We start from the raw sequence: 127,298 nt of genomic DNA on the forward strand, positions 1-127,298 counted from the left end.
CATGGTACACATTAAAACAGATTAAAAACAGGTCTCAAAATGTAATTGTAAATGGGAAATAGTCCTCAAGCAGATGTTTGTAGCGGGATCCCAGAGGGATTAGTTCTTGGCCCCAAAGTATTTAACATTTTTATCAGTGACCTGGAAGAAAACAAAATGATCACTGATAAAGTTTACAGATGAACTAAAAAATTGGAGAGTGGCAAATACCACCCTTCATTATTTACCATTCTGCAAATTTTTGGGTTAAAAATTCACTAATTCAGCACGATCTGGATTGCTTGGTAAACTGGTGCAAGCAACCAATGTGTGTTACTAATATGGCTAAATGTAAATGTGTACATCTAGGAACAAAGAATGTCAGCCATACTTACAGGATGGGGGACTCTACCATGGGAAGCAATGCAGAAGAAGATCTGGGGGTCATGGTGGATAATCAGCTGAACATGTGCTCCCAGTATTATGCTATGGCCAAAGAGCTAATGCAATCCTAGGACACAATCAGGGGAAGCTCAAGGAGGAGTAAAAAGGTTATTTTACCTCTGTATTTGGCACTGGTGCAACCGCTGCTGGAATCCTGTGTCCAGTTCTGGTGTCCGCAATTCAAGAAGGATGTTGATAAATTGGAAAGGATTCAGAGAGCCACAAAAATGATTAAAGGGTTAGAAAACATGCCTTACAGTGATAGACTCCAGGAGCTCAATTTTTAACTTAAAGAGAAGGTTAAGGGGTGACTTGATCACAGTTTAAGTATCTATAAGGGGAACAAATATTTGATAATGGGCTCTTCAATCTCACAGAGAACGGTGGAACATGATCCAGTGGCTGGAAGCTGAAGCTAGACAAATTCAGACTGGAACTAAGGTGAAATTTTTTAAGAGTTAAGAGTAATAAAGCATTGGAACAATTTGTCAAGGGTTGTGGTGGATTTTCCATCAGTGACCATTTTAAAATTAAGATTGGATGTTTCTCTTAAAGATCTGCTCTAGGAATTATTTTGAAGAAGTTCTCTGGCTTGAGTTCTCCAGGTGGTCAGACTAGATGACCACAATGGTCCCTTCTGGCCTTGGAATCTATGAATCAAGACAAGAATCCACAGGAGAAATTTGAGGCACAGACGATTCACACTGAATACCTATCTGCTGTCCAGTGTCTAAGGCAGAACACTGAATGAACCGCCACTTTTCTCTGATAGTGCCATGGTTCCCAAGTGTCATTTCAGCAGGAATGCAGTACCTGGTGGTATCTCCCTTGGACTGACTTGAATTGCTTCCAGGGACAAGGCTTTTTAGGTTGTGGCATCATGACACAGAGCAAGGCTGGCCCTGTGGTTAAGTCAATACATCTGGACTTTATTGCAGACTCTGCCATAGAGACCACGTGACACTTTGCCTTTCCGAACAGCAGTTCCCTGTGTGTAACAGGGTTGTAGTGAGCACAAATTACTGTACGTTTGTGAGGCACTACCTCCCTAGATTGTGGCTTGCGGGATCTTGGTTTACTTAAAGCCAAGCCTGTGCACTGTAACCAGAGCTAAGCTACAGAGCAGCTATTTCAGTACCTCCATTAATTAATGCTGACCGTGGCATGTTGGGTGAATGTGTTGGCTTGGACAAAAACGTGCTCACAAATTGAACACCACTCAGGTACTAGATAAGAATTTCTTTAAAATTTATTGGACTAATTGTGTTACATTCAATATTTGATGTGTTTCTTCTGGACAAATAATTGGCCTAAATACATACAAGCCTTTGTGCCTTCCCTAAACAAATAAGAGATAAAGTACTAGAGACAAGGGAACATAGTTCACATCTTCATATTTACAGTTTGCCTTTACTTTACAACTTAGCGCCAGTAATATTTACAGAAAAATACAATAGAAACAAAAAGATCATGTCTTGGCAACATACAGAAGTTCACACAAAGTGTACATGATTTTAAGCACATGATACCTGGCAATCGCATTTCAAACCAGTCCTGCTAAAACCCAGTGTGGAAACAGTATACGTTTGGTTCCTTCAAAAACATCAACCTTTAAACGGTGTGATCATTGAATCATATCTAACTTTTTCTCACCATTAAAAGTCAAATTTAGTTTGCTATCCTTCAGGCTAAACATCCAGAACACTGCATGAGAGAAATACACAGCTATCTGTTGTGAAGCCAGTGGTTCGATTAGTTAGGCTACAAAGGACTAGCTTCGCTTCCTACAATTTCTCTGAGGATGCTGTCCACAAAGGTATCTAATCTTTCACTGACATGGATTTTCCCATTCATTTGCTGTAAATTTGTAATACCCTTAGTACTTTTTACAAAGATACTTTATAACTCTTTAAATGAGATGTAAGATCCTAAAATTATTGCAACTCTAAGACAGAAATGCTAACAAGATGACAGTATGTTACCTTTTCTCAAATTCTATTGAAATAATTTATCATTAAAGGGATACTCTCAGTTTAAACATTTTTACAAACCCCAAATAGAATGTTTTCAGGATATAAAAAGGGAAAAAAGGAATATTTAAATTGAGACCTGTGTAATGTTTGTAACCCAAATATTGTAGTGCTATCCTGGTGCCTGAGACTAGACTGAAAATAAACTATACGCAAGTGAAACAGTCAATATGTTGTCTAGCAAGAATGAAATGCAAGTAGTAAGTAAGCCATGTAAGCGTTAAGAAAATTTTGTGTGTGCGGAGGGGAGGGGGTTAATTTTCAGTTGTAATAATGTATGGTGTTGTTAGAAACATGTGAGGAAATCTGGATTTTTAATCTGCCAGTGTTCCTTTAAGCATGGCCAAGTCAAATCTCTCTTATGTGGTCTAACAATTTGGTGGTAAATACTCAGGGTGATATGCTGGATCTACTAAGGAGTAGTTATGTATTTGTGTAATCACTATAGTTTTATATTGGACGGTGTTTCTCTAGAAGTTCTACCCTTCTCACTATTTCAGACAAGTGAAAAACCATTAATGGCCAAGCTGTAACAGTCACGTGGTGACGTGTTAAACAGCCAATTGTAAAACCAAATTAAGATTGTGTCAGTAAGGTATAAAGCTCTGTTGCCCAGGCTCTGGATAAATACAGCAGTGATACGGGTATGCTCATGTCTCAGTTGACCTTAGAGACTCAAAAATAAACCATGAAATGGTCTTCACCCAACAGCAGATCTTTAATCTTTCTAAAAGTAAAACGTGAAGACTATTTGGCTTTCTTGGACTGAACATCACAAAAAATACCCATGTCCCTCTCAGTACAGCTGTCTTGATGTTTCAGACTCTTATTCAGGCCTGAATAACGGACAGACTGAGGTCTTTTGCAGCTCATTAGTCTATATGTGAACTACTGGCTTTATCTAGACTATTCTTACATTGGTCAAACATATATGGTGGTTTGTTTTTTAAAAACAGTTCTTGATAATGTGCAGACATTTGATTGCTCAACATGTTTATTACACCACTTCAGTATACATACACTGGTCATGCCATTTAATCCGTGGACTAAATGTGTTTGGTCATATTAGATCAATAGGTACATAAAGACTGTGGGTAAATTTAGTGCTCATGCACTGAACGAGCATTGGCAAGATGCTACACAAGCTTCCCTCTACAGCTCTACCACTGGACTTCATGTCCGACCTGCAGCAACCCCTTTGCTATTTGAATCCTGGGCATGGCAGGACAAGCAAGGACAAGCAATCACGCAAACGTTTGCAGTGTTTCTTTGTGGTCTCATTTTTCACTTGTGATCCACCTGGATTTGAACCCAAATTCCCAGAGGTGAGTGACTAGTATGCTAGCCCACTGTAAGGAGCACACTCCATCACCCAACCCCCCCTTTGTCACAGCCTCAAAAGTTCTTTCAGGTGGATTTTTAGGGCACTTTTTCAATTTATTCTTTGTAAAAGACCACTTCTTGTTACATTAATATTGTGCGATGAAATACTTTCCTTACTAAGCCTGTTTTGAAGTCAGAACTGTTGCAAAAAGTAACTTTCAAAAATAGAAAAGTTAAATAAATATCAAAACTTATTGTGATTTGCATTAAAAGTCTCTGAATGTCTTTTCATAATCCACATTTCATGCTACAGGCCTGTTTTACTTGGGACTAAAATATGCATATTTAACGGTGAGGTTAGGACACAGAAAAGGGAGGGTCTACGGTTCTGAAGAAAACGTTTGACCTGTGCTCACTAAAATGAGGCAATAGAGGAGTTTAGAGCTTACAAACCCTCTCCTTGCTGTAAAAGGCAACTGGCCACTTTCATCAGTCCTTAGGAAAGGAAAGCACTTTCAGAAACAGTAGCCACTACTTGAGATGAACAAGCTAAAAGCACAGTGTCTTTATAGTATTTTATGTTGAATTATGAGCTAGATGTGTAATAGTCACTACAAAGGGGCTGTGGTAGCCTGGATCATCCCAGAGTGGAAGAGAAAGCACATTCAGCAGGGTGATTGTTCTTTAGGGCATAGTTTAACAGTTTGAGGAGCAGTCTGACACCTGCACAAATATCAAAGAGTTAAACATTCTTTAATGGGCAAGCCCCCAAATCTCTTCTCCCATTTCAGCAACAGTAAAGCAAATGTTCTGGACCACACTCAGAAATATGGTTCCTGGTAACAGTCCTTGTACATACAGCTATCTAAACAGTCTTTCTGGAGAGTGTCATTTTTTGATCTGATGGTAAGCAAGCAGGCAATTTAACCATTAAAATGGGTTATTTAGTTAGCGGCATAAAACCAAATTGTATTAAAACCAAGTGACATTTTGCAACAGACTGTAATGCCTTAGCTTTGTTTATACACAAGTGCAAGACAACTCGGTTATCTAGTAGAAAAAAATTCTTGAAAGTAAGGTAATCTCAGGTTTTCTGTGTATACCTGGTATAAGTGTAAATATGCATAAAACTCAGTCATGCCGAACACCAGCAGTAATTCTGGAATTTATTGAGAGGTAACTATGGAATCACAGCACTTCAGCTATGGATTTTGTGACTTGATGTTTATGAACTAACCTTTTTCTCCTTCAGCTTGTTATAGAAGTTGAATGCGCTCCGTCAAAGAAGTCTCTTCTATTGAGTTTGGAGGTATTTTTAAGAACTTCTATTTAACTCCTTACGGTGGATGGTTAATGCTCCGAGATGGGGTCTCTCTTCCCCAGCAGGTGTGAAGGGAAGATGACTCTGTTCCTTTCTTCTTTTGTGCATGTGAGCATTTAGACAACTTTCATTCAGATGTGGGGGCCAGGTTTATTTGTATTTCATTTTCCATCCCCCTATGCAGAGATGGAGGTGTGTCCTTCTCACTGGATGAGATATTTATTTGTTCTTTCCTCTAATTAGGTGAGAATGAAGGTTGTGCTAAGAGATGTTGTTTTGAGTATCCAGGAGGACTGGTGAGGAATGCAGTGGTTGGTTGAGGGTGGGTGAGCAGGCAAGGTAAGTTAATATCCCAGCTACCATGTTCTTGATTTCATGTCTTGTAAGGAATGGGTCTCATGATCAGTTCTTGAACCGAATCTCCTGGAGCAGCGAGGAAGGAAGCCCCAGCTGTTAGTTCCTGAACCTATGCCTGGAACCCGTCATTTTCTGTGAACATGGGAGGCTATCAGGGCTGTATTCAAGCCTCTCTCAGACATACTTGCTATATTTTTTCTAACAGAATGGGAAAATGTTTAAATGGTGAAAGTGGTATAATTTCTGCCTCCTCTTGTGCAGGGGACATGGAGTTCCGTTCAAAGATGTGGTCTTATTAGGATGTTGAAGGTTGGGAGCCTATTCATTCCTGACTCCTCCTGCATGGTATCCACTGAGTCATTTCTCTCTACTCTGGAGGACTGAGGGGGAGATTTTTTGCAGGGTGGTTTGGGTTTTTTTGGTTGTCTAATTGTTTCGATTACTGTAGCCACCAAGCTCTGATCTAATTGTCCTGGAAGGATAGTGGTCTAGGGATTGCAGTTCTTGAGCCCAACCTCCTGGAAAAGTGAGGTATAAAACTCTGGCTCCAGCTGCTTGTTTCTGTATTTATTGACAATGTCAGCTATTTTCTGTTTTCGGCGGACATGTGGAGGATTGTATGAATCACTTTCCAGCCTCTTTCTCCGACAAATATTTATTATGGTTTGTCTCACTAAGAAACCTGAAAGAGAAAAAGCAGTGTTAAGTTTAAACAAAATCAATCCCAGTTCTTCTCCTCTGCTTTCCCAGCTAGAGGACGGATATTTCAATCCGGGCTCTGTCCCAGCTAGAGCCCAATGGCAACTGTTGTCAGTGCTCTGGGTCAGTGACCCTTGTTAAAGGGTAGCTAGTGAGGAATCACAACTTTCCACCACCAAGAGGCCCCTTTGTTATTAAACATTATTTTAAAAGCAAATTTTCAATGTAATGCTTTAGAGATTGCCTGTTGGGCTCCTCGTTTGGCTGAAGCAGGGACTGCATGAAGGGCCACATCTGCTATTCCTTGACTGGCCAGCAAAAGAGAGTGGTTCGTAAACGGAGTCTCAGCCACCCCGAGTGAGGGAACATACTGCCTGCCCCGCTCTCCCAGTCCCAAGGGGCTGAATGCACCACCTCTACAGCATGTTGGCCCACCTGGGAGTCACGGGGAGCTGCAATCCTGCCCAGCTCTCTCGCATGGCAGTGCAGAGAATGAAAGTACTCGAGTGTGTAAAACTTAAGTCTGTTAAGGCCAAGTTCTCTGGGCCACCCCACCCCAGAGGCACAAAGCGAGGGAGGGACTGACTGCTTTTCTCTACCTGGCGATTCCCCCACCATGGGGGAGCCCCAGTGGGAGGAGAAGTGGCTAAAATCATCATTTTATTTTCAAAGTTTTCAGGCTGTTTGTGATATTTGAAGATTTAAAAGAAAGATGATTGAACAGTCAGATAGCAAAGGCACTACTAGGTTCCCACATACACCCTTTCACAAAACAGAACTTACCAAGAGCTCTCCTACTAACTATCATTCCATCCACCAGGGGGATGACCATGTTGAATTTCCCAGTAGCGCCTTGCACTTTTATCCTGAATAACCCAGTGTTTAAGGGATGGATGAAAACCACAGGAACTTCTCTTTCAGGAGTGGTTGATCTAAAGAAAAAAACCAAACCACTTGTTAAATTAGTAACACAGAGACAGTATTTTGAGAGAACATTTAAGGGAAGGGGAAAGGAGACAATGTGCTTAGCAAGAACACTCAGAAATGGTCGGTAAATAAAACAAGCTTTTCTTTGTGCGAGATGGTCAATCACATTGTACACCACATAGCTGCTGAAAGTGTCACAACCTTTTAGGACGCCAGCAAAAAGGTGCCCGTGAGCCTGGCCAATAAGAGTTTCTACTGTCCTGTGATCTGTACTTAAGAATGGTGGGATCACCTAGAATGCAGCGTTTAGAGATCTCCTTCTGTGACAAGATTCCAAAGTGCTGCAGACACCAATTTAATAAGTTTTAAGCCATTTTATAAGTGAGTAAAACAGAAGTCGAGAGGGTTCGGTGGCTGGTCACACAGCCAGAGAGAAAACCCCAAATTGTCTGATTCCCAGCCTCATAGTCTAACCCCTGCAACAGAAGAGTCCTTTCATTAGTGGCCAGAGAAAAAGGAAGACTGAAAAACCACGTGAAGAACCTCACTGAATCATTCTGAACAAGACCGCATCTTTGACGTCGTTCTCATGCAGCTGTCTTAAGAAAACTGAACAAAGCTAATGTAGCCAGTCAGGAACTATTTTGAAGCCCCACATAAGCGATTGCTCGCAAAAAGTAGAAAAATTGTAATGAAAAGAAATTCGAAGTCATACCTTAGGGAAGTGCTACTATTTGATGTAGTTTCTACACCAGTGCTGGTCTCAGAAACCAGATCAGAGAGGGGAAAGTTTTCTGGAAGAAAAAGAGGTTTACAGTACAGGTTAAGTATTCACTTATACAAATTTAGACAGAAATCAAAACAACTAAGTTTAGATAATTTAAATGCAAACTACAGTGGTAAATCACAATCTACTATTTACCTAAAAACAAAATTCTATTTAATAAAATATTTCACATACAACTCAGTTACTGGCCCTGTTATTACATTAATTCATTATAAAAAGCAGAAGTTCTACACACCTATATCATCATAACGTTCAACCCAGACCACAGACACCTTGGTTTCAGGTCCCATTGGTGGAATGGTCCGGCCCTGAGGCAACTTCTTTGATCTGGAAGTAGGACTGAGCTGTTTTGAAGACGAGTAGAGTACAGTGGCATTTACAAAACAATGAAAATTAAATTAAACATTTAAACAAGCAACAATACTGTAGTCACTCTTAAGACATTTTTGGACATCAGAGAGACCAGAGGTGCACCACTAGGAAGCACATGTGACAGCCACAAGATGGAGCTGCTGTTGTTTAGGCTACAGCTTTCAGGGTAGTTTTCAGCCTATTATAAGCCGTGATTTGGGGGGTTTTTCACACTTGGTTTATAACACTTATTTTTATTGCTTGGGAGGTTAACACTGAAATCTGTTGATGAACATCTCTCCATTTACTTTGTTGCTATTGTCTGAGTTCAACTGGTTGAACTAACATCCTGGTTCATGCATATAAACACTGTGACATACTCCTGTGCTATTATGGAAGCCTACACATCATTCTTTGCAGCCCACAAGCTATGATGCTGCTCTGAAAACGGCAATGGGGTATTGTATCTTTCTTGTCTCAACGACTCCACAGCAAATTTGCTCAGTTAACAAATAAAAAGATTTTTCTTAATTCCCTATATTGCAAACTCATTCTGGAATTGAAAGCTGACCAGAGTTCTTTCTGGCTCACAAAAATCAAAGATTCTGCCATCAGTTTACACATTATCAGCCCCACTGAAAACAGACACAGCTGTAAGTAACTTAAGGTAGAATCTGATGCTGCAATGGGAACGCAGCTCAGAATGCTGGGGATGATGTGTACAGCAGAATCCAGCTCCTTTTCCCATAGCTACAGGGGATTGGCAGTGCTAATGGGAGCAAAAGGCAGTCAAACTTATTTTAGTCACTAGAGTATGACCACAGAAGTGTGGAGGAAGGAAGGAAGAGCCAGGGAATGGGCATCAGACCTTTTTAGTTCTCTTACTGGTGTGCCACTCGCTCAAGTGCCTCATTGATTCCACTGTGCAAGGGCATTGCTCAGAGACAGTCAGATTCAAGGTTTTTAAGATACTTTAAGATCCTATAATGAAAGGTGCTAGGAAGGCAAAGGAGTGATATGAAAAATATTTCACACCTGTTAAAAAAAGTTTGACACCTCTCGCCTATCAAACCCAAATGGTTTTATTTTAACCTTTCAAACAGACACACACACAGTCCTGTAACAGTGGAGGGAGATATTTTCAAACGCATAAAAGGCAATTGGACTTGCAACTCCCATGGACTTTCAAGGGAAGTTGGGTGCCCAGAGGTCATTGGCCATTGAGTGCTTTGGACATTAGAAGAGATTTTGTTCTGAACTAAGTTATGAGCAAGGAAAACATAAGGCAGCCAGTTGGAAAATTCCATCAATTCGGGGTGCATGTGTGTGTGGGTGGGTGTGTGTGTGCGCTCTCCCCAGGGTTACCTGCCAATTGTGTTTCTTAGGGAAACAATGTTTTTATGTAAGAGTATCTAGCCCTTCAGGTTCCTGAAGGCAGTCATCCAAATGTAAATGGAGATAGCAACAGCCTGGAATCTGCAGACACATGAGCTGGAGGAGGCGGCAGAGTTCTCATCATACTTGGAGCAGCTGGTAGTACAGCTGCAATATTACACTGAGATCACCAAGGAGAGAAGGCAGTAAAATGGGCCTATTCCATGGATTCATACAATAAGCATCTAGGTCAAGATCACCAGGAGGTCTTGGCACCAAGCTAGTCTTTCACATTTCCCTCTCCTATCATGTGCCACACTCTGGATGTCATACGACCTACACTTGTTTGTGACCAGCCACTGGGAAGTAGCTCCTTGGCAGCTATTTCTCAGTGGTTTGAGATATTTGTATTCAGTCACTGCATCAATACACAGCCTAGTAGATATAATTGCCTAGTTGTCAACATTAATCTTACCACTGCTGATTGTACCAGAATTATCCTGTTCTAATGAAGTTGGATAAACCTGACACATCTTGGTGATCCTTCATTTGAAAGGATATTCTATCGTAATAAGGCTGCAAGTGAAAAAACATGCAAAAAAAGTCTTCTCCGTCTCACTAATTTGGATAACTGACCATACGAACACTACTTTTACCCTATTATTTTTAGACAGTAATATTAGGCAGATGTTGATCCCTCATTGTGGTAGGCAGGGGTTAGTGATTTTCTATAGAAATACATCCAGCAGCATCAAGACAATACTGATCAATGGACCCTCATCATTCAGGGTTTGGGGTATGAGACTCTAAAAGCAGATAGTGCCATGCAGAACAGACAATGTCAGGAATAATCTTGCCAGAGATCGACTGTCCCTGGTCATAGCATTCAGACATCTCTCCATAGTTATGGTTGCAGCTAGTTCAGGGCCCACTGCTGCAATCTGATCTGTGCGGGTGGGCAGACAGGCAGACCCTTGCAGCCACAAAAAGCTCTACTGACTTCAATGGGGTTCTATTATCTACATGGATCAGTTTACTGGCTCTGGGCTTTATGAAGCGCATTTTGATTCTAGTCCTCCCCTTCAAATACCTTTAAAAGGTTAATTGGACCTGAAAGTTTGCACATGCTGTCTTTAGCCAAGAAACATGTGCTTTTATTTTCAAAGTTTTCAGGCTGTTTGTGATATTTGGAGATTTAGAAGACAGATCACATTTTTGAAAATAATGTTTTTGGTCACATTATCTCTCAAAAATGGTCAGTCAGGAAACTTCAAAACTTGTCAAATTCAAGAGTCCTTGAGGAGATGCAATGTCATCTGAAGAGAACTGGGGGTTTAGGGTCAGAAAAACACAAAATTTAACCCTAACTTAGAATGTCCAGGCTTTCTAATGGTTTTAAAAACACAAACTATAATGTTTGCTTACTGTCTCTACCTAAGCTCCAGTTTGGCCAAGTCTTGTGCCCTGGAATATATGCTGCAATAAATGTAACAATCACTTACCTAAGCTTCTAGCCTGTTACCTTGTCAGTTCTCATAAACTAAGGCGACTGGATCCGGACAGAATTGACACACTGACAACAACTAGTACAGTTGGGGTAAAAAAATTGCCTGTCCCCATCCCCTCCCATTCTGGTTGTGTGTGGAATGATGACAAATGTGGAAATTTCCTAACTCCAGGATCAGAATAATTATACAGCTCTACTCATTAGGAAGGACATATTCTTCCTCCTCATATTGCCCTAATTCCCCCTGCGATGACCAGCCTCCAAAGGGCAAGGAAGAATTGCATCTGCTTCTAGGCTTTAGTTACTGCAGCGACAACAGGCTCTCTGTATGAGGTACTCACAAAGCGGCATGTTTAGCAGGCATTTGTTTTTAAGTGGATAAACATGTCAGATTGAAGTCCCCGTGCTTCTCATTGACTCAGGGAACTAGAGACCTAAGGGACCACTGAAGTCAGACCAGTTTAAAGATGGAAGTTTCATATGCTACTGCCTTACATAAAGAAAGGTTCTTTGCAGACAAATATACATGGAAGGCAATTGCAATTAGTTACATCATATGTTTTATCAGCTAATGCAATATATACCTTAAAGCAGAATCAAGAAATTTTGTTTAAAATGTTTAAGGTCTCAAATCAGTAACTGAATGTACTGTGACAAGGTTGGGCCAGATGGCTACAGGAGAGTAACAGAAGGCAAATATATTAGCCCCAGGCTAAGTAGGTCCCTTTTCCCTGGGTAAGGTAACAGGGAAGGTTCCAGAACAATCAGGAACCTTCTGGAGACAATTAAGATGACAGGCCAATTAGAACACCTGCAGCCAATCAAGAAGCTGCTAGAATCAATTAAAGCAGGCTAATTAGGGCACCTGGGTTTAAAAAGGAGCTCACTTCAGTTTGTGGTGTGTGTGTGAGGAGCTGGGAGCAAGAGGCAATAGGAGCTGAGAGTGAGAACGCAGACTGTTAGAGGACTGAGGAGTACAAGCATTATCAGACACAAGGAGGAAGGTCCTATGGTGAGGATAAAAGAGGTGTTGGGAAGAGGCCATGGGGAAGTAGCCCAGGGAGTTGTAGCTGTCACACAGCTGTTCCAGGAGGCACTCTAGACAGCTGCATTCCACAGGGCCCTGGGCTGGAACCCGGAGTAGAGGGCGGGCCTGGGTTCCCCCCAAACCTCCCAACTCATGGTCAGACACAGGAGGAGTTGACCTGGACTGTGGGTTCATGAAAACGACCAAACTGAGGGCTGCTGTGAAGCTCCAAGGTGAGCAAATCCGCCAAAAAGCGCAAGACCCACCAAGGTAGAGGAGGAACTTTGTCACAACACGTTTAGACTTTGGGCCAATGTTTCATATAAGAAATGTGTAGTTTCTACAAATCCTTCACTTACAAAGTTATGACAGGATTGGTTCTGTACCCACCATAAACAGAACTCTTCCATGCTTGTAATTTCAGCTGCTGCTGCAGGACTCAGCACCTTGAACTTTACACATGTACTGTAACTAACATGGGATTTTAAACAGAGCAGGTGGGAAAACTTTGCAATTTCAATACATACTGGTCCATTCTGAATTTCTACAATATGTGTTAGATTCTAACCGGTTTCATAAGTACGACATGCCAGTTTTCTTTGGACATGTTTCATGAGTTTGGGATGTAGACCAAGGGTTAGAATATTTAATCTAACCGTAGGATTTTAAATATGTATATAAATACTATGACACAGCAATCTCCTACTGCTATTGCAACTGTGGGCATCAACAAAATCAGAACAGAGACTCCAGATTGCTGTTAATAATCACTAAGGCCTATTGATGAAGAGTTTCAAATACTAAAAAGCTGGATTACAAATATCAGTGCTATAAACATCTACTGTATTTGCTGTAGAAACACAACAATTTGCACACAATACAGCCCTTTGCTGCAAATGATATGTTGCCTTACCCGCTGCGAGGAATTGAGATTGTCTGTATGATTGGGGAAGAGTTCAAGTGTCAGAGATGGCTGCTTTAGTATCCCAGGCAGAAGATCCATGTTAGAGTCACTTTCTTGGTCTGAGACATTGCTTTCCAATGAATCAGCTGAAAGCCAAAAGGAAGAGGAAAGAATGTTTTCCTTCTGGCAAAAAAGGTGAAGTTTAAGATTCTGAAGTTAAATATGCCCATGATTACTCAGAGTACACAGCAATGCTACACATATTGCTAAAAATGGGACAGGGTGGGGAAAAAACATTCCAAATCCAACCAAGGGTGTGCAGAAGAATGATAAGAGAAAAATATCAAAAGCTTGTTTCAAAGAAGCACTTGCCTTTTACAGAGCCCTCTAGCCAGTGTGTCATTAAGCTAGTAACCCCAGCCAGTTCCACAGAGTCAACACTTCAGTCAACAGAAACAAAGGCTGTTGAATAATCTAATAAGACTACCATGACACATGACCCTTGTCCTTCATTAGGAGGTAATCAACAACCATAGATTTCTCTGCAGTCTTGAAGTTATGCTCAAGTCTCAAGCCAGACTGATAAGGGACAAAGAAACTGTAGGAAACTAGAGGACAGTAAAGTTAGCCAGTCACTGCTAACCTGATCATCCACCCTTTTCCTTGGCAGTTTTCTAGACAAGGAGGAAGTAGACCACGCTTGACATCAGGAAAGATGGTATCTTGAGCAGACTCTAAACTGACTGGCCCTTTGCCTTCACAAAACAGGAGACCTTGACAATCCTAGTTAACAACAGATCCAAGCACTCTCTTCCCCCCTCCTCCATTTTTCAACAGCCATGTGTGGCAAGAGTCCATCTCCCAGATGGTAAAGAGAAGACCATTCACCACATTCAAAACTTTGGTCAGCAAAACGTAAGTGATACTTGACCAAAGCTAGCAGTCGGTTTGCCACCTTTTGTTCTAACACTGCAAATTGTATTTGCAACACATACAGGATTTTCTTTCACTATTTATTTACATTTACATAAAACAGAGTTAGTGCCTATCCATATACTTATATAAATCTCAAAATACTAGATTTCCAGTGAGACCTGAAGGTCAAGAGACCTACCTATTTAGGATTCTGAGGGTGGTGAATTAGCGTGAGCTCTAAAATTCAGGGCCCCTCTCAGAGAATGCCCTGCCAGTGAGTCTGGGAGCTCTAGAAACTGAGAGAAGCTAAGATCACTAGGCATGGGGGGGGTCTGCTTTTGACAATGTCCCATTAGGTTTCATGTTTCCTATGCAGTACGATTTCTCACCCTCCAAGTCTAGCATTCTCTCATTTCTGAATTCATCTGAGATTTCATCTGGGTACTGGGGCGCAGCAGAGAAACAGCTGGATGGAATGGGCAGGGTTGGTTGGTGTGGCAGCTGGATTAAGTGAAACTGTAGTTAGCAGAGCATGGGGAGGAAGGTTTGGGTGGAGAGGGAAGAGCATGCGTATGTATGCATGCTCCGGTGGAGTGGGAACAACAGACTGGAGGAGAGATCTAAAGGGACCCCCGAGAGAGAGAAGCTGGAGATTGGGCCAACAGGAGCTAAGAGACAAGGTGTGTTCAGGGGAGGGGAGGGGAGGGGAGGGGAGGGACATCTGGCAGTGCAGACAACAGCACAACCACCCTTTGATCCAAGAGCGACTCCATTGCATATTTTGGGGTAAAGGGTTAGCAAATGCTCTAATTCTTGGAGCGCATAATTAAGCAGGTATTTCTCCAGGCGCGTCCTAGGGGCACATTATCCAAGAAACCCCCCCCCCAAAGCAATCCACTGCCTGCAGAGCTGCTCTGAACTCACGAGCTCAGCAGACAGGTGCATATTGGAATCACAGCCGCGGTGCAGGGGCTGCCATCCCCTATTCTACGACAAGCTCAGGAGACTGCACTCCTGCAGTGAAAACCTGACTGGCCGCTCAAGGCTTGGGCTCCATCATACGAAGGAGTGGGAAAATAGATGATATTGCCACATCAGGATTTTTCTTTTTATTATACATTTTAGGAACCAATTTTGTAACAAATCACTTACAACTGACACTGCTGATTTGATCCTTCCCCCCCATTTATTTAGTGAAGAATCTGTATTTGGGGCTGTGTTTCTAACTGGGGCCTCTGGGTGCGCCAGTAACATAAATATTAAATTATCTCTGTTAACACAGGCCTGGGTCAAAGAAGAGCTATGTAAACAAAGTGTTTTTAAAAACACACATGGCATGTATACAGTGATCTTACTTAAGGACTCCACTGGGGAGGGAACAACGAATGCTATTTCTGTAAGGGCATCAGCATAATACAGAACCTTCTTCTGCCCATTGAATATGCTCGGTCCAGTGTCTTCTGAAGAAACAATTTCATCTGAGAAGGAAGAAACAAAAGTTAAGCCAAAAGAAAGAGATTCACAACTCCTTATGCACTTCACCAGTAAAGGACTTGCAAGCACCAGGACTCACCTGGGGTAAAGGAGTAAAAGAAAGAAGTTAAGATGAAAGCCGAAGTGCACACTCAAATCTAGTTATTACCATGCAACAACCACAGCCATGGCAATCTTTAAAATTGCCTACTTATCCCCTTCCGTACTTGCTTACTAAGAGTACAATTAATCCCTGGCCATATTGCAGTCTCCCCTCAGATATTTGTGGACAGCTATGTTTCCTCCCCTGAATGAATGCCCTCAGCTCTCTAAACCTGCCCACTCATTTCATCATTAATAGCTTTCCTCTGGTGGTCTCCAATTTATCTCTATTGACTGAAATGTGGTGGCGAAACTGGAATTCAAGATTCCAACTATGGCCTAGTCAGAGCAGAATAGTTTCCTCACTTGTTTGATACTGCTATTACTACAGCCCAATAAAAATACTAGCCTTTTTGCAACACTGCATGGTTGGCCACTCAGTTATCAACTCATCTAAACTCTGTACCAGGGCTGTCAGACATATAGACCACAGACCAGATCCAGCCTGGATGATATATTTGTGGCTCTCATGACATTTAGGCTCCCCAGAATCTTGCCTTTACATTTAAAGAAATGGTCTGAGCCATCACAGTTGCAAAGAAAACCTTCCAAAGGTGAACCAAGTGTAAACCAGCACACCGATGTCTACCAAAGTCTCTGGATAGCCTGATACAATATCTCTGAGGGGTGTGAACTGCCACGTTCCCCAATCATCTCATTGGAGCACCAACACTAAAGCCCAAGAATACGTCAGCCTCCACACTGCATTGCTGACCATTTGAGCTGACAGAACAGGAAAATGGATGGGAATGAAGCCAGCAGGGAAGTGAGAGTTGCTGCTAGGAAGAAAAGCAGAATGAAGAACAAAGAACTCTCACAAAGAAAGGAAAAGGAAGAAAAAAAGAGGAGGAGAGAGAGGGCAGCAATAGCAGTGGCCTAAAGGCAGCAATTTTTTCACTGAATGATACTGAATGTTACAATAAGGGACTAAATATTAAACATAATTACTACATATAGGCTAAAAGAAAAGGAGTACTTGTGGCACCTTAGAGACTAACCAATTTATTTGAGCATGAGCTTTCGTGAGCTACAGCTCACTTCATCAGATGTTTACCGTGGAAACTGCAGCAGACTTTATATACACACAGAGAATATGAAACAATACCTCCTCCCACCCCTGGAAACTGCAGCAGACTTTATATACACACAGAGAATATGAAACAATACCTCCTCCCACCCCACTGTCCTGCTGGTAAAGCTTACCAGCAGGACAGTGGGGTGGGAGGAGGTATTGTTTCATATTCTCTGTGTGTATATAAAGTCTGCTGCAGTTTCCACGGTAAACATCTGATGAAGTGAGCTGTAGCTCACGAAAGCTCATGCTCAAATAAATTGGTTAGTCTCTAAGGTGCCACAAGTACTCCTTTTCTTTTTGCGAATACAGACTAACACGGCTGTTCCTCTGATACATATAGGCTGCATTCTCCTAGTGCTCTCTCTTCAAACACCCACTGACAGCAGTGTGGGAACTAAGGGAGTATGAAGTCCTGAATTTATATCCTGGCCAATGGACCATAATTAAACATGGAATCCGATCCTCTCGTTATAACGAGTTTGACACTCCTATATGGTACTTCTGAGTAGCCAATATTACCCTAGTCTATATTTTTGCTATTCCTTTCTATATGAACTGCTTTTAAGTTTATCTTGATCAAATCTCAATTTAATATATTTACAGTCAGTTTCTCAAGTCGCACAGTACATCCTGTGCACTGAGACACATGTCAAACCTCTGATTCTATCTGAATATTTGCTTGTATCACATCACATTAAACTCCACCCTCCATATTGTTAATTAAAATATGGAACAGGCATGGATGCAGAATTGACCTGACTCAATATCTCCTCCCAACTGTACACAAGAACATTATTGTTCTGTACTTCAGGTTTGTGCACTTCAGACTTAACTTTAAATAAATAGCATAATTAAAAAGAAAAAAAAAAGTCTTGGGTATAATAAAAGCTGTACACCAAATATTAGCAAATGTAGGCAGACTTATATGGAAAGAAACAAGATTTATAGTGCTCCAAGGAATTAGTACATCCCGAAGCAAGAAATTTCAACAGCCTGTGCATTCTGAAAGAGCCACAGAGTTACAATTCACTAAACAAGTACCAGATCTTACCTTGCTCAGGTCCCTCTTCATCACTGCAACTGTTAATGGACCAACTTGTTGAAACATGACCAGTCCAACCAGGGTGCTTTCCCACATCTACGGCCCAGCCAAGAGACAGCAGGAATTCTAGGAAGTGTGGCTGAACATTTCTGGAAGACTCTACATTCTTCAGAATCTGCAACATATTCCAATTCACAATATGAACAGAGAGCTGGAGGCGGCAGTTTTCACTGAATTTTTCTATACAGCAAATGTGGTGCTGACAAAACGTCCTCTAATCATACCTAGAGCAGTACAGCCTTGGCCACGTTACTCAGGTGCCTCAGTCTGGTTTTAAAGAACCTCTCTCTCTCTCTCTGAGTGACAATAGTTCAGTCTCCCTGACTCTTTCATTTCTCTTTGCTGAGACTGAGGGAGCCAATTACAAGTTGATGAGTTTGTTGGCTTTGTTTTGGGCAACACCGACATTTCCCACTCATTCCACACAGGTCCCAGGGCCTTAATCCTGTAATGAATGCATCAGGAACAGACTTCTGAGCCAACACAAAGCCTCACTTAGTTCTGGGGTCTTTCTGTGCAAATCTCATTGCAGCACTGAGGCACAGAGATGTCTGGTGCCAATTAACCACTGCTGACCTGGATGAAATCTGAACAGTGATATAAAGGCAAGGCCCCATGTCTTACACAGCACATTAGACTGAAAATAATGCAGCAGGACCTACAGACATGTCCCTTTCACTCTCGCCTCCTGATCCTGTGCTGTATCATCAGTATGAAGTTCCTTGCTCATTCTTGGGATTGGAAGGATTAGATTTTTAAATCAGTAAACTTCCACCATGCACACAAACTGATGAAAAAATATTTCCATAGATCATTGAAATTTACAGTCAGGCAAAGCAAGAAAAATGCTGCTTGAGAACTCTGTCTGATTTAGGGATATTTACATTGTGTATTTTGATATGTTGACAATGGGTGTTTTAATGGTTATAAAGGTGTAACTTTTTTGAATCTCAATGTCTGCTGCCATTTAATTATTATTGGCTGAACCCACCCATTAATTGCCCGCAACTGAAAATGTAAAAAAAGAAAAACACTACAAAAATGCTAAAAATGCTTAATTTTGTGCAACTGTGAAAATTTAAATCTATTTTACAAATGCTTAAAAATAAATACTGATATTATCCACCAAAACTATACATAAAAATCTAATTCTGCCACGTCTCGTTATTTTGAGTCCGAGTTCAGTTTTACTCTCCCCTCCACGCCCAGTCCCACAGGTTTTTTATAGAACGCACAAAGAGCTGCATTTTAGGTATCACTGAGGTCGGGAGGAGGTTTTGAAAAGCATGTAGGAGACTGTGGAGCTTTTGCAGGCAGGAAGGGGTAGGAGGCACTTGTGGTGTTTAGCACATAGGAGACGGTTAGGTCTCCTGAAGAAGGAGGGGGATGAAGCTCATCTCTCTCTCTCCTTCCTGGGACATGGGAGAGAGGACTTTAAATATGGAGCAAGAAGGGTCTGCAGTATTCATACAGCACCAGCACACAGGGCCCCAGTGTGCTAGGGACTATACAACCAGAACAATGTGCTTACAGTGTCAGTAAGAGCCTCCTTGCACCCACCCATCCCAAGAGCCCCATTTCACCCTATCCAACAATGGATACACACATTACATGGAAGGCTTTGTTAACATGGTCAGTAGTGAGACAGTTAATGATAACATTCAGTGTTTGGTTATGGTTCAGCTGCATTGATATGAGGGTTCACAAGTCTCAGAAGTATTGTTCTGGGCCATCTGCAAACTTAGGCATACACAGCTGAATGGGTTTAGATCTCATTCACATTAGAAAGGCTGATCTTCAGAGCTCTAAATAAGGCTAGAGATGTTTTTAAGGAAAATTTACATTCTGGAGCATAACTATGTGGCTATTTTTAAAAAATAGCTATTATGCGGCCATTTCCATTTGCCTGGATAAATAATTACATCACATGTGAGGCTCTACCAAAAGGCGAAAGAAGATCACGGGTACTAACAGCCCTGCCCATAAAGATGGGACACAAGACCAGTTAGGTTGGAAAACTGCTATTTGTCTGAAGTGTGTAGCATCTGGTAATACATTGTTATCTCTGTGCCCCAGATTTGTTCAGAGTTTCAGAATTGTAGACACATTTGCACATGGGTGGTCAGATACACTACTTCCATACCACAACTAGGCAAGCAAATGCAACTCAGAAGATCAGGTTTTAACGACACAGACTTTACATATATTTTAATGGTTCTGTTACTACATATGGACTATAGTCACACAAAAATTTCTTTTGATACAGACCGACCGCTGAAAAACAATGTAGTAACATACTGTTTCTCAGCAATGTCCTATTTTAGTGTACCTTTATGCAGCTGTTTACCCAATGTATTTCTCATGGAACCTGTTCTTACACAATGATTCAAACTGCATAATTTTCTTTCAAAAAGTACTGAATACACTTTAAATTGCTGATATGTACCTATAAATCCATGGGAGAAATGGTATATAGAAGCTGTACACAGACTCAAGTGAAAGCTAATTTTTCCTTAAGAGGACATAAAAGTGTAGGTATTTCCAATTCCTAAATATTTCAATTCTATTCAGCAGTTTGGACTGGTTGCATACTTGCCTAAAATGAATCATAAAATTTTAAAATTAAATAATATATTTAGAGAAAGGGGATTACAACCCCCTAACATATGCCAGCACATAATGCTGCTCATTACTACTTCAATTTACTATTCTGCCCCCGTAGCACACTGCTACAATATGTTTTTTCTGGGTAGTTTTTGTATCAGTGATTTTCAAGGACTTTGTTGCGTGTGTACAGTGCTGTGTTGTACAGTACTATAAGATGCTATGTGTGCATTACGATAGATTCAAAGCTGTTCTGTAACAGTCCATGAATACTGCATGTGACCTGGGATATTGGAATGTTTACTGTATGCATATGGGGTTAATTCAATAGCAGGATGATCAAGAAATGTGGGCAAGAAGGAGGACAACAGCCCAGATAACTGCTCCTCAGCAAACTCCTGGGACTATTGACTCTAACATTACTACCCCCCCCCCCACACACACACAAGTGTTCCTGCTGAGTTACCCAAACTGGTTTAACCAGGCTCAGAAAATACTGGAGGAGAGAACTTTGGCCTGAACTAAGAGAGACTCTCAGGGAGGGGAAAGGTGAACCCAGACTCCAGAGGCTAAGGGAAGTTACACCTAGCAGGGTCCCCATAAGGAGGATGTGGTAGGCCTTTGTTGTTTCAAAACCTTTTCTCTTATATTCTGCTTTGTTCCTACTGTTAAGATTAAACAATACTTTGTTTTAAGAAGCTGTTTGGAGTCACTGATTTACTGCTATTTACACACTCCAAAACGGAAAAACTGTAGAGAGGGAGTCCAGTTGGACCTGCTGGACAAACATGGTTAATGCACAGGGTACTGTAGCCTAAGACACAATCTAGGAGTGGGAGAATCACAGGTTTCCACCCCAGGAAAGGAAACAGTATGAGGCCTAACACTTGTAGTGGTGCAATCAGAGAAGGAGTCAGAGCTGCAAATGGGACATGTGTATCTAAGGCTACAGAAACAATTTTATATTGTGCTATTTGAAAAGAGGATATGGCTACCATAAAGACAAACCATGGGACAATTTCAATGAAGCTGGTGAAGAGAGGAATAAGTTATATGCCATCCCGGCCTCTTACGATGCAAGGCTGATTCACCCGGAGGGAAGGCCAACAGAGCTGCTGCTACCTGTCCTCCCTCAGAACCTGACAGAAGCAACAAGTTTGAAGGGGGTAAATTCGCCCCAAGAACAGAAAAAAAACCCTCTCCAGCTAGCTCAAAGAGCTCCCTTCACTTGCTGTAGAGAGTAAGAACAACTGGATAGTGTCAGCCAGCTAGCATTTCAGAGGCAATAAACTTCACTTGGTCTTTGCTCTGATCTTGTCCCTCTGCAGATAGGGCTCAGCCACTCATCTAGGGTAGCATTGGATAACACTGGAGAAGGGGTTACATTTGATCTTAAGGTGATTACGGTCAGTGCAAACACCATAAAAATTAAATCTCAGTACTTTTAGAAAGTGGGAAATACCCTGAGTTCCTCACCTCCCGTTCAGTCCTGTGGAGATAGGAACAGTAGTGCATTTTTTATTAACTTGGCTTTGATCACATGACTTAGTGCACGTTAGGTGATTCAGGAAATCAAGTACATTACCTGAAGACCTCAGGGAATACCCAAAACCTTTGGATAATTTGGGGGTACCAGCAATACAGAGTCTGAAACAATGTGCTCAGGGCCTCCTACCTTACCACCAGACGTCAAAGTCTACAGGACTGACCCCACAATAATAGACTGCTGGTTGGGCTCCTGAAGGCTGTCCAGCTCTGCAGGATTATGGTTTCTACTAAGAAATCTTTATTTGCCTAAGCCCATAAAAATGCATGGATCAGAGCAGCTGGCTCAGCAGGAATAAGGTACTTTAACTTACATGCCTTAGCCCTATTTTATCATACTAAGATGTCTGGCCTGGGAAAAGCCAGCTGCACAGGCTTTCGACACCCAAACATCACTTATCTGAAAGGTTGTCAGGTGGCATGATCCTGGCTTCAGGTAACAGTAACAATACGTTCCACCCGTGCGTTTAAGATAAACAAGGTTGTGCTGCATTTTGTTAGCTAAACATTTCCAAGCTTCTAAGATGTGGAGAGGGTGCCTGGAGTAAATTAATTAGTTCTGTGACAGACACCTACATTTACACTACGTACAGTGTGGAGTACACAGGGAATGAGGGGAAGGCACTATAAAAATGTCTCCTTATGATGAATTTATACACTCTCTTTTAGAATAGTGGGTTTCCAAGCTACAGTTCAGATGCAAGGATGTCGCTGTTTGGCTCTGCAGTCCTCTACACTGATACTCTCACTACTGATAACGTTTGAACGCAAACAAGTATAGTCAGTGCAACATATACTTTACAAAGCAATAACTCCTTTTTACTTGTACATTTAGTTTTCCAATTCATTGACATTTCTGTTTGAATGAAAGCCTACAAAAGCAAACGACTTGGTCTTTGCACACCACTGGAACAAGTTATGGTACTGGTCGTACGTTGGGCCTGTGAACCTTGAAAGTGTCCCTTTAACATCAGGTTCTGCAGACAGGTGTCTATACATTTAGACCAGTACTGGATAACAAAGCATTATTAATCCTTTTGGCAAACATAACTAGTAATTCTCCTCATTTTACAGAGGAAAAACAAAGCACAGTGACTTGTTGGAGACCACACAGCAACACAGTGCAGAGCCAAGAATCCTGAGTCCCAGTCCTCTGCTCCAGCCATTAGACCACATTGTTATATAAATAAGAGGTAAATGAAGCAAAGACAAACTGAGACCAATCAGTGCTCCAATTTTTCACCTACCTCCTGGCTTGTTTTCTGGCCTGCCTTCATATAGAAAATGAAAACTGTATCAAAAGGACGACATGGCAGTAGATCCAAGTAACCAAGGTCATCAAAAAACCCAGGGAGAGTGGAGTCAAGTGCAATCAGATGAGGAGGTAGACGGCTGTTAGCAGTTTCCTACCCAGAAAATAAAGAAGTTCAAATTTTTAACTATTAAAAAAAACCCTTTCCACCAGTAATGTTCTTTGATGGTTTCAGTATGAATCATTTTAAAATACATTGACCATAATAAATGCATTTTTTTTCTAAATAAGATCAAAACCGTAACTTAAATTTCTAACATGACATAAATGTGACACCACAAAAGCCTTGTTTTGTATGGTTTTGCAAAGAAGCTTGCACTATTTGATGTCACTGTGTCCCTGGTTCACAAAAGAAATTCTAGAAGAACCAAGAGATTTCCCTGAATGGAAATGATAGAAATAATTTTGAACTTTTTAATATTAATGCTTTCCCCCACACCCAGGCTAGTGAGGACTTGTAGCACACAAACACTGTGCTTAACTCCACATGCACTTTGTTTTGCAGACCATCTGGAAGAAAGAAATCACTAAGTACTTCTTGTGATTATTATTTCTGCAACAGCTCAATTCTCGGTTTGTTGACAGTCTGTACAGAGCTAGAGACAAACTCCACGGTGAGATATAGAGAGACCAAAAGCAGGAGGCAGTGTTTCCATCTGAAAATTGGATTATCTGTACTAACTCATAAAATAACTTGTACATTTAGCTAGTGTTTCCATTATATGGATCCAAAAGTGCTTTATGTAACAACTTACAAACCATATATGTATGGATAACTGGATCTGTTTAACAGAATACTGCAATCCTACAGAAATGTTTAGGGCTGAAAGCCACTATGGCATCCAACTGAAATTGCAGGAAGAATTTCAAGGTCACAATATGTAATTATCCCAATTGAGGTACCTTTTGTAAAACCAGCTTAGAGCTCTTCAGTCAAAGCTTGAAGCATTAGACCGCTATACCCCTGGCTTCCAGAACTCCTGAGACGTTCAGGGGTTCATTTCCCTACATCGTAGCAGACCACAGCTATCATAACAGTGACTAGCTCCAGCAGTATATTTACACAAGAGAAAACTCCATTAGCAAAGCTGCTAAATGACACTGTTTTGTCCTACAGGGTATTGGGGTGTTTGAGATTATTTGTGCAATAGGAAGGGAGATATCAAGTCACCTTCAGTGCCTCTAATGACAGAAATCCAAAATGCGAGAGGAAGAGGCGTGCTGTCTGGAATTCCTGGGCAGGAGGCGGGGGCTTACACTCAGTAATAGGGTCAGGGAAACTCTTCTTGCGCCACTCCTCTTCACTCTGCTGATCTATAGATGTCTCATAAGTGATCTGTTGGGCCATACCATTCCTCAGCTTCTCATGCCGCTCTTCCAACTGAAACACATTATTTCACAGATATGGAATACTGATTCCAGCAACATCTCTTTCCCAGCATTTCAAAGCACCTGCCTAGCTAGTTCACAGAGGAACAAACCACAAGTTTGAACAGTTCCTGGAACACTCCCCCATGTTTATGGGAGCACAGAGTAGTGAGGTCCCACCAATGTGGAGGAGGGTCAGTGGATGTGACATGAAACTCCCCGATCAGTATCATATTTGTTTAGGACAACTGTGGCAAACGACATATCCAATATTTGTCCTTCAAATGAGCTGGAAGAATAGCACATTTTTCACTCTAATCTAATAATGCCACATTTACAAGAGCTCTCACAAGACAGAAGAGGTGCGAACCTCTGTCTCTGGAGCAGCAGCAGGAAACAAGTCACTGCTTCAGGTCATTATAGTGTGTCAGGATTAGGGCAAAACAAATTGTGTGGGGCTCCCCAATAGGCCAATAATAGGTAGAGTCATATCACAGGTCCTACCATCATCCCTAGATAGTTCCTAGACTTCACTAAGCTGCAGTGAGTTTGTCACCTCATTAACGGAAGTTGGTAACATTCTACTACAATACCTTTTCCAACAGGAAAGCTTTAGAGTTAAGTGCCACGTAAAGGGTGTAATTTACCAAATGGACTCTGAAGCTGATGGGCAAAGAACAGAGGAAATAATCAAAGACTAAAACCTCTTACTTCTTCATTAACAATTTCATGCAAGTCTGGAATGCTCAGGTCAGCTTTCACAAAGGGGATCTTGTCCACCTCCTCAGGAAAGGGCCGGTGTCTCACACTGTATTTGATTCCAACATCATTTTTAGGAGCAGGTCGAGGTTCTGGTAAAAACATCTGTTACAATGAAGGGAACAATTTTATGTCCAATTTAAATGCTTTGTCCTGTAGCGCAATACATTTATATTATACACAAAGAAAATTATTTCTATCACAATATCACAGATTCATAACCACAGGTAACAATAGGCTTTATTTATTTGTTTAAGAAAGCATTCAGAAAACTAAATATTATTCACTTGTAAGGATTATAAGTTTTAAACCAAAGTTTGATATTCAGTCCTACTCATTATGGTGGTTTGACTCATGGTACCTATGAACCCCGGTTTTCAACACAATCTCTACGCCACCAATCCCATTCAATTACATGAAAGTTGCAAGCCTTTCTGGGGTTGCTTTAGTTTTAGGTTAAACCAATTCTAATAAATGTTTAAAGAGAGCTAAAGATTATTTCTGATTGTCTCCACCTAGGCCCTACTGAATGTATGACTAAACCAGGGAAGGGTGCTGCGTGTCAGGCTGATGAGCCCAGGGCTGCACAGGAGGGATACTGCAGGTCAGGATGAACTCACTGGCTGAGGTATGCAAGAAGCTTGCATACAGCTTATAATTACTGGTTTCAGAGTAACAGCCGTGTTAGTCTGTATTCGCAAAAAGAAAAGGAGTACTTGTGGCACCTTAGAGACTAACCAATTTATTTGAGCATAAGCTTTCGTGAGCTACAGCTCACTTCATCGGATGCATACTGTGGAAACTGTGTAATTACTGTATTTTGCTCTCAGCAGTACGATCAGGTCCTCATGACCACCAGAGTTATCCAAACCCCAAAGTCTGAGTGGGAACACACTGCCACATAAGCTACGCAGGATAAGAGTCTTTGGGGTTGCCCGGAGCGCCACATTACTAGCTTGCCTTTTTTTTTTAAATTTAGAGGTATAAAATGCTAAACAGTAAGCAGCGCTGTATCCTTGATACACTCCCACTGACACCAACAAGTATTTCACATGCCAAGAGAACCTTTCCATAGTTTCTATCAAACCTCACTATCTTGCCATACCATTAAATGTCCTAACTGAGGGACACATCTGCATAAGTGCCAGGGTAGCTTTAGAAGCATTACAAGGATTATATGCTGCCCCAAAGCTTGCTTAGCCATGGGTAGACTGCTAAGAGCAATTTAAGTTTTGCTTGGGGGGTTCTCTATATTTTTGGATTTGTAAGAAGGTGACCTAAATAGAAAAGGGACAGAGGAGGCTGACAGCCCCAAATTTCAACCACAGTCTGTGTCGTTGTTTCAGTGTAATAAATCCATTTCCAGTCATCCCCCAAAACCAGAGAAATGTATGTCAAAACCATAATGCTGGAAAATGTTCACAAGAGCCAAGAGTCCCAGAAGCTATGGCATCACCTCCACTCAAACTATTAATGTCTGAACACTGAAGGACATATACAGTCCCCTCATGCGACACTTTCCAAACAATGCGGGGACTGTTGCCCTTACACACAAACAATTGAGAAGTAAGCATCATTTTTGTTCAACACTCACACTCTAGTATGTTAATAAATTTGTAAAGAGCGCCAGAGATGTGTATCATTACCCACAGTTAAGGGCACTGTGACTCAGCCATACATACAGTCACCAATTCTGTGGGTTATTTTGCAATTTTAGTGAAATTTCTGCTGAGCATCTGCATGTTACATATTTCCCATTGGGCTCTGATAGAGACCTTTTGATTTGCTTTCGCTCCTCTTGGCAAAAGGCAAAGTTGCTGGGCCCACGCAAGTCTTCCAGACACCCCACGGATCAGAACCGTGACAGAGGGGAAAGAGTCATCTGCAGAGTGCACAGATAAAACATATTTTAATATATTATGTAATAATTTAATGCAACTGACAAACACCTAAGTGATCAGCACAGACAGACAAATGTATTCATACCCGTAAAAGTTTCAATATACTATATCACCATGTAAACTTGTGTGATTTTCAGGGTAACTCCTCCCATCTGACCCATAAGACAGATCCCTGAAGGGTAGCAAAAATAAAGGATGATCTTTGCTGCAACATGGAAATACTGTTCTGCTGGCCTCTCTTAACGTTCCAAGTGGACTCATACCCTTGCTCCAGATCACCTTGGTTCGACTGCGAGAAGTGGTCAGTTTCATCACAACGCAGCAAACAGATTGTAATGTCTGCGTGCAGAAGGCCAGAAGATCAAAAAAATCTACTGCCTGCTCAGATGTGCAGCAAGTGGATTCATAGAGGGACGTGCATGTTTGTACGTTTACTTTGCTGTACAGGCCAAGACACATCAGCAGCATCTGAGAACAACAACATGGATTTGGACCAGTCCTTGGAGGATTTTAATGCCAGTGATATTGGGACAACTTAGGACAAACACAACGTTATTCTGAGAGAGAAGAACTGCTCACTTGAGAGAGTGTGTGTACTATTCTAAGAAAGTCAAGGAGTGTTATTGTAAACTTGCTTTGATTGGATAGATATGGGTGCATGTGTTCATCAGTGTCCAAATGGGACAAAACTATCTGCTAGAATTTAAAGCTAGTGATGGTCAGTGAAGTTAGAGCAGTGCTACGGGCACTTTGGGCCACAACCTGGTAACTGGACCCATGTTTCTTTTTGGCTGGCAAAGAGGATAGGCCCATTGTGGTGGACACTGTCAGCGTCCATCTGAGGATAGGGTGCTCAGCCACTCTCGCTGAGGCATGGGTGAGGCCCCTACTAAAGTCATCACTTCATACTGATGACCTTGTAATTATAGGCTAGTATCACGTCTCCCATTTTGGGGAAAGATTACAGAGATTCGGAGTCTTCAGATTTCCTTGATCCTGGTCAGTCCCACATATGGGAATGAACTAGTCCATAGCCAGAAGGCCATTGACCAGTGATACAAGGACCATGCGCCCATGCTAACTGTTAGATCTGTCTGACATGCCTATTTATGATACAGTCAACATTCTGCCAGAGTGGATGGAACCACTCTTAAGTGTCCCCCTTTTTATACAGGAACGCCCAGAGAGTGATTTGGAGCTAGTGTTTTTCAGCTCTAGGGCATGCTTGCGCAGGGTACTGCAGAGCTCTTACTCAGATTCCCTTCTTGTTCAAAGTACACGTGAAACTGCTCGCAGAGTTTGTAAGGAGACATGGGTTATGGCACAGATACCCTGTTGCACATCTCCTTTACAGCTAATGCCACTAGTGCAGTGGAATGGCTCACCCAGTGTCTGCTAGAAATTGGAGCTCAATTGAAGTTAAGCCCCTACAGATGAAAAGCAATGACGCAATGCAGCGGCTGGGAGTCCGTACCCACCAAAATATTTAATAGCAACAGAGCCTTAAACTGAGCAAATCAATAACACACACAGCAGCTGCTAGTTAAACACAAATCCATGTAGTCTGACATACATTTTAAGCATTCACCCTTTTATGGAGTGGAATGTGTGACTTTTTAAAATGTACTGAAGTGTTACTGCTTTTTTTCCCTTCAGCTGTATTTACAGAGCAGTCAGCTAAAAGCATGCGATCTCACAGGTTAGTGCACATTTTGTTGGAGAATTTGGCAGGGTTTATATTCATTGTAACAACAGTGACACTTTGTTGATCTTATTGTATAAATCCCTGCAATTAGATGCCAGTGTTCCACACTTCAGTGGAACACCCTGTAGAACAGGTTTCCAGTGTGTGAAAGGCAAAAGAACAGCCTAACTAAAACAAACTCATTTTGCAGATATGCTACAAAGAATTTTGATCTACAGAACCAAGACGACATAAAATGTTTAACTTACTTTGCTCATTCCCTAAAGGCTGTTCCAACATTGCCAGGATGACACTATTATCAAGGACAAAGTAGCGGAAGCTGTGTTTGTTAATGGTAGGTAGACGGGAGTATTTAATTAAGGTGGTTTCATTCACCAGGCTGCAAGGAGAGGCAGGGCCACTGGGTGAAGGAAATGCTCCAAGTAACTGCATAATACTGCAAATCAGAGAAGAATTCAGTCAACAACACATCCTAAAAAGACGCATCTTGATCCTGTCTGAGATGGGAACTTTTAGATATGTTGTTCCCTTTGCATCCTGACATAGGAATTTGACAACTGATCAAACCAATGATCCACATAATCCAAGTCCTGTCTCAAACAGGGACCAATAATTGAAGGCTTCAGAGGACAATGCAAGAAACCCCGTGAGGAACAAATAACCTGTCCATTCGGGAAGTTACTTCTTTATCACAGGAAATCAGCAGTTTGGGAATGCTTTGAAGCATGAGAATTTCTACCCCTTTTTTATTTATTTTAACTTTTCGTATATATCTGACTATTCTTATTGTCCATTGAAGTGTTTAACTCCTAATCCCTTCTTGAATCCCAAGCACTGTAGCAGCCATAGTAGGTGTGCTTGCTATCACTGCTTTAGTGTTACTTTGAACAGAAATTATTCAGCAGAGCCTTCATGAACCTAGGCCCCTAATTTGAGGAGTTCAGCCTTTGAAGTTTTCAGATTGCAAACTCTTCAGGATGAGGACCAGGTCTTCGTATGTGGTTGTACAGCACCTAGCATAATGGAGCCCCTGACCCAGATTGGGGTCCATGGGCACTACTGCGATAAAAATAATCAATAATAATGTGAAATTATGCAGGGTGGGGTTTTTTTAATTATTATTTTACTATTTTCCCAGATATTATCTGTCTCCACCAATGGAACAGCACCATCTCAGGGTTTAATTTCTGAAGAAATTCCCTGGCCAAGAACAGTGAATGAGGGAATGATTATGTCTGGTGATGATACTACCTCTTGACAGAGCTTTTTTAAAAGGCGTAATTTCTGGGGGAGAGATCAGGTAGGAGATTGCTGTAGATCTACCTGAGCTCTCCCCCAGAAATTATGCCCTTTAAAAAAGCTGACCAGAAGTAAAATCACCACCAGATATGAGCATATTTAATAGTTAAATCTTTTCCCCCCCATTAATAATTTTATTTACATAGATAAAGGGAAAGTGCCTGGACTACAGCAATATAAGCTTAAGTACTTTTATGCAATACCTAGTTTATCTGCAAGTTTCTGGTGAATAGTTACATTTATCTTGGTAACTACATGGAATCATTTTATAGTTCACATTAAACTGTATGACAATTTACTACAAGTGGAATAAAAGAGAAGGAAGTTACCCCCTTTTGCAAGCCACTTGTAAAGTTAGCAAGTGAAAAATATCTATCCATCCCAAGTTACCCAGTCTACCACCCATCATGCCCACCCATTAAAACAGTGTTCTTCTGAACGCTAATTTCCCCAGCAGCAAAATCCTGCCAGGCAGCTGACATATTCTGATGAATACCATACCATGTTAATGTAGCTTCAGCTGCATCCTTCACCCTCATTGACGCAGGATTTGGTTCTTTATCTCCTTTGTACTTGACCTCTTGTTCACTGTTTTTGGATTTACTTCCTGAGATGCCCAATTCCACAATCTCCAACACCTCTTTTAAACAGTCCTAAAGTGGGAAAGGGACAAATTGTTTAAAGCAAAACACACAGATCTGGTCCTCCCTAAAGAATTTCATGCAACAATGATGTATCATCACCATTATAGCCACAGATCAACACACCTACCTTCATATCCACCCAAGCACACCAAGAAATCTGTTATCTACAGCAAGGCACTTAGATACCACAGAATATGCTCCAAGGGGAAAGTCTGGGATACACACCTTAACACACTCTAAACCACCATCACCCAACAAGGATACTCCAGAGAAGTAGAGCACATCATATAACGGGCCACCCAAATACCCCAAGAAAACCGGCTTAAATACAGAAAAACCCCATCAACTGTACACTCCTAAGTTGTCACTTACCACACCACACTGGAAGCCATATAGGGTATCATCAAACAACTACAACCCATATTCAGCGAGGAACCCACTCTGAAAGAAATCTTTCCAAAGCCCCCTCTTCTGGCCTTCAAACAACCCCCCAACCTCTCTAAGATCATCAACAGAAGTAAACTCCCCACAGACCAGGACACCAACTCAAAGTGGCACCAGACCGTGCCAGAACAAGAGATGCAAAACCCGCAGATTTATCTTCACTGCTACAATGAGGAACACCCCCCACAACCCAACTTTCAAGATTCATGGATCCTACACATGCTTATCATAACACTGGATGAGTGCACTGGATGAGGTACAACATAAGTGCTCCAGAAACAACTATGTGGGTGAAACCAGAATCGCTATACTCTCAAATGAACTCACACAGGAAAATAATGAAAGACAAAAGCACCCAATCATCTGTGGGCGAACACTATTCACAAAGCGATCACACTATATCTGACCTATCAGTCCTCATTCTCAAAACTGTGCAATAGTTTCAAAAGACGAGTCTGGGAGCTTAAATTCATAACTCTGCTAAATACTAAGAATCACGGTCTTAATATAGACACTGGACTGATGGCTTATTACAATAATCTGTAACCCACTAATCCCCCTTTTTGTCCTAGACTGCAGGTGTGTTAATGGACCACTTCACCTTGAATGATTCCTTGGAATATGTGCTAACTATTTATGCTAAACTATTTGTTCAATCTTGCATTTATCTGTGACAAGCTGAGTGCCTTTCCTGAACCACAAGGAGAGCTCTGTGTAGCTCAAAAACTTGACTTTCTCACCAACAGAAGTTGGACCAATAAACGATATCACCTCACCCACCTTCTCTTTCTAATGATGTATTGTCAATTCAAATGAAGTTCTGCCATGTGAGTTTTGCTGATCAAATATAGTTTTGAGGCTCTTGCACTGCTAGAAGACTATCCCAACTACACACGTACATGGTAGAATGCAAAAACGTAGGCCCTCAAAAAAGCTTTGCCGAATTTGTACAAAAGCACATTAGAAGAATGCTGCTAAATGTTATACATAAGTTAAAATTATACACCATCTCTTCACAGTTATATATGTGGAACACAACAGAGAGGATGTTATTAGGAGAGTGATCCAGAAAAAGTCTTCTATAAAAATATTTAAGCAGATATGTATTAAATGCATTTCAGAGAGATTGCTTCTGATGTTTTAAGCAGAATCCCAGAGAGTGTTGCAGCTCTTTTCCATATTTCTACTATTTCTTCAGTCAGCTTTTCTTCTTTAAAGTTTCTAACCCTTGCAATTGCAAAGAACCTTCATAATGTAAAATGAAACCCTCAGCTTGCTCATTCAGCCTCAATGAAAAAACTACAACTAAACAGCTAAGCAGCATCAAATCTACTGAGACACACAGGGAGTCAATTAGTGCATCCATAGCGGTGACGGAGAGAAGGTTTGCTGGTGACGGGGCCATTCTGCTGAACTTTCTTGAACTGCAGTCATGTCACATAAAAACCCAAAGAGTGAAATTTTTTTCTTTGGGAGCTGTTGCAAGGTAGGATGTAGCTCCCAGTGTTGTTGTAAAAGGGTCAAACTTGGATATTCCAGGGGAGAAGTATCGTTTACAGTAGAACCTCAGAGTTATGAACACCTTGGGAATGGAGGTTGTTTGTAACTCTACAATGTTTTCTTCAGGGTTACAAACATTTCAGTTCTTTCAAAAGTTTATTTAATACAGCTTTGAAACTTTACTATGCAGAAGAAAAATGCTGCCTTCCCTTTATTTTTTTAGTAGTTTATGTTTAATACAGTACTGTACCGTATTTGCGCTTTTTTTTGGGTCTCTGCTGCTGCCTGATTGTGTACTTCTGGTTCCAAACGAAGTGTGTGGCTGACTCGTCAGTTTGTAACTCAGGCGTTCCTAACTCTGAGGTTCTACGGTGTCTTATAGAGGAAAGCCATGGAATCTACACATGGTTTACTAACACACATTGAACTCCCTTCCATCTGGGGAGCTGTAGCAATTTTTTCTCCTTGTAATCCAGGAAATTCCTGATGATACACTGGTCTTCACAAGATACTGCCTACGAATAAGGTGCCAGGCCTCTAGCAGACCTGAGAGCTCTGCACTGCTGCCATCCCACGATAGTGGGCTCTAAAATATTTTTAAAGGGATTAAAGACCACCTCATGAATCCAGAATGAACCAACACTTGATGTGGAATATAAAGTGATGATATGAGTTAACTGCATATAGTCAATGTGTGATCAATGTTGAAAACCTTCAATGTATGAAAGAACACACAAAGTCCACTGAGACCATGCTGCCAAAGACAAACAGCTCAGCCCCCGATTCACTGGGAGAAGCCATTTGATAAAAATGAAAACCTTTTAGGACTATGTCTGCTAACGGTGTATAAGTGCTACTTCAAAATACATATCTTCATGTTGCTGCCTTGAGATTGCGGAGCATTGTATGTATTTGTGCACACACCTGGCCTATCTGTGGATACAAAGGGAATAACTGTTCGTGGGTGCACATTAAAAATTGGCCCAGAATGTTCAAAATATGCAGACGCAGAGACAGTGATTTAAAACACCAAAATATAAGGAGCACTGGCACCGTAACGGGTGAGCTCCTCAGCTGAGGTAGGTCAGTACATCTCCACTGAAGTAAATAGAGTAACACCATCTGAGAACCTGCCCCTCGAAGAAAACCCTACACCTCTATTTAAACCTACTCTTGCTAACCACCACCTAAGAACATGATTCCCAAACAAAACACTGTTTACAGAACATTGCTGAAGGTGACCAAAGGAATTTTTTAAAAACTGGGTACATGTTCTCTTTTTTGCTTCTTTATGATGAGTATGGCAGGAAGTGGTGGTTTTTTCCTCCTGCTTATTTTATCTCAGAAATTTTATGGAAAGTCTGCTCTCCTTTCAGTTTTTCTGGAGAATTTGTTGTGAGTCTCAGAGCTTGTTTACTGTGAGCTCCCACATCTTATTGAAGGGTTAAGAATGCTAGATCTTTAAGAAAGGCTTCCTTTAGCTAAAATGTTAGGCACAGAAGTTAAATGGGAGTTAACAGACAAACCAAAGAGAGACAAGGTTGGTGAGGTAATCTCTTTTATTGATATTACCTCATCCACCTTGCCTCTCTAATAACCTGGGACCAACATGGCTCCCACTACACTGCATAAAATAGTTTTAAGCAATCTGACTAAAAATCCCTTTCTCCTCTCAATTATTGGACCTCCATTTCATGACTCATCACATCATTATTTTACTAGTTCTCAAGTTATCAATCTTCCAGCCTAGGCAAATGAGAGTGAGTAATGAAGGATTGTGGGGCAGTGGGGAACTAGCTAGAGCCCTCACTTTTTCTTTTTGGACACTTGCGAAGATTGTTTTTAGGCACAGATTTTTGTAAAGAAAGTGAGCGGTTTGTGTGGGTTAGTCAACTTAACTCTTTTCAAACTCACTTTCTGTTGGGGAATTTCCCTGTCTTTTCAATGAGTGCCAAAAGTTTAAGTCAGTTTGTCGATAAGGCCTGACAGAGAGGAGTCCTGTTCAAACAGATCTCTGCCTTCAAGTCCCCTCTCCATGCCCGCCCCAGGTACCCTGTTTCCCCCTTATATATCTATGCCCTCTTACCTCCTGAATTTGCTTTCAGCCTTCCACAGTCCCCACCCATTCTGAGACCAGGGAACATAGCTCTATGACACCCCTTTAAGTCCCTACAATTCCAAATCCATATCCCCCCATCCTAACCCCATTTTCATAGGTCCCGTAGATGGCTCCATTTACCCCAATCCCCTATATCTTCTCCACCACCAATGCATTTCACCCTGTTCTCCTACCCCTCACCCCACTCTCCATGCCTTCTCACCTCTAGCAACGCTACTTAGAGTCAGCCAGAAGTTAGTTTATGTTTGTAGGATTTCAAGCGGACTGCATTTCTTTAAACCTGGAAATATACACCTGAAAAAGTACCCAAGAACAGGTGGTTTAGGTGTGCAAGCCTTCTAACACAAAACAGCAAGAATTTAATTTACCTGTAATCTTCCCTCCATTAAACAGGAACAGCACAGATTCTCTCACCTTCTCATCCATCATGTCTGGGTGTTCAGTGAGCCAGACGCAGAGGCACTGAAATGCTGCAACAATCATGGAGTGAAGATCTCTAGAGTGGAGTGGAGCTGGACGGCTGCATTGGTACACAATGTAACTGCACACTGAACTAATAGCTCGCTTGCTGTCAGTTGAATCAACAATCACCTTCACCTACGTAAAGCAAGCAAGGGAGACACTATCAGCTGAGAATTTCTTCAGGAACTCTTTCAGAGAAGACAGAACTTGTTTAGGTGCTTCTAAATGCTAAGAAATACAAAAACATTTCAGCGCTGCTCTCTGACATACATGAAAACACTGTAAGTAAGACAGGTTTAATATAATGCTGATATGCAATGGAACACAAAAGTTACAGTGAAGAGATCGTGCAAGAATCCTACCACAGTATGTACTGGTTTGCTTCTAAAGAACAGAGGACACCAGTTGGTTTACTAGGGGACTTGCAGCAAGTTGGATTTCTGCTTAGCTTCCTTATTTTGGAACTTACGGGTTGTCAGCTCTCTCTTGCAGGTAATTAGACCTATCCACTTGTCAGAGGTCAGGGATGCCAAAACCCAGACAACTTTCTCTTTTGTGTGACTTCACAAAAAAACTTCAAATCCAGACTCCAGCGAGAAACTGCTGAATTGGAATTCATTTGCAAATTGGATACTATTAATTTAGGCTTCAATAGAGATTGGGAGTGGCTAAGTCATTATGCAAGGTAGCCTATTTCCCCTTGCTTTTTCCTACCCCCCACCCCCCGACGTTCTGGTTAAACTTGGATTTAAACTTGGAGAGTGGTCAGTTTGGATGAGCTATTGCCAGCAGGAGAGTGAGTTTATGTGTGTGTGTGTTCCCCGGGGGAGGAGGGGGGGGTGGGCGTGAGAAAGCCTGGATCTGTGCTGGAAATGACCCACCTTGATTACCATGCACATTGTAGGGAGAGTGGTCACTTTGGATGAGCTATTACCAGCAGGAGAGTGAGTTTGTGTGTATGTATGGGGGTGGGGGGGGTGAGAAAACCTGGATCTGTGCTGGAAATGACCCACCTTGATTACCATGCACATTGTAGGGAGAGTGGTCACTTTGGATGAGCTATTACCAGCAGGAGAGTGAGTTTGTGTGTATGTATGGGGGTGGGGGGGGGGGTGAGAAAACCTGGATTTATGCTGGAAATGGCCCACCTTGATTATCATGCACATTGTAGGGAGAGTGGTCACTTTGGATAAGCTATTACCAGCAGGAGATTGAGTTTGTGTGTGTGGTTTTTGGAGGGGGGTGAGGGGGTGAGAGAACCTGGATTTGTGCAGGAAATGACCCACCTTGATTATCATACACATTGTGAAGAGAGTGGTCACTTTGGATGGGCTATTACCAGCAGGAGAGTGAGTTTGTGTGTGGGGGGGTGGAGGGTGAGAAAACCTGGATTTGTGCTGGAAATGGCCCAACTTGATGATCACTTTAGATAAGCTATTACCAGCAGGACAGTGGGGTGGGAGGGGGTATTGTTTCATGGTCTCTGTGTGTATATAATGTCTACTGCAGTTTCCACGGTATGCATCCGATGAAGTGAGCTGTAGCTCACGAAAGCTCATGCTCAAATAAATTGGTTAGTCTCTAAGGTGCCACAAGTACTCCTTTTCTTTTTGCAAAGACAGACTAACACGGCTGTTACTCTGAAACCACTCCAACAATGGAACTCTCTGCTCTCAGCCTTCATTTAACATTGCAGCTTTCTCCCAGGAAAAGAGGAAGCGAAAGGAAAGCAGTCGGTGGAGCAGATCCTTTCAGCAGTAATTACCTTGCTTCTTCTGCCAGGCCCCTCTCTGATTAATTAGTGGGAAACTCCCCAACATATAAATGGGAAGGAACTTCTGGCCTGAAAGGACAACCATGGAGCCAGAGCCCAAGGTCTTAGAAGCTAGTGAACAGTACCATAAACTGGGGGTAAAGGTTGGCTTGATAAAGAGTTAAAGATGAAGAACCGTCCTCCTTTCTTCCCTCCTCCCAAATTGGATTGCTCTAGCCAAATCAACCCTCTTGGATTCCCCTGCTCCCTGTAATTTAGCCACATCTTAGAACGTGTAACAAGGCAGACCCCGGTGCCTAGAGCAAGGAGCTAGAATTCCTGGCCTCAGACAGTACTTTGCCTGCTAGTGTATATATCTACATCATGCCTCTGGTGGTGGGGACACGGCTCTGAGCCCAGAGACAGGCAGCCTTTCCTCCACCCCAGAGCTGGATGCCACAGAGTGGGGCCGCCGTTAGAAACTGTCTCAATGACAAGCAGATTGAAGGGGGTAAGTCTGGTGCCTCCCAATTCTCCAACTATTCTGAAGGTTGTTCTCAGGCAAAATCCTCTCTAGTGATTACAACAGACTTCCCAATGGCACTCTGCCAGTTATTCCCATGGTGAATTTAGATCCTCACAGAGGCTGGGATTTTTAATTTATTTACTGAGTACTAAACAGTTTTAGTGCTGTCCAAGAACAAGTTGGGGCAGATCCTAGCCAAAGAGCTTATTGTCATTTATTATGCAAGGACTTCATTGACATTATGTACATGGGGACGTCTCGCTGGAGGTCACTAGCTGACTACAGAAGGCGACAGCGGCACCAGAACAGTAAGGAGAATGCCTGCTCTGTGGGGAGGAGGCCTCAGGCAGTAGACAGTGCTCCACCTTCACCCAGTCCATCAAGGTCAAGAACCAGTATGCCGTACTGGTAACAGAAGGAGATGATCAGACTCATGGCTGAGGAAGAGACCCCATCTCCTCTGAAGCTAAGAGATTCAGGGCCACCACCCCTAAGAGGAGGCAACATAGGGTGCTGGTGATGGGGATCCCCCCCACCCGCCCTTCGGAAGGGGATGGAGGCATCTATCTACTGACCTGACCTGTCATCCCAGGAAGTTGCTGCCTGCCTACAGCCTGCATCCAAGACGTTACAGAAAGATTGCCAAGGCTCATCGGTCTCTGTACTGGTCTCTTATTAGTGGGCACTAATAATAATAATAATAATAATAATAATAATGTCAGATGTAACACTGAGCAGATCTGTAGTGACTACAGGGCTCGTGGAGGCAGAGTGAAGGAGTCACGCGTGTAGGTGGTATTCTCATCCATTATCACAGTTAAGGGTAAGGGCCCAGGCAGGGACAGATACATTCTGGAGATGAACACGTGCCTGCACAGATGGCACTGACAGGATAGCTTTGACTTCCTTGACCATGGGATGGTGCTCGAGGACGGCTGGGAAAGATGGGGTACACCTGCCCAAGAAGGGGAAGGGCATCTTCGCACACTGATTAGACAACCTAGTGAGGAGGGCTTTAAATTAGGTTCAAAGGGGCAAGTGACAATTGCCCAAAGGTAGGTATAAAAAAAGATGGTTTGACAGACAGCTGGAAGTTTTTTGGGGGTACCGGGAATGGTAAGTTACAATAAAAGGGGAATACAGTGGGGGGAAATCTGCTCAGGGTCTGGACTGCTGCAGGGAATGCCAAAATCCAGGCAAGTGGATTGATCCAACTACTCAACTGGGAAGAGGGGAGGAGCAGCAAACTCATTAGCTTCAGACTGAGGAGCAGAAATACAAGTTTCAAAAAGAAAAATACTATTTCCTTATTAAAAATATAATCTGTATGTTTTCAGTTTACAAGAGTGACTGTTTCCTGGGCAGAATGGAAGGGGAAAAGCAAGGTGTGGCCTTTACAGAAAGAATTTTTAAATGGGCTCATTGCCCCGGTAGATTTTCCAAGGCAGTGAACTGCTCTGGAACTGGGGTGATAGCCTTTTAAACCAAGGATTTCTCATTAAAACCTGAATGTGTTATACAATTATCTAGCCCAGGAAATCATTCCAGGAATAGAAGCAAGACATGCTTCATATTTCAATCAGCAGAACCATTGTTTCTTCGTACAGGACATCTTGTGGCTAGATATAATCTCTGAATTATTTAAAACCAAAACAAGTGAAACTTCAGCTCTCACCTTTGCCAATCCAGAAAGAAGCTCTAATGCAGCTAGTGAGATACTCATGTCCTGTCTCCACTGTGAGTTGAGTCTTTGTGTTACCAGGTGAATACTGCGAATCAGTAGTCCAGCTGCTGTATCTGTATTAAGAGCTAGGATATAATCCCAATACCACATCCCACAGGGAGGGAAAATAACTAAGCATTAGTAACAATAAGCAAAGCAATCCATCAGGCACAGGCCAAAGCAACCACAATAAGCACAGAAAACGAAATTACATACACCTCAGAAGCTAGCAATTTAGTGAATTTCACATGAATTAATTGGTTTATAACTCCAGCATGTTATATATCTAAAATCAGACTAGCCTCTACTCTCAAAGCAGACTCTCTGTATGCATATTTTATTGGATTTGCCAGTGGAATGTCGTTAGACTAATTCATCTGAAAACACATTTTAGGTGGCCGCTGCATGCTGCATAATACTAGCTACTGCGTTTAACACTGTGGAACAGTGGAACGGCTAACAGCAGATTTACTTTATACAGACACTTTTCGCTATAGCGTTTAGGTTTCTGTAAGAGATCATAGTTTGAGTACCCATAACTTCAACTAATTCAGACATTAATGTGATGTACAAATATTATACAGCGTTCGACTTAAAATACATACGCTGAAAATTGCTACAGCATTTCATGGAGATTAGCTCCAGGCACGGAGAGAATTAACCCTGGAAAAAAAGATGCAACGGCACTGCAATTCTTTCCAGACATTTGATTTTCCTGCACCCCGGGCTTGAAATTAAATGGCATGTTTTCAGTATCTGCCGTCTTTATAATTTCATATTTGAGGGTCATTTAGGTTGAATTTTTTAAATCTGGAGATGGGGGGGGGGGGGGAACTGATTTCAGAAATGGACTGGAGAAAGGGACTGGAGCACCCACAGAAAAAAAAGTTAGTGGATGCTTAGCACCCACCGGCAGCCAACTCCCCCCTTCTTCCCCCTCCACGCCTCCCGTCCATCGGCAGCCACCGATCAACTCCTCCCCCTCTCTCACAGTGCCCCCCCCCCCCGACACCGTGATCAGCTGTTCCACAGTGTGCAGGAGGTGCCGGGGGGGGGGAGAGGGAGGAGTGGGAATGGGGCACGCTCAGGGGAGGGGGCAGAACTGGGCAGGAAGAGGCGGGGTGGGGGTGGAGCAGAGGCAGGAAGAGGCAGGGCAGGGGTTGGGGCTTGGGAGAGGGATGCAATGGGGGTAGGGGCGGGGCCTGGGGCAGAGCGGGGTTTGAGCATCCCTGGGGCCCAGAGGAAGCAGGTGCCTGTGACTAAGAGGGACAGGAGAATTATGATGGAAAAAAGGAATCTTCATTAAGAATATGTATCACACATTTTAAAAAACCACAGTAATTCTTAGTAAGACACTCTGGAACACTAGTAACAGAACTCAAGTATCAGCTATAGTTAAAATTTGAAAACGGACCATCCTGATTCTTTTGAACTTTCTTTAGAGGCTCCAGATGAAAATAAAAAAAACTGCTTTTATGAACTTCCCAAATTATGCTTCTATTTTGAACACTATATTTTGTCTGTATAGGGTACAAGAACCCAATAAAATGAATGCTAATAGTGCTAAAACGTCTTTGGCCAAAACATTATGGAAGTCAGTCTTTAGACTGTACCATAGTTACAGAATTCAGCAACTGATTCATAGAAAAAAGGTCACTATGAACCCTACAAACAGATACTTTGCATAAGACATGCCAAAAGCACTTCTCAGTGCAAACTCATACCAATTAAAACATGCGTATTAAAAACAAACCCGTGTGCTGAAAAAGCAGCATTCAGATACCAATTAAGCCATTTCCAGACAAACTGAAATCTTGCACAGATACAATTCAACAGCTGACATGAAACTTAGAGCATACATTGACTTCAATGGCAGGGGAAATCAATGGCAAAACTCATCTTCAGTGGTGTAGGACCTGGCCCCTAGAATGTACATCTTCAGTAGACACCGTACTAAGGTGGTCTGTTCTCAGATATATCTGGTTAACATTAGTGATTTAATGAAAGACCGACCAATGGGAATCCATGCTTTCACTCAACTCAGCTGGATCACTGCATACACAGATTTAGTACAGGGTGGATTTTATTATAAGGTCAAACAAACTCCAAACTACATCAAATTAAAGCAAATCAAAATTTTAACATATTATATCAAGTGGTCTGTGTAGCTGATGTCCTGTTTTATAGGAACATAATTAATTTTCAAACCAGAATCCTTTTAACTATGATTTAAGAAGGGCAGATCATCAACTTGTGTCAATTGTCACACCTACACCAAAATCAATGGAACTGTGACAATTTACACTACCTGAGGATCTGCCCCAGTATCAGCTGCAAATCGTAAGAGGATTGAAAACATACATTACAAAGATAAGCAATTTATTAACTTTTCCCATTTTTCATAAGCTTTCAAGCTCATTTTACTATTATAAGATTATTAACAAAACACTTATAACAGGACTGAAAGCTAATAGATAAATACATATAGGAGCAAAAATTTAGCAATTAACACCAGATCCAAAGGGCTACCCACCATATCCATCACCTCTGGTTGAAAATATCCATGAAGGTTCATATATCTAAAGATCTCATTAAGTCAAACACAACCTGGAAAGGAGTTTTGTAAAATTGGGATATTATGGCAATTAAAAAAAAAAAAAGTTTAACTTCTTACCATAATCTCTTAGAAGTGCTTGTGCTGGTCTCTCACTATCTGGAGTTGTGGGTTCTGTGCTTCCTCCGCTTGCTGTACTAATGCCACTGTTAGTGCGACGGTGGTTTTTCAAAAGGTTATTTTCGCCACCATTCTGTAGATTGAAATCAGCATGAATGAGGGAGAAGACTGTATAGGTTAGGGTTCTGCATAATTGAAAACACTCTTAGAAGATGTACTGAGAAGAATAAAAAGGCGAAACCTAATGGAATCAGCTTAGATATCTTGGAAAAGTATGTATAATACAGTAATTACAATACACTAAAACAGTTCAGCTTTAACACAAAAAACTCACCGTTTCCATCTGACAGCCAATGGCTTCTAAAAGTGCTGAGTCTTGAACAATATTTAACATTGCTCCTGCAACATTAAAACACAATAAGAGGTGAACTGCTTACAGTTCAAATGTGTGAAAAACAGTGTGTGCACTGCTAAAATCTACAAAAATGTGTCAGTGCTCACTTTTATAAAAGATCTGTTTAAGGGTTTATGATAGCCACAAGAATTTGCTTCAGACTCTGAAATTCAACACAGGGGGTGATAGACTAGCTCAGATTTTGCTGTAAATTATTTTAAATTCACTTGGATTGACAGAGAGGTTCTTTATGCTCCTCTCAACTCAGAAAGGCCTTTGTCTTTTAATAAAGCTTTTTTGTTTTTAAATCTTCACTCGTTTTTAATTAAAAACTCTCTGAACTCAACTCCGAAAAAGCAGTCTACTCTGCAAGCACAGAAAGTATGGAGATGGGATTTTTTATGAGCTGCACACACTATGAAACCTTTACAAGGACAAGGCACCAGACACTGATTTAAAAGGAGCTGGGCAGGGACGGTTTTTTACTATGTGTATGTACAGCACCTAGTTCAATGGGTCCTGATCTTGACTCTGTCCTCTAAGTGCTACAACAGTCCTAGTGACAGATAAACAAAACTACATGTTCAGAAGGCCCAATGAGCTGGCTGTGCGGACACAGTATCTACGATTCCCCATCTGTAAAATGGGGATAATACTTACTAAACATCACTGGGACAATTTTAGTTGTCTATCGGAATGCTTTCACGGTGAAAAGTGCAATGTAAGTGATTTCTTAAGCAAAAGAATTTAAGGCTAGAACTTTGTCTCTTTCCGCTTGCATAGCGGCACACAATTATTTAAGTCCTACATGATCCCTGGTAGTTTGCACAGTATTCTGCTCTATGGTATTGAGAACTCAAATCCTAAAGTTCAGGATTTTTCTTATAATCCAGCATAAAAACAAATAAATAAATAAATACATTCAAATAACCTAGTATCATTTGAGTGTTGTTGGGGTCTGTTTCAGTTTGCAAAGCTCCTATTAGTATATTCACAAGCCTCAGCTTCAAGGATAGGAAGGTTACTGGTTTATCATATGATGATGAGCTGTCATCATTGCTGAATTTTCCTTCCAGGACAACCTGAAGAAAGAATACATTTCCTTTAATATCAATTAGCATAGACATGGATTTGATCATCTCAGAGCACTTGCATCTGTTATTTGATTACTTTTACAATTTAAGTAATTTAACTAATCCAAAATGAAAGTATTTGACTCTCTGCAGCATTACCAACATCTGTGATGTACTATGGTATTTCCTCTGTAAGTGAAGAGCTGGATACAAGAAAGTCAGTGCTAAATGGAGCAGTTAACTAGATAGCAAAATTGGGCTTGGTATAATTGCAGCATAACAAAGAAAGCAGAGTAAGTCAAACATAACCCAATTCTCTCTTTCCTTGGAGGATGGAGGAACCTTGTGGATTTCTAAGATATTCAGACTTTGAATATCATTAAACTAGCCTGACATCACACTTGAGCACAGTAATATCCTAACCTACACATTTCTTCCCTCTCTCCACAAGTACATCCCCCATTGCCATAATTTCTTACTCTGAGGATGGAGGGACATCTCTTGGGAACCCCTATGAAGGCTGTTCTTATATTAGCCAGACGGCATGCTGGAAAGCAAGGTGTGCCGTCTGCTTTCAATTCCCCTACAGCCCCTGAAGAGCTGAGCTTGCTGGTTCAACAGCCCTAACAATCTGGAAGAAAGACCAAACCTGTACCCTTTTGTGCAGAGGACAAACAGCAGGACCACTGAGTCAGCTCTGCAACTTCACGTGTAACATGAACATGGATTATTTCTGAAAAATGCTGACAAAATATATAAAATAATCTCACAGAAAACAATCATGTTAATTCATTACCTCAGATTTTATGGTCCCAAAATGATGAGGGAGAGGCAACAATGACAGCAAAATATTGATAGAGGATCTTCTCAGCTCTGTAGGGTTTACGTAGGTTTTAAACTTTGAGAGCTCTCTGCCAATAAGAAAAAGCATTAGAAAGGTAATCAACTTTTCACAGGAGTTTGGAATTAAATTTAATTCCATACTGATTAAATTTAGAGGCACAAAAACCCTAACAAAGAGCACACAGTATAATATGGTAGCTGTTTCACTTTGGGCTTAGAAGCCTTACTTTGTGTTATCAATTATCGGACTTTGAATTCATGTATGTCATGAGTGATTTTCTTTTTAACAGAAAGAAGTATCTGGAGCTCTGGCTTCAGCATAACAACCTAGGACTTTAGATTCTTCATTTTAGAGCTAGGCTTTAAGAATTCAAGCTTTAGAGACAGAAAGACCCTCCAGGCAAATCCTCCAACTGCAACATGAAACAGTCCAACAGCTTGATATACAATGCAGTAATCAGCTAATAAGCTCCACAGAACCATGGTAAGTGTCATGATTTCATTTTCAGTGAGTTCAAATGAAGCTTATCTACCCCAAACAAGAACACACATGCTTCCATGACTGGTTTTTAAAATGTAGTTTGAAACCCATCTATTAAGCCCTTCCAGTCTCACCACCATTTCACACCTACTATTTTCAATAGCATGTCATCTCATACTAGTCCAACAGAATGTTTTACCAGGACTAAGAGGACTAAGTATTTTATGAGGTGCCCACCCAGCAGCTGAGTGTACACTTTTTGGTACTGAAGAGCTAGACAAGGAATACAGCAGCAAATATTTCCCTCTAAACCATTCACACACTATATTTTAAACTAAGGTAACCAGTTGCGTATAGGCATACAGTCACACACACAACGAGTTAGCTATATAAGGTATGGCATCTGTTGCCTAAGACCTAGAAACAGGATCTCCTTTTATGAGGGCAAGACAAATTGCCTCTTCAATCAAACTGAAGGAAAAAAGAAGCATGTGACATAGTTTTAATCTGTACTTTCCTTGTTGAGCCAGAACAAGGTTCTTTAGCCTCCACTCTAATCTAATCTAACATTCAAACCCAATGTGATTGTGCATACAATCGAAAAATAGGGGCATTTGACATTTAACCTCTTACACTGAACTGCCCAGAAGGAATAAACACACTTCTGAGAGTAAATACGCAGATATACACTATATTTCAAATATAGAGATTTGGTTAAAAGCAGTTTAAGCCCTTTGGCAAAGTCAAAGACATGCTAAAAACTGGACCCAAACAAGGGAGCCCATGATTGAGAATGTGCACTTAGCCTTTTTTTTTTTTTTTTGGGGGGGGGGGGGGGGGAATAATTGTGCTTCTGAATGGTAGTTTAGGAGCAATATGTACAGCAGGGAAATTCACCCCATTTTCCATTAAATGCCACTTCCTTTTTAGCAAAAAGGTGCTCCCTTTATCCTGTGCCACTTACTCTCATAGAATCATAGAAGATTAGGGTTGGAAAAGACCTCAGGAGGTCATCTAGTCCAACCCCCTGCTCAAAGCAGGACCAACACCAACTAAATCATCCCAGCCAGGGCTTTGTCAAGCCAGGCTTTAAAAAGCTCTAAGGATGGAGATTCCACCACCTCCCTAGGTAATCCATTCCACTGCTTCACCACCCTCCTAGTGAACTAGTTTTTCCCTAATATCCAACCTAGACCTCCTCCACTGCAATTTGAGACCATTGCTCTTTGTTCTGTCATCTGCAACCATTAAAAACAGCTGAGCTCCATCCTCTCTGGAACCCCCCTTCAGGTAGTTGAAGGACGCTATCAAATCCCCCCTCACTTTTCTCTTCTGCAGACTGAATAAGCCCAGGTCCCTCAGCCTCTCCTCATAAGTCATGTGCCCCAACTTCATCTGATTTCTTTTTGCCCAATCCTCCAATTTGTTTAGGTCACTCTGGACCCTATCCCTACCCTCCAACGCATCTACTTCTCCCCCCAGCTTAGTGTCATCCATGAACTTGCTAAGGGTGCAATCCATCCCATCAACCAAATCATTAATGAAGATGTTGAACAAAACCCGCCCCAGGACCGACCCCTGGGGCACTCCGCTTGATACCGGCTGCCAACTAGACATCGAGCCGTTGATCACTACTCATTTGAGCCTGAAAATCTAGCCAGCTTTCTATCCACCTTATAGTCCATTCATCCAAACCATACTTCAACTTGTTGGCAAGAATACTGTGGGAGACCATATCAAAAAGCTTTGCTAACGTCGAGGTATATCACGTCCACAGCTTTCTCCATATCCACAGAGCCAGTTATCTCATCATAGAAGTCAATCAGGTTGGTCAGGCATGACTTGCCCTTGGTGAATTAATGTTGACTGTTCCTGATCCCCTTCCTCTCTTCCAATTGCTTCAAAATGGATTCCTTGAGGACCTGCTCCTTGATTTTTCCAGGGACTGAGGTGACGCTGTAGTTCCTCGAATTCTCCTCCTTCCCTTTTTTAAAGATGGGCACTATTTTTGCCTTTTTCCAATCATCCAGGACCTTCCCCGATCGCCACAAATTTTCAAAGATAATGGCCAATGGCTTTGCAATCACATCAGCCAACTCCCTCAGCACCCTCAGATGCATTGCATCTGGTCCCATGGACTTGTGCATGTCCAGCTTTTCTAAATAGTCTTTAACCTGTCCTTTCACCACTGAGGGCTGCTCACCTCCTCTCCATACTGTGCTGCCCAGTACAGGAGTCTGGGAGCTGACCTTGTCTGTGAAGACAGAGGCAAAAAAAGCATGGAGTACTTCAATTTTTTCCACATCATCTGTCAGTAGGTTGCCATTCAGTAAGGGTCCCACACTTTCCCTGACCTTCTTGTTGTGAACATACCTGTAGAAACCCTTCTTGTTACCATTCACATGCCTTGCTAGCTGCAACTCTAATTGTGCTTTGGCCTTCTTGATTACACCCCTGCAAACATGTCAAACATGAGGTGGACTTTGTCATAGGTCCAGTGTTTTCTCTCTAGCTTCATAATGAAGTGTTCAGCCAAACCCTGGCAGGTGTTAAGTTTCTGGTTTGTCAAGAGCTTGTACCTCAGCCATACCATGTATGACTGCTACACTGAAAGGCCTCTGCTAGCATAAGGTACCGGTGACATTGTCAGTAGTTGTTAGCCTAGGAAGGCTATGCATGATGTGCATTATCTTGCTTTTCATCTGGCACATCTCTCTTGTTCTGTCAGATTCTAACATTAATTGTGGTACCACGGAGAACTCATACTTTCCCAAAGTCTCACACTGAGATCTGGACACGACCAGGAGACTAGCAAAAGAATGACCTGTCTGCGGTTAGCTCTGTAATAGTTCCTGCCACCTTCACTCTGACTTTATTCTTTGCATTCAAGCACAACTTTAGTCTGCTTTTCTTTATTGGAGCTCATGATAATTCTTTGGGTTTTGAAGGCTTCACACAAGTATCCATTCAACTGACATCTTTAGCTATCTCATCACTGAAGACTGCTTTCAATCAAAATATTAATGAGCTCCTGTCTGTCATACGTGAATGGGTTGCCAGTCCAAACAAGCTCAACCTGTAGCTTTAAAATTGCCCTTTTTTGGCATTTAACAGCACCTAAAGAGTCTAGCTGGTGCTTGGTTATTTCTGGGGAAGACACCCCTCAACCCCAGATTTTGAGCGAAACAGTAAGTGATGTAGTTCTAAGGTTGCCAGGAAAAACTGGGAAAGGGCATTTGGAAGCTGTGTTATGCCCACAACACCCCTTCCTCCTCCCACCACAAACAAACCAAAAACTTTTAATGCTCTCTTTCCATGTTTTAGGGCTTCGTCTGAACCAAGCACACAGAAGGGTGCTAGTGATCTTTTAACAACCCAATTTCCTTTTCAAAATTCCTCCCATGTGTCAGGGTCAGACTTTTCTACACCTCTTATTTCAGCAAGGTCCCAGGCAACCAGTGCAGAATAGTTGGCAAAAAAGTATTTCAAAGTCTTCCAGTGCTGCAAGGTGCAAATTCCAATTAGAAGTCCTGACAGATCAAATAAAGGGCAGCAAAGACTCAATCATGTTCATATATCGCTGCACTATCTCAAAAGTTGGCTGATTCGCCGATTCAACCTCACTGAATTTCTTGATCCATTCTGCAGTACTGCAGCTCCCCATCATGTGGCCACAGAGAGCTGAATATACATTGGATGCATGGAACTGGTCTTGCAAGTCCTGTGCCCCTTGGAAAAGAACTTCAAACACATCCATCTGTTTTTCAAAGAAGACATCTAGGTATCATTTTTAAAAGGGCAACAAGTGTTCGGGTGTGTGCTTCTATACAACAGAAGGAGCACGTGTTTTTTTGAAATGCATGCCCTAGGACCTAATACACGGCGAGTCTTGCCCACAGCTGGCAGTTGTCCCAGAATCTTCAAACTTTTTCTTGATGCACGCTCTCCCTCCAACCTTACCAAATTCAGTTTATGAGCGCACTTCTTATACTATGTAAGGTGCCACCGAGCATTGAGTTTAACCAACTCCCCTACCATGATATTTTCCAAAGATTCAGCTACTAGTCCAGAGGTGGGCAAACTACAGCCCACGGGCCACATCCAGCCCATGAGGTCGTCCTGCCCAGCCCTTGAACTCCCAGCTGGAGAGGCTAGCCCCCGGCCCCTCCCCCGCAGCCTCAGCTCGCCATGCTGCCAGCACTCTGGGCGGCAGGGCTGTGAGCTCCTGCTGGGCAGTGTGGCAGGCTCTAGCCGGGCGGTGCGGCTGCCAAACATGCTGCTCTGAGCGGCATGGTAAGGGGGCGGGGAGGTTGGATAAGGAGCAGGGGGTCCCGGGGAGGGCGGGGGTGAGAGGTTCTGAGGGGGCAGATGGGGGCAGGGACCAGGCTGTTTGGGGAGGCACAGCCTTCCCTACCCAGCCCTCCATACAGTTTTGGAACCCCAATGTGGCCCTCAGGCCAAAAAGTTTGCCTACCCCTGTACAAGTCAGTACTCTTTGTCTCCCCATTGATGCCTGAAAATTATCAAGACCAAAGTAAAAAACAAGGATTTTGTAATCAGTTATTTTGATTATAATTCATTGTGTTATGTAATGTATGTTATGTAACTATGTGCACACCAATTATAGATTGACTCAAGTAATTTCTGGCTGGATGCTGACATCTTAACCAGTGCCTCATTACAACTCTTTTGGTAGAATAAAGCAAGCTGATAATCAGTACCACTGATTCACGTTTGGTTTTTTTGCCAATTATGGCAAATCAACTTGAAGTGCTCCTTCCATTTAGAGTCATCGGTAATATTCAAAAAATGAATTGGGTATGATGTTCTGAGCACTACCTGATAACACAGCCTTGTCAATTGAGGGCCACAATTCAACTTTGTGAGGACTGCATGTCTGACTTGTCTGTGTTAAAGAAGAATTTTTTAAATGTTGATTTTTAAACATGTTCTTGAATACATATCTACATAATAGTTCTAGGTTTGTCATGTTCAGTACCATGGGCAAGAAAGGGTTTTCAAATGATACCCAACTCAACTTATTTCCAATGCTACATTATCAAAATGACCAACCATAACACCTGGAGCAGGGAGCTAGGGGACAAGAACATGATGTTCCTTGGAAAGGTAACATGCTAGTATTGGGTCAAAACCTCAACAACATAATTAAAGCTAGGCTTGGAAGGATTCAGTTTTTAATTGGTAAATGTCAATTTCACTGTGCACACACAAACAGACAATAAATATTTCCGGCAATATTAATAGAAATTTACAGATTGGCAAAGTACAAAAAATACTGTTTGAGAATTTATTAAAGTTGATTTAAGGATATTTCCTTTGTATATTTTGACATGCGATGTTGGCAATTTGTGTTTTAACTTTTATAAAGCTTTAACATTTTGAATCTCAACATATAGCGTCATTAAATAATTATTGCCTGACTCCCTTACAGGCTGAGCCGCCCGTAATTTCCCAGAAATGTGAAAACTTAAATCATTAAAGATAAAAAAATGCTTTAAAATAAATATTGATATTATCCATCAAAATTATATTTTAAAAAGATCAAATCTGCCAAGCCTTGTTAAAGGAAAGGAAATGCAAGAGGCTGTGTGCACTATGGTTATTGTTATAAAGCCAGAGTCATTACCAAGCACTAATGTTGCTGTTTAACCTAGATTTACTGGGTCAGTGACTCTCAGGGTACCATTTTGAATGCACTAGTGAAAACTATTCACAAGTAACTTGTCAAAAGAAAAATTGTGACATCTACATGAAAAAAGTATTTACCTGTCAGGTAGAATCGTTTCAAGGGCAGAAATGAAGTAAGGAACCACCACATCAATCCCTTTCAGGTCACAGCAGAACAATGGAGGAGAGTTTAGAATAATGCTGGCCAGCACTGGGTGGCAAATGAAATCTGCTATCTGCAAACCCTGAATTAAAAGCATGTAAAATCTGAAAGAGAGAGACAGGATTAAATGGTTTGTACAAAAAGAGCCTTTGCATTAGCAACTAGACTGGTCATTAGTCAATACCTATTTTTAACCTTTTAAAATAAAATACAGACCAAAATTTTTCAATAACCAGGTGCCTACAGTTATGCTCCTGAATCCATATGAACCAAAGGGTGGCATTTTCAAATGCTCCTAAATGACTTAGGAGCACATATCCCATTGACTTCAGACTGCAAACTCTGATGGAGTAATATACCCATATCAAAGCATTTCAAGCTTTGATTTGTGGAAGTTCATATATTGGAAGATGATGTTGGTCACAAATATAGCACAGGTTAGAGTCTTACCAATTTTGTTTAAATTTGTGTTGTTCACACAGTAAGGATGCTAACAAGGCCCCAGTCTTGTCTTTTTCAGCATAGGTAAATATTGTAAGTATGAAATTTCTTAGTAGAATTTCAGATTTTTACATATTTGTTTCTACTAACATTTAGGAAACTAAAGGAAAAAGTACAAAGCATTCTACTTTCCATTTTATATTGCTAAATTAATAACGAGCAACATGCAAATAAAACTCTAAATATAAAAAACCTAATTTGGTTTAAATGACTACTTTTATCCAGCCTGCGATACTTTCTATTGAGTCCTCATGCAAAGGTTTTGGTTTTGCCATTCCTGCTTTTAAAAAAAATATTTCCCTCCCACCTGTTTGTTATGTGAATCTTTTGCAGAATACAAAATGTACAGTGCTCACTTTGTTATTTTTTATTACAAATATTTGCACTGTAAAAATGATTAACAAAAGAAATAATATTTTTCAATTCACCTCATACAAGTACCATAGTGTTATCTCTTTATCATGAAAGTGCAACTTACAAATGTAGAACTTTTTTGGTACATAACTGCACTCAAAAACAAGAAAAAGTAAAACTTTAAAGCCTACACTCAGTCCTACTTCTTCGCTAAGACAAACAAGTTTCTTTACATTTACGAGAGATAGTACTGCCCACTTCTTATTTACAATGTCACCTGAAAGTGAGAACAGGCATTGCAAGGTATTTATGTGCTAGATATGCTAAACATTCGTATGCCCCTTCATGCTTCGGGCACCACTCCAAAGGACATGCTTCCATGCTGATGGTGCTCATTAAGAAAATAATGCATTAATTAAATTTGTGACAACTCCGTGGGGGGAGAATAGTATGTCTCCTGCTCTGTTTTACACATATTTTGCCATATATTACGCATTATAGCAGCCTCAGATAATGACCCAGCACATGTTGTTTGTTTTAAGAACACTTTCACTGCTGATTTGACAAAAATGCAAAGAAGGTACCAATGTGAAATTTCTAAAGATAGCTACAGCACTTGAAGCAAGGTTTAAGACTCTGAAGTGCCTTGCAAAATCTGAGAGGGATGAGGCATGAAGCATACTTTCAGGAGTCTTAAAACAGTAGGACTCTGATGAGGAAACTACAGGACCTGAACCAAACCAAATCAACCTTCTGCTTTTTTCAACATCGGAGTTAGATGCCAAAAATGAATATGCGTTGGTCCGCACTGCTTTGGATTGTTATTGAGCTGAAGCAGTCATCAGCTGGACACATGTCCCCTGGAATGGTGGCTGAAGCATACGGGACATATGAATCTTTAGAGCATCTGGCATGTAAATATCTTGTGACAGTGGTTACAACAGTGTCATGTGAACGCCTGTTCTCACTTCCAGGTGACATTGTAAACAAGAAGTGGGCAGCATTATCTCCTGCAAACGTGAACAAATTGGTTTGTCTGAGCAATTGGCTGAACAGGAAGCAGGACTGAGTGGACGTGTAGGCTCTAAAGTTTTACATTGGTTTATTTTTGAATGCAGTTTTTTTTTTTGTACATAATTCTACATTTGTAACTCCAACTTTCATGATAAAGAGATTGCACTACAGTACTTGTATTAGGTGAATTGAAAAATACTATTTCTTTTGTTTTTTACAGTGCAAATATTTGTAATCAAAACTAAATATAAAGTGAGCACTGTACACTTTGTATTCCGTATTGTAATTAAAATTAATATATTTGAAAATGTAGAGAACATCCTAAAATATTTAAATAAATGGAATTCTATTACTGTTTAACAGAGCAATTAATCGCATTATTAATTGCTTGACAGCCCTAATCACAATGGTTCTGGAAGAGAACATCTCATGAGATTTCCATATTCAAATTTAAGCCTACGTGGCTTCATTATTGTAAAACTGGAGACCATATAGGAACATCTTTCAATGTCTAATGCACAAATATGCCTTGTGTCTGTGTAGTAAAAAAATTTTAGTCTTATAGTGGACAAGAGAAAAGATTACAATGGAAGAGCCAAATAAAGCCATCAAAAGAAAGGGATATATTCTGCATCCTCAAGAAAACCCCGATATAACTGAGTTGATGAGAGGGGGCAAGAAATCCCCCCTTGATTAAACAGAGGTTCCTAGATGCAGCATCTTTAAAGACCAATTATCCATTGATTAGCATTACAAGATTCAGGTCCAAACTGGAGGCTGTTTACGCAAAATAAATTAGATTGTCATCACAAAATTGTAGCAATAAAGCAACTGGAAGATATTTTAGTACCGGGATAAATAAGCTGGCAGTATATCCTCCCCAGTCTTCTTGCTACAAAATATCCTACATAGCGTTCCACATGCCTCTGCTCTTCCTGCTTCATAGTTATCAGGAAATTCACTTGCATCAAATGTGGAATTGGAAGTCATGGTGTCTGTGGACATTTGTGATCCTTTCCGACGAAACTCCATGCTAGCTTGGGTTGCTATAGCTGGAAAGAGAAAAAGTAAAAGTTTTCATTGTGTTTTGTCAACATACAAAACAGGCTCATGGGATCCAGGACACAAAGATCACGTCAAATTTAGTGACTATGATGAAGCTGCTAGTTCACTGTATTTGAATCAATGCCTGTATTTAAAAACCTATTTCAGGGTATTTGATTTTTCCCTAACACAGGAGTGATATTAATTCTTCAGACCCTATGTATGGGTATATTCACCCTCAGCATTGTGTACTGAAGAAGAGTACACTTACACTGAGTATGTGCGCACTGGTGCACATCAGACTAATTCCCTGCCTTGTGCACAAAAAGATCCACCATTCCACTCATCTCACTTCCTGCTCCTCTTCCCCTTTAGAAAATTAGACATTCTAATTTCCCTTGCCATCTCCTAAGATATCTTGTCACTATCTGAAGTTGTTCCATCCCCCTCCCGCCTCCCCAAAAAAACAGATGACTACTTTTATGCTTCATGACTCCCTGATCTTTTTGACTGCCTCTTGAGTACAGAGCTACTCTGGCCCAGCTTATCCCTCTGGCCTCTACTGTTGAAGCAAGTCATCTGCCTTCCAGAAGTCAGGAAGAGGACAGGACCCATATCAGAGTGAAAGGGACGGCTGCGAGAGAGGTGGGATATGTCTGAATGTGTTGAAAGTTGCTGTTGTGATCTGGTCCCTCCACCACACAGTGCCTGTAATTGCCATGGAAATCTTTGAAGTTAGCCAGTCCCGGGTGTCAGCTACCAGAAAACTGGACAGTTGCCTAGTGGCTACTTCATAGTATTAATGAAAATTTTTAAATACACTCTTCAACATGCCCTACAAACATTTCTAAACTATCAAAATGGCTTTGGATAGCCCCATGGCTAAGTGAGGTTGGCCATTCTTTAGCATGGTTTTCTTTTCCTGCAGAATATATCTGTGAGTGACATAACTAATGTAGTTTATGAATTCCTCTTAGTGATATTCCTAGCCCCTATGTCAGTGCCATGTGCACAACATGGAGAAAGCTAGTCACTTTGCTTGCCCCATTATTTCCTCTGGAGTGGCAGCCAAGAAGGATGTACTGAGTACTCCCTAGGCAACAGGAGAGACACTTCCCTGTGGGATCCCCAAAGATTGGAACAGCACATTGCTTGTGATTTTTAGGAAAGGCAATCATGTGCCAGTATTACTTCAAAAACCATACAGGCTGGTTTGGTTTTGTGTAGGAACACATCAGAATTTCACCAGTAACAGACACAATTTAGGGCCTGGGATGCTGGGGGGGGAGGGGGGAAAAATCACATTTGCAAAGGGTGAGGAGTTTGAAGTCATACAAACAGAAGTCCTGATTATGCTTTGCCAGTTACATTATTTACAAGTTGTATGGAGAGTTAATTTTTAGAAAGTTCCTAACAAAAAAGTCTTTACTCAGTTTTTCTTTTTAAAATTCTTGGTGTAAACTATTTGATGTTTGTTACCTTAAAGATTTTTATGGCATAAGTGGCAAATAAGCACAAATCTTTATGCATCTTCCCATGAGCCATTTTTGTCCTAAATAAGCTATCCAGCAATATAGTATAGTTGGAAAAAAAACACTACATGCACAATGCATACAAATCAAACACTAGGTCTGTATAAAAATAAGCTTTAAGTTAAAAAACAAAAACAAAAACATGGTTAGTGCAAAGTCCTGAAATTCATGACATGATCACAGACTATAGTACATAAATGATGGGACTGATTCAGGCAGATTAATTTGCTTTTGCCAACAATCTTCCCCATTCAAAAAACATACACACAAAAAATTACTTGTCTTTCCCAAGTAAAAGTGCAAAAGCTACAAGAGACAATGACAATGACATTACAAATAAAAATATGGGATTATGAAAAAAGAAAAAAAAACATGACTGCAATTAAGGAAAAGCTACTGGTTCCTACTTACAAGATTTATAAGAAAGAAGAATTTGGATAAAAGATGCTGCAAGATAATAGAAATAAAATGGAAACAAATCAAAGGACAGCAGTAGTTATAAAATACTTTAAAGATGGTGAAATTGTAATATAAGTTAAGATGCTTTTCGCTTTTTTTAAAAAATAGATTAAAAGCTTTATGACATAGCAAGCTTGTTAAACACATAAGAAATTGGCATTCAGGTCCAAAATTATGGTTTTGAAAGTACCATGCAAAACAATGAACAAAGAAATCTACAAAATACTAATAATGTTCAGTTTTGTTCATATCAATGTACATTTGATCTTTAAATCAATGTATTAACCCATCCCAGCTCAAGCTGTGCTTCTCCTAGACTATGCTGTACATGAAGCATATTACAGGACTACACTAGCACAGTATCATAAGACTTGCTTACTTGGGGTGAACCCACATGGGAGTGTTACTTACCAGTAATGCTGCTTGCCCCAATTCTCCTCTTTCCCCAACCACAAATTCTTTATACTAAAAGTGTTATGGCTCCAGCTTCCAGGAAGCAAGATGACAAAGAATCCTCAACAAAGGCCAGTATAAATGTACAAGCCTGCTCACTTCCATCTCACTCAAGAAGCTTCCAAAGCAGAAATAATAAACAGGTAGCAGAATAATGACAAAGATTCAACACCTTAGATGCAATTCTCAAGGAAAGGTGGAAAAGAGGGAAAACTTCAAACAATTACCAGAAAGGGAAAAATTACTTACCTTGTAAAAACTGCTTCTCTGAATATTTTGGGACAGATCATGAGCTGAGATGCAATCTCTCAGTGTTATTCTGGAAACAAACAGCCGGGAATTCCCACAGCTGGACCCCACCTCCTCACATCACATCCCCCAGAGTAAGGCATATGTTGAGGGCAGAGGGGAGCCAGAAAGGAGCATGGTGTGAGCAAATTCTACTCCGGCAATCCCCAGCTGACAGATGGCTTTTGGAGGATGTTACCAGTCACAATACTGTAGAGCAGACTACGGGATGCTCTATAGCATACTGGGATCAGTGAGTTGCCACCAGTTCCTTGGTGGCTCACCCTCTCAGCTGCACCTTCCATGGATACACAGCTGAGAATTAGCCCCTCATCCTCCAGGATTCACCTGGTCTTAGCACATTAGCAAGAGATTGGTGTAACTCCTGTAGTTCATGGTTTTTTGTCCTGTGAAGGCAGTAGAGCACATTCCCAAGTCTCTCTACTGGCTGTCATGTGCCACCCTGCTGAAAACCAGTACTGCTGACCAAACAACCCACAGTTCCTTGAACTGTGAGGGAGAAAAAGGCTTGGGGCATTCTCTCTCTCTCATTATCTCCAAGTATCTAGGTTCTGACCCAAAGACAGTGAAGTCCCTTCTCCAGCTTCCAAACGGAGACTCTAGGCATTGTAATTCAGGCAGGCAGTCTGGGTGATTTGCTATGTTCAGTCCACCTAGAGTGCCTACCCGTGCAAAATAAGCTAATTACTGTCAGTTTGGGGCTTTTGGTCACAATGCTGCGTACACTTACTGAGGTGGTGGTGGTTCTCCCTAGGGTGCATCTAATGAATTAGAGTTCGCTACTTCTGACACTCTTGAGTGTCACTCTGAAGTCTAGCAAGTGGGTGGCCCTGGAAGACGGAGCCTTAACAGGCCTAAGAGCACTGTGTAGCTGAGCTCAGTGCCAGCACACCCATCTTTGTGTTGTGGATCAGGCTACCCACACTCCTGCTAAGCTCAATGATTGGAACTGCACTACTGCAGGGCTTTGTGCCATTGCTTGCAGAGTTAGGGACTCCACCAAGCCTCAGTCCCTCAGTGCACTAGGGGTCTTGGTACTGAATTCCAAGTCATTAGAGGAACACCAAGGAGAACTACTACCATCTCAGTAAGTGTAATCTCACGCCACATTTCTTCCTTGGTTGGGGTGACATTTGCCGGTTGCACTGGACTTGATCGGAAGGCAGGACTAGAGACACAGAAAGATATCCAGTGAGGTGTGTCTGAGAATGGCTGAAGGGTTGGAACAATGGCTGTTGACACACAGCATCTCTACAAAGGGGATCCTTTGCTGGTCAGTCACGAAGAAACTGTCTGGAACGGTCAGAGCTGCATATGTATTTCTCTGACATGTGCGACAGTCAGTATGTGGCCTGGTTTACGATGTACCTCTGGAATCCTGCAGAGCTTTTTCTTTTCTTTTCGGGGGGAGTGCGGTGGGGTGGGCATAATTTCCCTTCATTTGCTCATTTCCTCTTCCAGCACCCTACAACATATTCTCTATACGAAGGCTAGCCATTGAGCAAATAGTTGGGTTTTTGGTTCGGTGGATTAAAAAAGGTTCATTTCAAACCGAAAGAAACGGTTACTCACCCTGTGCAGTAACTGTGGTTCTTCAAGATGTGTCCCCCTATGGGTGCTCCACTGTAGGTGTACTTGTGCCCCCTGCACCTTTCATCAGACATTTCACAGAGCAGTGTTGGTTCAGCCCACGCAGACATATTACTTGGTCTCGTGCTCCACTCTGCTCCACAGCATTGGGCTGGCGAACCACCCTCACCTCGTCTCTACCACGAAGCTCCAGAGCAGAGAACTCTGACGCACAGGGGAAGGCGGGTGAGTAGTGGAGCACCCATAAAATGGCACATCTTGAAGAATCACAGTTACTGCACAGGATGAGTAACCATTTCTTCTTGAAGTAGTGTCCTTCCGGGTGTGCCTCTCTAGGTGACTACCGAACAGCTCCCTTTAAGGAGGAGGGTGCTTCAGAGTAGAGTCCAATATTGAAGAAAGTAAAGCTGAGCCAAATGCAGCACTGGAAGCAGAGTCATGAGTTATTGCATAGTTCTCAACAGAGGTATGTACAGAGGCCCAAGTTGTGGCTCTACATATTTCAATAATGGGAACATTTTTCAGAAAGGCTGCTGTGGTAGAAATAGACCTTGCAGAGTGAGTTTGTATGCCCAAGGGAGCTTGGAGACTGCGAGACTGGTAGAAACAAATGCAGTTGGATGTTCATTACTAGTGTTGGATATCTACTTGGAAAGTCTTTATTTAGAAATTGCACACCCTTCTGATCGATCTCCGATCGAGACAAACCATTTGGGAGACTTTTAAAAGATTTAGTCCTGTCAAGATAGAAGGCCAGGACTCTCCTGACATCGTGTGTGCGTGCATATGTATAACAGCACTTCTTCCTTACCCATGTCAGGTTTAAGGTAAGAGACAGGAAAGTGAATAGGCTGGTTAATATGGAAATCCAAAGATACTTTTGGTAAAAACTTGGGGCATGGCTGTAATGTGACCTTATCTTTGAAAAACATGCCACATGTGCCCCTATTTCCCCAACTTGCCAAGCCAACGTAACGGCTACCTCAAATGCTGTTTTCATCAATAAATGGAGGAGTGAACAGGTAGTCTTTGCTTCAAATGGCGATTCTGTAAGGCCTTTAAGAACCAGACTGAGGTCCCAACCCAGAGTAGGACATTTGGCTGGCAGGAAGAGATTTCCAAGTTCCCTGAGGAATATCATGGTCGTTGGGTGAGGAAATACAAAATAACCCCCTTTAAGGGACAGAAAGCCAGGTGGCTTCCAGGTGAACCCTAATGGAGCTCAGCAACAGACCCAAGTGTTTCAGTTCTTGGATGCAGTCTAATATATCTGACAGCAATGAGGTTGTTGGTGGAATGCATTTGAGGTCACACCAGCAGCCAAATCTTGTCCTTTTTTTCAAGTAAGTAGCAAACAGACAGCTTCTGCTGTGTAACAGCACTATTTCCTCTGAATAGGTTGTTTCTAATCCCATGAATCATCAACCAGCTATGCGTTGAGACAAAGAACACAGACTAGGGTGAAGAATCTGCCCACCTTCCTGGGAGAGACGATATGGGGTTGTCCGGAAAGTGATCAGTGAGCAAGTGGCCAGCTGTCTAAAGTAAGGAAACCATGTCTGTCTGGGCCAGATTGGAACGATTAGAAAACTCTGGCTTTGTCCTTCTTTAGAGGAGTTGGAGGGAACGCATACAGTAGACCCAAAAAGACACTGAAGGTGAAAGGCATCCCCCAAGGATCGGTAACCCAGCCTGCCTCTGGAGCAGAGCTGAGCACATTTCTTGTTTGTGGCTGTGGCAAACAGGTCTATCCAAAGGGTGCCCCATTGCCAAAGTAAAATGAATCTATTTCCCACTTGCAATCTTGAAATAAAAGTGCCTGCTAAGCATATCCATGGTCACACTCTGAGCTCCCAGAAGGTAAGCTGTTGTGATGACTAACTGATTGCATATGCACCAATTCCAAAATTTGACAGCTTTGATGCAGAGGTAAGGGGCTCTTGCCCTCCTGGTTGGTTGGTATAAAACATGCATGACATGTCCATCCATCATGACCTTTATGTGTTTGCCACTATCAGTGGTAGAAATTGCAGAAAAATATATCGGACAGCCCTAACCTTTGAAAAGTCCCTTGGGGAAGATGAGAGGCCGAAAGGGAGCACCCTGTACTGAAAATGGCCACAACCGACAATAAAATATAGGAACCTTTTGAGAGATGGGTGGATCGCTATACGGAAATATGCGTCTTGAAGGATGAGGGCTAAGAACCAGTCCTCTTGACCCAGTGATGGAATTATTGCTGCAAGTGTTACCATTCTGAATTTCACAAAAGGTGTTGAGTAGCCTTAAATCTAGGCTGGGTCTCCAACTGCCTCTCTTTTTTGGAACCAGGAAGTACCTGGAATAAACCCCTTCTCTCTGTTCTGCCTGGGAACAGGTTCTATAGCACCCAAGAGTAGAAGAGAATTGATTTCCCACCTTAGAAAGTGCTCATGAGATGGGTCCCTGAAGAGGGATGGGGAATGGGTGCTGGCAGGCAGAAGAGAAGTAAAGTGGATGGTACCCTTTGGGAACCTAATCTCCAAAATACATTTTTCACATTGATAGACTCAAAAGTCCACTGGAAGTGGTAAAGACAGATGCCAAAAAGGGAGGAAAGCAGGTGAATCATTGCAGTGAATAGGGATAGTAGCTCAGGACCTCAACCACCCCATCAAAATTGGTGCTTAGAGGTGGAAGTGTGTGAGATCAAACGCTGGGAAGCAGGACAGGATCTCTGCCCTGTCTGAGACTTACTAGACTCTCTTGTGGGCAGGTTATAGATCCCCAGAGAATACAAAGTGGCCCCTGGAGTCCTTTAATGTGTACAAAGATTCATCTATGCTGTCAAAACAGTTAAGTGCCATCAAAAGAAAGGTCTTCAACCATATTCTGGACCTCCTTTGGAAATCCCGTGAGCTGAAGCCAGGAGGCCCTCCTCACAACTACTATCATAGAAATCAGAGTGGGAGTATCAGCAGCATCAAAAGAGGCCTAGAGAGATGTTCTGGCGAGCAGCTAGCATTCTGCAATAGCTCTCTATGTTCTGCTTGTAGATGCTCAATAAAAGGAGATTATCTTGGTATAATTTGTATGATTGTACTTTGCCATCAATGCCTGGTAGTTGCTGATTCTGAATTGTAAAGCAGCTGGTGAGTATGATTTTCTATCAAACAGGTCAAGGTGCTTATGATCTTTATATAGTGGTGCTGCTTTCCATGTTTATTAACTGCCTCAACCACCAAGGAGTTAGGGAAGGTATGAGAAAATAAAAATTCTGAGTCCTTAGAATAGACACGTTTCTAATCTGTTCTCTTGCACATGGGCAGAATTGTGGCTCGGGTGTGCCAGATAATGGAGCCCCCCTGAACCCTGCAAAGGTTAACAGACAGGGTAATGCGGGCAGATGAAGCTGTATGAAAGATGTCAAGAAGCTTATGATGTGATTCTTTAATGTCCTCAAGAGAGATCTGTAAAGAACCCACAACTCTCTTGACAAGATCCTGAAACTGCTTAAAATCATCAGCCAGAGATGTTAGAGGTGGCATAACCGCTTTATCCATGGATGAGGAGGAGGAGTTGTTGGCTGATGGAGAGACATCTATCAGCCATCGCTTCCTGTTCCTCAATGGTTTCTTCCTGAGGTTCTGGTCTCCTAGAGAGGAAGCGTGATGAAAGTGGTCTCTCTCGGTCAGGTGTTCAAAGCACTAGAGAACTGCTGGAGAAAGACCGCTGGGGATTCCAGTATGGCCAAGGGGGTGAGTCATATAGCATGGGTTGAGGCATCCATTGGTATGAGTGCTCATACCAACAAGATGGTCGTTGTAGACATCTCTCACAAGTGAGATCCATTTCCTCATACACTCTGGAAAAAAAGCCTCTCTGGGGATGGAGAGGAGAGCCCTGGACAGATATTCAAGAAACCAAGGCATGGCCTTCATCAAAATCTTCCTCTTCCAAATCACTCTGACATGGTGGAGCACTGGAAGAAACATGAGGTAAAACTGTCCATACTGGACAGGTGTTTGGGGATCTCGATCTGGTTTCGGTACCGAAACCAGATCACAGCTGAGCAATGGTGAGCCAGGCATCTCAGACACAGCAAGGTCTTAGGGAAAACTAAACTCCTGTGATACACAGAGTGTCATGGGTACAGTGTTCATGGCCTGAGCCAAAGTAATGGTGGCTGTGGGAGTTGACAGTACAATGAGTCTCTAACGCTCTGAGGGAGTCCAGACGGGCCTGAGTGAACATCTTCAGTATCGAGTGAGCAGAGACACCTCATGGCTTATCGGACACTGCTAGTTTTGAAGTCTTTAAGTGCCCTGGTACCTGAAGAACAAGCAGCTTCATAGGTATTGGGTCGAAGACTGATGAGTGGCTGGAGTCATCAGCAACTGCGACTTCTTTGAGGGGGATTCCCTACCTGGAGAACTCAAAGCACGGTCTTCAGATATCTTATGAGAAGAATCTTGGCTCGTCCTCTTAGTGGTCCTCAAGGAGTGAGGCTCAGAGGCAGCAGAGGTAGCCAACTTATTCTGAGACTGGCATACTGGACGGAGGAGTCCCCCTTGCATGGATCAGAGGCGGGGCACAGCAAGCTCCCCACCATATGTAGTTGAAGTTTGATCTCCCTATTTTCTCTGGCTCTAGATTTTAATTCCACACAGAAGCTGCACTTTTGGGAAACCTGAGAGTCCCCAAGGCAACTGATGCACTGAGAGTGTCTTTCACTGTCTATATTGCAATTTTATAGCCACGCAACCCAAGCCTGCTGACCCGGGCTCTGAGACTTGGTGTCATACGTTTATCATCACAGTGTAGACATACTACAAGAGGCAATCAGATCTCTGTCATTTAACCGGATACAAGGGATATCATCCCACATGCACTAGAGAAATTTAGTCTTATAAGATAAATTGTCGAGAGGGCTGGGTTAACATCATTACATGTTACTTGACACATGGTCTGGAGAAGTCAGCAGAGCAAAGCTCTATTAAGAAAATAGATTCAGCCATGACTGTAGTACTCAGGGGATATCCTTTCAAGGTCTCCCAAATGCCCAAGAAAAACCTGTTAGCAGCTGACATAGAACAAATGCTTCCCCTCAGTGGTGTAAAGTCAGCCATGATAGCAAGCTGAACAATTACGAAGATCCAATGCATCACCCATCTGGAGTTTCCAAACTGCACAGCTGAAAGTATCTGCTGCCCAGCATGTTGCATAAAAAGTCATACAGAATTCCTCACTGAATTTAAAATCACTGAAGCAGTTACAATGTACAGAGGAGAAATTGATATCTATTGCTGATCAGGTAATTAGCCACCAGCGGCTAATGGGCAGCTCTGCTGACACAAAGACGAACTGGACATCAGACAAGGAACAGTCCCTGGAGTGGGAACCTGCCACGTGGTCTAATTCTAGAGAATGACACACACACAAAACTGACTTTCCCCACAAAGCAAGTGCCTGAATCTAGAACAGATCACCTCTCCTTTACCCCAAGACTTCATAAAAGGAAGTTAAGTCTTTTGGGTGCATATTATGAAGCAGTAGATCTTAATACCATCCATCTCTGATAAGAGATGGAAATTTCTAGCCACCTGGAATGCAACTCAGTCCATTGAGTTCCTGCACTAACTGACATAGGACCCCCAAAGCACAAGAATCTTGGCTAGCCAGCAGACAAGTTGCTGCTTCTGAGTCAGAATGCAAGAGACAGGCCTGAGAATGCAGAGTGGCAAAGGATCCTCCTGGGCCATGAGACTCTAGATGTACTCAGAATTATACAGAAGTGGAGTCTTATTAATACTCTTTGCTTGAAGGAAGACACTCCACACATACCCCAAAGCAGAAGCAGACAAAAATGGAGTGTTTGAAAATAACTTATAAGATGTTGCAGGCTATAATCAGCTGTGCAAGGGGCACTATTGTAAGCTTTCCCAATGACAATGAAGATTAATCTGAACTGGCAGAAAAGGGGCAGTGATTGCATTCATTGTGAATGAGGGTCCAAAATCAGAGACACAGAGCCCCTGAAAACAGTGAGGGCTCATTACATTTGGGTTTACCTTGCTAGCTGCTGTGGTGGCTAGTAATCTGTCATTCAAACAAAGACTGCAGAGAGCTCTCAGCTCAGGGAGGAGTTTGGAGGCTAGCTGCCTAAACAAGCAGAAAAGTCATGCCATGTTGAAGGAGCCAGATGATCTGTAGGAACAGCTCAGGCTTGCCAAAGGAGGCAGGCTAACCCCAAGCTCCCCTCTGGTCATGAGAAGGTTAGGTGGAAAGGACAGAGTTTTCCTGCTGGATCCTTAGAAGATTCTTTCCTGTTTGACCCAAGAGCTTTCAGCCGTGATCCAGCTGTGGAATCTGTAGGAAAGGTTATTTGCTTGCTGTCCAACCCTCCCCTCCCTTCTTCTCCCCAACACCCACATTTTTCTCATTCTTGCCTTCTCTATGGAACGAGAGAGAGAGAAAGTTAGAGAAAAAAATTAAAGCGGAGTCATGAGGTATGGAGTTCCAGGACAAGGAGACAAAGAACTGAGGGGGAACATTTATGGGTTGGCTCCTTTATACTGGCTATGACTGACAGCTCTTTGCCTCCTTGCTTCATGGAAGACAGAGCCATAAAGACCATCACAAGGAATCTACTGTAGGATGGGAGAAGTGATGTGTCACAAAGTTTAGTAAAGGGATCCTTTTGAAATTGCCTAAGTTCTCAGAATGCACCTTGTTTGTATGGCAACACATACTGTGGTGCTCTCTGGCAGCAGCCTCTCAGCTCGGGTACACAGACTCATAACAGCAGCAGTGTGGATCTTGCTGCACTGGTGGAGGCTTTGACCAGCACCCAAGCTTGGACCCAAAAGGTCAGGGAGGGCAGGGGTCTGAGCTTGGGTGGCAAGCCCAAGCCTCTGCTGGTGCAACAACATCCACACGGCTATTTTTAGCATGCTAGCTCAAGCCCTGCTTACATGAATTTGTCTACTCGGGTTGGGATGGTCTCTCAGCCTTAGCTAGACAGCATTTTATTTATATGGGGCCTACATGCTGAAGCATTCTGGGTGTCTCACACAATACAAATAAGGTAAGTATAGAATTCTGGAAAACAAAAAGGTCTTCAGGATCCTTTTAAAAGGAAAAGTTCTAAGTGTGAGCGTCTGAAGGATTAAGTAAAATTTTAGTGCTACTAGTGGTAATTTCCCCCCCTTATTTTGGTTACTTCAAAATTCTCTCTATTCCATTCAACAAAGTAGATATAAGTCCTTCAACCATCAGATGGACACAGAAGCATAGCTCTGTGGTGTTACTCATCTATATGATGAGGATGTCTGGCTAACACTCTACAGCTAAAAGACCTCCTGAGCACTAAAAGTTTTATAAAATAATAATAAAAAAATTAACATTTCTGCACTGATATCACAACAGGCGTGAATTACAACCGATGTAGTTATTTAAGTGCTAGTTCACGTGCAGACAAGTCGTAAGCATACGAGTCATTGCAATGAGCCGAAAGGCAAAGGCCACAAATTATCAATACTGACGCAGAATGAAGAAGAAGAGGGGTTTCAGCAAGCTGGATTAATGTACAGGTGAACAGTCTGTACGTGGCCAGCACAAAGCAAACTACCTGGACTGCCTGGCTGAGTCATGGAGCTTAGAGTCTTCATTTCGCAGGGCAGCAAGCGGAGAAGGGACTTTTTACTGACTTCAAGTTCAATACAGAACAGATCAGAATCCAAATGCCTCAACATACCAAAGAGTATGTTCTCCAACTGTTTTGTACTAGAGCTTGAATCTTTACCAGAAGACTCAATTTCCTGGATTGTATTCCTTTTTATATGAAGATGAGGAAAAAAGTTCTCTCACGAGGCATATAGGCAAATTCAAGTAAGAAGCTATGAGGCACAGTGACTAGCATTCAGTTCACGTGAAGGCAAACCACTAGAGCCTCCCAAGAGTATGGCTGTTGTGGACCTAAGTCCATTTGTATGCAGGAGCTGCCAGGGCCAAACTAGTCACTCTTGACCTGAAGAAAGATCGATCAGGCAATCTATAACTCTGAAAAGGAAAGGAACTGTATCTTCCTTAGTCTACAGGACTTGGGAGTCTCAAAATCAAAAGGGCTGACCCTGAAAAGGATTTTTATTTTCTGAGTGTTACATTAGCTTTCTCCTTAAACGATATCACGACATAAATAAAGCTGTCCCCCAAGAAGGCATTCCTCCTTGTGGGAATGGGAGAAATGCACAAAGTAGTGAAATCAAGGAATTGCATGGACTGGGTCAGACTTCCAAATTCAGGAGGTTTCTGCTCACAAACCAAACCTCTACCTTCCAAGCCACAGAGAAATAGAACACTATTTTCTGTCTATCTGGGTCTTCATCAGGCGGCCTATCATCATTGTATCTTAAGTGCCTTCTTGCGGGGAATCAGCAGGACATGTCAGGCAAAGGTTGGCCTCTCCCTGTAGGCTCTGGAGAGCATAAAAGAGGGACAGAATTGACTGCAAAGCACTCCATTCATGGGCAAAAAAAAGATTGGGGTTAAAATAGTCTATGCAACTACAGACACAGGTCTGCCTCACCCATCCAGACAGCTATGTCTAACTGCTTGAGACAGGAAACTGCACAGCATCAGCCAGAAAGCCATGTCCCTCCACTGGGGCACAAATATTACAATCTCCCTCTAATGGCATAGGACTTATATCCACTGGCTAGGCTAGCACAGAGCAGCTTTGGAGAATGAAAGATTTACTTCAACCAAGTTACAATTTTTGGACAACGAGATGTTTTAATTAACACCCCCAAACTATTCCTTGGTCTGTCTCTCTGTCAGTCTCAGATTTACTGGTACGTAAAAAGTAATTTGGGTGTAAGAACTACTTCTAAAAATCCACGTAGCAAAAGTATTTGTAAGGAAGTGAGTGGAGTAAACGTACAGCTCAGATGTTGTGCACACTGCAATTTTATTTTATTCAAAATTGCTCATACTATATTTATATCTACATCCAGTTCTAAGAGAACACCTGTAAACTTTTAAAATAGTCCAACTTAAGAAACAAATAGACCAAGTTGTAAATTCAGTGTTTAAAGTGATATGAAACCCCTGTTAATAATAAAGGTATTAGTTTGCTCACCTGTGCATGCAGGTGTGAATTTACTCTTAAATTGTTCAGTTTTCCTAAGCTCAGCCACTTCTCTCTCTCTAAATGTGTACTACTGGCTTGATTTTTCAGAGAAACTGAGAACATACATTTCCCACTGAAGTCAAGGGCACCTCTGAAAATCAGGCCTTATATGCCTGACATACGTATTTAGAACAAACACTGCAAAACTCACTGAATAATTATATCATATCAGCTTAACACATCAAAGAATGTATTTTCTGCAGGACAAACATGGAAGCTAGCCAATTTAATTGCTATTGAGTCCCACCTCTAAACCTAAACTTGCTAATACAAACTTCTCCTAACTGGTTATGGATTTGATTTTTTCTTTTTTAAGCCACTAAATCTGACCTATTACTTGAAGAACATGTTGAACAGACCACCACCAATACAGACAGCACTACTTCTACAATATGTTGTATCTCACACAGATCTAGCCATGGAAACCAGGTTCTCTACACTACTGAAAACAAATCTAACAGTTAGGAGGATTGAAAACTACCAGTCTGTTGATGTGGTTAACCATCACTGAAAGGGAATGATTTTGCTTGAGTTTTTCCTTTTGTGAAGATGTAGAAATCCTGTTCTCCCATACTAAGGTCAAGTGAAGTTACAAGATGCAGAACGGCATCTGTAATGATGCTGCCAGTCTTTTCATGTGAATGTATTAAAGCACTGCCATTATAAGAAAAAAAACAAACAACTTTTCTTACTCAAAGTGATGCTTTTCCAAGATACAAAGGGAAACTCCCTCACTACACTGTATTTCTTTTGTTTAATAACAGTCTCCTAGCTGACATAATGGAAACTGCCTGGTTATCTAATTAGTAACATGTGATTTAACAAGTATGTACTAAAGTCTAGGTGATATTTTATTTCTAAGATAAAACCAAACTCAGAAGAGATCTCTGCTGAGCTGCTAGTAAAGGTGCCAGTTTGGGTTAGTTCAGCTGGAAAGGGTTAACCATAATACAGTGCTTTATCAGAGAGCATTCAAATTTATTTATTTATTTTTGATTAAGCAAATATTAATCTTGCAGGTAGGAAATGTCAGTAAGCAAGGAAAGAGTTACATATATTTGGTCAGCAATATTTACCAGTCATGCTGCTGTCTCTATTTATTCCATTATGAAGTTTACAGTGAACAAATGCTGCATCAAATAACCATGATCCAAAGAGGTTCAAGATGCTGTTAACCTTTGGTCTGCGGGGAGCTGGTAGTGGTCGAGGCTCAGAACTAGTCTGGTTTGGACTAGACAATGGAGAGGTGGATGACGACGGCTGGTGCTGCACTTTTGATGTGTGAACAGTGCTAACCTATTTGAATAAAAGAAAAGTTTCACCCTATTAGAAATTTTTAAGGCAATTTTATATTTCTTTATACACAGAAGCAGAAGAAACCATCAACAAGATCAAACGGAAAAATACTGAAGTACTAAGCATAACATCTTACAGTGCTGGTTTTCATTGTTGCCTTATTCACAGTCACGGCCCGATGCCTTCGGTTATGAGGTGGGGTTGTGTTGATAGCAGTATTCTGTGGCATGCTCAACCTATTTACTGGCGTGGGGGGAGCACTGTCTGACCGGGGTCGTGAAATGCCTGAAGAACAAAATAAAGCTAAACTCAGTGCAAAGTACTTTTAGAGCCCTATGGCATAATCTGTATGACTAGATATTAAGGCATTCTGTAAATCATTAGCATCAAAGATTCCCCCAAACACCACAGAGTTAAAAAAGCATCTATCATTCAGTATTAGTAGAGATTGACAAGCGGTCCAGAAAAGCATTTGAGTTAAATCTACATGACAGACCACTGCTTATCAAAGGTGACCAAACACCCACATAAGCACCTAAGAAAGTGGAGGAGTGAGGGCACCAGACGGTAGAATGGAATGCAGACAGTTTGTAGAAAGCCACTTTCTTTCTAGTCATGGGTTCAGAACAACCAATTCACTTTTACTCTACACAGAGAGGTCTGAATGAAACTAACAAAGGACAATCCACTTCATCCTCCACTTCAATTAAAAGCTCCCCCTCCCCCAACATCCGTCTTAGAAAATGTAACGGGAGATCATTGTGGGATAGAGCGCTTAATCTTTGTGGTTTGCAGAGAAACTAATATCTTTAAGGCCAGTCTGAGAAACCAGGATACAAGGCGAAAGTGTGTTTGCAAGATTAGGGGAAAAAAAAAAAAAAGAAAAAAAGAAAGAAATTAATAGGCTATGGCAGGGCATTTAAGAACGTAAGAATGACCATACTGGGTCAGACTAATGGTCCATCTAGCCCAGTATCTGGTCTTCCAGCACTGGCCAATGCCTCAAAAGAAATGAGCAGAACAGGGCAATCAAGTGATTCATCCCATCCCAGCATCTGGCAGTCAGAGGCTTAGGGACACCCAGAATATGGGTATGCATCCCTAACCATCCTTGTTTATATTGATGGACCTATCATCCATGAACTTATGGAATGTTTTTTTGAACCCAGTTATAGTTTTGGCCATCACAACATCCCCTGGCAGAGAGTTCCACACATTGACTGTGCGCTGTGTGAAATACTTCCTTTTGTTGGTTTTAAACCTGCTGCTTACTAATTTTGTTGGGTAACTCCTGGTTCTCGTGTTTTGTGAAGTGGTAAACAACACTTTCTTTTTCACTTTCTCCACACATTCTCTGTGAGGTGCTTAAGTACTGAACCTGTCCAGATACTAATCACAGAAAGTCTACCAATATTTTCAGGACAAAGAGAAAAAGTTTAGTTACCACTATCATAGTTTATTACACATATTTACACTGAATAGTGTAAAAAAAAAAAAAAAAGGAAATCAGGTGGGTAATCTAAGGCTCCATGCCCGCAGAGGAATGGAAGAATGTAAAAAGAAAGCTATAAAGAAGCAATATTGCATATCTGAAACAAACATTTGTAGTTAGCCCATCGGCTTCTGCTCCCAATCCCAAAGTGACAACCCTGTCTTCTGCTGGGTACAGCATTCCAGGCTGTGATACATAACTGGAAGCAGGGAGCTGCAGTTGGTCCTTATTCACTTTCACCCCTCACCTTTCATTGTAAGGTCTCTCTGACACTACTGGACAAAGTAGTTTTGCTAATTAGTTATTAGGTAGCAACAAAAGTCTCAAGACCAGCCTCCCAATCTAAGGCAGGAGTTAGCCAGCCCAAAGTCTGTTTTTCCCACCTGGGGAGAATCAAATATGTGGGAGCCGGCTTAGAAATGCACAATCAAGCACTATATTTTAAAGATTCATCCCTTTGTAAATATTTATACCAGTGAAGCTTCTTTTAGAGATTAAAATGTAAATTCTATGTCTGCACTGTTCAACAACTTACAATAAGTTTGCTGTGTAGAAGGTCACTAATCTATTATTTAGAAGGCAGTACCACGTTATTAATAGACATTTTTATCAAACTGCTGAATTATAAATTCTTCACATGTAATGTATTAAAAATAAAATCAGCGCCAGGACATTTCCTATATCAGGGCAGGAAAACAGTGCAGAGAGTCAGGAATGCAAGACTTGGCAACATTACATAGCCCCGTACAAACTGAGGAGGGCAGTACGTTATATTTATTTTCAAGTACTTTTACCATGAAAATTCATCCTGAACATAATACGTACTTCAAACTCTTAGTCACTGAGTAATGTATCAAGAGTATATTCAAAGTATATATGAATCTAAGCAAATTCAAAAGCTTAACCAATGTAAAACTGAAAGGACAGTGGCAGTTAGCCAATGTGTAACATGACACCTCTGCACTTCTGCCTGCACTGGTGCAACATGTAGCACAATACACGAAGCAAATACGATTTACACAGTGTTGAGAGGATTATTAATTTTGTAATTACAAAGAAGCAGTATTCTGTGTTAAACTAACTCAAACGTTCAGTTTGAACTTTATGCTTGATAGCAGTAAAACAAATGGTTTGAAGGGACACCATTGGCAGGAACCCAGGAGCAGGATTAACCTTGTTTTTTTCCTATAAATGACTAAGGGCACCTCTTTCATACCGGAACAAACTTGAAAGGAGTCTATATACAAAGTGAAAGTGGCTTGGAGCACTCTGTGTTCCTCACCAGAACTAAACCTATTTTTGATTTTAAGAAGTCCACATTCCACAAAACCCAGCTTCTATTAGATCTTGCAGTGAGGTCATAATTCTTCATTTATGATATTCTTAGCATGGTTATTGCAGCACAATTGCAATGTTATGACTTCACTGAAGCTCAGATAAATAGCAGCAATAGTTTAGGGATAAAAATGTTGTAGTCCGTAGCAATTCTGAGAAAGTTTATGCAAAATAGATAACATTGTTAATACAAATATTTTTAAAGTTGATGCATCTGGAAGTTTGTTCCAATGTGAAAGTTTTATTCTATATCTGTTTGCAAAATCACTGCAATTAATGTATAATGTTTTAAACTTCAAACACTTCAGAGTTTTGTTTAAAAACAAAAACAATAAAAAACAAAAAACCGGCCCTATGACAAACCAATGGGTAAAAAAATTGGAACAGATTTCAATTTTAGACCTCTTCAAGGCGATAATAAATAGTTAACATTTTTAAGTTGCCATACCATAACAATGTCCTTTTAACAAATTCAAATATTTCCTTATAATACAAAAGATTGAAACAACACTTTTACACATAATGACAGAATACTGCAGCTTTTACAACTTTGTTTTGTACATCAGTATTAGTTATCAGCCCTTCTGCCCAGATTCTTGCTACCAAAATGAGAGCAACAAGACTTAATACCATATCTGGGTAATCTTTCACACCCACTGTTCGTAAAGGCTGCAACTCCTAGAGAAGAAAGAAATCAATTTGCTGCTTTCTGCAATATACAATAGAAGCATTTAATAAAGCCATTCTTTAGAAAATGAAATATATGCTCATTGAATTATGTTTGCAACAAGCAACATCCTAATACAAACAGATTATATTAACATGTAACATTAGTATACTAACTAAACAAGTATTACTAGTCAAAAGAATATTAGTTGCTTTATAAAAGCAGTGTGGCAAATACATTTTTTTTTAATTTGAGGGAACTAAACTGTCCAGGTTCCTTCAAAGGAAGAAATGTAAATTAGGTAGCATTATGTTACAGATTAACTTTTTTTCCATGAGCATAGTAGTGACATGTATTTACTCTATAGTCTTCCACAACCGGTTTTATCAGTTCAGACTTCTGGGAGTCAGAACAGATTATTTGTTAATATTAAAAACGTCAGTCAAAAAGCGGAGAACAGGCAATAAGAGCTGAAGTACAATATAGCACACAAAAATCTGAGGAAGTTTTAAGTCTAGATAAATCTTCAGGAAGGTAAGAGGCATAATACCTAATACATCAAAAACTCTACATAAATTATATCATGTTACCAAACAACATTTTGAAACCTGGAGGCCTAAATTAGACTCCTAAGAGGCACCTAAACAAATGTGGCTTGTTTTTCACCAATGCTGAGCACCTGCAAATCCCATGGACTTCAACGATTATTAAATTTGTATTCCAAGAGCAATACAATCAAAGATCAGTGCTTCATAGTAATAAGCACTGTGCCTCAAAGAGCTTTATAAACTAAATTGTTGGTGCTCAGAACCGCTGAAAAACCAGGTGACTTAGAAGCCTGATTTTGGAGGCCCAGTTTACAAATTTTGGCTGTACTATATTAAGCCCAGCTTTTCAGAACTGTGTACACATTTGTAGGATGATTTAGGCAAATGTAATAACTATGCACACATAACTGGCCAGTTAGAAGTCTCATTTGCCATTTGCAAGTAAATGTGCTGTGAGAACGTAGGCAAAAGCATTAGTTGTGCATGAAAAAACCCAATGCACACAATTCTGAAAATCCAGATCTAAAAGCATAAACAAAGATTACTTGAAGTCTTGTATTAAATTAGGACAGATGGTGATGTTCTAACTATATACAAATAAGTGGAGAGATTACCTAGGAACGCATCCACTAAACAGCTGATCCCACGCATGGCACGAAAGAATATATGAGGCAGATGTTTAAGGCAGGGATACTGATTCAATTCTTGAGTCATTCCACTCACATTCAGAAACTGCTCCTGAAATTTGGGGGTAGAGCTTATAATGGCTGGGTTACTCAAATCCACTGGATTACTACCAAAAAAAAAATAATAATAATAATATTTTAGTGTACTCATAGCAGTTAAAATCTTTAACACCCAAATATGCAACCTTTGATAGTCAGACAACGTGTGTAAGTTATGAAAATTTAAAAGGACACTCAATTTAACATAGCTTGATTTTACAAAACTAATTTCTTTGCGAACACCTTAGATTATAAGAGAATTGTTTCTAGTTATTCTCTCAGCATGGACAATGAAAATCAGTTTCAGGATCTTAATGCTACAACACTTTGATTCCTAAGGCTGCAAGAGCATCTTTCAGGTGGTATAATTACAATAAAAAAAATCTGTAAAAAGCAGAGAAACATTTCTACTGACCTGAAGTTTTATAAAAAAAGTTTATAAAAATTATAATCACGGTCAGTGAATGGAGCTACCATCTCAAATTAAACCTGGTGAAGATCCAGAGAATACACTGTAGATAACAATCCTGCAGTTGCAGATGGAGCAGTTACAGAAAAGGTCTTTTCCATCCAAATTCTGGACTAGCTAACAGTACCCAACACTGGTTAAGAGCCATAGCACTTATTACGAATATTTAAATTGCTGCCATCTGGTTTCAGACTTGCTAAAGAAGACCCACAAAGAAAAAATGTGTGCCTTTTTCTTTTCTTATGATTGATATAAAACACTTGAAAGCCTGTCGAGGCTGGAAGAGTATGGCAGATGGAGAACTAGCCCAATGGTGACATCAAGAGGACCACGAATGACAGGTGAGCAACTGAAGGGGTGAAGGGGAAAAGGGATTTTTAGTTACTGTTAAAACTAACACCTATATAACTGCAATAACTAGTTAAATAAAAATTTCCTTTAGCTAAAATGTGAAGATAGAACAGCCTTGCCATTCATAAGATATCTTAGTTCACAATGAACTCCTAAAGTTTCTTTAACTAAACCAATGCAGACCAAACCTGACATATTTGCATATTTCTGATCAAAAACAACAAGCAATACACACACTGTAACAACCTTCCAGGTTTTCATCACGGATAAACAGTGACTAACCTTCCGTAACTGCTGTTCTTCAAGATGTGTTGCTCATGTCCATTCCAACATAGCTGTGCAGGTGCCACGTGCACCACCACCAGAAAGTTACCCCTCCGCGGTATCTGTCGACTCTGGTGCCCCCTAGAGTCGTGCCCTCATAGCGCCAGTATACAGGGGCCTGCCACCCTGCCAATTCCTTCTTGCCGGCTAACTCCGACAGAGGTGCAGGATGCTGGGTTGTGGAATGGACATGAGCAACACATCTCGAAGAACAGTTATGGAAGGCTAGTAACCTTTTTCTCTTCTTTGAGTGCTTGCTCATGTCCGTTACAATGTAGGTGACTCCCAAGCAGTTATACAGGTGGAAGGTTCAGAGCTCATTAGCATGCTGACTAATAGCAAGCCCACATCATCTCTGGCTTGTTGCATGATGGCATAGGGCGACGCGAACATGTGGACTGACAAACAAGTTGCCGCTCTACACATACCCTGATTGGAACTTGTGCCACAAATGCCACTGACAATGCTCGAGCTCTCGTAGAGTGGGCTGTCAACCAAAGGAGCTGGAAGCTTTGCTAGGTCATAGCATGAGCGGATACAGAAAGTGATTCATGATGACATTCTCTGGGCCGAGACTGGACGGCCTTTTGTTCTGGCTGTAATGGCTATGGATAGCTGGCCAGTCTTCCTAAAAAGTTTGGTCCTCTACAGAAAAAGCTAGTGCACGCTTCAAATCTCAGTTTGTGTGTGGTTTAGGATAGAAGACTGGCAGAAAGACGTCCTGGTTACTATGGAATTGTGAGACCACCTTTGGTAGAAAGGATGGGTGTGGCCACAGCTGTACCTTGTCCTTGAAGGCAACAGTATACACAGTGGCTTGGAGGTAAGAGCCTGGATTTCTGAGACCCTTCTGGCAGAAGTAATGGTGACTAGGAAGGCCACCTTCCAAGACAGATAGAACAGGGAGCATGTTGCCAGTGGTTCAAATAGGGGTCCTGTTAGCCTTGTCAGCACCATATTGAGATACCTGTGGATACAGCCGTTCACTGATTGAGTTTGAGAAGACCGACCTGCCACCCACCCAAGGGTGAAATGCAGAGATCGCATATAGATGGACCCTTGTGGATGACTGCCGTCAGACACTCCTGCTTTAAGTGAAGCAGGTAATCTAAAATGAAGGGCAGTGATGACTCAGTAGGCAAAACACCCTTCTGCATTGACCAAATCAAGAATCTCTCACTTTGCCAGGTAAGTGGCTCTAGAAGACAGCTTCCTGCTACCTAAGAGCACCTCATGAACCGGCCCTGAGCAAGCCCATTCTGCTGGGCTCAGCCATGGAGCTTCCATGCTGTGAGGTGGAGATATTGGGGGTTTGGGTAACATAGGTGACCGTGATCTTGAAAGATAAGAGTCCAGAAATAGTGGTAGGGTGATTGATGTGTCCATCGAGAGATCTAGGAGGGTGGTGAACCAGTGCTGGTGCAGCCAGGCCAGGGCTATCAGGATCAGCCCTGTCCTATCCCTTCTGACCTTCAGCAGGACCCTGTGTATGAGAGAAGTGGGAAGGAACGTGGCGAAGACCTGATCTGTCCAAGGAAGGAGAAAGGTGTCTGTGAGCGAACCCAAACTGTGGCCTAGGAAGGAGCAGAACTGAAGACATTTTCTGTTGTACTTCATCACGAACAGATCTACCTGGGGAAATCCCTGCCTCTGAAAAACATGACATCTGTGCAAGTGGACCACTCGTGACTGTTGGAAAAGGATCTGCTGAGATGATCCACTCGCTTGTTCTGAGACCCTGAGAGGTAGGAGGCTTTGAGGTTAATGGAATGGGCTATACAGAAATCCCATAGGTGCAGATCCTCCTGACATAGGGGAGAGGAGCGAGCTCTGCCCTGTTTGTTTATGTAAAACATTGCTGTTGTGTTGTCTGTGAGGACAGACATGCAGTTGCCAAGCTTGGCAGGCTAGGCACACCACCCTCAATTCTCTCACATTGGATGTGTAACTCAAGTTCCTCTGGGGACCAGTAGCCTTGAGTCCTGAAGGTCCGTAGGCGGGCCCCCATCCCATCTCCGATGCGTCTGTGACAAGAGACCTTGATGGTGGAGGTCTCAAGAATGGAACTCCTGCACACACTGTCTCCAGGTCCAAAGGGAGGGTGGAAATCATCAAAACAGGGGAAATGAGACCACCTTGTCCAGGTGATGCCAACTTGGTGTTTATACAGATGCCAACCAAGACTGGAGAGGTCTTAGTTGCAGTCTTGCACATTGCACCACGTAGGTGCATGATGCCATATGCCCCAGAAGCTTTAAGCAGTTTCTTGCTGTGGTGATCCCTCAGGCTCTTTAGGAGTGCCTCTATAGCTCTGAACCGACTTTCTGGGAGAAAATCTCTGGCCTGGTTTGCATGGAGTACCATAAACTGGTAATGTCTGTGGTTTACCACAAATCGTACCTTCTGTGCCCTTGAAAGACAGCAATCTAGAAATATAGGTCCTTTAAATCAAGGACGGCCTACCAGTCCCCTGGATCTAGAGATGGATAATGGAGGCCAAGGAGACCATGCGGAACTTCAGTTTCTTCATGAATCTGTTGAGGTTTCACAAATCCAACAATTGTTCTGAGGTCGCTGTGATGCTGTATGGAATATGAGACATTTATAAACACTATTGATACCAATATTATAAAATTGCAAGGAATCTGATCAGATATGCCATGTAAGGTATCAGTGAAAATGTTATGATTTGCCAAGTATGATAATCTTGTTTATAGGTTTGTATTACCTTTGTATCATGAGTTAGATATGTAGGATATATCTGTATTTCACACTGGTTCTGTGCATCCAGATGACACCCCAGAGAGACAGGCTAGGCAGTGCTGATGCCTATTTGATGACCCATCAAGGGTCATCATCTGTACAATGAATCCATTGAAAGGAGCCAGGGAATAAACTTTATGAGTCAGCAGGACTTTTAGGGGCATATCTAAGGATAGAGAAGAACTCTGAAGCTTTTCCACATGCTCTGAAGCTTATGTTTGGGACACAGGAAGTACAAGCCACATGGCAAAAGGAATATAAAGGGTAGCTGCATTGTCTCAATTTTGTCTTCATTCCTGCTTCTTACCTCTGGAGTAACTTTCCTACAAACAAAACTCTGAACAACCTATCCAAGCTGTGGATATATTCCAGAGGGACTTTCAAGCCAGCAAACTCACCAATACTGCTAAGAAACTGATATATGGACTTTGAAGTCTCTGTATGTATCTTTTTTCCTTATAATAAACCTATGGTTTTAGACACTAAAGGACTGGCTGTCAGCAGAATATTTTGGGTAAGATCCAAACGAATATTGATCTAGTAATGTGGCAGACCCTTTGGGGTCAGAAGAACATTTTGTAGATGTGAGCAGAGTTCCTAAACTTCTCACTGTACTGGACCTGCATGCTGATTGGGAGCCAGAGAACAGAATGCAATAAAGGGGGTGGTGTGATTTCTTTTTTTAACTTCTTCATAACCAGTGTGGGGGGGGATCAGCAGCACAGTTTGTGACGGGTTGGTGAGTTTAACTTCAGCGTTAACCACCAGTTTTGAGAGTCTCTGCACTCTTTTGCAGCCTGCCCTGAGCCTGGCATTTTCAGTGAGGGCTTCCCCAGGCACCCCAGGTCAGTCGCCATAGGCCTTTGGGATTAGGAAGTAACAGGAGTAGAAACCCCAACCCCTTAGCATTGTTGGAAACGCCACCACTGCTCCCACAGATTAGGAGTGACTGCACCTCTTCAGCTAGAAGTCTCTCATGAGAAGGGTTCCTGAAGGAGGATGGGGAGGGTGGGAGAACAACTGAATTGAAGAGAGTATCCCACTTCCACCACGCACACTACCCAACAATTTGCAGTAATGCAGGCCCACACCTGATAGAAGTGGGACAACCGGTCCACAAAACGTAGGAGAAATAGGATCGAGACACCGTCCTGGTACACCATCCTGAGGCGTACCCTCAAAAGGCCTACTTAAACCCTGACAAATGTCTCGGGAGGGGTGGGGGGCAGGTGCTAGGGCAGATGAGGATTGGGACAGGTTCCTCCTTCTATAGCCTCTGTTCTTTCTCCTGCTGTATAGGGTAGAACCTGTGCTTCTTAGCAGGAGCTGGTGTATGCAGACCCAAAGATTTCAGAGTAGCCCTTGAGTCTTTCAAGCTATGGAGCTTCAAATCAGTTTGCTCCAAAAAGAGTGATCTGCCTTCAAACAACAGGTCCGGGGTTGCCTGCTGGACCTCACAGGGTAGACCCGAAGACTGAAGCCACAAGCTTTGCCTCATGACCACCACCAAAGCCAAGGAGCAGACTACCGTGTCCAGAGCCACCTGGAGAGACGCCATGGCCACTGCTTTGCCTTCTACACTATGGCTGAAAACTCACCCCTGGATTCCTGCAGCAAGAGCTCCCTGAACTTTGCCATAGCACTCCAGGAATTAAAGTCTGCCAACCACCAAGTGCTTGTAGGTTGGTATATCTTGAGCTGGTGGCTCAGTAGAGTAGACCTTTCTGCCAAAAAGATAGAGTTTTTTGGCATCTTTGGCCTTAGGGGTTCGCCCCTGTTGCCTCTGTCTCTCCCTTTTGTTCACCACCAAAACAACCAGCGAGCCGGGGGTGGGGGAGGGGTGTTAACATACAAAAATGTATACCCCTTGGGAGGGACAAATGTACCTCCTCTCCATCCTCTTCAATGGCAGGGCAGCCCATGATGGTCCTGAGGCCATTATAATATCCACTAAATGGGGGAGGATTCAGAGATCTCCTCTGGTTGAATGCCCAGGTTCTGGGCTACCCTCCTTGGGAATTCCTGATGCAACCCTATAATATGGGAGGGCACCATAGCTGTTCCCACCACTGCCTCGTTGAGAGAGGAAGATGGAGAAGCTTGCACAGGCACCTGGACCTGTATTTCTCCCTCTGCTCCAGATGGGTCCGGTAAGGAGGCAACCTCCTGTTCAGCACCAGGCTCGGCACAGGGGGACTGATCCCTGTTTCCAAGAGGGATGGACCTCGTGCCTCTGATATTGCAGAATACAACCTTATGGACTGGGACCCCTGGATAGGTTGGAACGCTCAGGGATTTCAAAATGGCCACTGCAGGGGCATTTGCCATTGTGCCGGTGGCCATGTCGCCAGCGGCATGCCCATGTCCGGTCGCAGAGTGCTGCCTATAGGAGCAATGTCTGCTCCTGCGGGAGGCTTAGGACTCTGCTCCCAAATCAGAGTCTGAGGAGTGGCTTCTTGGCAACCAAGGCGGGGCGGTACAGACCAGTGCCAGAGAGTGGTGCCATGAACGAGGGGATTCGTGCCACAACATCATGACCAGCTTGCCGTTCGCCAGCACCTGTCTCCCTGCCACGGTGGCCCTCAGTTCTGGCGTGGTCACTGTGGCCAAGGATGGTAGCACCACGGAGAAAAGAAGGTCCCTTACAGCCTCCGGCATAAACGGTAAAGCCAAGGCTGTTGTGCTGCAGTGGCTCTCCCTTGGCAGGGAGTCCAATGGTACCAGACTCAATGACACCCTTTCCAGGGCCAGAGTCGATGATGCCACACACCGTGTTGGTGCCTCCAACTAGCCCAGCATGGGTCACACTCTACCAGAAGCCCTATCGCCTGCAGACCTTGGGGTTGGACAGCGCCCCCAGTCTGTCTTTTTCTGAGGCACCGGCAATTGTGAACGGTGCCTGGAGTCCCATGCCAGAGTTGATTTCTTCTGTGCTGGGGACTCATGTCGGTGGCGGGAGCCCCAGACCGTCAGTAGCAAAGTCCTTTCTCGGTACCGGGGATGTGGAACCGCACTGCACCACCACCAGAGACAGCAGGGCACTTCTTACTAACCTAGAAGTACACGGTGCCGATTCCACCTGCGTCAGCTCCGAAGTGGGACGGAGTGCTGCCTCCGTATGGAGGAACTTAAGTCTAGTTTCTCTGTCCTTTTTTGTCCTGGGTCTGAAGCTCCTGCACGTGGGTCTCTCCCAGGCACTTAAGATAGATATCATGTGGGTCACTAACCGGCATTGGTTTGTGGAATACCATACACAGTTTGAACCCTTGGGACCGAGGCATACTGTGGTGCAGGGCGGCCTAGCCCCGCTACTACCTATATTACACTACTTAGCTACCCACTAACTTAATCCATCAGTAACTATTTACAATTTTTACAGGAAAAAGTCCACTGAAAGAAGGCATTTGCAGAATGCAAGAGACGAGCTGAAGTTCCAGCAACCACGAGAGGCGGTAAAAAGGAACTGAAGGAGCGGTGGGGTGGCAGGACGCTATATGCCGGCACGACTCCAGGGGCGCCAGAGCCAACCTGACGGACACCACTGAGGGAAAACTTTCCCGTGGTGGTACATGCAGTGCATGCACACCTGCGTTGGAATGGACATGAACAAGCACTTGAAGAACATCATAAACAAAAAAAGGATACACACCCATTTTAAAAAATGTGACCTACAAAGATTATTTAATACCCCACTGAGATGAATGGAAGCAATTCACATCTCCTAGAGCTATTGTTTTAGTCTTCCTGTTTACAGTCTTAAAAGACAATGGTGCATCAGGTCACATTTGCAAATTTTTTTCTCCAAATCATAATTTAAAAATTTCTATTTTTTTTTTTTTTTTTAGGCAAACTCTTAAATTCTGCAAAAACCACTAAGTTCAAAGTTGTACGAGAAAAACGTTTTCTAACTCCCACTCACAGCCCTTGTGGCACTGTCACAAGGAGCACTTTTTTAGTAGTCTTTATTAATTTCAGACACTTAATATTAGTTCTCACTCCTTGCTGGGATAACTTCACTCACATCCAACATGGATTTGTTGATATTCTTTCTTGCATGCTTTATATCATGTTCATATATGAGTATTACATTACCTCAGCATATGTAAAAAGCGAAACCAAGTCTGTGCAATGCACTCGTTGTCCATTTCAGGAGGAATCAGACTGGCATCTTCATCAGGAATTTTAAATGGAGGAAATGAAGGTCCATATGTAAAACGCAGCAATCTAGGGGACAAGTCAGTAAGGCTGTCATTGCATTAGTACTCCTCACACTTGGCACTGTTTGTACATATGTAAAAAGATGCACCATATATTGCTTTAAGCACATGTAAAATAAAAACCAATTACAAACCTTACTAAATAAACCATGAACATTTTACACAGTCATCCATTCAAAATTAATCATCAATCCATTTAACCCTCTCTATCCCACCCTTCTCAAAAGCTACAGCCTTGGAGCATGCCTGAAAGTTCCCTGTGCTTGGACTCTGTCAGACTAAGAAGGCATTCCACATGCCGGGACCCTCTCTGAAAACACTCTGCCAGTACAACACCCTCGCTGTTTAAAAGCAGGGGACTACCAGCTTGTGTGCCATGTGTTTTGTTTTTTTTAACTGACAAGGTATTGCAAAAGGAGAGAGGCAGTTTCTCAAGTAATTAGGTCCCAAACCACTTCGGGCTTTTATTGATTTGAATCAACACATTGAATTACACCTGGAAACAAAGAGCCAGTGCAAATCCAGGTATAATATATGCTCTCCATGAGTTGCCAAGCTTATCAAGCAGACCCACTACAATCAGCAGAAGCTGGAGTCTCCAAGTGGTCTCGAAGTATAGCACCACAGAGCACATTACAATGATCCAATCTCAAGATGGTAAAGGCCTGGATAATTGAAGTGAGGTCACAGATGGAAAGAGTGATAACCTTCTGGCCAAGCAGCGATGGAACAAACCTTTCTTGTGCTTTCTGACATCCAAAAGAAACTTAGGATCCAACCTGCCACCTCCAATTCCTCTATCTTGCAAACCGGTGAGAAATGGCACAGATTCCAATCAGAATGGTCTCATTCTTCTCCAAACTGAGTCCCTGCCACCTCAATCTCAAGTTTTTACTCTTCTTAAAATTATCCTTTGCACACCCCCAATCTGGAAAAAAAAACCTCACTTGATATTTTCCTCTCCAACTAGTGCCCCATCTGAGCTAATTGAGATGGCTATCTGTGACCCTGTATGGAATGTGGGTGAACATTTAAAATACTGATACCAATATTACAAAATAGCAATGAATAGTATACAAGATAGGCCATGTAAGGTATCACTGGAAAAGTTATAATCTGCTAAATATGATAATATTGTTATATCTATCTAATCTTACCATGAATTATAAATGTGTTATATCTGTATCTCAAATTTGTCCTGTGTTTCTGGGCGACTCCCCCAGACAGACTGGCATTAGCACTATCCAACCTGCTTGATGGCCCAACAAGGGCAATCAGCTGTACAAGGAACCCACTGAGAGAAGACAGGGGCTACACGTAGTCAGCAGGACATGCAGGGACATGCTTATGGACAGGGGACTCCACGTACTTTTCCATACCCATGCACAGGCGCCAACTCTGTGGGTGCTCTGGGGCTGGAGCACCCACGGGAAAAAATTAGTGGGTTCTCTGCACCCACCGGCAGCCAAGCTCCCCTCTCCACCCCCCCACCTCACCTAACCTCTGCCTCCACCTCCTCCCATGAGCGCGCCGCATCCCCGCTTCTCCCCGTAGCTCCCAGCGCTTGCCGCCGCAAAACAGCTGTTTCGCAGTGTAACAAGCTCTGGGAGGGAGGGGGGAGGAGCAAGAACGTGGCTTGCTCAGGGGAGGAGGTGGGGAAGAGGCGGGGCCAGGGCAGGGATTTTGGGAAGGAGTCCAATAGGGGCAGGGAGGGGGCAGAGTTGGGGTGGGGACTTTGGGGAAGGGGTTGGAATGGGGGCAGGTTAGGAGCAGGTTGAGCACCCACCAGCACCAGAAGAAGTTGGCGCCTATGTACCCATGGGCTGTGAGCTTGTGTTTGGGACAAAAAGGATATACAACCGCATGGGAAAGGATATAAAAAAGCAGCTGCATCATCTCCAGTTTGTCTTCAATCCTGCTTCTCAGCTCTGGAGTGAGTTTTCTACAAATTGAAGCTATGAAAAATGGACTGATAGACCTATCCAAGCTTTGGATGTGTTCCACAGATACTTTACAAGCCAGCAAATTCTCCAATGCTGTTAAGAACGTGATATATGAACTCTGAAGTCATATGTATGTATCTAATTGCTTTGACTCTTAACAACTCTTCTCTTTTGTTTTTTTTCTTATATAATAAAACCTTTAGTTTTAGATAACAAAGGATTGGCTGGCAGAGTTGTATTTTGGGTAAGATCTAAACAAGTATTGATCTGGTACTGTGTCTGGTCCTTTGGGGATAAGAAGAACATTTTGTAAAGTCAACAGAGTTTGAAGTAACTTCTTACTTTACTGGACTTAGTCATGGATTGGGAGCCAGAAACTGGAATGCAATAAAGGAGGTTGTGAGATTTATTTATTTTTAAGCTTCTGGATAACCAGCATGGGGGATCAAGAGCACAATGTTGTGACTGGCTGGTGAATTTAACTATAGGGTTAACCATCAGTTTTCGGAGAATCTGCTCTCCTTTTGCGGCCTGCCCTGACCTTGCCATTTTCAGTCTGGGCTACTCTAGGCACTTCGGGTCATGGGCCACACTTTTCATAGCAGCAAATTTGTTATACTAGGAAGAGCAGGAAAGAAGGGAAGAAAATCAAGTCAAAGAGGCCAAACTGTAGGACAGCAAGAGCAACGTCCAACTGGGTGATTATGCTTTTCTTGAAATTGTATTTTCACACCTAGATATTTTAGTGGTTTGCACCTGGTAAATGCTGAAGACAGATTCATGCCAGGTAGTAATTTAATTGCTTTCAAAGTAAGAGTATGTTAAAGTTGAACTCTTGAACCAGTTCCTCTAACACAATGAGGGTATATCTTTACTGCAGAGTTAACTCAGGAGATCAGATTCAGAACCCAAGGTCGCCTAGCCCAGATCTAAGCAACCACACCGCAAAGCCCTACCCAAGTTAGTGTCCTCACTGGTGCTACATTTACCCGTGTCTCTCACTAGGGGTGCTATAGGGGACATCCTATGGTTCTTGGTGCTGTAATAAGCTGAGCTGCTCTGGGATTCTTTCCCAGTGAATTGTGGGAGAACTTGTCTTTCCTTATGAGCACATGGAGCGAATTGTGGGAAGGCACTGGAAGACTACCAGCACTTGAGCAATTTAGCCTGTGTCCTCACTGCAAAGTGGGTGGCTTACCAGCTCAAGTGAAAGCAGAACCTGAGCCTAGCCTATACTCCAGCAGGGCCAGCTAGCCTGGATTTAGAGCACCACTAAATTTGGGTGAAAAATTTGTTTTCTGGTGGGAGAGGCAGTAAAGGGCAACATCTCAGAAGATTCCCAGTTAACTCTGAAGTGAAGAAATACTCTTAGATACCAAAATATTAAATTTACACATACACATGCACCCCTATGGGACTAACCAATCACCATTGTTTTGATTCAGGAAACCTACTCTGAGCATATTACTAGCAGCCAAATTCAGGAAAGTTGTTTATTAAAAAGACACTTTGCTCTTTGGAAGTTGGATTAGAATTTCTTTGGGCTAAAAGGTACTCATGCAGACTAGAAGCACCACTGAACTTAAGGTTGGCATCAAAAAACCTCAGCTATTTATATATTCGATTTAAATAAGCAAACAAATCCACAACAGAAGTACTACATTTTACACAAGTGTCACAGAACCCACAGGTTACTTTATATCAGTGGCATTAAAACTGTTAGACATCAGAGGGCAGTAAGATCTGGGCATAAAGCACATGGAGCAGCAGTGGAACAGGACACTGATGCATGCTTTACAACTGTTTACAACAGGGAGTTACAACTGTTCTTTCCAAACCAACGAATCATAAAAACACATCATAAACGTTATATACTACTACATCTAAGCAGCTACAAATAGCCAGAAGAATTGTGTATTTAGTTGTACAAAATAAAAGATGCCACACAAATATGTGTATATATATGTATGTATTGGGAGGAGGCGAGTGTCCCTTAGTGGTGAAAGAACAGGTTAAAGACTATTTAGAAAAAATGGACATGCACAAGTCCATGGGGCCGGATCCAATGCATCTGAGAGTGCTGAGGAAGTTGGCTGACGTGATTGCAGAGCTCTGGCCATTATCTTTGAAAAACTCATGGTGACCGGGGGAGGTCCCGGACACTTGGAAAAAGGCAAATAAATATAGTGCCAATCTTTAAAAAAGGGAAGAAGGAGAATCTGGGGAACTACAGAATAGCCAGCCTCACCTCAGTCCTGGGAAAAATCAAGCAGCAGGTCCTCAAGGAATCCATATTGAAGCACTTGGAGAAGAGGAAGGTGATCAGGAACAGTCAGCATGGATTCACCAAGGAAATGTCATGCCTGACTAACCTGATTGCCTTTTATGATGAGATAACTGGCTCTGTGGATATGGGGAAAAGCAGTGGACGTGATATACCTTGACTTTAGCAAAGCTTTTGATACGATCTCCCACAGTATTCTTGTCAGCAAGTTAAAGTATGGATTGGATGGAGGGACTATAAAGGTGGATAGAAAGCTGGCTAGATCGTTGGGCCCAGCGGGCAATGATCAACAGCTCGACGTCTAGATGGCAGCCGGTATCAAGTGGAGTGCCCTAGAGGTCGGTCCTGGGGCCGGTTTTGTTCAACATCTTCATGGATAATGGGATGGATTGCACCCTCAGCAAGTTCACAGATGATACTAAGCTGGGAGGAAAGACATAGATATGCTGGAGGGTAGGGATAGGGTCTAGAGTGACCTAGACAAATTGGAGGATTCCGCAAAATAAATCTGATGAGGTTCAACAAGGACAAGTACAGAGTCCTGCACTTAGGATGGAAGAATCCCATGCACTGCTACAGGCTGAGGACCGACTGGGTAAAGGCAGTTCTGCAGAAAAGGACCCGGGGATTACAGTGGACGAGAAGCTGGATACGAGTCAACAGTGTGCCCTTGTTGCCAAGAAGGCTAACGGCATACTGGGCTGCATTAGTAGGAGCATTGCCAGCAGATCAAGGGAAGCGATTATTCCCCCTCTATTCGGCACTGGTGAGGCCACATCTGGAGTACTGCATCCAGTTTGGGGCCCTCCACTACAGAAAGGATGTGGACAGATCGGAGAGAGTCCAGAGGAGGTCAAAGAAAACGATCAGGGGGATGGGGCACATGATTTACAAGCAGAGGCTGAGGGAACTGGGCTTATTTAGTCTACAGAAGAGAAGAGTGAGGGGGGATTTGATAGCAGCCTTCGACCACCTGAAGTGGGGGTTCCAAAGAGGATGGAGCTAGGCTGTTCTCAGTGGTGGCAGATGACAGAACAAGAAGCAATGGTCTCAAGTTGCAGTGGGGGAGGTCTAGATTGGATATTAAGAAAAACTATTTCACTAGAAGGATGGTGAAGCACTGGAATGGGTTACCTAGGGAGGTGGTTGAATCTCCATCCTTAGAGGTTTTTAAGGCCCGGCTTGACAAAGCCCTAGCTGGGATGATTTAGTTGGTGTTGGTCCTGCTTTGAGGAGGGGGTTGGACTAGATGACCTCCTGAGGTCTCTTCCAACCTTAATCATCTTCTTCTAAATACATGTGATGAGAAGCTGTACAGCATGACATGACATATATTTTCAGAAGCACTTGGACAGCAGAAGTTTTCCTAGAGTTGAACTGAAAGCGACTGTAGACAAGATAAAAAGTCAGAACAATGGAACATGATATGTAATAAGACTAGGTAACATTGTAATGTTTTGGATAACAGAGATATTAAGATTATACACAGACACAAAGAGACAATACACTGAACTGTTCATTTATGGAATGCTAACATTTACTAAAAATATGAACAGAAAAAAAAATATCCATAGAACCAAACTTCATAGATATTGAAGTTTACGTGGTTTTAGCAGGTATTTTGGATGAGCTGCTTGTTATTCAAATTTGCTACTGTCTGAAAAAGTGTGATCAACCATATGATAGATATGATTACTGTACCTGTAATTATGAAATAATGGACATGCAGTTATTCTGCAAATATTGGAATATATTTGTCTCTTTAAAACTGCATTCCACAAACAAACAGAAAATACAGACAGATGAAAGACTCAATCATCACAGAAAACTGGCTGAACAACATACACTGTAAGTGTGTTCATCTCAATGTCAGTTTCTTTTGAGGTTTCACCTACCTGGAAGTAAGGGCACAGATAACCTTGCTCCACTGCTCCACTACAGCAGGGTGATGCCGCCAGTTGGCCACCATTTCTTTGGCAGTTTTCCAATAAGGGGGTGTTGGAAAGCACCGAGTGCAAGCTAGCAACCACACTTCAAACAGCACACCAATCAGTTTCTCAGCCAGATTCTCAGCAATGCCACCTTATGCAGGAACAAAACAAGCATTTAAAGCCATTTAAGATGCTAGATCTCTTTCAGCCATCTCCCCTAGGAAACCCTATTGATCCTAAAGGAATCTCATGGCTATCATGCTCATACCACTTTGAATTTGTATAGATTTCAGTTTATAAGCAATGTTTAAATACCCTTAAACCTATTCTGATCTACAACAGTACCATTTGCTTATTTTCTACATGTGCATCCAGTTTTTAAAAAAGGTTTTTAAAAAGTCCAAATGTTATAGCTGATAGTGCAAAGCCTAACCATATAGGTAATGCGAACACCTGTGCAACAAGGGATTCGCCTACTTAGACACGTTATCACAGTAACGTGTGTGTGTGCGCGTGTGTGAGAGAGAGATCTGACCATGTACGTATTAGTTTACACTTGGGTAGGTACTGACGTGTCTTCACACTGCCTCTCTAGCTAGGGGAAAAGAAAGAATACAGAGCTGACAGACAGAACTATGGGACCCCAAAGACAGAAGACCCAGTAATCTGGGATGGACCATCAGATGTCTTGCAGAGTATGTTTTGACAATTCATACAGGACAGAAATTGTTTAAGCAGGTTCAATTTCAGGCCATCCAACTTTAATTCAGAGTTTAAATACTAGAGATGGGTGATTGTTCTTACATGGCCACCAGCAACTTTTGATAAGTTTTTCAACATGAAAACAAACTACATTTGGGGGCCAAAACCCTTATATCCATAAGAGATGCAAATGAAAAAAAGTTAAGACACAAACCTTGCACAGTGGGAGCTGCCAAAAGCGTGTCATTAATCTGTAGGAGAAACAATAATAAAACCTCCCAAGTTTCTCGAGCCATGATGGTTGACTCACGAGCCAATTTCTGGACAGCCTTCAAAACCTGCAAGCATAGTCTATTCTGACTGGACCCCACATCCTGCCTACAAGAGAAAAAACACTATTTGAGTCTCTTAACAAAACAACAAAAATGAATCTATAGCTTTGAGATTGACTACAGTATCGAAAATTCACTGTTATATGCAAAGAACTTAAAATGGCAATATTATTGAACCAAACTTTGAGTTAAGGTGATTCATGGGAATCCAACTCTGCCTCAGTGCAGGGAGGTATACAGTACAATAGCTCTTTCATGACACTACACAACAAACATGCACTCATACAAAATGCTACACCATGTATACATTTTCAGTTAGAGAAAGTACAGCTCCTTTGCATTATATTCCAATTGTTAAGTGAATGGCTCATCACTTAATGCCATGAGATCATGTAAAAACACATAAAGACACATATGGGATAGGAAGAAAGGCAGAATTAAAGTGTAGTATGTATTATTTTGATTTTTAAGAGTGCTCCTAATTATTCCGGGCACATGTAAATTACAAAGCTTACCAAATAAACCAGTTCCCAATCTTCCTCACCCATTCATCCCAGGAATGACAACTTTCACCTACTCCTATATATATGCACAGCATCCTTATTTAATATGTATATTACACTAAGTTCAGTCAGGATGGGGATCCTATTGTGCAATATGCATGTATAAACATGGACAGTAATGTGATCCTGCTTTAAAGTGCTTGCGACGTAAAGAAGGGTATTTTGAAGTCACAGTTAGACCAGCAAAGATGAAGGAGCTGATTACCACATTAAGTATTTTTTTTTAAATGGCATAGGGAGAGCAAAAGGGATCCGGACTTCCTCTTTGTGGAGGATATGCAGATTAGACTGACTCAGTACCTCACATGTCACCAAAAAGGAGCCCACTTATCCAAGAGAATATCTCCTAGACAAGACAAAGATAAACCTGAACATAATGGAGATGTCAGGACTTACTTATGGCCAGATATCTAATTCAGAAGAGAAGTGTTGTATTGGGAAGCAGGAGAGAATGGTGCTAGCAAACTAGTTTGGCTTCTTTGCCACCTCCTCCAACACTGCCTATCCCCAACTTACCATATGCCTAAAACCTCCTAAGCTTTTTAAAAATTCTACAAAAAAGTCACTGGAATAGGAAAAGCAGATTACGGAGGTCCTCTGCACATAGAGAGAGCTTGTTCGCGGAAGCCAGAGTTTTAATATATTAGCTCTTAGGGTTATCCCATCATGAAAATATTATTGACTCTCACATACCACAACAGAGTGAGTTTTGATGAGATTGTCTGGATTTCTCTACCCATTCAAAAAGCCATTTTGTGAAATATAAAGATGAGATAGGGCAAGTGACAATGACAAAAGCTCTTCCATAGCACCAGCCATTATATATCTTCTGTCACTCCGTTCTTGATGACAGGATGCCATTAACATCATAAATTTATAGCATGCAAATGTCATGCATAAATCCCACTTGATTAGGAAGGACAAGGCAAAAGCACTCACTCCACGCTCACAAGATTTCTGTGATGGAGGCAAACAGTTTGCAGCAGCAGAAAACTAAAGGGGTTAAGGGTTTACAGAAAAGGGAAATTTGGGCCAGATTAAGGGATTTCAGCAGAGTACCATCTACAGAAGATGCCCCATACTTACTTTTAGGACAAGATCTGCCAGAGCCTGAGCATTTTGTTCATCTAATGCAACTGGAAGCCTGTGTGGCACTGGGGCATTATCTAACAGCCACTGCTATTGCATTTTAGTAGTTCAGTGCTTCTTGAATCAAGCGGGTTTTCCAGGGCAGGCATCCGATGAAGTGAGTTGTCGCTCACGGAAGCTTATGCTCAAATACATTTTTTAGTCTCTAAGGTGCCACAAGTCCTCCTGTTCTTTTTGAATCAAGCAGGGTAACTAGGGTTAGGGTTCATTTCATTAGGGCTAGAAGTCAGAGGCTGACATGAGAGGGAAGGATGTAGGGGACTTCTTTCTGGTTGATCAGTCAGCTAGGAGCGATTCCAATTTACCCTGCTCTCTCCCTCTCTCTCTCACTCATATTCATTGCTCTTGACACTATTTCAAAGCTATAGGTCTAACTGTTTTAGCACTGTAGCTATTGCATGCATGGATTCTGTACATATTGCTGTTTTAGGGGACTAAATGTTGGACTATTATAAAAATGTTTATGAATACTTACTTCTGGGGCCATAAAGCCTTTAACCTGTCTGTTCTCTACCTGCCATTTCAAGTCTGCTCATTTGTAACCAATTAGGTTGACTCAGGATAGCCACCCTTCCTCATGCATTCATCTCTTAGATGGAAGATGTACACTTGAGCTATTTTAGATATCAGCACCCTCTTATCACAACTCTGGACCATTGCGCTCCTGGCAGCCAATAGCTACATCACTTCCTGGGGGTGGGAAAGGAAACTATTTCACCAGGACCAACACTAAGAAAATATATTTATGGTGTGGACTGAATACTGTAATACAGAGAATGCTTTTATTCCACAAAAAGAGGGGGTAGGAAGTATTCCCCTGAATTCTATCCCCACCAGCATTCCCCATAGTATCTGAGACACTCCCACTTAGGAAAAAAAAATTAAAAGAATAATACCATTCTGAGTTTTAAGTTTCTTCCTTCCTTCCCAGCCTCCAGAAGGAGCACCTCATGGGTAGTGTATATACACACAGCTTACTGGGGGAAAGCCAATCCATGAGCTCAGCTGTGCATTTAACTTTGACTATAGCAGACCCTGTGATCATTTTTAGCTCTCATGAGACAGTTCTGAGCCAGCTCCTGGGAAAGCTTTGATTTGAACTCATTTTTGTTTGGGGGAGGGAGAGAGGTAGGAAAAAGAGGGGCTTGAAAATAAGGTAGAAGCTGCCAACAATTCTTAACGTGCTGCCCTACTGCAATGGGGCAACAGGAAGCCACTTTTGCTTCTCTCCCAGGAGTTTGGAGGTGGTCTCCCTTGCCCACTGACTGGGCACTGCTTCCCTTCCTTGGAGCAGCCACCAGCTCCAGTTCTTGCCTCCTTGTAGCAATCTGTCAGCTATTTGGGGGTGGGGCAGGGACAGGAGAGAGAAAGCAAGTAAGACTTGGTACCAAATGGAAACAGGCAAGAGGACTGCTGAGCTGCCAAAAGCAGTCTGGAGGAGACAGAGTTCAGGTTCTGAAACATAGGGGAAGAAACTATGGGGAGCATAGCAGGAGTCATATGGGATAGAGTGGGTACATCATCTCTCACCATCATCCAGCAGTCTCTCCGGCCTACTTTATTTCTATCCTACATGTGTTAGGTAAAATTCCTCTGAACTCTGACAATGCGGACCTTAATTCTGTAGCAAGGCACCTGGAGCTGTAGCCTTTGCGGAAATTGTGGAATTGCTCTGGAAGCTTCTCATATAACTGATGTTTTTATTGAATTAAATATGAAAATGCAATCCGCAGAGCCTTGCTCATCTGGATATAAATTCAATTGATTTTATGCAGACTCCCTATTTTCTGGTTTTCATTGTGCCACAGAATTTTAGGTTGACAATGCACAACTTTCAGAGCTGTCAGGGGAAGCTGCAAGTTTTGGCAGCCAGGTAGGAAACAGTTTGGGCTTTTGGCACCTGGAGAGGCCCAGGGGACCATTGGGATAAGCACATTGGCTGGGTGTTCCTGTTAATGTGATTTATGTCATTGCTGGACAGCTGAGTCAGTACTGACATGAAGAGAGAATTTTACACCTCTTAGTCTCTTGTACTAGGCTTTTTATAGACTCATGTAAACACTTTAAGGATGCACTTTGTTCATGCTTTCAAAGTTTTCATGACTGCTTCAAAGGGGGGCTAGGACTCCTAGGTGCTACCATAATACATTTTTTTTAAATTGATAAATCAGAAGCCTAATTTTAATGTTATTTCTCGCAGCCCTCACTTTTTCCCTTACTTCTGAGAAGGGTAAGTATCAGAAAATTAACTGGAATTTAAGTCCGTAGTAAGTCTAACACGCTTAGAAGGATGGTCCAGTGGTTAGAGCATTAGCCTAGTACTTGGAAAACTTTGGTTCAAGTTTCTGTTCCACCAAACAACCTGCACAATCCTTGGCAAGACACTTTGCCTCTCTGTGCCTTAGTTCCCCACCTATAAAATAGAGGTAACAGCACCTCCCTACCTCAGACAGTGTTGTGAAGGTAAACATATTAAAGATTGTGAAGGCCTCACTGCTGTAATGGGGGCCAGTAGGACTGCCTCATACAACTGAGGCTCCTTCGTACCCTCCACCAATCTTATTTAATCTTTAAAGATAAGAGTCATATCTAGGTTTCTCCTTTTTCTTAAATCATATCTAGATACTGCTGCTTCTCCAGCCTGCAAGACCAGCTTGTGAAATCTCACCCACAACAGGCACTGACTTAACAGAAATTGTGCCATCAAAGAGCACCTACAGCTGCAGGGAGCAGAGCCATTACAAAAAGACAATGCAATAAAATTCACTAAATGCCTTTGAGAATTTCCCCTAGTCAGTGCTTGAGAATGCAGATAGGAGGATGGGGTTGGGAATTCCTCTGCCATAGTTTTTTGCTTGTTTAAATAGTCTGACTATCATCTTATGCTTACTTTTGACCTTGCTTTAATATAAACTAAAATGCCACTTATCTGTGGTCTGAGACCAAGTCAAAAACTAAGATTATTAAATATTCAGGTATTAGAATTTGAAACAAGTTACTGAATGTCCTTTTGCTTTGCACTTTATAGAGCTAATCGTACAGATTAGGTCTAGTCCTATGCTACAGTAAGAGTAGGCTGTGGTAAGTGCTTACTGCGTGGCCATGACGTGTGTTTTGAACTCACTCTGCAGGCATGCAATACAAGAACAGTATATCCATCTACACTAATATATCTTGCAAGGCAAATGGTTTAGTTGCCAAAAACTTTATTAAACAGGTATGTGAACTGATGCGTTAAGCTTGGTGATAGATAAATGTAATTTTAGAGTCAGCCATTGACAGATGATGCTCTTCTTCCTCCTCCTCCTCATTTACTACTTGTAAAGTGCTTAAACGGATCATTGATTTGTATGTTGTCATAATAGGCCAATTGTTCTTAATCACTAGATCAGAGTGTAGATTCAAACTATTGAAAAAAAAAAACACATGAATGGCGGTTGCTGTAGCCTGGAAAATCTGGTATCCATGTATTCAACAGCGACTTCAAGGATATACATCTGATCTTTTTGAAGCTTTGCTTCAACAACCAGAAGTTGTTACCTCTTCAAATTTACCCTCCCTGTAGACATAAAGGTTAGTATAGCCTTTATCAGTTTCATCAGGCACAGCACTTCCTAAAACATTTTTATGCCCTGTGTTACATCAGTGGTCCTAAATTCCAAGTCTACTTTGACCAAGTAAATTTTATAGCCCACAGAGATCTGATGTAAATTGACACCTGCTCAGCTTCTGACATCAGTGCCAACAAAGTAATATGTCTAACTCTCAATGTGCACCTGAGACCTCTAAGATTTTTCCAACAGTTCTCTTAAATCTTAGTTTTATGCAAGACTGACTTCATTTTGTTTCATTTGCAGAATATTTCTTAATTTTTAAAACTGAAATCCATATTCAGTGAGTGCGTAAGAGGTGATGGAATAAGGTGGCAAGTTTTTGGAATTCCACATATTGCATTTTATGGTGCAGTTTATTAACAAGAGTTTTCGATGGACAAAATTGATAGTTTGCTTCCATGGATTTCACGTGAGCAGCAGAGCCATCATGTAGCTGTAGAGAATCAGTACTAAAATTCTTGCACCCACTTATAAGAGGATCTCTCTTATCAAAAAGCTTCCTATGCAGTCTGCAAATAAAAGCCATGTCATCTTTATGACATGAAACCTATTAATATTTAATCATGAATTCTGGAAAGTGTATTCATAGATATTAAGGGAGGACTATGATCACCCATCCTAACCTTCCTCATAACCCAGGCCAAAAATCTCATTCAGTGTTTCTTGCATCAAGCCCATACATTTCTTTTAGAGCTAGAGCATCTTTTTTAGGATGCTATTTAGTTTTAATTTAAAGACGGCAGAGGGATGGAGAGTCCTCCACATCCCTCAGTAAATTGTTCCAGTGATTATTACCCTCATTTAAAATCTGCACTTTATTTCTAATCTGAATTTTTCTAGTTTCAACATCAGATCTCATTATGATAGATTTCATTTTAGCAGAAAAAGGCAGATCTCTATTTCCCCCATAGGTAGTTGCAGATCATAATTAAGTCAATTCTTAACCTGGTCTTGGATAAGCTAAAACTAAATAGATTGTGTTTCCTAAGTTTTTTCTGCAATAAGACATGTTTTACAGACCTCAAATCATTCTTATAACTCTTTTCTGAGCTCTTCCTTTTTTTCCCCAACATCCTTTTTAAGTGTTGACACCAGAACTGGATATAATATTCCAATAACTGTCTAATACCATATACAAATACACCTTCTGTCTCCTAGTTAAAAAAGGATAAATAAGCAGGAGAATATCAAAACTATCTGCTTCCATTGAACCTGGCCTTACTATATCTGGAAGGTCATGCCCCCCATACAGTCAGCAAATGAGCAAAAACTTATTACAATGATTTTATGGTATGTTCTACATGGAATGGCTTCATGGATTAGGCAACAACCCTACCAGCATCAAATCTGACAAAGGCACAGACCTTGTTGCAAGAGAGCTGGTCATCGCTGGCAAGTCTGATTTCAATAATTGTCACAAAAAGCAACTTGCAGAGATCAGTGGAGGGTACACTTTCTTCTAACAAGACTGTCCGTGACAGTCGCATGTTGGCTTTGCCATTAGCAACTGCATTGGTACCAAGCTTTTAAAATAAATAAATCTAAAGGCGTAAGTGATTGGCTCATGACTCTATGGTTGCCACTGAAACAAGTGGTGTGCTACCATGATTAGTGCTTACACTCCCATCATGACAAATGCAGTCAAAGAAAGAAAAGTTCTACAGTGACTTAGACAAAAGCCCTCAGTGTTTACAATGGCATCAGATAAACTGGTCATCAAAAAGGGGTCTTCAACGTGAGGGCGGAAGTAATGCAGTAAAATGGCAGAATACCATAGGACAGCATGGGACTGGGAAAGAATAGCAATGAAACTCTATTATTCAGTGAATGTGTGACGCAGCAGCTAGTGATCATGAAAGCCTTTTTCCACCTACCAGACCAAAAAGAAATCCTCATGGACACACCCAGGATCAAAAAATGGCATCTTATTGACTATACTATCATCTGGTGGCAAGATCTACAGGATGTATAAATGACTGAAGCCTTGCACACGACAGACTGATGGATAGACCATTGCATGATAAAATTCTGGAGTGTATTTGTTAATATGGCAAGTACATGGCAAATCATCATTTAAACCAGTGGCGAGCAACCTGTGGGCTGCATGCGACCCATCAGGGTAATTCACTGGCGGGCCATAAGACAGTGTTTACATTGACCATCTGCAGGCACGGCTGCCTGCAGCTCCAAAGTGGCTGCGGTTCGCCAGACCCAGCCAATGGGAGCTGCAGGAAGGTCAATGTAAACATTGTCTTGGGGCCACTGACCAGATGCATGTTGCCCACCGCTGATTTAAACCAGACAGCTCAACGTACAGCAATTACAAGATGAAGCTACATAAGCTCAGCTCTGCAACAAACATCAGAGCTGCTCTACCTGACCTTGCTGGCTTGACTACTAGTGCTAATGTAAACAGCAAATGGGCAACTCTTCACATACTATACATGACGCAGCTTTTGCCATCTTGGGTACAGCAAAATGACGTCATCAAGCCTGTCATGATGAGAATGACTCAGAAATCCAACAGCTAGTAATTCCTCCTCTGCTCACCCCCCAGTCCTTCCCCCCTGGTTATTTTTAGTAAAGTCAGACAGGTCGTGGCTCCCGTGAATTTGTTTATTTCCCGCAACTGTCCATGACTTTTACTAAAAATAACTACGACAAAGTCTTAGCCTTAGTCATGAAACCAAAGACTTCCATGCGGCTTTGAAAGATGTATAATGGTCACACACACACACACAGTGCCTTTAAAGAGTGCAGACAGCCTATTGCTGATCACCAATAAAGGAGAAATACTATCAGGGATGCCAACAGCATTTCAGTGATCTTCTGAACACACCAGCCAACACTATAGAAGAGGCACAAAAGAGCAGTGGATATGTCAACATCTGCCCGGTCCCTTGATGGAGTCAGCACTGCAACCAGTGCCATGAAGAACTGCAGGGATCAGATGGTATTCCTGCAGAAATAGTCAAGCATTGAGGAGAGACCTTAATGAGGCAATTACATGGAAATTCTCTCAATATATAGAGAGTACTGAAGAAGATGTACTGCACGAATTCAATGATGCCACCATTGTCACCACATACAAGAGGAAAGGTGAAAGTCCAACTGTGGCAACTACCACGGTATCATTACTTATGAGCACTGGAAAGATTCTGGCCAGAGTACTCTGATTGTCTGCTATGCAACATCACTAATCGTGTGCTATCAGACTCACAATGCTGTCTCAGGATAATGCAAGGAACAGCAGACATATTTGTAGCTAGTCAGATGCAGGAGCAATGCAGAGAACAGCAACAGAACCATTACCAATGAACCAAGTCTTCATTGACTTGGCTAAAGCATTTGACACTGACAGCAGATCTGGACTTTGGCAACTATTACAGAAGTTTTGTTATCCAGAAAAATTCACCAATATTCTGAGGCTATGGCATAACGAAATGCTTAGACAAGTCTGTGCACATTGGTTCAGTATGACCCATTTCCTATCATTAATGTTAACTAGAGCTGCATAATTAATTTAACCCTGAATTAATGTTCAATGTCTTCTATGCAGTAATACCCAGTGATGCTACAAGAGACCTGAATGCTGGTATCAGGATAGGTTTCCTGTCCTCTAGAAAATTATTCAACCTAAACATGCTGCAACCCTCCATCAAGATCTGAGGTAGTTGATGAGCTGCTGTATGCGAATGACTGCACTCCAGAGAAAACGAACTCAAGAAAAGATACGATTGATAACAGACAAATTTGTAGAGTCTACAAAAACAGAGGCTGAATCTAAAAAGAAAGAAGTCACGTATCAACCTGCACTAGGAAAACCCTACAAGAAACCAGAAGTCACCATCAGCAACACATAGCTGAATGCTGTTACAGACTTCTGTTATCCTGGCAGCATATTGGTGAATGATGCTACGCTAGACAAGGAGCTGACAAGTTGCAGTAACAAAACCAGTTCATCATTGGCAGACTATCAGGCAGAATCTGGCAGCAATACTGTATTAAGCTTCAAACAAAAGATAAGAGATTAAAGCGGTTGTGCTGTCCTACCTGTAGCAGGGCTCGCACTCATACATCACCTCAAGTTTCTAGATAAATACCATTTTTGACAACTGCATACCAAACTCTGCATCAAACAGCAGAATAAAGTTAAAAATAAAGTTCTGGAATGCAGCCACTCCACAAAGACTGAAGCCATGCTCATGGCATCACAGTTACGCTGGGCTGGTGATGTGTTCAGGATGGATGACACCAGAATGCCAAAGCAGCTACTGTACAGCAAACTGGAAGTAGGTAACCACACATAAGATGGCCAGAAGAAATGCTTCACAGACACACTGAAGCATAACTTGAAGCAGTGTATCACTGATGTCAACAGCTGAGCATCAGACAGATAGATCACCTGACAAGCAGTAGTCAGCAATGGGGTTACTCAGAGACTAATCACCATATGGCTCTTGAGGTACAGAGGCTGAGTTGTAAACAGCAGCAGCTTCAGCAGACCGACTGTAATCCCTTCCTTGATATTGAGCTACATATGCATTCAAAGTAGAAAGGACAAAGTGTATTACCACTGACAGCATCATCTTCGGTCATGGACAACCACCACCTATCCAGGAATCATGTTTGCCCTCTTCACTACAGAAGAGCCAAAGGAACATGAGCTCCCAGTGTGATCTTCCATAATCCTAAGTCCTTTTCCATGTCATTGCATTCCAGGACAGAATCACCCACCTTGTATGACCTACAAGGTTCCTATGTAACATGATCTTGCATTTGGATGTAATACACAAGTTTCTCATGTCAATCTGCTCAGTCTCACGTGCTTTGCACTTATTTGGCACAGAGCCTTTAATATCCCCCCCTGTTGATTCAAGCTGATAAGTGCTTTTTGGTTTTCGGTTTTTGAAACCATACAACAAAAGCCCAGCAGGGTGCTCTGATGTGATCCAAAAACATTTTTCAATTTTTTTCCCAAATCATGCAACTATCCATGGACATTAGTTCTTGTAAGAAATGTTTAGAATAGTTAGCGTGTAAGTCAAGGACTGATTTGCAAATTAAGTTGTCTAACCATCGCAGCAAAAGCAGCTGCAGAGAGTCTGCAATTCAAAACTGTAACAAATTAGAGTGGCCACCCCACTCCTAACTTCAGGCCCAGTTGTGTTTTGCAGCAGAGACAAATAATAAATCAGTTTTATTTTACTACAAATCCTACTCTTGTTTGGCTGCCAAATGAAAAAAAGAAAAGAAAAGAAAAAAAAAAGCTTGCCTTTCTGGCAAAATAACTACGTGACTATAGCTAAGAAGCCCAGACCCCCATCTCTTCCCTCCCCGGTCACTACAGATCTGCTTCTCACCTTGGTACGAAGAGATTTTGTAGATGTCTGAGAATGCTCTGAACATAAAGATTTGGTTCCTTAACAACAGGTAAAGGAATGGAGTCTTTAGGTAATACAAGAGCCATAATCCAGTCAGTATATACATCAACACAATACTTCACAGTATCGCCCTCCAATGGGAGGGTCAGTCCATAACAAACCACCTCCATGGTCCATTTTACCTAAACAAAGAAAGGGGAGGTTGTTAAAATACTGTATGTACCAAACATAAGAGCATGTCTACATGTTTCTAAAACAAGCCCAATGGTGCCAACAGCACCCCTTTTTAGCAATATCATCTGAACATATGCATCCCTTCAAGAAGTATTTCAGGCTGTGTGTGTTTATAACATATGTAAAGGGACAGTTTCCCTTAAGGGACAGGCTGGAGCCTGCAGCCTGGAGATAATCAAGGAGGCCCTGCCACACCCTGGGGTCAAGCTATATAAAACACGGGAAGGCAAGGAGAAGAAGCCAGACAGGCCTGCAGTCACTCCTGTCCTGAAACCTTGATAAAAAGGGGACATGGTATTCGGTTAGTGTATGTTGGCATCTCCTTGCCTTGGGCTGTAAAAGCAAACCCATGCTTCCCCAATTAAAGGAATTAAGGCAGGGCACCACAAGGGGTTTGTGGGGATGGCCCACAGCTTTAAACAAACTCCAACTTACAGATTGTAAATCATGCTACCTAGCGGACTTAACATGGAAACTAAAGCAACACACAGTAAAAGCTGTTTTATCCAACATGTTGGGAAAATGGGGGGTGTGGATAAGTGAAAAATGCTGGTTAACTAAGAGGGAGTTTGGGTACAGGAAGGGGTGCAGGCTTGGGGCAGCGAGTTGGGGCACAGGAGTGCAAGCTGCCAGATCCAGGGGGGATGGTGTGCTCACCTCAGGTGGCTCCCCTCAAGTAGCGGCCTGTCCCAGATGCTCCTAGGTGGAGGTGGGGCAGGTGGCTCTGTGCACTGCCTCCACCTGCAGGCGCCACCCCCGCAGCGCCCATTGGCCGCAGTTCCCAGCCAATGGGAGCTGCAGAGCTAGTGCTTGGGGTGGGGCTGGGGCAGCTACATTTAGGAATTTAAATGTACTTCAGAAAGCTTGGATTATTTAAAAAAATTCAAAGTTACACTGCAGAAAACTACACAGATGAGCAACACTGAGTTAACATGTGAACAGAACCAGAACCTCTGTAGAGAAACACTTACTTCTTTATCTGTTTTTAGTAAACTCTCGCTCCCAGCTGCCGATGGTGTATTTAAGGCTTGCCCAAGAGGACGCACCACTGCATTTGCCACCTCTCTCCCCACATTATCAGGATAGCTGTGAAGTACACTGGTGTGACCCTGATCATTTTGAACAACAAGATGCAGGGACCTCCACTCTGAGTACATAGTGCCTCTATGCTACACACCAAGCAATACCTGGGAGAAGAGAAAGAAGCAATTATTAAATATGCTTATGGTATACATTAATAGAACTCTGGCTACACGACACAGAACATACCCCATTACACATTTAAAAATGCAAATGAATGCTTCATGCTCATGGAGAATTGGAAAGAAAAAAAAGAATCAAACCGCAGCCATTCAACTCCAAGAGGTCCCTAATGTAGCCCAGTGAACCAGTATGTTGAATATATGGAATTTGTTCAAAAACGTTGATTTAATTACAGGTAAAAATCAGATATGAAGACAATCTTAAGACCTCTCCTGCATTGTATCGATGGTCCACAGTCACCTGAAATGACCCCTGCTCTTTCCCAGCAATTATGGAACAGACATTGCTCTTACTCTAACACCTCTTTTCACTTGGAGGTCAATTCCAGAAGTACTCAGTGAATTTAAGTGCAAGCTCCAATGTACATTCCTACACATTAGCTCCTGGCAACACCCGTGATGCCAAGGAAAGGAACATGACAGATTTCAAGAAAAGGGCAGGCTAAACAAATGTTAAGAAGGATCTGTAGAGATGATCTTGTGGGAAGGTAAGTTAAATCCTTCCCCTTTACAGGTAAAGGAACTGGGGCTACTGGGAAAGAGTTGGCTAAGAAAATGAGTAAATTGTAGTGTGCACTCTCCAACTAACATGCCACTTGAATAAGCCCCCTCTTTTGTTGCAAATTAATCAAAAATGAAGCTCCAGAAAAGGTACTTTAAAACCTCACTGAATTCTCATTTCACTAGCCCACAAACCCAATGACACTCAAAAGGAAAAACAGTCAATTTCCACCTCTCTACAAGATTTGTTGTGATGTCATAGAATATCAGGGTTGGAAGGGACCTCAGGAGGTCATCTAGTCCAACCCCCTGCACAAAGCAGGACCAATCCCCAACTAAATCATCCCAGACAGGGCTTTGTCAAGCCTGACCTTAAAAGCTTCTAAGGAAGGAGATTCCACCACCTCCCTAGGTAACGCATTCCAGTGCTTCACCACCCTCATAGTGAAAAAGTTTTTCCTAATATCCAACCTAAACCTCCCTCACTGCAACTTGAGACCATTACTCTTTGTGCTGTCATCTGCTACCACTGAGAACAGTCTAGAGCCAACCTCTTTGGAACCCCCTTTCAGGTAGTCAAAAGCAGCTATCAAATCCCCCCTCATTCTTCTCTTCCGCAGACTAAACATCCCCAGTTCCCTCAGCCTCTCCTCATAAGTCATAGGTGCCAGTCCACTAATCACTTTTGTTGCCCTCCGCTGGACGCTTTCCAACTTTTTCCACATCCTTCTTGTAGTGTGTGGCCCAAAACTGGACACAGTACTCCAGATGAGGCCTCACCAATGTTGAATAGAGGGAAATGATCACGTCCCTCCATCTGCTGGCAATGCCCCTACATATACATCCCAAAATGTCATTGATGGCCTTCTTGGCAATAACAGCACACTGTTGACTCATATCCAGCTTCTCGTCCACTGTCACCCCCTAGGTCCTTTTCTGCAGAACTGCTGCCTAGCCAGTCGGTCCCTAGTCTGTAGCAGTGCATGGGATTCTTCTGCTTAAGTGCAGGACTCTACACTTGTCCTTGTTGAGCCTCAGATTTCTTTTGGCCCAATCCTCCAATTTGTCTAGGTTCCTCTGTATCCTATCCCTACCCTCCAGCATATCTACCTCTCCTCCCAGTTTAGTGTCATCTGCAAACTTGCTGAGAGTGCTATCCACGCCATCCTCCAGATAATTTATGAAGATATTGAACAAAACCGGCCCCAGGACCGACCTTTGGGGCACTCTCCTTGATACTGGCTGCCAACTAGACATGGAGCCATTGATCACTACCCGTTGAGCCTGACAATCTAACCAACTTTCTATCCACCTTATAGTCCATTCATCCAGCCCATACTTCTTTAACTTACTGGCAAGAATACTGTGGGAGACTGCATCAAAAGCTTTGCTAAAGCCAAGGAACACCACGTCCACTACTTTTCCCTCATCCACAGAGCCATAGAAGGCAATTAGATTAGTCAGGCATGACTTGTCCTTGGTGAATCCATGCTGACTGTTCCAGATCATTTTCCTCTCCTCTAAGTGCTTCAGAATTGATTCCTTGAGGACCTGCTCCATATTTTTCCAGGGACTGAGGTGAGGCTGACTGGCCTGTAGTTCCCCAGATCCTCCTCCTTCCCTTTTTTAAAGATGGGTACATTAGCCTTTTTCCAGTCATCCGGGACCTCCCCCGATTGCCATGAGTTTTCAAAGATAATGGTCAATGGCTCTACAATCACATCTGCCAACTCCTTTAGCACTCCCAGATGCAGCGCATCCGGCCCCATGGACTTGTGCTCATCCAGCTTTTCTAAATAGTCCCGAACCACTTCTTTCTCCACAGAGGGCTGGTCAGCTCCTCCCCATGCTGTGCTGCCCAGTGCAGTAGTCTGGGAGCTGACCTTCTTCATGAAGACAGAGGCAAAAAAAGCATTGAGTACATTAGCTTTTTCCACATCCTCTGTCACTAGGTTGCCTCCCTCATTCAGTAAGGGGCCCACACTTTCCTGGACTTTCTTCTTGTTGCTAACATACTGTTGGATCATATTAAAGAAGTTCTGTATTAAAATCACAAATGAGTTTGATTCCCCACAGTTTAAATTCCAGGGTATTACTAATTAAGAGGTCTCTTGGTTTTTGGTACTGTTTCTCTCCTTCTATGTGTTAAACTTGCAAGCTGCTAATTGTGTCAGTACATTCTAAGACAGAGTCTGTTCTCAAAGCAATTCTTTGTAATAAAAACTACTGACACAGAGAGAGACTCAAAACAATACTCTAACAACAGAAACAGCACCCAGAGACTCCCCGCCCTTTTGTTGTATTTATCTCTATTTTAAATCACAATTTTTAACAAAGCAAGATGGAGGACGTATGTGGATGCATGCTTGGTGTGGATAATAACTGAATGATCAGGGAGGTGCCAGCCTAAGAATCCAGTGTCCATTGGCTGAAGAAGGCGTCAAGTGGAAATAACCAGAGGACCCCCGCAGGGCAGACTGGAATCCACCCAACAGCCTCAAGAATGGGAGAACCAAAGAACAAGATAACATCTAGCAGCATGGAGCTGTCAGGAATGTGCTATCTGCTGACTGATTCAGCAACAGCATGATGAAGCAATTCCCATAGACTGGCATAGAAAGAAATTCCTATAAAAATGGACTCTAGTAAGTGAGAACTTTGGGGTCTGATTCTGCAAACCAACTTCCAGGAGCATCTGACAAGGCCCTGATCCCTCCTCATGTCCAGGCCACCTGGCCAGTGGCTTGGCATGAGCAACTCTAAGGCTGGTAACTATGATAACAACCTTGGGGGGGGGGGGGAGGGGGGGAAAGAGAGTGTAAATATGAGATTGAATGGAATGTTATAGCTATAACTAACTGCTTACTATGATCCTTTCTGTATTCACAATAAATGTGGTATTTTGCCTTTTTCCCTTTAATAAGATCCTGCTGGTTTTTGTTTTTATTGGTATAATAATACCTGAAAAACCCTTCTTGTTACTTGTTCTTGTTAACATCTCTTGCTAGCTGCAACTCTTCAAGTGTGATTTGGCCTTCCTGATTTCACTCCTGCATGCCCAAGCAATATTTTTAATACTCTTCCCTGGTCATTTGTCCAATCTTCCACTTCCTGTAAGCTCCTTTTTTGTGTTTAAGATCATCAAGGATTTCACCGTTAAGCCAAGCTGGTCACCTGCCATATTTACTATTCTTTCTACATATAGGGACGGTTTGTCCCTGTAACCTCAATAAAGATTCTTTAAAATACAGCCAGCTCTCCTGGACCTCTTTCCCCCTCATGTTGTTCTCTCAGGAGATCCTGCCCATCAGTTCCCTGCAAGAGTCAAAGTCTGCTTTTCTGAAGTCCAGGTCCGTATTCTGCTGCTCTCATTTCTTCCTCATGTCAGGATCCTGACCTCAACCATCTCATGGTCACTGCCTCCCAGGTTCCCATCCACTTTTGCTTCCCCTACTAATTCTTCCCAGTTTGTGAGCACCAGCTCAAGAAGAGCTCTGCCCCTAGTTGGTTCCTCTAGCACTTGCACCAGGAAATTGTCCCCTACACTTTCCTAAAACTTCCTGGATTGTCTGTGGTGATTGAAGTCTCCCATGAGAACCAGGGCCCGCGATCTAGTAATTTCTGTTAGTTGCTGGAAGAAAGCCTCGTCCACCTCATCCCCCTGGTCCGGTGGTCTATAGCAGACTCCCACCATGACATCACCCTTGTTGCTCACACTTCTAACCTTAATCGAGAGACTCAGGTTTTTCTGCAGTTTCATACCGGAGCTCTGAGCAGTCATACTGCTCTTACATACAATGCAACTCCCCCACCTTTTCCGATATATGTCATGTCTCATATCAAGACTTCACTACATTCACATACATAAAAAAGTACATTAACAAGTAGATCAAAACAGTAATATTTCACATATGCCAGTCACTCAGACTGTAAACTCTTTGGGGGTAGAGATGGTCTTTTCCAAAGAGGGAGGGAGGGAGGTATGCACACACTATGGCTAGCAGAATGGGGTCAATAAGTGCTACCGCAATATAAGTTATGAAAACCAATACTCTAGTCAAAAATACATACATACAACATTTAGTGGTCTTGATTTTATCCTGTTCTCTCATGACGTGCCTACACAAAGAAATGTACTAGCTTAACTCCTTGTGTGGACACACTTATTCTGGAATAAGAGTCCATGCAGTGAGCTATAATAGTACAATTATGCCAATAATTTAAGAACGTAACAGCCATACTGGATTAGACCAATCGTCCATTTAGCCCAGTATCCAGTCTTCAGACAGCAGCCAATGCCAGGTGCTTCAGAAGGAATGAATAAAACAGGTAATCAAGTGATTTATCCCATCATCCACTCCCAGCTGCAGGCAATCAGAGGCTAGGGACACTCAGAGCACAGGACTGCATCCCTGCCAATCTTTGACTAATAGCCATTGATAGGTTCCTGGAGGACTGGTCTTTCTAGTTTTGGCTTTCACAACATCCCCTGGCAAAGAGTTCCACACGTGGACTGTGCAAATCAGTACTTCCCTCTGTTTTTTGTTGTTGTTTTTATTTTTTAAACCTTATGTCTATTAACTTCATTGCGTGACCCCTGGTTCTTGGGTTATGTGAAGGAGTAAAAACATTTTCTTATTCACCTTCTACACACCAATCAAGATTTCATAGACGTCTATCATATCCCCCCCTTAATAGTCTCTTTTCCAAGCTGAAAAGTCCAGTCTTTTTACTCTCTACTCACACAGAAGCTGTTCCATACCCCAAATCATTTTTGTTGCCCTTCTCTGGACTTTTCCAGTATATCTTTGTTGAGATCTGCACACAGTATTAAAGGTGGATTTATATAGATGCATGCTGATATTTTCTGTCTTACTATCCATCCCTTTCCTAATGGTTCCTAACACTGTTAGCTTTGACTGCCGCTGCACATTGAGTGGATGTTTTCAGAGAACTATCCACAATGACTCCAAGATCTCTTTCTTGAGTAAAAAGAAAAGGAGTACTTGTGGCACCTTAGAGACTAACCAATTTGAGAATAAGCTTTCGTGAGCTACAGCTCACTTCATTGGATGCATACTGTGGAAAATACAGTGGGGAGATTTATATACACAGAGAACATGAAAAAATGGGTGCTATCATACACACTGTAAGGAGAGTGAGCCAATACCAGCAGGAGAGCGGGGGGTACACAAAGTAGAACTATTTCCCCATGTTTATTCCCCCACCCCACACTGTTCCTCAGATGTTCTTGTTAACTGCTGGAAATGGCCCACCTTGATTATCACTACAAGATGTCCCCCCCCCCACTGGTATTAGCTCATCTTAAGTGATCACTCTCTTTACAGTGTGTATGATAACACCCATTTTTTCGAGTGATCACTTAAGATGAGCTAATATCAGCGGGGGGGGGGGGAGGGAGAGAAAACCTCTTGTAGTGATAATCAAGGTGGGCCATTTCCAGCAGTTAACAAGAACATCTGAGGAACAGTGTGGGGTGGGGGAATAAACATGGGGAAATAGTTCTACTTTGTGTACCCCCCCGCTCTCTTGCTGGTATTAGCTCACTCTCCATACAGTGTGTATGATGACAACACCCATTTTTTCATGTTCTCTGTGTATATAAATCTCCCCACTGTATTTTCCACTGAATGCATCCAATGAAGTGAGCTGTAGCTCACGAAAGCTTATGCTCAAATAAATTGGTTAGTCTCTAAGGTGCCACAAGTACTCCTTTTCTTTTTGTGAATACAGACTAACACAGTTGCTACTCTGAAACCTGTCAGTAAGCTTTAAGTTACAGTTCCAACACAAAATAATCAAAAGTAGCATTTAAAAAAATGCCTCAGATTCTCTTCCCTTCAATTAAGGTTTACAGTTTGGGTTTGGTTTTCTTTAAGTTTGATCTACAGGAGGCAGGACTTCACAGCTCTTCTTACAGTCCTAAGATCCCTAAAAATTGTAGGCAGACACTAATCCAGTGGTTCTTGCTGGAGGTACACAGAGGTCTTCCAGGGGGTATGTCAACTCATCTAGCTAGTCGCCAAGTTTTACTACAGGATACGTAAAAAGCACTAGCTTTACGTTTAGTTTACAAAACTAAAATTTCATATAGATAGTGACTTGTTTATACTGCTCTATATACTAAAATCAGTGTATCTCAACACAGGGGTAGCGATCCTGGGGGGGGGGGGGAGGGGGGAGAATCAAGTGCACAGCCAGTATTAGGGGGTAGCAAGGAGGGGCCCCACGAAGCTAAGATTCATGCTGAAGCCGAACCCCTGCCACTCAGGGCTGACATCAGACTCCTGAAAAGGGGTATAGTAGCCTGGGAAGGTTGAGAATCACTGCGCTAGCCCATCTTCCAGGAAACAAAGATGTGAACGTTGAAGTATGGCTTGCAAGCCAAGAGTAATAAAAGCCCATTTGTTCAAAACATTTGCACTCAACCTTTCCCCTAAAAGACTCTTGGACCAGTACCAAACAGGGCAGGGCTTGCAGGGATATTAGTCTTTTCAAAGAGCGGGCTCACCACTGAACAGCTTTGTAAGTTAGCAAAGCCTCAGGTTAGCAACCCCCATGCTGTCTTCCCAAAGAGCACTGTAGAAAGCCTAAGTGTGATATTTATTTTGCTATTTTTCAGACTCAACTGCTGCCTGGTTTGAGGCAGAAGCCGGATGCACTGCTGATTAAGTCAATATCAAATGCATAAGAACATAGATTCTGCAGGAAAGATATCCCTCCCTACACTTCCATAAGAAAGCAATTTTTATTTTTTTGAAGTGGTGGGAGCACAGGAGCCAGAGACCTAAAGCTTGGAGAGAAGAGGACGATCACAAGACCCAGCTCTTTGAAGGGGAAAATGGATGAACCACAGGTAGAAGCAGGAGGAGGTGGTGGTGGTCAGAAAAGCAGACAGTGCCAACTACTCTGGGACCAAGGCCTTGTCTACATGGGAAATTATATCAGTAGGCAGGGCTGTCCTTACCCATATGCAAACTCTGCAGCTGCACAGGGCACCACGAAATTTGGGGCACCAAACCAAATTTCCTGGTGCCCTACGCAGCTGCGTGCTGCTCCAACGGCCAGCCCAATCACGCCGGCTGGTTGAGCCTGCCAGGAAAGCTGACCACACCCCTGCCCCAAAGCCCCTGTTCTGCTCCACCCCTTCCCCCACGCACCCGATGAAGTGAGCTGCAGCTCACGAAAGCTTATGCTCAAATAAATTGGTTAATCTCTAAGGTGCCACAAGTACTCCTTTTCTTTTTGCAACTACAGACTAACATGGCTGCTACTCTGAAACCTATTTCTAAAACGGTTTGTGCTTTGGTATCCAAAAAGCCTAACAGAACTTTTTCTGATGCTGAAAAAGATCTTTTGTCAGATTTAAGACAATTTTCAGATTCCATACCTACATGGACAATTTTATAGTGCTCAAAAAAAGTGTCAGGGAGAGGAAATATCTTTTTGGTAATCAATCTAGGACCACTGCCTGGAAGTTTACTGATCAATAAAGCATTTGTAAACAGTTTATAGCCATGGCAAGTTGGCAGAGATGAGATTTAAAACATACATTTATACACACACTAAATTGTTTTTATATTTTGATGTGTTCTTGAATTTTAACTTTATCAAGCCACTAAAATTGGTCCAAAAACAACAGTTAGTATTTTTACTTCAGCTGCAGCTCCCTGTCCCTTTGAAACTTGGGAGGATATTCAAGTTTCCTAGTGATGTAATCACAGCTATCCTCAAGTTCAACTTGCTAACAACACCCAAAGTTAAAGAAAAAACATCTGAAACGTATTTCTCCACCTAACTTCATTAAACTATTTCACAGCCTCTTAAATTTGGAAACAGGAAGTGCTTATGTCCTCAGAAGAAGCACAGAGCAAAAAACATCCTCTCAAATTTCACAGGGAACTACAGAGGAAGTACAAATAATAACTTTGTTTAGTGGAGCAATTGAGAGGTTTTGAAGCTAAAATATTTTTGTTGAATTTTATTAAAACTAGGGATCTATTAACATATTTCAATAGGGAAGGTCATTCAGATTTTCATCTGGCTTCCTCCACATCCATTTAAACTCTGGCATGATTTTAGTAGCTGTTATCTTAGGAACCACTGCAATCAGAAATTAATGTTTTGTCAGTTGAAAACTAGAATTCCCAACTGCTTTTTAGCAAGCTTAAAACACGGATTTCTTGCTCTTGTGAGAGAAGCCTCTTTAAAACAAAAACAAAAAACAAAAAAACAAACAAAAAAAAAAACCACACACACAGGGGTCAGGAAAAAAAAAAATCAAGAGATTTGGGTTTTATTCCCTACTTTGACAGGCCTTGGGCAACCAACTGTGACCAAAGTCTTAAACTCTAGCTAGGCTCCTAAATCTATAAGGTACTCAGTTTTCTTAAAAAGTGACCTCGTTTCCTGAGGTGCTGAGCACCTACAATATCCAATTACATCAGAGGACTTTACAGGCACCCCACTTCCAAATCAAACCACTTAATTTAGGCTCCTAAATATGGAGATGAACTTTAAGATCACATATTTCAAATGCAGTGTCTAGTCTCCATAAAATGGGATATTACTGCATAACTACACCACACCACAGGAAGACTGGGAGATTTAACATGGTTTGTAAAACCATTTGACATCCTCAAGTAATTTAAAATCCCTATAGGAGGGCAAAATATTGTGATATGTGGAACTGCCTGAATTCCACTGGGACAGAGAGGCAAAGCCTTCATGGGAAGCTTCAGGGTGGGTGACAACATTGAAGCTAGAGTAGATACAGAATGAAAGTCAGCTGGCAGATGTGCAAGACTAAATCCTGATGTCAGAAGTTTGGGGGCCCCAGCTACAAACTTTTGGAGAGGTCAAGATACACTCTGGAGGCATTTTATTCCAAAAGAAGGGAGTCTCTTCTCTTGTTTTTTTATTTCTCACCCCCTTTCAATTCCACTTTAACCACTCCTGAAATATGCTGGAATCTGCCCCTTTAGAATCTGCATTTACTGTCACAGGAGATGGTGTTTCCGCATCTAGGAGTGGAAGGGTACGTCTACACTACAGCAACTACAGCTGTGCTGCTATAGTGCCATAGTATATGTGCATCCTACATTGATGGGAGGGGGTTGTCTCTTGACGTAGTTAATTCACCTCTTCAAGAGGCAATAGCTAGGTCGACAGCAGAATTCCATCAACCGAGCACATCTACACTAGGGGTTAGATTGACCTAACTATAGTGATCAGGGCGTAAAATTTTTCACAGACCTGAACAATGCAGCTAAGTTCATGTAATAAAGCGTAGACAAGGCCTAAGTCTTGTTGAATGTTAATGGGACTTAGATTCTTAAGTGCCTAATCAGTTTTGAAGCTTCTACCCTTTGTCTTGTTTTGCTCTCCCATTTATAAAATCACACCACCACATTTCTTCCCACCACCTTCATCTTTCTGTCAATTAAGAGTGTGATTGAATAACATGGTTGCTTCTGATGGTAGGGGGGCAATGGTAGTCTTTCTGAGCCTTGAGGCTCACTTTTGGTTTATGTCTTATATTCCTAAAAGTTACCTACAGGGATCAGGAAGGGATTCCTCCTCCCCCCAGTATATTCTGGGTTTGTTTTAATCTCCTTCCTCTGAACCATCAGGGATGGCCATTGCTGGAGATGGGACATTAGACAGGGAGGGTCAGGGCTCTGAAATGGCACCAAGCATTCTTGCTCAGGTGCTTGGCTGGCCAGTTCTTGCTCACATACTCAGGATCTAAAGGATTGCCATATGTGGGGTCAGGAAGGAATTTTGCTCCAGGCCAGATTGACATCAACTTTGGAGGTTTCATCATCTTCTGCAGCATGTGCATGCAGGTCACTTGCCAAGATTACTTGGGTATACCTTACTTAACCATTTCCCAACTATTGACAGGGTCGTAAGGCATTGATGCACATCAGTCCCTCCTATTCTCTACCTGTGGCACATAACAGTCTAGTCTCCGGAGGGCCACGGTATTTTGGTCTGATTTCTGTTGTTGGGTTTAGTGGGCCGATGCTGGGTGGTGTTGGTGACCTGTGCTATACAGGATGTCAAACTAGATAGTATTAGGGTGACCAGATGTGGAATCCAAGATATCGGGGCCACCACAGGGGAAGCGCCTTTTCAATTGTTACACTCACCCAGCACGTTCGGCAGCGGGAAATAAATCTTGCTGACGAAGAAAGTACCACCCGCCGCCAAAATGCTGCCGAAGCCCATCAGCGACTGAAGTACCCGCCGCCAAAGACCCGGACATGCCGGGTGAGTACAATTGAAAAGCCACTCCCCCTGCCTGTCACTGCCGCCTAAGCAAAAAGGGCTACTGTGCCCGAAACAAAGTATCTGGACAAATGGAGTCCCGACCATACTTCGGTCAGGACACGGGACAAACTGCTCAATATCGGGACATCTGGTCACCCTAGATGTTATGGTGGCTCCTTCTGGCCTTAAACTCGAGGACTATGACTTGTCTCCTCCAGTCCAGTCTCCTGGATGTACCAGCAAGCAATGCTGAAGTTGGTCAGATAGAGATCACACTTCATCTCTAACAGGACTGGCTGAGTTCAGCTGAGCCACTTCAGTTTGGTCCACTGGAACCTTCAAAGGAAGCTCACAAGGCCAAAAAAAAGAAAATCTTATAGGTTAGCCACAATAATGAACACTTTGCTATAAGTAGGTAGGCTGAATTTCTGTACCTAGCTAGCACTTTGGCCATTCATGAGTAGATCGCACTATGGCCAATCCCAGCTCTTCATAAACCAGATGCATCATTTCTTCGGTCTCTAGTTTTAGTATTATCTTAATACTATCAAAAAGAACTGCCTTTCTGAGTCTACAGTCACCTTCCATGCTTCTGCCGTTCTCATAATTTTGCCATACAACAGCAGAGTTCACTGATACCAATAGTTCTGAATATCAACTGTGAAAAAACAAGAATCATGAAAACGTCCCATTGCAAATAGTTTTCCTGAGCAGCAGCAACAGAGGCAGGCACTGAAATTATTCAAGGGGGAATCTAATGAAAGGAGAAAGTAACAGAAACCTTCCTTTCTCCATCCCCACACACTGTACTCCGACTTGCAGCAATCAAGGAGCTGTGAACAGGAGAAGAGAGAGAAAGCTTGCTCGCTCTTTCAACAGTGAGTTAAGACAAACTTTCAAATTTATAACACTTAATCGTCTGGAGATAATATAAAAGATGGAGCTCCCTTCCCACAGCAGGATTCAGAGCAAGCATCATTGCAGAAATCCCAGCTTTGTTCTCACAGCAGTTTGGGTCATGGGGCACCTGGGTTTCCCAAATGGTGCTGGCCCAGGGCCTACCCAAAGAGGGGATCCTCTTTTGTAGCCACTTATGGCTAGTCGGTGTCTGGCAATTCCAAGGTACTCCCCTAACGCAGTTTTATATTATAAACCAGTTGAAGACTAAACCCGGACTCCCAATAAGCTATTCAAACCCCTTCCTAGTTCACTGCCTCATGCTCTGTCCAAGGGTGGTGAACAGAGAAGTGCCCTCTTGCTCTCCCTGTATCACTTCAGCCTAAGCCAGAACCTCTAGTGCAGGCAGTTGCCAGCATGCCCGAGATGTAGGCAGCTGCCTGCGCTCACTACAGGGGCCGCGAAGACTCGCCACCCGCCGCCAGTCCCCAGGGACCCGCTCCTGAGCCCCTGCTGCTTTGCCGGAGTCTCGGCGAACCTGCCCCGCCGCCCCGGCAGGCAGCGGCCAGCAGGGTGCCCACGACGGGCCCTGCCCGGCGCTGCCTCCGGCGGTGAGCCGGCCCGGGAGCGAAGGAACGTCACCCGCTGCGGCGGGACTCCGCTCGGGGCAGGGCGGGTCCCCGGGCCCGGAGCGCTCGGGCCGCGGAGCTAGCGCCTCCCGGGCGGCGCGGGCATCGCCGGGGCTCGGCCCGCGGGCTGGCACCTCTCAGCGCGGGCGGCAGAGGCGACACCCCGCAGCCGCCGCGGCGAGGCCGGGCCCAACCTGCCGGGCCCGCCCTGGGGCAGCCGGCCGCAGCCCCCCTACGCGGCCAGGCCCTGCTGCCCCCGCGGCGCCCACAGCCCGAGGGCGGAGCCGGCCCACCCAGGGCCCGGGCCTCCCCAGGGCAGCTGCCGCTGTGCCGCCCGGCCCGCAAGGGCGCCCGGGGCCCGTCGCTGCCCGCCCGCTGGGGAGGGCCGGTTACCTGCGCCGATGAGCCCGGCTGGCATGTCGGGGGCAGGGCACCGCTCCGCCCTCAGGCGCCCGGCTCCATGGTGCCCGCAGTGGGTGAGGCCGGCGACACAGCACGGGAGGCTCCGCTCAGCTCGGCTCGGCTCTCTCCGGACACTTCCGGCAGCGCCAGAAAACTCACCCGGGGGACCCCGGTTTCTCGGCACACAGGGCGCGTGCACCACGCCACACTGAGTGCTTCGCGAAATAAGTTCCCCCTTATCTGCGCTCCACTTATTGGGAAGTGCGCGTGCGCGTGACATTTTCCTCGCTGTCAAATAAGTCTCTGGCATAGTCGTTTGCGCTTGCGCATTTTATACTGTCAACCCGCTTTCTCCACCTTTATCTTATTCTTAAAGGGACAGTGCGCACTTTGACAGGGCCTGGAATGTTGCCCCACAGATTACCTTTACACTAAGTCCTAAACCTTCCTTGACCCCCCCCCCACACCTGCCAGCAATGGGGTTCAAACTGTTATGCTCTGCTCAGCTCCCTAGGAATATGTAACTCATTTGTGTATGTATGCCTGCTTTAACCCTGTGATAACTCTCTCTCATTTCTTTTCTTAGTTAATAAATTCTGAGGTAGTTTACTGTAGGTAGGGCCCTACCAAATTCACAGCCATGAAAAACACCTCACGGACTGTGAAATCTGGTCTCCGCCCATGAAATCTGTATAGTACAGAGTAAAAGCACACAAAAGACCAGATTTCACAGAGGAGACCAGCGTTTCTCAAATTGGGGATCCTGACTGAAAAGGCAGCTGTGCGGGGGGGGGGGGGGGGTCACAAGGTTATTTTAGGAGGGGGCTACAGTATTGCCACCTTTACTTCTGCGCTGCCTTCAGAGCTGGGCGGCCGGAGAGCGGTAGCCGTTGACCGGGTGCCCAGCTCTGAAGACAGTGCCCCACCAACAGCAGCACAGAAATACAGGTGGCAATACCATACCATGTCACTCTTACTTCTGCCCTGCTGCCTTCAGAGCTGGGCAGCCAGAGAGTGGCAGCTGCTGACTGAGGGTGCTGCTGGCAACGGCTCTGCCTTCAGAGCTGGACTCCCAGCCAGCAGCTGTCGCTCTCCAGCTACCCAGCTCTGAAGGCAGCGCCGCCATCAGCAACAGCGCAGAAGTAAGAGACCCCTACAATTAGAACACTGTGAAATTTCAGATTTAAATAGCTGAAATCATGATATTTACGATTTTAAAAATCCTATGGCCATGAAATTGACCAAAATGGACTGTGAATTTGGTAGAGCCTTAACTAGAGGATTGACTACAAGCATTGTCTTTGATGTGAGAGTTACCAGAATATTTGGTGAACTTTGGTGTATAGCAACTATCTATCACTAAATCCAGCTTACCTGGGTGGCAAGATAGACTGGAATGCCCAAGGGCATTGTCTTTGACTCCATGTTAAAACTGTTATAGTGCTTTAGGAGTTCACACTTGTCACTGGGCAGGTGAAATCGAATTATAGAACATAAAACCAGTTTGGGTCCTCTGCCCTGCTTCTTGACAGTCTGCCCTGAAGTTGGCGCTCATGCTCATGAGGCACTCCAGACAGTGTGACATATCTCTGTAGCTCAGCATTAGGCTCCTATCTATGTGAGAGGGGAGGAACTTAGCACACACCCCTCTGGTCGGCATCTCCCCACCTAGTGTGTTGACTTTTGTGGATCGCAGTCTAAAGTGCATCTGTCTCCCCAGTCATTGTATAGGGCGCCTGGGCACCTAACTCAGCTTTGTGGATAGCAGTGTCATCCCTGTGATTTTCTAGATGCTTAAAAGTTAGGCACTGTGATCTCAGAGCTCCCCAATACCGGATGCAAAAGGGCTCCCCCCAGTATGAACAATAAAACTCAGCTAACCTGACCAGCTCAATACACCTCGCACCCTGTCAACGTGATCTTTATTTGAAAGGTGTCATGTAAAACATCATCTGAAAAGTAATAACACACTGATCATTAATACTCACTGTGAAATGTCTATAAAAGCACTGTACGTGAAATTATGGATACTCCCTACATAAACAAATCTCATTGTAGCCCTGACACTTGCTTTTGTTCAATTTCCAGTGTTGGATTTGGTGTGGTTTGAGGGTTTTTTGCATGTTACACAGTCACATATTGTAGTTAACTCCTGTCCTGAATCAGCAAATCCTCAGAGATGTGAGACATGTTGTTTTGGTTTCACTCACATGCAGCAGTAATCTAGAGAAGTCACCTAAACACAGGGGCCAAAAGGGGAAGTGAAGGGGAAGTCTAGCACTTCAAGTATGAAGCCAGAATTTTTGGCTCGTTTCCAAACCTGAAGCTGGTGTCCTGGGGTAGTGTTTGTGTTTGATGGCCTTATTCAAGTATTCTGGATCTATAACAAGTTAAATCCTTAACTTGTTTGGGTTTATTACAATGTCCATACTGTTAATCTAGTCAGTCTTAATGTGCCCACTCACATCTAGTTTTACCATCCAGTCAAGTTCAGTTTTTTTTCTCAGAGCTAATAGGACTTCCTGTGGTACATGCATTATATCCTTAATACAGTGATTTCAGCTGTTAGTGGGGGAGCCTCACTGCTGGTGCACACTAAGTAGTCTCTTGCATCAGAGATATTGTCCCAAAGCAGGTCTAACACTCAGATCTAGGTATGAGTGATTTCAGCTCTGTGGTGTGTAAAAAGACTCTCAATTGAGTCTAAATTAGTTCTTTTATTACACAGTGGAGAGAGAACAGGTCAAATGGTGTCTAAGACCCTTAAGCCGGGCCCACACCACCCTCTCTCTCAACTCACTGGGCTTTGGAACCCATGTCCCCTCCCTAGCGAGTCCCTCAATTGGGGTATGCCAAGTACAGTTCCGCTGCCCTTGATTCACACAACAAGGATAAGAAATGTTTTTACAGGTCCTACATGCTGCCTGGCTAAGGAACCTGACTCACGGAAGCTGGCTGACCACATTAGAAACACGTGTCCCCTCCTTGGCTTCCTAGCTGGCTGTCTCCCAAGGAGCTTGTCACTTTTGTAGCCATCTCTGCTCACCCCACAGTGCCTGAGCCCTTCCTCATTCCCACCTCTGGCTGTTCAAGGATGAACTGCTGCATCTTGTGAGGATGTTTGGTGAAATGCTGGTTGCATGAGTTTCAGCCCTGCTGAGGCAGGTTTGTAATGCCTTTTCCTGGAATAGTTAATTGCCACAAGCCATGTTCAAAAACCTGCCATGCAGAGTCTGGCTCTGGATCCTGTTGTCTTTGCTTTCTACACAACATTCAGAATATGGGGATCCCACACTGGCACAACTGGATTCCAAATACAGTAGAACCTCATAACAGAGTTATGAACATCTCAGGAATGGAGAATGCGTCTGAAATGTTCGTAACTGAACAAAACGCTATGGTGGCTCTTTCAAAAGTTTACAACTGAACATTGACTTAACACAGCTTTGAAACTTTACTATGCCAAAGAAAAATGCTGCTTTTAACCATCTTAATTTAAATGAAACAAGCACAGAAACAGTTTCCTTACTCTGTCAAATCTTTTTTTAAACTTTCCCTCTATTTTTAGTAGTTTAGGTTTAACACAGTACTGCACTGTGTTTGCTTGTTTTTTTATTTGCCTGTGCTGCTGCCTGATTGCATACTTCCATCTCCAAGTGAGATGCGTCTGCTACTCTGGTGTTCGTAACTGAGGTTCTTACTGTAGCCCTGTTTATTTATGTGCAAAGATACCAGCCTAGCTCCCTGTGTACACTGCTGCTCTGGCAGGGATCGCAATGGGTACATTCTGCAATAGAATCATAGAATCATAGAAGGTTAGGGTTGGAAGGGACCTCAAGAGGTCATCTAGTCCAACCCCCTGCTTGAAGCAGGACCAATCCCCAATTTTTGCCCCATCCCTTAATGGCCCCCTAAGGATTGAACTCACAACCCTGGGTTTAGCAGGCTAATGCTCAAACCACTGGCAAGGAGGCCCCATAGAGGGCTCCCAAATGATTTAAAGGGATACCACCCAATTCCTAAACACCAGAGACCCCAAGCACTGATTGTTCCACTGCTTGTGCTGGCAGGTGGTTCTAAAATAACCTGGAGATGCTAATTTCTTTAACAAGGCAACACATTCTAATGAAAACTCTGCTGCCTAGCAATAGTTCCCAAGTGTTTGGATCAGGCCGAGCAAGGGAGCCTCATGCTCCACGGGGGGAGCCGTGATAGCCCCAATACATTCTTGCCTACAGCTGTAGGGCAACGGGCACAGCCGTGCAGTGCCTCTTTAATTTCTTTGGCCAGAAGAGGTAGCTGTTCTTACAGCCCCTGTGCCCATCTCTCACGCTCAATGCCAGGCACTTTCAGCCAGCCAGGCATTCTCTGGCAGACTTCGAAAGGGCCTATCCACACTGTGGTGCCCCTTCAGTAACTGACCAACCCAAGGGATAGGATGGGAATGGTCCCCAGCATGTTCACGCGCCTCGTAGCGGCCAAAACAAAAATGGGCTGCAGCTCCTGTATTTCTGTATTTAGATCCTGGCCTCCTGATGTCAGCCTGTGATGCCTCTGGGGAAGTGAATTGGCATCATTGGCCTGAAAGGGCCAGTGTCCCATTCCATACGCCTTCCATTCCATCTGCCCAAAGCAGCACACGCTACGCGTGGAGGATGCATTGGCATTAGGGTTCATGGTTCTCAAATGTCATGGTTACTCTATGGTAGGAAAATTATTCTCCTCATTGTCCATAAATCCCTTGTCAAGATATTTGGGCCTAGAACAGGGCTACTCCCCAATGACAGTGGCACTCTTCCAGCAGTGGGCACCAGACCCCACTTGTGAAAGGAGGGCTCTGCTTGTATGATGGCAGGCATCTCTCCAGATGACCTCACCCAGATGTTGCCAGCACCCAGTGCCGAGAGGCTGAACAACAGCTTGAGTTGATTCGTTACCCGGTGTGCTACGCCCAATAATCACAACGGGGTGGAGAAGCAGAAAAGTTTATTTGCAGCTGCAAAAAGGTACAGGGAGAATAAAATCTCAAATCCTGCACACAGAGCAGGAAGTTACACAGGCTTTTATACATCCTTTTTCCCAGCATACTTATCCAATAGCAAGCTGCCCCAAGTATCCATATAGCCAGCCAATCCAGTTCCCAGCTAGTTCCCTGGTTCTCTGTATCATTTGTTAAACTATACATAAAGCTGCTTTATTCAGCATTGTTCTTCCATATCTGCCCTGTTTGGCCTTGCTTAGTTTCAGGCAATCTGACTCTGCAGCATATTGTTGCAGATCCTCAGCATAACTGCTGTGAGTGCCTCCAGGCAGGGGGCCAAGGACACCTGGGCCTAGTGCGAAGGGGCTTCATCAACACTCGTGGTCTTCCATCCCCTCGAGTTACCTAGTGGCCATGCCCCAGTGTCCCCAACACAGACATGAGAGTGTTTCCTGCATCAAGCAATGGGGTGTCACTGGGGAAAGACGGACCCCTTACAGCTAAACAACTAGTCGTAGCTACTGTCACAGAGCCCTTCTTTCACAGGGTATGAATTTGTAGCCAGGAAGTGGCCACACAACCCTGTGATGCTGGTGTTAGGGCTATTCTGGCATTGCAGACATGAGTAATCTACATTGCAAGGCTGTTTACTGTGAGGCCATCAAATGGTAGCTCAAGATGTTAGGAGTGAGCTCCTTCAGTTGAGGACTAGCCAGCCCAGCCTCCAGGCAGATTAATCAGCTCAGCTGGGTTGTAGCTGAACCACCTGATTGGCTAGCCCATCTGATTGGCTCAGGGTGAGGGGGCAGGCTTGCTTTTAACCCCAGCAGCAGGTCATTGGCTGCTCAACAAGTAGTTCCTCCTGTGTCTGCCTTGTTTCCTGTCTTGCTCCAGCCTTATTCCTAGTCTGCTCCAGTCCTGCGTCCCTGCTTGCTTCTGATTCTGCTTCTGACCCTCAGCTTGAGTCCTGACTCCTGTTCTAGCCCTTAGGCATGACAGCTCATGCCCCACTAGGACACAAGATGCCTTACAAAAGGCAGTGCCTTGGGGTTTTCACTGTGGCCTGGCAGAACTAAAATGCTAATGTGCAGCTTTCTGTGATAGCTGTCCAGTAGAAGACAGTTAAGTGAGTTTGGAATTACTTGCCCCCCATTCAGTTGTTCTGTGAATAGCCAGCAAAGACCGCCATGCCTGAGCAGGAAACTGGGGTCTGGCCACGTCTGCATGTAGATCTTAGTGCAGAGTCTGTGATTGTATTTATTGGTTGATAGTGGGTGTCTCTGTGAAATGGGTGGGAGTTTTGCTAATGGTTGACGTCTCCAGTGACCTGATAGTCAAACTCTTACAGATACTAGTCTTCCAGAATGAGTTATTGTTGGCCCTCAGGTCTGACCACAAGCCACAGTTCATGATCAGCCAGTCTCATACACTTAGCTAGCCAAACAATGTGGCGCAGGTTTGCATTGGAGCACCTGGTGCAATGTTCAAATGGGAAATGCTGGGACTGGAGTGAGTTTGGGGCAGCTTTGGCATTCCCATGCTCTGACATGGGTCTACTTTTCTTAGCTGCCTGCTGTGAAGCCGGTTCTCCCTCTTTCTCACCATTTCCAGTTTGGCCACTCAGGCAGGTCTAGCTTCTGCCATTGGGTCAAGTAAGTTCCAGTCTAAGGAGCAGGTGTTGATCTGCCGCCAGCACCGACCCCAGGGACTGACCAGGCTTCACTAGGTCAGTCACACACTTGGTGCAGCTAACTGGAGCTCTGGGCAGTCTGATGGTTCATGTGCATCAGTTGTAGCCACATGGAATCCCTGGAAGGCAGAAGTTAATTGGAGGATGTCAATTCTTGGGTTGAATCCAAGGTGGTCCCCTTCCTCCTCTACAGCACCCTGAAAAGGTGTCTGACACCTGTCCTTCCCAAGGTACCAGTGAGTTCTGTGGGCATCACTACAGGGATCCAATCTGTGCAACACTTGGCCTTGTTACCCTTCAGAGTACGGGTTGTGGATGTTTTATTTATTGTTCCTATAACCTTCTGTCTAACCATTGTGCTAGGAGGGCAGAGTTCAGGGAAGGTTAGATCTGTCTGTAGATGCTTTTGGGTGTGCTTCATTCTCATAGAACCTGACCTCTCTGACTTTCCTCGGGCTCTCAGACAGGGAGTCCACTCTGGGCAGCCCTGAGCTAGCCAAGAGAGTCTCCTCTGCAAGAGGTATATTGTAACAAACGGGTTCCACTGGATCTGCTGCATGCCTCTTCCCCAGCTGACACAACAATCATCAAAGGGAAGAGTGTTACAAAGCAAAATCAAAACCTCTCCCACAGCAGCCTTCCCATTTGATCAAATTCTTTGAAGACAAGATCTGTTTGTCAAAGCTAGCATCCCTGGCAGATATTTTCACGTTTGAAAGAGCTCAATGCAAGCATGCGGGGGAAATGCTCCAGCATCTAAGAACATGGCTTAAAAAAGCCCAGCATTCAAAAAAATGTGACTTTTTATTGGGTGATCCACCCCTTTGATGTTCCTGGAAACACAGTTTATAATATTAGCCATAAGGAGTGTTTAGATCAAATGTCTCTTTATCAGCACCCGAATAGTGTCATTTCTTGAGCTATTGTTAGGTCCAGCTCTAGGATTGATAGATCTAGGTTCCCCCTCACTGCCCCAGAGACATGAAGGGGAGAGAAAAGAAGACAGGGTAAGGCAGAGGAGGAAAGATAAAAGATAGAGAAAGAAATGAAGTGATCAAAATTGGCCAAGGACCACTTACAATATACACCTCTACCCCGAAATAACGCGGTCCTAAGGAGCCAAAAAATCTTACCGCGTTATAGGTGAAACCACGTTGTAGAGGGATTAGAGTGTATAAAGAAATAATGTGCTTTGAAATTTTACTAGGAAAGATATTTTTATTCCTTTAGGATAAAACTGTTTGTAAACTTGCGAAATTAATCATTTGTGTTAGTAGGGGCAGAGGGTCTGCGGCGGGGGAGCGAGAGGGAGGCAGGAGCTGAGTGAAGAGGTGGTGGCAGCAGTGGCAAAACCGCCCAGCAGGGCGGAGCGTGCAGCACCCCCTGGCCAGGGTGCGGGAGGTGCGGAGCCAGGGCTGGGGCTGTAGCACAGACCTGCTCCCTCCAGCCGCAGGCACCCGGGCTGGGGCATGTACTTCCAGCCGTGAGCCGCCTCCTGGGTCGCTGCAGCCTGGCCAAGCCCCGTCGCAGCCCCGCTGTGCTGCCCCTGCACATCTGAATCGACCCCTGTTCCCCTTCCCCCCAAGGCCCCATTATCCAACCCCTCGGCCCTGGCCCGGCACCCTTAACACTCGGCTCAGAGCAGCGTATGGGAGCCAGATGCACTGAGCCTCGCCCCCCAGAGCGCTGCTTTACCGTGTTATCTCTGAATTCGCGTTATATCAGACCACGTTATATCAGGGTAGAGGTGTACTTGACACTTACCCAATCAGAAATAGGACCTAAGTGCAGAGTGTAGCTTCATCTCTCCCCTCAATCCCCCAAAACATCCAACTGGGGTATAACTTGATTCCTTTTAACAGTCTCATCAAAGGAGGGCCTAGTTTCTGCACTAGTCACAACAACAAAATTCCTCAGCGAGCGTGGATGAGTCAGTAACTGGTCTCTCAACAGGGCTCTGGTGGGACAGATGGTGGAGTTTGCCAGCTGCTGCAGTGCAGAAGCAGCAGGGGATGATAGGCAGTCTGCTTATTGTAAGCTGGTAGGGCTCAGAGACTTTAAGGTTGGAAGGGACCATCATAATCGTCTAGTCTGACCTGCATCTTGCAGTCCTCAGACCCTCACCCACCCGCTCCTGTAATAGATCCCTAATCTCTGGCTGAGTCACTGAAGTCCTCAAATCATGGTTTAAAGACTTCAAGTTACAGAAAATCCACCATTTATACTAGTTTAACCCTGCAAGTGACCCAGGCTGCAGAGGAAGGTGAACCCCACTTCCCCCTCCCGCCCCAGGTCTCTGCCAATCTGACCTAGGGGAAAATTCCTTCCTGACCCCAAATACAGCGATCAGTTAGATCCTGAGCACCTGGGCAAGACCCAGCAGACACACACCTGGGAAGAATTTGCTGTAATAACTCAGAGCCCTGCCCATCTAGTGTCCCATCACCGGCTCCTCTGGAACAGTCTGCCACACATGGATGTTGTGGGTCCTCTCTCCTTGTTGTTGCCAGCTACTACATTGATCTGAGACTGTGGCTCAGTGCTGTTGCTGCTGCTCCTCACATTGTTGAGGAATGTCTCTCTTCACTTGGTTTCAGAGTAACAGCCGTGTTAGTCTGTATTCGCAAAAAGAAAAGGAGTACTTGTGGCACCTTAGAGACGAACCAATTTATTTGAGCATAAGCTTTCGTGAGCTACAGCTCACTTCATCGGATGCATACTGTGGAAAGTGTAGAAGATCTTTTTATACACACAAAGCATGAAAAAATACCTCCCCCCACCCCACTCTCCTGCTGGTAATAGCTTATCTTGCAGGATTTGGTGCAACTGCCTCTGGCTTGTTTCCCTCCTTCCTCATAATGGTCCCTCCAAACCTTCTGAGTTAGGCAAGGTCAGGAATCCTTCATCTCTCTAATCCAGCTCCTATACTACAACTCTGCTCCATCCTGCAGGCCAGAGGTACAACAATGATTAAGGCTGCAATTCTTTCACGGAGGTCACGGAAGTCACGATTCTGTGACTTTGCATGACCTCCGTGACTTCCGCAAAAGGCTGTTGCAGCTGATTTCAGAGCCGTCCCTAGCCATTTTGGTGCCCTAGGCAGCCCCCCCATGGGGGGTGTCAAGGTTCCTCCCCCACTCTGAACTCTAGGGTACAGATGTGGGGACCTGCATGAAAAAAAACTCCTAAGCTTATCTTTACCAGCTTAGGTCAAAACTTCCCCAAGGTACAAAATATTCCCCCCGTTGTCCTTGGACTGGCCGCTACCACCACCAAACTAATACTGGTTACTGGGGAAGAGCTGTTTGGACGCGTCTTTCCCCCCAAAATACTTCCCAAAACCCTGCACCCCACTTCCTGGACAAGGTTTGGTAAAAAGCCTCACCAATTTGCCTAGGTGACTACAGACCCAGACCCTTGGATCTTAAGAACAATGAACAATCCTCCCAACACTTGCACCCCCCCTTTCCTGGGAAATGTTGGAATAAAAGCCTCACCAATTTGCATAGGTGACCACAGACCCAAACCCTTGGATCTGAGAACAATGAAAAAACATTCAGTTTTTACAAGAAGACTTTTAATAAAAAATAGAAGTAAATAGAAATAAAGAAATTCCCCCTGTAAAATCAGGATGGTAGATATCTTACAGGGTAATTAGATTCAAAAACATAGAGAACCCCTCTAGGCAAAACCTTAAGTTACAAAAAGATACACAGACAGAAATAGTTATTCTATTCAGCACAATTCTTTTCTCAGCCATTTAAAGAAATCACAATCTAACACATACCTAGCTAGATTACTTACTAAAAGTTCTAAGACTCCATTCCTGGTCTATCCTCGGCAAAGACAGCATATAGACAGACCCACAGACCCTTTGTTTCTCCCCCTCCTCCCAGCTTTTGAAAGTATCTTGTCTCCTCATTGGTCATTTTGGTCAGGTGCCAGCGAGGTTACCTTTAGCTTCTTAACCCTTTACAGGTGAGAGGAACTTTCCCCTGGCCAGGAGGGATTTCAAAGGGGTTTACCCTTCCCTTTATATTTATGACAGGGGGGCTGTGTGGGGTTTCAGGATTCCGCGGGGGTGCGGGGGTGCTGGCCCAGGCCTCTGTGGGGGGGGGGAGCTGGGAGGCAAGAGGGAAACCGCCCCCCAGCACTCACCAGCGGAGTGGAGCACACTGAGGCCGGGTCGCTCTAGTTACTGCCAGTGAGTGCAGGCCTGACCCCTGCTGCAGTCCTCAGGGGAATGGGGGTGGGGCGGGCGCGGAGCAGGGACACGGGCTTTGGGGAAGGGGTGGAGTGGGGACGGGGCGGAGCAGTGGCAGGGGCCATGGGTAAGAGGCGGAGCAGGGGCTGGAGCAGCACGCAGCTGTGCAGGGCACCAGGTAATGTGGTGCCCCAAATTTCCTGGTGCCCTACGCAGCTGCATACCTTATGTATGGGTAGAGATGGCCCTGACAGCTAGCCACACCAGTCGCTGCTGGAGCGACCCGGGCCAACTGCTCTGGCAGTCCCCAGGGCCAGCTGCACCCGCCACTGCTCGAAAGGCTCTGGGCAGCTGGCTCTGGGGACTGCCCGAACAGCGGCCGGTGCGGATGGCCCCACGGACCGCCCAAGCAGCAGTCCTGGGGGTGCCACTGGGGAGCACCAGAGCAGTGTCCAGTGTGGCTGGCCCTGGGGCAGCCCCCGGGACCGCTGCTCAGACGCTTCCCGGGGCCGCCCCTATGACTGCTGCTTCAGTGGTCCCTGGGACTATCACACCAGCCGCTGCTTGCGCAGTCCCCAGAGCCAGCTGCCCTGGGCCACCTGAGCAGCAGCCGGTGTGGCTGGCTCCGGGGAGTGCCCAAGCAGCGGTCCTGGGGATGTCCTGGGGACACACGAGAAGCAGCAGTCCTGGGGTGGCTGGAGCAGAGACCCCAGAGGTGCTCAGGGGCCATCCAGAGAGTGGTCCCAGGAGCAGCAGCTAGGGGGCAGTCAACCCTCAGCACTGGAGCAGGGCCCCCCCGGATCAGTGGAGCCCCAGAAGTAGAGATTTAGTCATGGGTATTTTTGGTAGAAGTCATGGACAGCTCACAGGCGGTGAATTTTTATTTATTGCCCATGACCTGTCCACGACTTTTACCAAAAATACCCATGACTAAATCTATGATTACATATTATTTCCATAAAAATTAAAGCAAGAAGGAACCATTAGATCACCTAGTTTGACCTCCCGCATATCACAGGCCATTATATTCCACCCAGTTACCCCTCAATTAAGCCCAATAACTTGTGTCTGACTAAACTAGAGCTTTGAGAAGGGCCTCCAGCCTCGGTATGAAGACATCAAGAGATGGAGAATCCATCATTTCCCTTGGCACTGCAGTTTGTTCTAACTGTTGTTCTCACTGTTAAACATCTGTACTTTATTTCTAATCTGGATTTTTCTGGTTTGAGCTTCCAGCCATTGGTTCGTTTTCTGTCTTTCTCCACTAGATTAAAAGAGCTCTTTAGCACTTGGGATTTTCTACCCATGAAGTATTTTCTCCAACCCTCAAATAATGTTTATGCCTCTTTCCTGCATCTTCTCCTATCTTTCATCAAATGTGGACACCAGACCTGTATGCAATATTCCAGTATCGGTCTCTGTATATGGCATTGGTGAGGTAAAAGCACCTCCCTACTCTACTCACTACTCCCCTGTTTATCCATCCAAGGATAGCATTAGCCCTTTTTGCTACAGCATCACACTGGGAGCTCATGGGTCAGGCTTTTTTTGTCTACTATGACCCTTACATCCTTTTCAGAGTCACTGCTTTCCAGGACACAGTCCCCCATTCTGTATGTATGGGCTGCATGCCTTGTTCCTGAATTTATAACTTTGCATTTGGCAGGATTAAAAATCTGTTTTGTTTGAATGGTCCCAGTTTACGAAGCAATCTAGGTTGCTCTGTATGACTGCCCTTTCCTCAGCATTATTTACCATTTCCAACAATCTTTGTATCATCTGCAAATTTTCTCAACCATGATTGTGTTTCCTTCCAAATTGTTGATGAAACTGGTGAATATTGTCAGGCTGATCCCTGCAGAACCCCACTAGAAACAATCCCATTTGATGATGCTTCCCCACTGACAACTTCTTTGAGATCATTTAGCCTGTTCTTACTCCATTTAACAAGTACCGTAGAACCTCAGAGTTACGAACTGACCGGTCAAGCACACACCTCATTTGGTGCAATGTACGCAGTCAGGCAGCAGCAGAGACAAAAAAACCCAAGAAACAAATACAGTACAGTCCTGTGTTAAATATAAACTACTAAAAAAGGTTTCAGAGTAACAGCCGTGTTAGTCTGTATTCGCAAAAAGAAAAGGAGTACTTGTGGCACCTTAGAGACTAACCAATTTATTTGAGCATGAGCTTTCCTTGCATAATGACTTAGCCACTCCCAGTCTCTGTTTAAGCCTAAATTAATAGTATCCAATTTGCAAATGAATTCCAATTCAGCAGTTTCTCGCTGGAGTCTGGATTTGAAGTTTTTTTGTTGTAAGATAGCGACCTTCATGTCTGTGATTGCGTGACCAGAGAGATTGAAGTGTTCTCCGACTGGTTTATGAATGTTATAATTCTTGACATCTGATTTGTGTCCATTTATTCTTTTACGTAGAGACTGTCCAGTTTGACCAATGTACATGGCAGAGGGGCATTGCTGGCACATGATGGCATATATCACATTGGTGGATGTGCAGGTGAACGAGCCTCTGATAGTGTGGCTGATGTTATTAGACCCTTTGATGGTGTCCCCTGAATAGATATGTGGGCACAGTTGGCAACGGGCTTTGTTGCAGGGATAGGTTCCTGGGTTAGTGGTTCTGTTGTGTGGTATGTGGTTGTTGGTGAGTATTTGCTTCAGGTTGGGGGGCTGTCTGTAGGCAAGGACTGGCCTGTCTCCCAAGATTTGTGAGAGTGTTGGGTCATCCTTCAGGATTTTAAAGAGAGTGGTCACTTTGGATGGGCTATTACCAGCAGGAGAGTGAGTTTGTGTGGGGGGGGGGGGGGCGGAGGGTGAGAAAACCTGGATTTGTGCTGGAAATGGCCCAACTTGATGATCACTTTAGATAAGCTATTACCAGCAGGAGAGTGGGGTGGAAGGAGGTATTGTTTTATGATCTCTGTGTATA

At 43.1% G+C, this 127,298-nt stretch overlaps 1 protein-coding gene across 4 annotated transcripts; it reads right to left on the reverse strand.

The window, feature by feature from the left end:
• Window positions 1–1,650: 1,650 nt before the first annotated feature.
• RALGAPB (Ral GTPase activating protein non-catalytic subunit beta) lies at window positions 1,651–113,671 on the reverse strand. 4 transcript variants are annotated; one of them, XM_075118850.1, is made up of 31 exons: window positions 113,464–113,671; window positions 100,457–100,672; window positions 99,231–99,433; window positions 88,424–88,587; window positions 87,472–87,658; window positions 81,225–81,356; window positions 73,115–73,293; window positions 68,595–68,743; window positions 68,239–68,458; window positions 55,594–55,629; window positions 53,457–53,658; window positions 50,674–50,841; window positions 44,359–44,473; window positions 43,421–43,571; window positions 42,430–42,494; window positions 42,096–42,228; window positions 39,374–39,495; window positions 35,372–35,554; window positions 30,752–30,903; window positions 29,200–29,387; window positions 27,121–27,227; window positions 25,298–25,450; window positions 24,390–24,599; window positions 23,154–23,312; window positions 17,707–17,872; window positions 15,301–15,423; window positions 13,040–13,176; window positions 8,103–8,211; window positions 7,796–7,874; window positions 6,937–7,085; window positions 1,651–6,136 (listed from the first exon to the last, which is right to left on the reverse strand). In XM_075118850.1, exons 2-31 carry the CDS (start codon window positions 100,640–100,642, stop codon window positions 5,943–5,945), a joined length of 4,521 nt encoding a protein of 1,506 aa, XP_074974951.1. In that variant the 5' UTR covers window positions 100,643–100,672; window positions 113,464–113,671; the 3' UTR covers window positions 1,651–5,942. The 4 variants fall into 4 exon arrangements, with proteins under 4 accessions (XP_074974951.1, XP_048675620.1, XP_048675623.1 ...); XM_048819663.2 differs by having other exon boundaries at window positions 39,374–39,507; XM_048819666.2 differs by lacking the exon at window positions 55,594–55,629.
• Between the last annotated feature and the right edge of the window lie 13,627 nt (window positions 113,672–127,298).

This window comes from Caretta caretta, chromosome 13, assembly GCF_965140235.1.
Source record: "Caretta caretta isolate rCarCar2 chromosome 13, rCarCar1.hap1, whole genome shotgun sequence".
NCBI classification, from domain to species: domain Eukaryota; kingdom Metazoa; phylum Chordata; order Testudines; family Cheloniidae; genus Caretta; species Caretta caretta.

Bases quoted from the DNA above. Each gene is read 5' to 3' on its own strand.
- RALGAPB (XM_048819663.2), bottom strand. From the start codon at position 100,642: ATGTACTCAGAGTGGAGGTCCCTGCATCTTGTTGTTCAAAATGATCAG. The intron at 30,904-35,371 runs GTGAGAGAATCT...TTCCCACTTTAG, and splicing joins CAGACATGATGGATGAGAAG to GACTGTTTAAAAGAGGTGTT. The intron at 15,424-17,706 runs GTAAGATCTGGT...CTTCCTTCTCAG, and splicing joins TGAAGAGGGACCTGAGCAAG to ATGAAATTGTTTCTTCAGAA.